This window comes from Cryptomeria japonica, chromosome 4 (assembly GCF_030272615.1).
Source record: "Cryptomeria japonica chromosome 4, Sugi_1.0, whole genome shotgun sequence".
NCBI classification, from domain to species: domain Eukaryota; kingdom Viridiplantae; phylum Streptophyta; class Pinopsida; order Cupressales; family Cupressaceae; genus Cryptomeria; species Cryptomeria japonica.
Genome location: NC_081408.1, coordinates 195984451 through 196128629, shown reverse-complemented (window position 1 = coordinate 196128629; position 144179 = coordinate 195984451). Strand labels below are relative to the sequence as shown.

The 144179-nt window shown below is 35.4% G+C and overlaps 2 protein-coding genes, 1 long non-coding RNA gene and 1 pseudogene across 3 annotated transcripts; 2 read left to right on the top strand and 2 right to left on the bottom strand.

The window, feature by feature from the left end:
* Positions 1 to 34793: 34793 nt before the first annotated feature.
* Positions 34794 to 52847, top strand: LOC131875019 (cytochrome P450 86B1-like). Its single transcript, XM_059219018.1, has 5 exons — positions 34794 to 34847; positions 34994 to 35150; positions 35210 to 35523; positions 35707 to 36333; positions 52716 to 52847. The coding sequence occupies exons 1-5, from the start codon at positions 34794 to 34796 to the stop codon at positions 52845 to 52847; spliced, it is 1284 nt and encodes a 427-aa protein (XP_059075001.1).
* An 11194-nt stretch (positions 52848 to 64041) lies between these two features.
* LOC131875018 (uncharacterized) lies at positions 64042 to 65815 on the bottom strand (annotated as a pseudogene).
* Positions 65816 to 87340: 21525 nt separating this feature from the next.
* On the top strand, positions 87341 to 89965 carry LOC131076295 (uncharacterized). Its single transcript, XR_009113344.2, has 3 exons — positions 87341 to 87590; positions 88620 to 88710; positions 89836 to 89965. It is a non-coding gene; the product is annotated as an uncharacterized LOC131076295 (long non-coding RNA).
* On the bottom strand, positions 89576 to 91664 carry LOC131076294 (embryonic protein DC-8). The gene is made up of 2 exons (XM_058013417.2): positions 91145 to 91664; positions 89576 to 90253 (listed from the first exon to the last, which is right to left on the bottom strand). The coding sequence occupies exons 1-2, from the start codon at positions 91586 to 91588 to the stop codon at positions 89714 to 89716; spliced, it is 984 nt and encodes a 327-aa protein (XP_057869400.2). The 5' UTR covers positions 91589 to 91664; the 3' UTR covers positions 89576 to 89713.
* Between the last annotated feature and the right edge of the window lie 52515 nt (positions 91665 to 144179).

Below are 144179 nucleotides of genomic sequence, written 5' to 3'. Positions count from 1 at the left end.
ATATCTTCCAGTTTCTTCCATACTTCATATGTAGTCTCCAATCCATGAACACCAACATACTCTGAATCAGACAAGGAAGTGATGATGGCCTCCAATGCTTGATTGTTCTCTTGTTGCTCCTTCTTTTGATCATATGTCAGAATCCCACTAGGCAAGTTATATTTAGTAACAACATGTTCCCGATATTGACTTCCTAATCTCTTGATATAGATATTCATCCTACCACTCTAGGTTCTATATTTTTCCCTATTGAACTTCAAACCTTCTTTCTTCATCATGCTCTCCTAGATCTTTTCCTCAAGCTATTAGGCTTTAACTCAAGAGGACCTAGACTACTCTGATACCAATTGATAATATGATGAAACTATAAGGATTCGGTCAGCTACTAAGAGGGGGGGTGAATGAGTAGATAGAAAATAAACTAAACTTCACAAAACAAACTTTCAACTCAAACTCCAATCACTAAATTAATCAGTTTAGTCACTATATCAAAAACTGCAACTACACTATCAAACTTTACTGGTTGACCAAAACATCAATGATACAATGTAACAGATCTAAGACTCAAATACCATTTAACCAAAACATTAAACAACCTCACTAATATCATTAATAGCTTATTTCAAATCATTTTTGGTCATCTAAACATATCTAACTAGATTTACCAGTTATTCATATCAACCATATAAAAAATACATCCACAAAATCATTCACCACTTGACACAATGATTTTTCATGTGGAAACCCAAATGGGAAAAACAACGGTGGGGATGAATACCCACAAGTATTCTAAACTCTTCTAAAGTTCTCCCTATTAGGAGCCAAGCCTTGTTAGAAGCTTATACAATAATGTCCTGTTAAGAACAGATCTGGTTAAGGATCACCCAGTTAAGGGATTGACTACAATACCCTGTTAAAGGTACTACCCTGTTAGAGGTAACCTCGGTAGAGGATTTCAAATCCAAGCTAATGGATCACCTTGTTAGAGGATTTCAACAAGAAGCATGTTAAAGCTTACCTGATTAGGGGATTTAACTATTGTAATGGTTAGAGAACAACAAGTTCTGTGCTGATTTGGCAATAGCATTTCCTTGCTGAATCGGATCCTATTATACTCCTATTTGTCTTCACAATATTATGCAGACACATGTTTTGGTTCAGCAAAAATCACACTTCCACACTTAACCAAATTCGCCAACACAATATTGAAATAAATCATCGACCTTATAACCAAATACAATAGGTCGATAACACAACACAAAACCTACAAATCTCATAGAGATTACAAACATATCGGTTCAATCATGACTGTTAGATTACATAGAAATCAACTACACATTTTGCTAGAAAACTTGAACCGCTCCTGGATCACTGCACATTGGATCATGTAGCTCATCACATGTTTTTCACTTCATGCTATGCATTTGATCATTCCCAAGATAAATGGTTATCTGTACATGCCAAATCCATTTGAAACTCATCATGTGCATCATGCGTGCATTGCATCTTCATCTCCGATCACCATTCGATCATAAATCATCACAACTGATTCTCCAAGCTCAATCAGTTAGGGTTCTACATATCAACTGGTTAGGGTTATTGGTTGATCACTTTGCTTCAATAATAATACCAGTTGCCTTCACTACATTACTACCAGTTTCTTTACTGCATCATTATCGGTTGCAATACATCTTCATTACCGGTTACTATTGACATCAATGACAACACTATACTTCATCAATGCAATCTTCATGCAATGCCAACAGTCTCCCCCTTTGGCATTGATGGCAATACAAATATCAATACCCATTGATTGTGATGATTGAGAGTAAAGCATATACATAGGTATAGGGATCTTGATTTACATTTTTCCCATATACTCTCCTTCAACTGTATCTTCATGTCTTCAACTGGTGACTAGCTATCAATCATATACAGTTCTTCTCCCCCTTTGACAACAATGCCAAAGTGAAGGTAAATCATTCCATGCTTCACCAATCTCCAACTAGTTGCTCCCCCTATGGAGTAGCTCCACTCTACACCAATCCTTCTTCAAGATTTTCCATAGGCTCTGACACTAATGTCTTCCAAATCTACTTAATTGACTTCATGCAGGAGTACAACCCCTAACTTACCTCTAAGATACTCAAATGTAGCCTTAGGTAGAGGTTTAGTAAAGATATCTGCTAGTTGTTCTTTTGTAGATACATGCTTCAGTGACACATCTTTACTTTTCACTTTCTCTCTCAATAAATGATACTTCAACTCAATATGTTTTGTCCTAGCATGCAACACCAGGTTCTTAGAAATGTTTATATCACTTGTGTTATCACAGAAAATTCTTAACGGTTTCTAATATCTTCAATTTGAAACCTTTCAAAATGTGTTTCATCTAGATTGCCTAGGTACAATTCATGTATGTTGAAACATATTCAGCTTCTGTGGTTGATTGAGAGATACAACTTTGTTTCTTGCTGCTCCAAGACACTAGTTTGGCTCCAAGAAAAAATGTTCCTCCGATTGTACTCTTCATTTCATCAACATTATCTACCCAATCTGTATCTATAAAGACCTTTAAATCAAAGTTACCTGCATATGGATACCATAATCCATAATCAATTGTACCTTTTAGATACCTAAAAAATTATTTTGGTTGCAACCATGTGTGTCTCCTTTGGGCTTTTCTGAAATCTGGCACCCAATCCTACTGCATGAGCAATGTCTGGTCCATTGTGGACAACATAATGCAATTTACCTATCATGGACCTATACTCATTTTCATCAACTGACACAGAATCATCTTCCTTAGATAATTTACAACATGTAACCATTGGTGTTCCAACTGGTTTACAGTCTCCCATTCCAAAATTGTTCAACACTTCTTTCACATATTTGGATTGTGTGTTGAAAATACCTTCCTTTATTTGTTGGATTTGCAAACCTGTGAAATTTTTTAGCTCACCTACCAGTGATATCTCAAACTCACTCTTTATTTCATTAGCAAAGTCATGACACATATCATCGTTTCCTCGAAAAAATGATATCATCCTCAAATACCTCACTTACCAGTATCTTATCTCCTTTTGTCTTTAGATACATGTTAATGTCTTCACTGGTTCTTTGAAAACCTATCTTCACCAAGTGAGAATGCAATCTTTCATACCATGCTCTAGGTTATTTCTTCAGTCCATATAATGCCTTATGTAATTTGCACACCATATCCTTTTCTACAGATAAAGAAGAACCATCTGGTTGTTCAATGTAGACTTCCTCTTCCGATATTCCATTTAGGAATGTTGATTTCACATCCATTTGATATACTTTGAATCCTCTGTATGCTGCAAATGTAAGTAGAGTCCTTACTCCTTCCAATCTTGCAACTGGTGCAAATGTCTCACCATAATATTCACCTTATTCTTGTGCGTATCCTTTGCATACCAGTCTAGCTTTATTCTTGACCACTACTCCATCTTCATTTAGTTTATTTATCAATACCCATTTTGTACCTATTACCATTTAAATACCATTCAACCAAAACATTAAAACCACTTCACTAATATCAGTAATAGCTCATTTCAGATCATTTCAGGTCATCTAAACATATCTAAGTGGATTAACCAGTTATTCATACCAACCATATCATTCACCACTTGACACAATGATTTTCACATGGAAACCCAAACGGGAAAAATCACGGTGGGGATAAATACCCACAAGTATTCTGAACTCTTCTAAAGTTCACCTTGTCAGGAACCAAGCCTTATTAGAAGCTTATACAATAATATCTTGTTAAGAACAGATCCGGTTAAGGACCACCTGGTTAAGGGATTAACTACAATACCCTATTAAAGGTAATAGCCTATTAGAGGTAACCTCAGTGGAGGATTTCAAATCCAAGCTAATGGATCACCTTGTTAGAGCTTACCCGGTTAGGGTATTTAACTGTTGTAATGGTTAGAGAAAATCAGGTTCTTTGTTGATCTGGTAATATCACTTCCTTGCTTAATCAGATCCTATTATGCTCCTAATTTCCTTCACTATACTCTGCAAACACACCTTCTGGTTCGGCAACAATCACACTTCCACACTTAACCAAATTTGCCAATAGAATATTGAAACAAATCATCAACCTTATAACCAAATACAATAGGTCAGTAACACAACACAAAACCTACAAATCTCATAAAGATTACAAACATATTGGTTCAATCATGACCATTAGATTACATAGCAATCAACTACACATTGTTCTAGACAACTTGAACTGCTCCTGGATCACCGCACATTGGATCCTATAGCTCATCACGTGTTTTTCACTTCATGCTATGTATTTGATCATTTCCAAGATAAATGGTTATCTTTACGTGCCAAATCCATTTGAAACTCATCACGTGCATCATACATACATGGAATCTTCATCTCTGATCACCATTTGATCATAGATCGTCACAACTGATTCTCCAAGCTCCATCAGTTAGGGTTCTACATATCAACTGGTTAGGGTTATCAATTGATCACTCTGCTTCTATAATAATATTGGTTGCCTTCACTTCTTTACAAATGGTTGCTTTAGTGCATCATTACCGGTTGTAATACATCTTCATTACCGGTTACTATTGACATCAATTACAACACTATACTTCAACAATGCAATCTTCATGCATGCCAATAGGGTTGAAGGTTTGTATAAAGACCTAGCAAAATATATTAAGCTTCTCATATAATTTGACACTCAAAACCCACTTATGGGCCCAATTGAGTTAATTATAGAAGCAGGCAAGTGGAATTTTAATCCTTCCTTTTATGAAGGGGAAATTAACACCTCCAATATTTTCCTAGGCAAATCCCTTGTGGAGGAACATGTCTCTAATAATGGGGACTCTATTTCAAATGCAGATATCCCAAATAAGAAAGGAAAGTCATGTTTGAATCCTATATATATTAAGTCGCCCCCTAGGGCTCCTTCAAAGACTGAAAAGGTAGTAGAGAATCAAAGCAAGTCTCAAAGATGGTCTCACCCAATAAGCAGGAACTCAAGAGTTCACAGACCAAGAAACATTTAGCTGAGAACCCTAATAATAAATCCTCTCTTCTGATAGCTAAATCACCCTCTCTAATAGGTAGTCACTCAACTCAAGAAAACTCTGGTGGCAGAGCTTGTAGTACAAGTAGAAGCCTAAACTCTACTAAGAATAGGGATAAGAGGATAGAAGACCTTAATAATAGAGCAGAGTTATAAAATTTGCTAATCGGTGTAGAGGAGTTCAAAGCGGATGTGCAGGAACAACTGGATTTATTGGAACAATAGATAGAGATTAATAAGAATGTTGTTAATGACTAGGTTATGAATGAGTTGGATCCTGCCTTTGGGTTTGATTGCCCTTTTGACCAATTTACAACTTTGGAAGAAGGTGAAGCAGTTTTGTTAGGGGTTCAAACCCTTGAGCCTAAGGGTGGAACCTTAGGTGAGAACAAGCTAGGGTTAGGGGTTTTTCTAGGGAGGAAGACCAAACCAGATTGTGGCTCAATCTAGAAAAAGAAAGGTAGGAAATCCATAGCTGAACTTAGAAATATGGATGAGGAATCTACAAGGTAGGCAAAAATAACCTCGATCATGAATGAAAAGAAGGGGAAGTACCTTCCCACCCAGCCATGAAGGTCCTCACATAGAATGTTAGGGGCTTATATGCCCCTAACAAGCAACACATACTAAAGCATTACATCCTTACCTCAAAAGAGGAACTAACCTTAATCCAAGAAACCAAACTCAATCAACCTGAAATTAGAATTTTTAAAAAGAAACCAGGTTATTTAGAGTGGGAAGCGATACCTACGGTAGATGCCTCGAGGGATTTGGGCATTATCTGAGACCCTAGGTAGATTGTAATCAATTTGATTGCCAGTAACAAATCCTAGATGTGTGTCTCTATCAAGTATCTAAGTTGTAACTTAAATTTTGTTATGTTTAATATTCATGGTCCCATACAGACATATGAGAAGGCAGTTGTGTGGCATGAAGTAGGACCGGTGTTAACATCCCATCTAGAGTGGAACTTCTTTTTAGGAGGGGATTTCAATGCCATCTCAGATCTCTCTGAGAAAGCGAGTGGTCTGGAAAGACATCCCCAAGCTTTGATAGATTTTAGAAACTGGATTAATACTCACAACATGATAGATACAGGAACTAATAATGGTACCTTTACTTGGAATAATAGAAGGCAGGGATTTAGCAATATCGCGGAAAGATTAGATAGGTTTCTATTTAAGGGATATATCCTAGCCTTCAACTACCTTTCTAGGCCCTCCATCCTTCCCATTTCAAGTTCAAACCACTTTCCAATCCAGCTAACCATTGAGGAGGATTTTAAACCTAAGAAGTGTCCTTTCAAGTTTGAGAAAATATGGATAAAAAATGAGCCTTTCTTGGAAAATGTTAAAAAATGGTGGAAAGAGGTAGATGTTTTGGGGTCAAAACTATACTATTTTATTACTAAAATTAAATATAGTAAGAGTAAACTTCTCCAATGGAACAAGGATCGTTTCGGTGATATCTTTGCTTCTAAGAGGGATATAGAAGCAGCCTTATCCCAACTAAATGATAAAGTCATTAGGGAAGGTATGGACCAAAATAGCTTCCTGTTAGAAAAAGAGTTACTTTGTAAGCACGAATAAATTTTGACAAAGGAGGAATGATTTTGGAGGTAGAAGCCTAGGGCGACTTGGATCTCTGAAGGAGACCAAAATACTAAATTCTTCCATGCTATTGCAAAAACTAGAAGTAGAAGCAACAAATTAACCCACATTAGAAGCGAGGAAGGGGTAATGCTAGATGACCCTAAAAGTATAGCATCGGAAGTGGTGTATTTATTTCACAGTTTACTAAGAAAAGAACTGATCTCTAATCTGACAACTCAAACCATTATGATTAACAACATTCCCAAAATAATTGATGATAGTCAAAATCTACTCTTCAATCAAAATTTTACCAAGCAAGAGATAGAAGAGGCACTATTTCAGCTCCATCTGGATAAGGCCCTTGGTCTAGATGAATTCCCTGCATGTTTCTTTCAGACATTTTGGCATATTATAGGTGATGATTTGGTAGACACTTTGGAAGGAGCAAGACAATTTGGTAGATTTATTAAGGAGATTAATCACCCTTTCTTAGCCCTCATTCCCAAAGAGGAGAATGTGGATAGTATGAATGGCCTTAGGCCTATATCGCGTTGTAATGCTATCTACAAGATATTCTCAAAATCTTTAGCCAATCGATTAAAGCATTTGCTTCTGAACATTATTTTAGAGAAACAATCAGGATTTGAACCTGGTAGGTCCATCTTTAATGGAGTCATCATTGTACAAGAGGCAATACACTCTATTCAGCACAACCATCAAGCTTGTATATTCATTAAATTAGACATAAGGAAGGCATATGATACAGTAAATTGGAGATTCTTTTGCAAATGTTTAGAAGCCTTTGGTTTTAGTAGAACTTGGATTAATTTAATCTTTGAATGCATTTCAAGTCCCAAGGTCTCAGTCCTAGTCAATGGAACACCAGAAGATTTCTTTGATATGCCACATGGCTTGAGACAGGGTAACCTGTTATCTCCCTTTCTTTTCATTATCATGGCAGAGGCCTTAGGTAGGACCATTCAAAAATATCAGGATTTGGGTAACATTGCGGGATTAAATATTTCTAGCAATATCCCCCTTGTTACACATCAACAATTTGTTGATGACACCTTACTTTTTGGGGAAATCAATCTGGTAGAAGCTAGGAATTTTAAACTTATTCTAGACTGGTTCTCTAGAGCCCCAAGACAAGTGGTCAATAATGAAAAATTAATTTTTTTCTTTTTTAACATGAATGTGAAGATAAGTAAAGCTATTGTTAATATTCTAGGCTTCCAATTACGATCTTTACCCTCTAAATATCTAGGTCTCCCAGTGGACAAAGGGAAAAGGTCCTCCAATCTCTTGGGGCATATTCTAATTGAGCTTGATCAAAAACTCCAAACTTGGAAGGGCAAATGGCTATCAGCGGTTGGTAGAGTAATCATGTTACATTCAATACTCTCTCCCTTCCTCAATATCAAATTACATGTTTTCCCTTGCCAATGGGAGTTGAACATAAATTAGATCAAAAGCTTAGAACTTTTTTTTGGCAAGGGCTGGTAGATAAGAAGAAATTCATGCTAATAGCCTAGGAGAAGCTTTGTAGACTAGTGTAGGAGCACCTACCTATGAAGGAATGAGCCAAGAGAAAGATTATTTTCTATTACTTAGAAGCAATGTAATAAGACCCTATGGGTCCTTTTTTATAATTCAATATCCTAGGAGTGTGACAAGTTTGTCCATGTTTGGATCAAATTGTCATCTAGGGTCTGGTAGAGCAAATTGAGTCAATAAGGGTCATAATGGTCTAATTGAAGGATCAAGTGACCACAAGTCTATTTGAGTCATTTTTTATGTTTTAAAGTCAAATGTAGTCATTTTGTGGGACTATGATAGTCTAGAGTCTAAGTTGGTCGAATTATGCAAAAGCTGTCATATTGCCAATTTGTTGTCATGACAATTTTGCACTTTTTGTAAATTGGGATTCTCCAACGGCCAGTCAGTTTGAAAAAAATTTGGAGGAGGTTATGGTCATTTGGGAAACACCTTTAAAGGCCCCAAACACTGAAGAATGCATGTTGGTTATGTTGGTTGATTTGGAAAGGAATTAGAAGCATCAAGAAGTGTTGGAAACTCAAAAAAACCGTCTGATTTCTATTGATTACATACTAAAGGCGGATTGGTAAGAATGCTCATGATATAGATCTTGCAATTAGATTGTCTTACCTTTTTTTTGCATTTAGTTTGGAATCTTGAAGTGATCGTTGCCCATTTCTACAAGTAAATCTTTACTGGGTAGCCTAAAACCCTTAAACCCCTAGGGTTTGACTGGAATAATAGGTTTTGGCCTACCAATCCTTAATTGAAATCTCTGTCGTTATAGGAGATGATAGGAAACTATATCATATTTTAGTACCAAAATCCATTAAGAGGTTACAATAGGATGAAGAGGATGGAGAACTAACCCTATGCTTGGCATCTCTATGTGACAAACCGGTTTGATGAGTGCAGTGCGTGAGAATTAGGAGGTAGAGCACTGGGAAAGGGTTTGAATGTGGTAAATGAGTATTTAAGAGGTTTACATGACATTTCATGGTTATTAATGGTCACCCATTAGGATAACCAAACCAGGTTGTGAAAGGCGTTCAGTCAAATAGGTCTAAAAGTCCTACTAGGTCTATTAGTGCAACACCGATTGGAATATCTGCAAGTTGTTTGGTTACTAAAAACTGAGATATTGTTTAGAACTCCCAAAAGGGTATCCAAAAAAATAATTTATTTGTCTAGATCACCAGGGTGCCAAAAGTTATCACCCGATTCCTTCAAAAGGAGGTCTAATAGCAACCGATTCAGGTTTGTGGGCAAATGAGTCAAAATTGATGTTCCGGTGGATATAAACCATGAAATCCTATTTCATTTATGTTCATGTGTTGTGAGGACACCCCTCAAAGGATTTTTGTATTGAATTGGTCAAGTGGTCCATTCAAACCCTTAAGCCCAGTAGTAGCCCACTCATAGTTTGCAAGGGTGTGTGTAGTCACACAAAAACTTGAGAAGTGTTAGTTGTTTGTAAGTGGACATAGTGGAGCCTTGGGGTCTTCCTAGGTATAATTTGGTGTTGTGTAAAGACTTTTGGAATCAAGGATTACCAGTTGAGTCTGTGAACCTTAGAGATTGACTGGTTCAAGGTCACCTCCTTTCGGTCTATTGCCTCCTCATCATAGACCTAAAGATAGAGGTGGGCTAGGATTTAGAGACCAGGATTTACAAAACAAGGCTCTAGGGGCCAAGTTAGCATGAAAAATATATCAGGAACCTCATAGAAGATGGGTGAAAGTCTCATCCAGTAAATATTTAGACTCTCAAGACCCCACTAGCATCTTTAGAATTCTAAACCCTCCCAAAGGCTCAAGAATCTGGAATTTTTTTATCAAATGTAGGGAGGTCCTCATTCATGAACTATCTTGGAATATAGGGAAAGGAGATCAAGAATTATTTTGGGAAGATTCATGGGGTGGGTATCCACCAATTCATATGATCCTAAATGACCAAAAATTAAAAAATAGTATGGAGGCAAGAGTTGGAAAATTTATGGTTGATTATATCATGAGTCACCTGGTAGACCCAACACTAGGATGGAGATGGAAACTATCTACTGATTTGGGTTTATCAATTGAGGATGGTAATAAACTTGCAGAAATCCTAGCACAAAGGAAAAATTGCACTTACCAATAAAGACTATTGCCTTATGTGGTCTACCTCTACTACTAGAGATTACAAGGTCAAGGATGGATATAACTCCCTGTGCAGTAAACTCTTCCCTTCCAAAACAGAGCTACCTATCTCACTATGTTGGGATAAACTATGTCTCCCAAAGGTAGGCATTTTCTTATGTACAAGAATGCAAAAAAGTATTATGACCTCAGATTGGTTTAAGAAGTTGGGCTGTGTCGGTCCTAGCAGGTTCCCTCTTTGCTTCAGTGTTGAGGAAATAGTAGATCATCTACTTCTCAACTACAATTTTACTAACAGATGCTAGATGCATTTGATTAACATATTAAATTGGGTCACAACCCTTCCTAGTCATTTGGTAGAACTCTTGTTATGCTAGCCAATCCATCTTAAGTCAAGTCTTTATGGACGGCTATGGATCATCTCTCCTTCGATCCTCTTATGGGAGATATGGAAGGAAAGGAATATAATTTTTTTAAAGATAAGGCTATGTCTCCCAACCGACTATGGAACAAAATTGAACCATCTATCATCGAAGTAGCTAATGGCAGATTAAATAATGGACATATAACAATTACCTATCATTTACCTCTAGGGATGAACAAATTAGGAAAAATTGGTATGGACTTATTATCCCCCCCTTTTATGGCCTCAAGGGTAACAAATCAACACCCCTAAGGAAAGCCTACAAATGGTCCTCTCCAATCAAAGGTTGGTTAAAACTCAATTTTGATGGGGCTTCAAGAGGCAACCCAGGTGTTGTAGGGATTAGGGGTGTGGTTCACTTATGGGATAGTTCAATTGTAGCAATGTTTTCAAAACCTATAGGTTTGGCCACAAATAATGAGGTAGAATTAGAATCACTCATTATAGGTCTCCTTATTTGAAAAGACTTAGGCATCAAAAGATGGGAGATTGAAGATGATTCAACTATAACCATTAATGCAATTAGAACATGCAAGACTCCAAATTGGAAATTAAACAATTTGGTGTTTAGAGCCACATAATTGTTAAAATAATTCAAGCATACTATGATCAATCACATCTACAGGGAAGACAATATGAAAACAGACTCCTTGGCTAACCAAGGAGTTGATGGTATATGGGAAGAAAAAGTAGGTGTTGAATAATCTAAAGTCCATTGGTAGGTTTTTCCTAGAAGCCTGTAGGTATAATCTCTGAGGTAAAATCACAGGTTGACTCCTCCTCCTCCTTATTCCATTCTTGTAACTATTTGTCGGGCCTGGAACCTTACATACCTTTGGGTGTTCCTTCTTCGACCTATGCAGTATCGAATCCTAGCATTTTAAATGTTTTTACATTTATACATTTACATTTTCTCATACGTTTAGGCTTTCTTATACTATTCATTTTGATGCACATTGATAATAAAACATATTTCCGCCCATATTTAAGTATATAAATATCAATTTGGCATGTGTTAAAGAATGCAGTGTTATGACTATCCTTTCTCGATTTAGTTTTAGTGTCACATTCTTTTAGCACATTATACACTTATATATATATATATATATGTATGTATGTATGTATGTATGTATGTATGTATGTATGTATGTATGTATGTATGCATACACACACATACATATATCTTTTGATATATATAGATACATTTGTATATATACATATATACATATATACATGTATATACATGTAAATATATACATATATACATATATATATGTATATATATATGTGTGTATATACACACACACACACATATATATATACATGTATATATATATACATGTATATATATATACATATATATATATGTATTTATACATATATATGTATATATATATATATACATGTATATACATGTATATATATATACAGATGTATATATATGTATATATATATATGTATATATGTATATATATATATATATATATATATATACACACACACACACACACATATATATATATGTTCTACTATGTGTCCAATGGAGGAGTGCCAAAAAAAGTTCCCAACAATTGGATAGATCGTTCTTTGGACACGATCTTCCTCTGCATTTGAGAGGGGCAACTCCCTCGTATGATAGGGGTATTTGTAATTTTCAAATTTAATTAACTTGAAAAGAGAAAGGGGAAACTAACTATAAATTAAATTTAAAGAGATCTACACAACAAGCCTACGATTATCATTAAGATTTCATTGACTTCTAACACTATCACTATCAACTTTAAACTACACATAAGAAGGTATTGAAATAAAACATTAAAATTTCCATAACACCTATATACTCCAAAGATACCAAAGAAGTCTATAATGTTATATGACCATTGTCTTCATGAAATTGGGAAAGTAATTTGTAAGCTTGTTATTTCAATATCACATGGTAGGTACATAACATTGAGCAAATGAATACTTAACAACCATGGAAACACTTCCAATCTGCCTTGTATTCAAAATGATGAAGTTATAAAATCCAAAATTTTAGCTATCCCAAACTCACAAAGTCCAAAAAGTCCTTCTACCATCTATCTTTCTAACATTTATGGCCTCTCAAAATAACTACCTCATAACCAACTTTGATTCTAAGTTAAAAACTAACTCACTTTTGCATAAATTACAATGAGTTAATAACTAACATATTTATGCGTAGAAAAAGTCAACCTACTAACCTTGACTCTATGAGATAGAAGATCACAATTTATATAATGAAACCAAAAATAAACTTGAGACTAACTAAGCAAAACATGACAAAGGAGAATATACAAAGATATAAACATGGTGTTAATTTTTGATATCATGGAGGAGCATGCTAGTTGATTATTTGATTCTGCTGAATTGGTGTTTTAGCCTTGAATAACCTATATGCTTTGAGAGCATCTACCATGAACTTGTACCTGGGAATGATCACATTGTCCATTTTTAATTTGGCAGTAGCTTGGCCATCCTGAATGTTAATCAAATCATGATAGTATGAAGGCATGTCACAAGCATCTAAGGCGACTGAAATAACACTAAGTCTCTTCATTCTATTTGCATCTTAAACCTGTACATTTGCTAATTCAATATTGACTCTGTCATGAAACTTTCTTAAGAGCACTTGACTATCCATTTGCTGAAATTGCTCCTTTACTAATATATCACCAATAATATTCATTGTGTCCTCTATTACCTTCATTTTTTTTTGTTCACAAGTTACCAAGAGTTTTTGATACTCACCCAAGCATTGCTTGATATCCTCCAATTTCCAGCTTATACTCTTGCACCATGTACTAGTTTTATATTCTTCTTTATGAAAGAAGAATTTTTCAGCAATGAGTACATCCATATTTATTTTTGCTATCCTTTGAAATTCTTTCAAAGTATCTTTCCAAGACATTTCTTGCTCTTTGGCATTCTTCAATTCTGTAGCAATTTCCTGTTCTTACGCATCAAGTTTCGTATAAACATCCTTGGCCTTTTCAATGAAGTCTAATGTTTCTGACTTCATTTGATTAATCCACTCTTCTAACATCCTACTTTTTTTCTTGCATTTATGTATATCTTCCATCACCTTCTTTTCAATAATTCCTTCAGTATGTACCAATGTCGAAGTTGATGCTAACTCCAATTGTGTATCTGAAGAATTCACAATAGATTTGATATAGGATGAAAGAACCTATATTTGCTGCTTTAGTTGATCCTTTGTTTCCTTATCTTTGTTTTCTTTGTCAACAATAATAACTGCTAAAATTTGAAAATTATGGACAACTCCCTCATGTGTTGTAGGACCTAAATCTACCCCCATCATATTAAAATTTGCCTCATTAGCTTCACTTATATCCTTTTCAACAATAAGTTGGGCTACCTCAACACATAAATTTCTTGATGAAGGATTAATTCCCAATTTGGATGCAACTTTTGTTTTCTTGGGTTTGGTTGTCCTGTGAGGTACATTTGTAACTGTATCAAAACTAGGAGCTATCAGCTAAACAATTCTCTTCTTATTCTACGAACTCTGCTATAACCAGAATCATGAAGATGATGGCAATGATTCTTGATTATTCACAAATGTCAAGGTTAAAGATGTTAGGTTATTTGGGAAGAGTGGAGATTGAACTTCAGTATAGACATCATTCATTTCAACTTCCTCATGAATGGCAAAATCATCATGTTGGGGTGATGAAATAATGATAGAAGGTGAGACAGAAGGAATTTGTTGATTATCAACATTGGGAGGATGTTGAGGTGAAATACTTTCTAACTCAGCTTCAAGATCTTGGGCAAGATTCATTGTCTTTCCTTTTGTTTTTGATATCTTTTTCTTAATGACAGAGCTTAATTCACATGCCTTTGCAAGACCCTTCCCTTTTTTTGGATCTTCTCCATCATCACTTCCCTTGGATATATTTTGGTGTAGACTCGTCATTGGGTTTGATCTTTACAAATTAGCTGGAATACATGAACTTCCTTGTGCTCCACTTCTATCTTTTGAGGAATTAGCTTTATATGAAGGTCTAGTTTTTCGTAGCCTCAATCCTCTTACCTTTAACCCATTCAAGCATCCTTCGAACCACATAGGCTAATCTTTCTTGAATACTTCTTATTTCTGAAATTGATCGATTAATGGGTGGAAGTGGAAGAAGTTGAATCATCTCAAAGTAAAAACCATCAATTAAATTAGATTTATCATCCTCAATACCATTCACATTTATTTCAATTCTATAGTCAATTATCTACTTAATAGAAAACCTCATCCAATCTCTTTTTCATACCTTAAAATCATCTTCACAGTCTTGCCAAAAATCTTCTATATCAGAAAAGTGCTCAAATCTGGCACCAAGCTCCAACTCTCTTGTAGCATACCCTTTGCTATCAAAAGGAAACCTCATATCATAAGGATATAGGTGAATCTTTTCTATAGACCTCTCGATACTTTGAGCATTTGAGTAGCTCTCACAACTGTAATAACTAAGTCCAATGGCAAATGAGATAATATTTTTTCTTTTATTCCGGCAAATTTTGTTGACTTGTGCAATCTTCTTGCATACCTCAATAAGGATCATTTTATCTTCAACAAAACTCGTCAACATGAGAGGGCAGCCATCATAACCTCCTATCTGAATGTATGTGAACTTCGGAAACTATATGAAGTAATTACCATATTTCTGAATCAATGATGTTGCTTCTAGGGATATTCTGAGTCCAATATTACCTTATAGTTCTCTTATTGTCAACATAGTAAAGGCATCGTTAACTCACCTGAAGTGATGATAACTTTCCTCCAACTGCAGTTGCGAATGGTAATTATAAATCTAGGTTGGATCATCATAAATGCCTTCAGCATTCAATCCTAGCCATTTCTTCATCCCAGCAACGGCATAGAAGAGGTATGATGTCATATAGAAATTATAGTTTTTCTTCAATTTGAGGAGCTGATCACAAAGATTATTACTAATAATCTCAGCCTAATTAATAAATTGTATGTCTTCACAGATGATATTGATAAACAAAAACATCCATCCCTCCAAGTCATTCGAGTCCTCATTTCCTGTGACTCAGTTCAAGAATAACCATATTAGCTATATCCTCCATCAACAAAGACCTATGAATTATTTTAGGAAGATCTGTTTTTCCTTTCCTTGGTTTTGCCAACCATTTTTTGGCTACATTATTCAAACATTGGGCTTCATTATTGATAGAATAATTATCTGCATACTACTCTCTGTCTATCTCTATGAATTGGTCTCTAAAAGGCAATCTGAATATTATGGCAATAGAAACTGGATCAAGTTTAGCGACCACATTATGTAGTACCCCTTCTCGATCGAACTTGTTAGACTTATATTTTACTGCAGTTGACTTTTCAGTTGTTACACTATTGCTATACTTTATTCAGACTTATTCGATGTTATTTCATGCTTTAATTAATGGATATGTGATGTATGCTTTATTACAATATTTCAGTACTTGTGATTAATGCTATTTTTATGGATTATTATCATGGATTGACACTTTTACCTTACATATCTGATGTGTTATTTATATGTTGCATGTTTGCAAGTGTATGGGATGCGAGGGGATGATTTTACTTCACTCACTCTGGTGAGATAAGGAACATCACGATTCTCCTTCATCGGTGTGTGTGTCATGTGTGATTATATATTATCTATATGCATGTGTGGTTTGATGATGCAGGACATTGCAAGTACAAGTACCAGGTAGGTAAGGGGTATCGTCTCCACTTGGCTTCACAGGTCAGAGCATGCCTTATTTGTCCGATGGGAGTGGAGGAGATAGTTGTTGACCCTAATTCTTACCCTTAGTTTACTCATGTGAGTGTCGGTAGTTGGTCGTCATTTCTGTTTGTTTGGTCTTCGAGTTTTGATAGTTTGACTTTTTAGAGTCTTCGTGTGGTTTTTTTCGATTTGCGTGCCCTAGTGGATTAGATTATTTATTTGAGTCTATGATGTCATTTCATAATTGGTGTATTTAATTTATGTATTATTATGCCTTTGTGTTATGGACTTAGTTAATTGAGTGAAGTTATTAAATTTAAATTGATAATTGCACTGTATTGGAAAAGTGACCATATTTAAATCAAGTAGAAAATAAATAAATAAATAAAGTTAAGTGCATGCTATTGTCTTTTAGATTTTAAAAAAATGAAAATAGAGCTTAAATTATTGTTTTTTCACTTTTTAGAAAAGTTAATTAAATACCATGGAGAAAGAAATGAATTTTTTTTTTTAAATGAAATTCCCATTTACCTTTTTGAAGGAAATTAGAAAAGTAATTTTTATTATTGAAATTGTGATTGGATGAGAAAACATTTCAACCTAAAAGTTTAGGTTGAAATATTTTTCTATTTATTCCTGTGAGTTCACGTGAAGGGGATGCATATTTTTGGAGAAGGCAAAATTTGGAAATTGTTTTGGAAGAAGGATTTGGTTTGGGAATCTAGTTGCAGGATTGAAGCTCTTCCACAAATTGCTTCCTGGAAAGCTTCACAGGTTGGATAGACTCTACCTTGTTTTGTTTACAAAAAAAATTCTATTTCTTCCCCTTCTTCTGTATGCTTTGTGAAAAATTGATTAAATGATTGCAGTTGTTTTGAAATTGTTGTTATGAGATTTAATGGGAATCTCAATCCATTATTGATTAAAATTGCACCTCCAATCTCTTTCTATGGATTATTTCATGTTATGTTTTTGTTTGAAATTAATTCCTCCATTTTTGTTTATGGATGGAATTGATTTTTTGTATATGTTGTAATTTTTTTTAAATTGTGAAATTGGGGGAGTTATGCTCGCAAAATTTTGCCATAATTTCCCTCTTGTGCTCCCAATTAATTATTTTCTTTCTAGTAGTTTCAAAATTTGTAGGAATTTTGAGTTAATTCCTCTTACTCCATTCTTGTTTTGGCCCAAAAATTTAATTGGGGATTGCCAATCTTATTAGTTTTCAGCCAATTTGGCTTTGTGAAGGAAATTGTATGGGATTTGGTGTTTTTCCCAATCTTTGTTTTGTCTCAGAGATTGGAGTTTTCTAGTATATTTCTTTACCAGTAATTATTTTGTGGGGTTATAGTTTTATTCTTAAAAAAAAAAAAAAAATTGTGATTTTATTAGACTCTGTTTTCTCAAAGTGCTGGAGATGAGATTTTATAATCTCTGATAAAAAATAAAAAATAAAAATTTATTTTAAAAAAAAAAAAATATATATATATATATATATATATATATATATAGGGGGCGGTAGCTTACTACCGACGGTAGCAGTGCTACCGTAAGTGCTACCTTACGGGTAGCAATGCTATCGTATGGTAGCAAAGCTACCAAGCAAACATTTTATTTTCCTTCCGTGTGCATGTAGCGTTGTGGCTGCAGTAAGTTATGAGATTAGAATTTTTATTTTTATGTTTAGTAAAATATATATATATATATATAATTAAGTTATGATATTTTATTTTTGGGAATTAGAGTATATTGTAAAAATTAGTTTTACGTTTTAATAAATATATTTTAGTGTGATATATTTATATGGTATATATTTGATGAATATATATTCATATACATATATTATATTATTATATATATATAATTAATTTGGAATTTATTTTATTTTCATGAAAGCATATATTTGGATTTATTTATAATTAATCATGAATATGTGTTGGGGGGGTTTATTCTTAATTCCTTAAATGTGGGTAATTTTCGCCTTACTGGACAAATGATGACTCTGAATCCCTTTTATAAGCCTTGTCATATTTTCTATATTTCTTGAATATCGATACTTGCAAATATTTATTGCTTTTGATTGTTTTAAAAAGATTGCCTGTATTAGGATCTTTAGTGTGAATGTATTTTTGGTAAAAGATTATTTACATTGCAATTCTGGTGTTGAGTTGTCGTCATGTCATACTAGTTGTTGTATACTATTGGTCAGGTGTAGTTGTGTAACCCTGTTGATGTGAACCATTGTGTGTTATGTTCCAATGGTCAATCCTGGGTTATTGATTTGTCTATCCTTCACCTGTATTTTGTCAAGATTAGATATAGCTGTTAGTTTCGCCATAGGGTTCTCATAGAGAGACTATGCCTGTTAGTGTCTTATGAGAGGGTGGCTTTCGAGAGGGGACCACACCCAAAGTGGTTGGCAAGATAACCCCTCAAAAGTCAGTTAATAAGTGATAATCTAAAAATTGATTAGGGGGTGGGTAGTTATAATGTTAATTAAGATATTGCACCCCACACATGGTTGAGTGCTCGTATATGCTCAAGGTGTAGTGGGAAGGCCTGGAATGGGAAACCTACCACCTTGTCTTCATGAAAGGTTGGTAGGGTCTGCATGATGCTTAGATGGAGCTGGGGGCTCGGGAAAGGTTACTAGGATAACCCAAGATGGTGGTCGGGACCTATGGAGGCCTACCTAGGGTAACCATCTTAAGCCATGCGATGACACTCTCTCGTTAGGGTCACTAGTGTTTTGTGAGTCGAGTCACCTAGGTATTGTGGAGTCATGTTGTATTGTCGTACTTGTCTTGTTTATGCTTGCTTGAGGGTCTTTGCTATCTCCTAGCATGGTGGGGTGATTCCATTTTGGGATCACATGGTCAGGTGGTAGTGTCACTTCCCATCAGATATTTTTGTTCATACCTTCATGTGAGGATTGGCTTCACTGGTGTACCTTTGGTTCGTGATTCATGTATCAGCTCATGTTCGTGATTATTACACATTTGAGACCCATGCGGTCATTGTATATGTAAAATATGTAACCTTGGCATTGTATTTATGTATTTCATTGTACTATTGTAAGCCATGTAATTAGTGAATAGTATTATCTTAATTCAGTTCAATGGATGTTATTTCAATTATCTTTATTCTTATGAGTGAATGCTTCATTGCAAGTAAATATATTGTAACACTTTAAATCTTTCAATGTGAAATTCAGTTTATGAATATGTTTTTAATTAAATGTAATTGAGTTCCCTAATTAGATAGATAATTGGATTAACCTTATGATGTCGTTTTAGTTACGAAGTAATCTTCGTTGGTAACCCTTTAGGATTTCATTGGTTAGACTTCCACTTGTGTTATTAAACGTGCAATGTGATAATTAATGCACTTAATCTTTAAAAAAATAAAATTATTTCACCCTTTAGTTGCCTTGTAGTGTTGTTTTACTTTAGGGTTCTTGGCGGGGCAGTACACATTACCTTTTGGTGACCTAATTTCTTTTGTATCCAGATTAAATGCTTTCATGCATTTCAAAACTAATTCCGGGCATTGGACTGATGTGGGGTACCCTGCTGTGTGTGCCAATCCACTGTCTAGTAACCTCTGAGCTGTCAAAGTCTTGTCTTTCCTTTCCATCGATTTCCAAAAATTAGAAAGACTGACATTTCCCAATTTAGTATCCATCTGGAAGCGTGCATTTGAGAATGGGTGTGTAATCGGGGCTATGAAACTTATACTTCAATATGACAATAAAACTATCACTTACTTAGCCCTATTTTAATGTATGCTTGCAACTACTTTACATCGTCAAAATAGTTGCTCACACTAGTTGTTGATGCAGATCTGCGAACTTGACAAAGCATACCTTACTATTATGGGTTGATGGATACCCATTCGCTGCCCCAAAACTCATGTTTAAACATAATGCCCAAACTTAGCAAAGACGACCATATCTTTCAAATGGTAAGGAGTTAGGATCTGAAATTTGAAACACATATTGATAGTAGGGAAATGAGAAAACATCATCATTTATTCCTCATGATGATATCTAGGATGAGAGATTTTAATCATTTTTGGGCGAGGGACATCAAAATTTGAAAGTTTAATATATGATAAACTGTGAACTGGGTTCAAGCAAAAATTGGCCACATGACACAAAATGATGCTTATGACATGTCTATCAAATGATTTCCCTCAAATATTTGTAATTTTTAAAACTCATCCATTTTTCATATTCTGACTGACAACGACCTTGGGTCATATGCTCACTCATTACGCATAAACACCTATTGGATATTCATTCAACATTGAGACCAATTTGAAGTTCAAATTTTAGGCATGCCAAATATGGGGCAACGTGTGTGTGTGTGTGTGTGTGTGTGTGTGTGTGTGTGTGTGTGTGTGTGTGTACACATGTATATATCTATATATATATGTGTGTGTGTGTGTGTGTGTGTGTGTGTGTATATACATGTATATATATCTATATATATATATATATACATGTATATACATAGATATATATACATGTATATATATGTATATGTATATGTATATGTATATGTATGTGTGTGTATATATGTGTGTGTATATATACATAGATATGTATATAGATACATATATACATACATAAGTATATACATATACATATATATGTATATGTGTATATATATGTATATAGATACATATATACATACATGTGTATATACATATACATATATATGTATATGTGTATATATATGTATATACATATATCCATATACACATATACACATATAAACATATATATGTATACATTTACATATATGTATATATACATACATATATATATAAATATATATATGTATATATATACATATATATATAAATATATATATGTATATATATACATATATATGTGTGTGTGTGTATGTATATACATCTATTATATACATATATATACATATACATATATATATATATACATATTTATATATATACATACATATGTATATATATATGTATGTATACATGTATACATATATACATATATGTATACTTGTATATATACATGTATGTGTATATGTATATGTAGATGTAGATGTATATGTATATGTATATGTAGATGTATATATACATATACATATGTATGTATACATGTATATATACAAGTATACATACATATGTATATATATACACATGTATATATATGCATACATATATACATACATATATACATATATGTGTGTGTGTGTATGTACATACATCTATACATGTATATATATATGTATGTATACATGTATATATATATATGTATGTATACATGTATATATATATGTATATATGTATATATATACATATATATGTATATATATGTGTATATACATGTATATATGTATGTATATATGTATGCATATATATATATGTATATAATTTGTATATATATATATATATATATATATATATATATATATATATATATATATCTCCATATATATATATTATGTATTATATATTTAGATGTTTAATTTGCAATAATAAATAACGTTTATAGCTTTTTATCGATATTTATATTCATTGTCTTAGGACATTATTGTCAGGTGCATTTTATTCTAAAGATAGCTTTTAGTTAGGTGTATTGATAGGGGTATTTTGTCGTTAGGTCTTTGCTACTCTTTCAAGCCCTTTACACAGTGTTTCAAATTCACTTCTAGCTTGATTAAACAGGCCTCAGGGTGAATTTAGTAGTTAGCTTTTTAACTATTTTATCTACCCATGGAGATTAACTAACCATGACCACTTCTAGCCCTTGGTATGCGTGCACCTAACAAGGAGCCTCTAAATGATTATCATATGTACTGAGAGCCTAGCTAGATGAATTTTGAGCCGTCGATATTAATGGGAAGGCTTTGAAGGATGATCTTGTCATAATAATCTTGACATATTCGTCATACTTACTAAATTTTCTGACACTTAGAGTCAATTTCCCCATAGGCTTTCTTGTCAAGTGGTAGCAATATTGATGGTGAATTTAGTTTGCACGTATGTTGAGGTGGTCTACTTTCAAATGGGCATATTTTTGACATTAATAGACTCAAATTCAAGTGAATTTCTTGAGTTTTGTTGAGTCTGGTCTATGTTGTTTTTGTAGCATTGATACACCTTTGAGGTTAGTGAGTTTGAAGAGACAAATGATGTTCATAGGGGAAATCAATGATGATAGGCTGAAGGGCATCCTTCTCTTTCCTTGTGAATTGGTTATTAGAGCAGTCAGGAAGATTTTAGGAGATGAATACATCAAGAATGCCGACAGACAAGGCAAAACTTTGACATTGTAGCTATGTCCTTAGCTATGGCCATGCATTTTGAGAGGGACGGGGAGGTGGTGAAGAAGTTGTGCAGCAAAGTTTTTAAGAAGGATCTTCTGAGCGAATTGGATAGGGTGTTCATCAATGTGACTGATGACCTCACAGTGTCAAAACCTAAGCATATGACTGATTTATGTGAAAAAATAAACCAGTTTCGAGGTTCCCAATGTTGGAAATAGATGACAAGGATGCCTTTGTTGCTTATAGACCAATAATGTAGTGAAACTTCTTCTTCCTAATGTGGCTCCTGCATGTCAAAAATCCAAATTGCAAGAATTGGTTTGCAAATTACTTGAAAGAAGGAATTGAAGTTGTGACGGATGATGAGGAGATTCCTAACACCCCCATGTCCTACCAGGGAGAGTCCTCGACTCATACAGGTCCCAAGAAGGGTAAGGCTCAAAGACAGGAGAGGTTTGCTTCCTTTGACCTGTAGAGTTTGAATGGAGTTTCCAACTGGTTAAACTTAGTCGATTGTAGCTTTTAGTAATCTATCTTTGTTATGATAAGACTTAGACCTTTCTTTTGGTTTATCTAGGTTAAATTTGTAGCTACCAGCACCCTGAAGACATAACTCGTTACAAGGTTTTTGATATACAGTTAGAAGTAATGTTTCTATTTCAAGATATTTCATACTAAACTAATCTGGTCATGCAAATTTTCATGTAAAATATTATATTCCTATTAGATTATGTGTTTTTCCTCTAGACTAACCCTGCCTCCTGTGGAGCAGATTTGCTATCCTCAACCTATGAAAGCATACTTAGGCATTTCCAACTTAGAAGTTTTAGTTATCTCTTATTGACAATCAGGTGATTCGTATATGTTTTCTTAGGCTCTTGTGTTGACTTTGTATCTTTTAGCTTGCATTTCTGGTCATTATTTATTCTCTTAGATATTCATATATATTATGTTATATCAATGTGTGTGTGTGTGTGTGTGTGTGTGTGTGTGAATATATATATATATATATATATATATATATATATATATATATGTTGGTGTAAATAAATATTCATTTTGGATATTATTACACTTACTTAAGTTAACTTAGGATAATGTATCTCTTCGTAGTTTGGATTTAAGACACTTAGGGAAGTGTGCACATAGGGATAGAGCTTGTAGGAGAAATTCCACCTTTTGTGGTCTTATTTTGCTGTTACACTCCACATTCGGTGGGTCATCCACCTCTTGTGGAATATTATATTATTTCTCCTACCTACCCTTAGTATTTCTTACCTACCCTTGTTTCTCATTGAGCCACATGTCATATTTGTGTGCTCATACATCCATATGGCCTTGCCTATATAAGCAGGCCTCTATTCATTGTATTGGTTAATCCAGTTGATCATTTTGCATATTGATGAGAATACAGTTTGTTCCTGTCATTCTATTGTCTCTTTTATGCTTTTCATTGTGCCCTTGATCTTGGCAAAATCCTACATGGTATCAGAGCTATTTGGGCCTCATTGATCGGTTTTTGGAGACATTGTGGAAGGCTTCTATTTTTGGATTTGGGGATCTTCATTTTTGGGGGCATCATACAGCAATTTAGACATCACCGTTGAATCCGGAAGGCCATTTCCATAAATTTCAACTATAAAGTTGACCTATTTTGGTGAGAAATTTTTTTTCCCCATTTTGGCTATAATCGTATGGGTTTCGAAATTTTTTATTTTTTTTTTAAATTATTTTTCAAAAATTTTGAAAAATTGAAAATCAAAAAAAATAAAATAAAATTTTGTGCTGTGTTGGGGGTCCACAAACCCCCCGTACCCGCATGTGCAGTGCATTGCAGGGTCGTACCACGTCGTCGCCTGTGCAGGTCCACGCAGGCGTCATCCGTACCTGTCCATTTCTACGCCACGCCCTGCCCGCCGTCGAGAACCGCCGCGCCATGTACCCGCAGATCGTCGCTGCCGAGCACGCCGCCGCCGTCGAGACCCACCGCTGTCAAGCACACCACCTCCCACACCCTCCGGAGCCAGTTGCCACCGCTCGCCGCTGGTCTCCGCCCTCCATGCCGCCGGTCTCTCCCATCTCCGGCAGCACCTCCTTCCGCTGACGTTTTTAAAACCGGTGATCCACGTCTACCACGTGGCAGGAGGCCACTGGCCCGTGGCCACCTCTGTCTGACATGTCAGCTCCATACGGCAACCCAGTTGACTGCCATGTCACCTACACAACCACGTCAGATCCGTATGGTACGACCTACACAGGCATCTGCCCAGTCAGCAGTCCGTACAGTACGGATGCCCAGTCAGCAGGGAGGCAAAGTTTTTGTGACGGTCATATAGCCGTCAAATTTAACAAAGTGACTTGCTGATGTCAGTACCACATCAGTACTTTTTGGAAATTTTTTGACCCCTCTCCATTGAGCTTTTCAGTTTTGCAGTCCAACTTTGAAAGGCCATATCTTGCTCATTTTTGCTCCTTTTTTGGTGCAATTTTTTTTGAAATGGGCTAAAATTTCGTGATCTTCGTAGTGGTGTAGTTATTTTCTGATTTTGATGCATAGTTTTTTTTGAATTTTTGGATTCTCTCAGCTGTACCTGTCTAATTCTCAATTCTGCAACTTCAAAGGCCTCGTTTGAGCTCATACGACCTCCTTTTTAGGTGCCATTTTTTTTTAAAGTGCTTATTTTTTCATCTACTTTCATAATATATGATCAAATTTTAGAGATTGTGAGTGAAAATTGTACTTTCAGATATTGGTCTTATTTGGCCTATTAGGTACTTGTAAATTGCTTGGATCTTAGTTAGATCTCTTGCATTATCAGTTTGAGACTCTTTTGGCCTTATTGAGGTAGTTGCAAAATTGTAAATCAAAAGTCCACTTTGCCTTTTTTTGCAAGTGGCCCATTGTATATGCACTACTTATAAAGTGCCAAAATCATCACATTTGGGGGGGTTCTTTGATTGAGTGAATTTGGGAGGGTGTCTTGTGTGATTGTGCCTCTCTTTGTGCTTTTTCCATTCTTGTTGCAATGAGTCCTAATAAGTTTGCACCATTAACTCCACATAATTATGCATCATGGAAAATTAAAGTATGGAGTAAATTAATGGAAAAGGGTCTCACACACTACATAGATGGAACAATAACAGCACCACCTAATCCTAAGGCTGATCCAAATGCTCAATTAGAATGGCTCACAAAGAATTGCATGGCTCTTGGAACCTTACGCAAGTATGTATCAAATGACCTCATTTTTCACATTGAGAAGTGTAAAACAATCAAAGAGGCTTGGGATACGTTTCAAAAATTGTATGGACAAGTTGATGAAATCAGAGGCTATCAGATTGACAATGAGCTCACCAACTTGGATCCCAAGAATTTTGATACAATCCAAGATTATGTCACCAAAGCAAATGAGCTAAGAGCAAAGCTTAAGGATTGTGGAATTGACAAAAAGGATGCTCAATTGATATTCAACTTGTTGGATAAGCTTGCACCAGAATATGCAGCATTTGTGTCTAGCTTCCAAACTCATCGTTTGACAGTGGGGAGTTCTTATGTTATGCCTTCATTTGATGCTTTCACAGAAATGTTGATATTGGAACAAACTAAGTTGTTGAACATGGGGTTTCTCAAGTCTTCAAAGTCCAAGGCTTTGGTAGCGAATCAAGGAAATCAAGGAAGTCAAGGAAAAGATTCCAACAAGAAGAAGAAGCACTCTAAGTCTAAGCCACACCAGGAAAAAGGACAATCATCCTCTCCATCACAAGGCAATTTTTCATCCTCTTCCAAGAAGGGGACACCACCTAAGAAGGATAAACCAACTTGTGCATATTGCAAAAAGTATAGTCATGATGAGCATCGATGCCATGCAAAACAAGTTGATGAGTTAACCAATCTTCTCAAGAAAAACAACATCAACTTGCCATCCGCCTACACAAAGAAGGATTCATCTCCTTCCTCTTCCTCATAATCTAAGGGAAAAGGGCAAGCATTTGTGGCTAAAACAGGTTCTTCACAGCAATGGATACTTGACTCGGGTGCCTCATATCACATGGGTTCTACAAAGGAGCAGTTTTCTTCATTGGAACCATCTAAGGTACCTCATATTTACATAGGTGATGATACACAAGTAGAGGTTGAAGGGAAAGGTTCAGTTGACATGGATGATGGAACATTTGAGAATGTTCTCTATGTTCCTAACTTGTCTACCAACCTTCTCTCCATCTACCAAATCACTCACTATGGGAATGGGAAAAAGGTTGAGTTTACACCAGATTCAGTTGTGGTAAAGGAACTTGATAATGATGCCTTGGTAGCCGTGGGACAAGTCAATGACAACTCAAGGCTTTATTCATTCTCCCACTTTGTGCCAAGTTCACCTTCTAGGGCCTTGCTTACTCATTCAAATTTAGAAAGTAAGCTATGGCATGAGCGGTTTGGTCACCTCAACTACCGCTATCTTCAAGCACTAAAGACATGGTCACAAGTCTACCTCGAATCAATTTTTTAGAGGGTGTATGTTCAGGTTGTTCCATGGGCAAGCATCCCGAAGAAAAGTTTGATAAAGGGAAAACTTGGAGAGCTTTGGAAGTTCTTCAACTTATTCACAGTGATGTAGCAGGTCCATTTCCAGCACCTTCATTTAGTAAGGCCCGCTATGTTCTTACCTTCATTGATGACTACTCCCACTTCACTTGGATCTACTTTCTCATTCATAAGAGTGAAGTATTTGACAGATTTCAGGACTTCAAGACTCGTGTGGAGAAGCAATCAGGGAAAGTGGTCAAGATTCTTCGCATAGATAATGGCAGGGAATATGTGAACAAAAGACTTGAGGATTTTTGTACATTTGAGGGGATTGATCTTCAGCATTTTATCGCATACACTCCACAGTAGAACGGGGTTGCAGAACACAAGAATAGAACTCTTAAAGAAATGGCTAGTTGTATGATACATGCACATTCTCTTGATCCTGCCTTTTGGGCAGAGGCTATCAGTTGTGCCACACATATCCAGAATCAGGTTCCTCACAAAGCTTTGCAAGGTATTACTCCTTTTGAAGCTTGGGCTGGTAGGAAACCGATTGTGAGACATTTCAGAGTCTTTGGGTGTCCAACATGGGCACGCATACCTCCACAAAAATGCAAGGCATTGGAACCTTAGAGTCAGCCTTGCATATTTGTTGGATATCCTGAGGGTGTTAAGGCATACAGATTGATGGATCCAGAGACACATGAGGTATTCATTGAGAGGAGAGTTCACTTTGAGGAAAGCTCTCCTAGCTTAGCCTCTCTACCTCCTCCACCTTCCTCCATTGTGGATAGTGATGTTAGTGATTTAGATGATGAGACTCCCTCAACTCTGACTCACAGGGTTACACCTCCACAGGGTCCACTTGTAGTTGAGGAGCCTCGTTCTCCACCTCCACCTCCACCTCGTTGGGCTCGACAAACACTTGAGTCCGCGGGTTCTCTTGTTGGGGATCCTTTAGATACACAGAGAACTTGATCACAACATCAGGATCTTCCACATGCATTCATTGCTACCGCTTCCGATCCACAGACATTTAGGGAAGCATTAGGGGTTCCTGAGTGGGACCAAGCTATGGAGGAAGAGTATAGTTCCTTGATGAGGAACAACACATGGGATTTAGTCCATCTCCCTAAGGGGAGAAAGATGGTTCGATGTAAGTGGATCTATCGGACCAAGTTTGCAGTGGATGGTAGTGTGGATAAGTATAAGGCTCGGCTTGTTGTGAAAGGTTTCTTGTAGGTTGCAGGTATTGACTATACTGAGACCTTTGCACCCGTAGCCAAGATGAACTCCATTCATTTGACACTTGCTATTGCTGTAGCTCATGGTTGGGCTGTACATCAGATGGATGTGAAGAGTGCTTTTCTTCATGGTGATCTTGATGAGGAGATTTATATGGAGCAGCCACAGGGTTTCATCCAGGATACTTCCTTGGTTTGCTGACTAAGGAAATCTCTCTATGGCCTTAAGCAGGCCCCCAGGGCTTGGTACACCAAGATGGATTCCTTTCTTCTCTCTGCAGGGTTCACCAGGTGTCATTCCGATCTGAATGTCTACATTTTGTGACAGGATGACTCTCACTTGATACTTGTGCTCTATGTTGATGACTTGATCATTACAGGAAGTACTTCATCCATCATTAGCAGGGTCAAATCTGCTTTGCATGACAGATTTACTATGACTGACTTGGGTCTTTTGCACTACTTTCTTGGGATAGAAATTTCATAGTCACCTTCCGAGATTACTCTATCGCAACCCAAGTATGCTCTTGATCTACTTGCACGCTTTCATATGGCTGATTGTAAGCCTGCCCCGACTCCCTTTCTTTTAGGAGTCAAGCTTGAGGCGCAGTGTTCTTCTCCACCAGTTGATGCCACTTTGTATTGTCATCTTGTGGGTAGTCTCATCTACTTGACTCATACACGCCCTGATATTTCATTTGCAGTTGGCATGGTTTCCCGCTTCATGCAGGATCCACATGAGCTTCATTGGAAAGCCACCAAACGCATCCTTCATTACATCCAGGGTACACATCACTATGGGATTCACTATGCAGCAGGCACAAGACTTCACTTGGTTGGTTACATAGACTCTGATTGGGCTGGCAATCTTGGTGATCGTAATTCTACTTCTGGTTATAGTTTTCACCTTGGTTCGGGCCCCATTTGTTGGCAGAGCAAGAAGCAACATGCTATTGCTCTCTCTTCGATTGAGGCTGAGTATCAAGGCACTATTAACGCAGCAACTGAGACCATTTGGCTCCAGCATATTCTCACCGAGTTTGGATTCACCACTCCACGGCCGACAGTTCTACATTGTGACAATCAGAGTGCTATTGCCATCTCGAAGAACCTGGTCCAGCACCAGCGGACCAAACACATTGAGATTCATATGCACTATATCCGAGAGCTCATCCAGGAGCAGGTCATTGATTTGCAATATTGTCCTACAGCAAAGCAGGTTGCTGACATATTCACCAAACCTTTCACCGAGAGTAAGCTCCAGCAGTTGCGAGCTCTCTTGGGGGTGCAGGATGTGTCATTAGGGGGGGTCAGCTAACTTCTCCTTCCTCTCTTATGGGGGGGACTTTTTCCTCTTTGAGGTTTTGTCCTTCTTCTTTGAGAGCCTTTTGTACATTCATCTCTCTTTTGGGGGGGAGTTTTTTCCCACTGGGTTTTCTCCCTTTCTCCATTTGTGAGAGATTGCATTGCATAGTTTTGCTTGCATTTGCATATTGTACATTTGTACCTATCATGGCCTAGTAGCCGGGACCCATCTTGCATTGTTGACTTGAGTCTTCATTCCCCTAAGTTGCACTAAAGGGGGGGTGTTGGTGTAAATAAATATTCATTTTGGATATTATTACACATACTTAAGTTAACTTAGGATAATGCATCTCTTCATAGTTTGGATTTAAGACACTTAGGGAAGTGTGCACATAGGGATAGAGCTTGTAGGAGAAATTCCACCTTTTGTGGTCTTATTTTGCTGTTACACTCCACATTCGATGGGCCATCCACCTCTTGTGGAATATTATATTATTTCTCCTACCTACCCTTAGTATTTCTTACCTACCCTTGTTTCTCATTGAGCCACATGTCATATTTGTGTGCTCATACATCCATATGGCCTTGCCTATATAAGCAGGCCTATATTCATTGTATTGGTTAATCCAGTTGATTATTTTGAATATTGATGAGAATATAGTTTGTTCTTGTCATTCTTTTGTCTCTTTTATGCTTTTCATTGTGCCCTTGATCTTGGCAAAATCCTACAATATATATATATATATATATATATATATATATATATATATATATATATATATATATATATATATATATAATGTGGGTGTGTGTGTATACATATAACTCTTCATTACTTGCATTGTTATTCAGTGTGATTCGTGTTGATTTTTCATTATGATTGGATGGACCCTATACTTCTTATATATACCTTTCGTTAGACATTTTTATATATCTATATATATATATTCATATTTTCCTACATTTTGTATGGTTAGGTTTATGTATTTTTATATATAATTGTTTGTTCTAGGTTTTCATTTTATATATATATATATATATATATATATACACACACATACATTTTTTTAATATTTTCTCTCCTTTTTGCATTGTGTGTTGGATTTCCCTTGTGGAGAGCTCTGCTCTGTTATCAGGATTTATATTTCCCTCAACCTTTGGTTGTCATGGCCCTAGACTAGAGATTAGCATTGCCCAAGCAACTTTATGGGATGAATTTGGTTAATCAAGGTGAAACTATAAGATAAGATTTGTGTCTTGTGCTGATATTCAGTTAGCTTTCTCAATCCATTGATTATACTCTTGTTGCCTCTATTTGCGTTGGGATTTTATTTTGTAGGTAACTTTAGACTTCATTTCGTTTTAATTTTTACTCAAATTTAGCTACAGTGCTACGGGTTATTAACTTTGGTTCTGTTTTGATAGCTAGAATGGTTTAAGATTGCATTCACTCTCGGTTTAATTTGTTTGTGTTAGAATCTTTGAATAAAGGTCTAGATATGTTTACATTTATCTCAATGTCATGAAGTGGGATTATCCTTGTAAGTGCTTTTGATAGGATTTCTTTTACTATTGCGAGACTAACAGAATGTGGGAGAAAGGTGGTTTTAGATTTTGTTGTAGGATTATCAGAGATGGTACATAATCTCGATTAAGATAGAGTTCCCTCATCTCTCATCTCTGTTAATCATTATTCTGAGGCATGAATGACATCATACCTCAGAACTGTGTCGAGCTATTACCTTGTAAATGTTTATCAAATGGCTCCACAGGATGAGTGGATCAATTATAATGTATGTAATTACGTTTGTAATAGGCCAATGGCTATGATGTAATTTTCCAGGATAATATCCTTGGGCAAGACCAAAGGTTTTCTTAGTTCGGTTCTTTCCTACTGGTGCCCACACTGAATCGAACATGTATTATGTAAAAAATTTAAATTAATAAATATATTATACGGCTATGACCCATTATCAATAAAAAAAGATAGAACATTAAACCAAATTAAACACCAACACTAAACAAATTGAACCTTAACCCTAATCACAACCCTAAACCATATGAAACCATAACCCTAACCTTAAACCAAAATGAATCCTTACCCTAACTCTAAACCAAATGTAATTATAACCCTTAAACAAATTATTAATCCTAAAAATAACACTAAAATAAATTAAATCCTATTCCAAATATTGAATGCTAACCCAAACCAAATTAAACCCTAATCCTAAACCTAATTGAATATTCTACCAAATTAAATTGTAAAATATTATAATAAGTATAACTTTTTATACCTTAAATTAAACTAAATCAAATTAATTAAATAATATAATTTAACAGCTTAATAATTAAATCAAATAAATTAAAGTAAACTAAATCAAATAAATTTAATTTAATTAATTAACTTAAATTGCATAAATCTAAACATTTTAATACTATAATATTATATAAATAGTATACTTAATTTAGTATTTTATTCTAAATCAAATTGAATGCTAAACCTTAACCTAATTTAAGACTAAACCAAACTAAACACTTACAAAAAAACCAAATTGAGCCATAAACAAACCCATGTAACAAAATTTTAAACCACAACTCTAACCTTGCACCAAATTGAACCCTAACCATAAACCTCATAATTTATCTTTAATTTTGACAATTTGACTCTAATAATTTATCTTTAATTTTGACAACTTGACTCTAAACCAAATTGTACCATAATATTAAAATTATACCAATTAAATCCTAACCATAAACCAAATGTAACCCTAACCCTAAAATAACCTTAACCCTGATGGAACAATAAACTCAATTCAATTGTAAACAAATTCTACCCTAAACCAAACTCAAGCTTCAACCTAAACAAAATTGACCCTAAACCCTAAATCAAATCTAACTATTAACCAAATTAAATCTTAACCCTTATCCTAATTAAACACTAAAGTAGATTGAACCCTAATCTTAAATAAACACTAAACCTGAGTGAACCCTAATCCTATATGAACACTAAACTAGATTGAACTATAACACGAAATGAAATTGTACCCTAACTTTAATACTAAATCAAATTGAACACTAACATTGAACCCTCACATTAAAGTTATATTACAATTAGGGTTATAATTTAACAATAGCTACTATTATATTAGGATTAAAATTTAATAATGGCTACATTTCAATTTTGATTTAGATTTAACTTTATATATATATATATATATATATATATAATTTTATTAAAGTTAAAATATCTCAATTATAAAAATAATTATTCTTTCAAATTTATTTAAATAATTAATTAGAAATAAATTATTAAACTTATAAATATAAGTTTATTTATTTAAATTCCTTTTTTTTGTACCCTTTGGGTTTAAACATAGGTGTGAAAATTTGATGTCTAAGCCTCTCTTTTGTTTACTTCATTTATATGTACTAGTTTGATTGAATTCTTCTATTACCCATTGATTCATTATAATTAATTAATACAATATAAATTAATGCACAAACATGGTGTAGGCAAAACCAATAAAGAATATTGACTAGTACTATTGTTTCTAAACTAACATGTGGATGATATGATTTTAATCATAATATCAAATAATAATGGATTCTAAACTAGTTGCTGTCTGATTGTGGTTTGTTTATTGAATTTTGCTAATTAAAAGTCAGATAAATAATTATTTAATGGGTCAATATCCACCCTAACTAGAAAAAAAGTTAGTAATTAGAAGAATTGTGCAACTTTATTGGTACCAATAGCTCATGGGACATTTATGCACAAGTATTGGATCATTTATGCAAATTTTGTGGTGATCCCAGTGAACAAATAACATGTTTCTCATTTGTAATACATGTGGTTGGTATAATTTTAATCACAACATCAAATAAGAATGGATTCTAGACTATTATTGTCCAATTTCCTTTTGTTAATTAAATTTTGCTTATTAAAAGCCTACCCAAAAAATCATTTGATTATTAAATTTTGCTTATTAAAAGCCTACCCAAAAAATCATTTAGTAGGGTAGGTGGGAAAACCTTAGCAATTAAAAGAATTGTGCAACTTTATTGGTAACAATAGCACATGGGACATTTGTGCATAAGTATTGGATCAATTGTGCAAATTTTGTGGTCATCAAAGAGAAAGGCTAATGGAGCAATAAAGAATATGTATCCCACGCCAACTTGAAATGACCACTTTTTGACCCTTGCCTGGTAAAGAATCACACCACATTTGTCATAAACACCCATAAGCCAAAACAATAAAACGTCAAAATCTGATGTACCATTTCAACCCTTCCCCTAATGGTCCAACAGTAATTGTTTCCATTGTTACTGCTAGTGGTATATAGTTTAACTTTTGTCCTGGCCTTAAGTGGCATTACAGAAGGTCTATTGCTATAGAAAAGCATGGACCCCTTTAACATTTATGGATCTCTTCTAATTAAGGTTTCAGACAACCCTTTTGGTTATCTGTTAAGTGAGTTATTTATAGCTGCTTTTATTTATCTGGGCTAGGGTCTGCAATCTTGTTGGGTCTTCTCCTCGGGGTGTATTATCAGTGTTTAAGAAAAGAAACAGAGAAGGCTTCATTATTTTAGTATTGAACTTTAGGGGTTAAACTGCTTAAAGTAGTTTGGAGTTGTCACCCCACTAAGGTCTGGCTTGAGATTGTTCTTAAGGTAACTAGAAATGTTTCTACTCCTTAAACTTGTTATACACTTGTTCAGTTAAGTTCTCATTTTCAGGATTCCTTTTTAGGTGATAAGGCTACAAGGTGTTGAGCAATTCAAACAATGGATTATTAATTACAAAATGGTATTGTACCAAATCAAAGAGTAGCCTACCTCTAAATTGGCCTGTACTAGGCATGATGCCATCCCTGCGATGGAACATTTCCAATTTGTCTGACCATACAGCCAGGGTGCTCATAGAAAATGGTGGCACCTTCAAATTTAGTGGTCCTTGGATGACAAGGGGTCTCTTTGAAGTAGTCACTTCAAGTCCTCTTAATTTAGAACATGTTCTGAAAAATGAGTTCCTTAACTTCCCTAGGGGTCCCTATTTTAGGGTGTTTTCTTTGATTTGTTTGGTGATGGTTTGTTCACAGCAGACCATGACTTATGGAAGAGACAGAGAAAAGCAGTGGCAATGGCTTTGAGCAGCAGCAGTTTCAGAGACCAGAATATAATTCCTTTTGCAAAAGTTACTGCAGGAAATTTGATCTGCAAGATATTTTTCTTAGATTCAATTTTGATATGATATGTATTACTGTATTGGGTAAAGACCCAGGATGTTTAAGCTCTGGGCCTCTTCTTGATGTTCCATTTGCCATGGCCTTTGATGAAGCTGTAGAAGCTTGTACTTATAGGCTCATTCTTCCTCCATTTTTTTGGAGTTGTATGAGATTTTTGAATGTGGGTTCTGAGAAAATGCTGAGGAGAGCTCAAGCAGTGATATGTGATTTTGTATCAGAGATGGTGAAGTGCAGAACTGAGGAGCTCAAGCCAGAAAAAGGAATAAAGCATGGTGACATTTTGCCAACTTTTATCAACATGGAGGAAGAAGAAGGGCGTTCCCCTTCTGAAAAATTGCTCCAGGTATGAAACAAAATTTTGAGTGTTTTTAAAAAAATTAAAAATGATTCTAATTTTTGCCATGTTAATCTTCAATTAAAAAATTTTAAATGATAAGTTATGAGAGATTTGAAATCTTAGTGTTCTTATACTAGTTAAATCCAAACATCATTATTAAGTTTTAACAACTGTTTTCTCTATTTGCAGGATTTAACTATTAGTATATTACTTGCTGGTAGAGATACTTCTGCTCTAGCTCTTTCCTGGTTCTTCTGGCTTCTGTCCATGCATCCAAATGTGGAGCTAAAGATAATCTCTGAAATAACCCAGATACTGAAGTCAAAACACATGAATGGCAACAACAATAATTCTTGTGACAAGATTAATATGTTTGGTTTAGAAGAATTGAGATGCATGAACTATTTGCAGGCAGCAATATCTGAATCTCTCAGGCTTTATCCTCCTGTCCCTGTAAGTTATAGACAAGCCATGGAAGACAGCATCTTGCCTGATGGAACCCATGTTAAGAAAGGCTCAAAGCTTCTGTATTTTATCTATGCTACAAAGAGAATGGAGAGCCTGTGGGGGAAAGATGCCTTGGAATTCAAGCCTGAGAGATGGATTAACAAAGATGGTGTTTGTATGAAAGAGTGGGATTATAAGTATCCTGTGTTTAATGCTGGTCCTAGGCTGTGCTTAGGGAGAGATACTGCTTATGTCAATATGAAGTTAATGGCTGCAAATATTCTTGCTCGTTATAAAGTGAAAGTCGATCCTGCCCACATTGTGAAACCTAAGTTTGGACTGACTCTCTTCATGAAACATGGCCTCAAGGTTATCTTGGATTCAAGAGAGGGTATTGATACATTATTTAGATATCAATATTGTATCTAAATAATGCAATGGTCAACATTGCATACCCTAGTTTTTTTCTGATTCACTTTGATTTGTTTGTTTCTAATATAATGATTATTTAATGTGTTAAAATAATGTATTTTGTATGGAAGTTGATAAATAATTTGATCACAACTTGAATATATGTGCAATTACTCTTAAGGTCTAGATTTAATCTTTCATTTATCTATCCATCATCCAACTTCAGATTGATAAATTTGCAACCCAGATTTTAAAATTCAAATTTAATCTTTGGACCAATAATGTTTCTATGTCCAATCAATCATTATGAGGCAACTTAGAAGTAAGAAAACATTTGAATTGCATTATAGAGAATCTTATAAAAAGAATAATTTTAATTTATTTGGGACATCTTGTGAACATTTATATGTGCACATCTAACAATCTTGCAAGAAAGCTCCATTATTCACTATATAATTATAAGAGCAATGATACCTACATGGCATCTTAAGCATACTGCATGATTATTATCATCTTAGTAGAAAAACGAATATGAATATAGTAATGTAATATGAATATATATCCTAATGAATCACCAACTTTTTTTGGAGATTTTTTTATAGAATAATTTATAAATACACTATGAAACCTCCATTTCAAGTAGCAAATAATTTGGAGAAGAAATACATGAAACTACCAAATGGTAAATGGAAAACCATGAGATAAATCTTAAAATTAAGTTCCCAAATCCTAATACAAAATCTAAAGCTTAATTCCAAGGGTGGTAGCTAATCTGGCTCCAAAAACGCCATGATTTCCACATAACATGAGGGTAAGTCAAAAATTATAAATCTCGGCCATGCTCGGCAGAACTAGCTACGTCTTTCGTTTTTAGGTTGTGTGTATAACACGAAGGTTAGTCAGTCGTTTTGGAGCCAGATTAGCCACGTCCAATTCCAAGATGAGTGCACATATTATTTTTAGAATATCCTCTTACACGCATCATACTTTCTCAAAACAATAGAATCCACTCACCAAGTTAGGCTCTCTATTTTGATAGGATCATCTCCATTCAAATATTCAAGCTATTACACAGCATAATTTAAGTATCATATATTGGTCAATAAGTCAAGTCAACAATGCAACTCCCCTTTCACATGAACCTATGTTTTTCACAAAATTGCATGCAACTCCCCTTTCACATGATCCAATGTTTGTCACAAAATTGCATACACCTATTACATATTCTTGCATTGTTATAAATGTTATTACAAATTTTACATGCAAAGAGATGATTGTACACACACTATACTGATGTGTACACATGGACAAATAACTATTATAATAGGTCACCCTTTTCCATGAAAACTCACAAATAATTAACAAATAATTTAAATATTATAATTACAAACTATGAAATGCATATCCCAAAATTCTTTCATTTTTCATATATATCATAGAAGAGTAAAGGGGGAATACAATATTATAAACTATATGCTAGGGGTTGAGAAGCTCATGAATTCACCACGGTAACTAAACTCATCTATTAGCATAGGCTTTGTCAATGTATCTACAACATTATCCAAAGTATTTCATCCATGCAAGGAAAGTTTATTTATTTTCCATATTGATAGAACTTTGATTATTGCATCTAATCTAAATTGCCCCATGTCCCAATGGTTCCATAACTTTTAAAGCTAGATGGTTTCTTTGTAGGCATGAATAGTTGCCATATACTCTACCTCTATCATGGACAAATTGACCCTATACTACTACTTGATCATCCATCTAATAGCACTTCTAAATTTTTTAAAGAAATAATCATAGGTAGAACTCCTATTGTTGACATATCTCGCCCAATCAAAATACATATAACCTAAAAAATCTATTGAGTGATAGGTCCTAATGGACATCATCTTCTTGATAACATAAGGTGTACTTAGAAGTGTCCCATGTAAATATCTAAAAATCTTCTTCATTGCAACTCGATGATTATTTCCAAGATTAGCTATGAAACAACAAAAGACTCCCACTACTTGGGTAATGTTTGGTCTAGTGTAAACCATAACATACATAATAATACCATCTAAACTAGTATAAGGAACATGATACATATCCTCTATGTCATTAGGTGCACATAGACATTTCTCAACTAATAACTTAGTCACCATAAAAATTGAGACACTCACGAATTTACCATTCAAAAATATTCAAATACAAAGTTCACATAATAACTCTAGCCCAACCAAAGATTCTTGTTTGTTGTATCTCTTATGATCTCCATTCCTAAGATAAACTTAGTATCCCATAATTCCTTCAAGTCAAACTATACAAAAATTTAACATTCAAGTCCCTAATCACATCATCATTATCACCAAAAAATAGCATATTCTTAACATACAATGTGATAACAAGAAAATGATAGCCATCATATTTATAGTTAAAATAGTGATCTAAATAAATCTCACAAATCCTAGTATCAACGTAAAGGAGTCAATTTTTTTGCTACCACTTTCTATGTGATTGTTTGAAACTATACAAAAATATTTTTGTTTGCAAACTAATGAATCCTACGTCTTACGATATAGCTCTTTTTTTGTGATATATAAAATCCAATCACCATGTAGCGAAGTTCTTTTAACATCCATCTAAGTTCTATTTTTATATTTAAACTTGTTGGAATATTTAATAAGAACATAATAGATGTTGTAGACACCTAAAAGTTGCACAATGAATTAAGTGAATTTAATATATTTAATTATTCTTAATTCTTCCAATTAATTAAATTAAGTTTTAATTATCCATATTCTTCTAATCGCCTATTAATTAAATTAAGATTTAATTAATATACCCTTCTTCTATCTAAGCCCATTTAATTAAATTTACATTTAATTAAAATCCCCCTTCTAGCCTATTTGATTAATTTTACATTTAATTAAAATACACCTTCTAGCCCATTTAATTAAATCCCCCCTCTTGCAAAATCCTACAAATGCAAGTTGCAACCACAATTGAAATAAATTAATTTTATTTTAATTAAATTCTAAATTCCCCTTCATCCACTTGCATTTTCCTACATCTCCCACTTGCCTTCAAAACCCCTTCTAGATTCTTCTAATCAATTCTAATTTAGCCTAATCCATCTCCTAAATATTATCACATCCCTAAGCAAAGAGAAGTCACTTCTCAAACCCTCAAAGTCTTTGAAAACCATTAAAGGCTTTATGTCTTCAACAAGTTAACCTTGAAAGTCTTCCAAACCATTAATGGTTAACTCAACCCTCTTGCATGATTAGAGACTTTCTCTCTAACTCAACCTTCATCTAACCCAAGGGTCTCATAAAGCATTGATGGCTTTAACCTTGGTTATCCTTTTAACCCTTTCACAAGAGTTTATCCTTTGGGTAAAAGCTTTATCCAATGGGTAATCCTAACCTAACCTTAACCCTTACCTCCTAAGGTAACCACAAGGTCTTCTCAAGCATTTAATGTTTCTTACATCTCCTCTCAAGTAGTCTTATGTTGACAATTGTCACCATTTCATTGGTGAGAATTGTAAACATGGATTGATTAACTTTCAATCCTAGCCCTTGATAAGATTATCCAATCTTGACCATCCATTACCCTATTTTTCCTATAAATAGAGCCCATTCCTTCTTCAAAACAATCAAGTCTTTGTGCATCAAACTTATAGTCTCATAACATTAAGCATATTATCTTTCTTTGATAGAATAGCATTTTAGATCATTTTGATAGCATTATAATCTTAGATATATCATGTTAATCTCATATCATGTTAGCTTAATCTTAGTATCATTTTCATACTAGTTTAAGCTTCATATCAATATCTTGCATCCTATCATCATCTAGTTTCATATCTAAATCATCACTAGGATCTTGGTTGCATTCCATTTAGATCTTAGAATCATTTAAATCTCGTTCTTTAGGTTGTCATCTTAAAGAATCAAGTGCTCTTCCAAGCTGAGAGCCACCTTGAATCTTGAAGATCCTTGGAGATAGAGGAACATGGAACGATTTTAAAGAGTCTAGATTCATTTAACTTGGTTTGTTTGGATTTCTAACCTCTAATGCAATGTTTCATGTGTGTGTTTGAATTGTTTTCTCCTCTTGCAGGTTGATGCCACATTTCCAGCATACAGATGTATTCTTAACAATTAGAAAGGATACTCATCAGAGCATATACCCTCAACTTTGCAATATCATTCTATAACTAAACTTACTTTGCACTTCTTAATTTTTTCATATAATCCAAAATTATTCTTGAAGAACCATTTACAAACAATGTATATATCATTCCCTCCAACAACTGAATCAATTTCTAATCCTCACTCTTTTTCAATGTCACCATATTTTCATCATAGCCAATCTCTAGGAGTCATTATCATCCATATCTATTACCTCTTTCATAGTTCATGGTTCATATATGTTAGTAATCAAATAAAAAATAAATTTTAAATTATATGGGCTATACCTCTGTAGTTACCACCTCTACCAATTGGAGATCCTTGAAAGCTAAGGTGGAGGTTTTTCTTTTGTAAAACAATTTGAATTATCAATACTCACCTTTCATCTATTTCATTGTGAACCTCTAGTTCAACATCAATTACATTTCTCTTAATATTTGGATATAAACTCACCATTGACTTCACACTTCCAAGTAGTTCCTCAACAACAAGACAAATATGATTTGTCTCTCTAAAGATCACATTATAACTATATAAAATCTAGCTAGGAGATCCAAAAGTTTTTAACCTCTCATATCAACGCTGTAGACAATTGAGCTATGTTTAACTTCCTTGTAATTAAATTTTGATGGATTATTCTAAAGGATGTGAGAATATACTTTGTAAATAGAGACTCAAAGATATTGAAGTAAGGGATTTTCACTCATCCAAACCACCACAAGGGATTTCTTAACAAGTAATGGTGTAAGATACTTGTTGGTCAAGTTACAAGTAGTGGTAACTACCTTTTTCTCGAGAATTTATATTCTAATGTGGCCCCCATTGATCAATATTCTTGTCCTTCTCCATCAATATTTTTTTATCATTTTGCAACTTCATCCTACAAAGGGTTAAATGGATTTTTCTTATGCATTTAAATGTCATTTTTCTTGTAGAATCTATTAAAATATGCTAAACAAACTTCTCTATTATTATCAATTGAAACCTTGATGTTTTTCGTGAAATGGTATATGCATCAAAATGGGGGGTCAAAATGGCCACTCTTCCCTAAAATTAGCTAAAATCAATCTTCAAAAAGTGATTCAAGATATCCATGCTCAAATTTTCAAGATTTAATAGAAAGATTAGTAATGCTTAGAATTTAGTCTCTAAATTACTATTTTTTTAAATAGTGGAGTTCAAGAGGGTCAAATAAGAGAAGACACTAAGTGTGCTCCCCTTAAAGTGTTAATTTCATTGCATACTTTATTAATCTATTTGGAGGAACCTTTGGCAACATCAAAGTGTGTGCACAAAGATGAGGAACGAAAACGTAGCCACAACTAATTTTTGGTTCCTCAACTTGTGAAATCATGAATGTGTTTATAACACTCACATTATAGTGCACTCACATTACGGCTCAAGAGTGACCGTACATGTTCATTTATTAAAAATACATGTTCATTTATTAAATGTATTCAAATTTTAAAATATTTAAAAATTGAAGTCATTTTAGTCTAACCCTAATTTTCCCAATGCCCTAACATGAGCAAGGAAAAGCACAAGAACATTTATTTTGGTTCTTTCTTTTTAATTCTAAGAATTGAGAACATTCCCCAATACCCCAAAACACTAATTTATCAAACTATGTGGAGGGATTTCCTCCCAGGGTGAACTCACAATAATGGTTCCCACTTTTTTGCCACTTTTGACACTAAGATGAACATTTTTAAAATAATCTTCAACTTCCAAGAACTATAACTTTTAAACTATTAAAAATTTGAAGATGATGTAAATTAGTGATTTGTAGCATTTTGTCTGTAGATTCTATATATATATTTTTCAAATTTTTTTGAAGGATTGTTTTTTAATTTTTCCATCTCCCTCGAAAAGTAGTTTTTTACAACAAACTACATTTTTTAAGAGTGATGTGCCTACCGAAACGCATAACTTTATTTCTATTAATGATAAAAACTCAATTCTTTTGAATTTTGGTTTGTAACATCAATATCCAAGTCTTGCAGTTGGTTTGATAGTGATATGTTGAATATTTTTCATTTTATTAAGTTTTGAAGTCCGACTAGTCATAATTCAGACATAGGTTTAAGTTTGAACACATAACTTGTTCTATATATATCGAAATTCAATTTTATTTTTTTTGTTAGAAAAAAGACATCAATACCTGGGCCATAGATATTTTTCAAAAAAAAAATTGAATTAGTTTCCTATTTTTCCCAATGCATTGAGTAGAGAAGTTCATGTTCGATGAAAAACCAATATTCCATAAAATTAAAAAAACAAGAATGTAATAAATTCACAATATAATAAAATTATACTCGTTGGAAAGCTTGCTCCAAGTACTACCATCTAATATTTTTGGGTTATCAAGATTATTTCATTTGTGCCTTGAACCAGAGGTCCGAAGGCAAAAATTCCTAAGAACTCTGAAATTTTTTGGGAGAGACCTCTAACAAGAGGGTTCGAATGAACATTGGTTCAAGCGAAGGGGGGTCCCCTCAAACCCTAAGGGGTTCGAGCGGACCCCCCTTCACTCGAACACCCAGGATAAATTATGATGCTCACATTTATGTAACAGTCAGGTTCAAACGAACCCAACCTTTTCTAACTGTCGGTGTTCGTTCGAACCCTGGCCAACTCAATTTTTTTTTTTTTTACATTTTAGTAGACTCGTATAAATATACATAATTTTTTTCATTTTTTAACACACAAATGATTAAAACAATTCACATTTTTGGATGAAAGAAGACATTTGAAAATTATTTTGAGGGCAATAATTTGAAAATATTTGAAGGTTTTTTTAAAAGCATGGGGAACAAGAAGAGAAGGCAAATTAAGACTTCAAGGAATTATTCTCCCGAAACGGAACAAAGATATCAAGAACAAAGAAGGCAAATATATCATGATGCAAGTATGTATTTTTATTTTTATTTCTATTTAATTTTATATGTATTGCGTACCAAAAATTGTGTTTATTTGTTAGTATTAGTTAAATATTTATTATCTAATATTTTTAATGAAAATTAATTTAAATAATATTAATTTAATTTATATAATAATTCTATCTTAATTAATTCTAAATGATGTTATTTTTCTTAAATTAATTGGAAATAGTAAGATTAAAAATAATATAGTAGGATTAAAAATAATATCATTTTAATTGGAAAGCATAATTAATTTGAAATAACATGTGTATTTGCAAATTTCAAATTCCATTAACTTGCTTGTTGTGTAATTCACTTTTTCTCCTATATAATTAAGTCCATTTATAATAGATCATGGTTTTAATTTAAAATTTAGATCTTTAGGACCCCTCTCTTTCCCATTTATAATTTATAATTTATAATTTATAATTTAATTTAGATAGTCCATAAATATATAATTTAATTTAGATTTGGAAACCATGTGTCTTTATAGTTTAGCAAACACTTCAATTGATGCTCTAAAATTAACAAACTTGTCTTTTGTGTCTTCCGCAATAGACTCCTTTTGTTTTATCCTTAGAAAGGGGCCTGCCTCCCGAGTAGCCCTTAAAGCTTGGTGAGAGGGAACGACCCAAAGTGGTAACAAGCTAAAGCCAAGCTCTTCCAAGCAACTATAAATAAATGTGTTTGTGACAAAAGTTGCAAGCAATAGATGTTACATGCTACTATAATGATGTTATGACTCCCCATAAACCCTATAGAGCGCAACCTCTATAGGTTGGGAGGCCTTCCATTTAACGGAGCGTAACACGCTGCTGATTATAGCCACCCGAATGGATGCCCTTACTAGACACCTTTTGTGTTAGAAGCCAAAAACCTTCTAGTTGTTAGCATAGGAGGTCGGACCTCTGAAGCAGCTCACATTCTTACGGTTCTTAGTAGAGATACAAAGTTTGCCATGGGGAGTTTTCATGGGGACTGGTGGTTGGCTGCCCCGGAGAAGTGAGTGTCATGGAGGGAAGCCAGTGGGGTCAAGCACCTAAGTATCTGCTTTGAATTGTGTAGCTCGGGGTAACCCCCCAAGTGAGATTCAACAACTACTATCTCGTCCAGCCCTAGGATTTGTGCTTGCATGATCAAAACAATCAAACACTTTCAAACAAACAAACATTGTGTCTTCTTTGTTTATTTCACATTATATTTGAGTCCCCTTAAAACCTATATTATGTGATACTAGGACCTATTATGTGATATTAAGACCTATTATCTGTGTTAATACCTATCTTAAATATGACATAATAGAACCTATTATGACTTAATAGGTCTTATTGAAGAGGGAAAAAAACCAGCAAGGTGGATTCAGGTGGTTTGTATTCAAATGAAGCATTCAAACACATTAAAGACATGAAACACCAACAAACCATATGAAAAACATAAACAAATTATACCTTGCTATTTTTACCTCTCCCTCGGATTGAGCTTGATGAAGTGGATGATGAGGATGCACCCTTGATGCTCCACTTGATGTACTGCTTGCTTGATTTGGATGTGGAATGCTCTCCAAGTGTTAAACAAGATAGATTGGATTTGATAGGATTATTGGATGGATTTTGGATGGATTTGAATTGAAAGATTGGAGAAAGAAGAGGAGAAAAGAGCAGCATGACAATGCATGAGAAGTGGATGATTTGTGAGGAGAATAGGCTCCAATTTATAGATTGGATGAGGCCAATGGAGGGCCAAGATTGATTTGATTATGAAGGGTTGAGATTGATTTTAGATAGAAGGCATGGATCAAGGTTACCTTGGAAAAATAAACAGGAATATAAAATTCCTTGAAAAAAGGGGGGAGAAATTTGAATTTCAAATATGAGGAATTAAAAATTCCAAAATAAGGATGCATTGAGGGATTCAAAGAAATTTGAATTTCTTTGAGAGACTCAATGTTGATGTGATATGAGTGGGAATTAAAAATTAAAGGATAATGATAAGCATGATTATGAGAGATTCTAGAAGGATTAATTAGGCTAATGGGATTAGGAAAAGTGATTTGTAGGAATCACATGACTAGGTTAATTAATTAAAATTAATTAACTGAGTGGGTTTAGAGAAAATAATTATTGGAGGGGACTTTAGAAGAATAAGGGAATAATTAATTTATTTGATAAATTAATTATTGGACAATAGTGACAGGATTAATTAAATTAGATTTAATTGATTTTGAGAGGAGTAAGGATAACACAATTAAATTAATTAATTATGTTGATAGGCTTAAATTAATTAAATATTAATTTTAGGTGTCTACACTTATTGTGACTTAATAACATGATCACGTATGCAATTTAAATATTTCACATTATATACTTGAGTTTGGACCTTAAGATGTCTATATTTATGATATATTAGGGCCTATTATGTACATGTGATAAATTAATGACATATTATCGCATAATTTAGGTCCTAATATCACATACATAATATCTAGGTCTCAAGGGGAGTCAAGTATAATGTGAAATGTTTTTGCATATGTGGTCTTGTATTATGTCATAAAATTAATAAGACCTATTATGTCATAATTTAGGTTCTAACTTATATCATATTTAAGACAGGTACTTAATTTCATGTGATAGGTCCTTTAATATCACATAATATATCTGGCTTAAGGGGAGTCAAGTATATTAATGTGAAATGTTTTTGCATACGCGGTCATATTAAGCAATAATAAGGCCTATTATGTGATATTAGGACTTATTATGTGATTATAGGTCTAAAATGTGACATAAATTTAGAACCTATTATGTCATAATAGGTTCTATTTATATGACTTGACGTATGCAAAAACATTTCACATTATACTCAAGAGTCCCCTTAAGACCTATATTATGCAGATCATATTAGGACCTATTACATGTGATATTAGGAGGTCTATTATGCAATAATAGGTCTTAAATACATGACATTATAGTCCACCTGTTATGACATAATTTTTAAACGTCTTACTAAATGTCTTGAAAATTTGATTTCAAATTAAATTTGGAATTTCATTGCATTAAAAATATTCTTTGTCATCTTAAATTATGTGCAGAACGGGCTCAAGAAGAAGGGAGTTCTGAAGCGGGAGTCAAGGGAAACGAACCTGTTGAATAACACAATATAGTTGATGAACATGGGGAGGAGCTTGCCCAATTTGAACCAATGGAGGTTGAAGGAGAGGGGTCAGGATCCTTACCTCCTACCACTGGTGTGGATGAGCATATTGTGGATCTAGCTAAACAGGTGAAGAGAAATATTTCTTATAAAAATTTAGTTCATTTACTTGAAATCGATGAGGATGAGTTGAAACGTCTCAGTGAAGAACCTAGACATACTAAAAGGAGGTCAATGAATAAAAGTGCAAAAGAAATAATGTCTCATTTCTACAATCTTGATACTACACTAGAGAAAGCTCAATTGTTATCAATTGTACTTACTCGTAAAGACTTAATAGATTCACTGAAATTGTTGGGTATAGATACAACAAGTCAAAAGAGGAAAACTTCTCAGCTACAAAAATCTATTGTTGATAATGTTAAGAAAGGTTTGGTGAACATTGGTAAAAAATCTTGAACATTAGATAAGACCATTTCAAGAAGAGTGATGTTGACATCTTTAGTAAATGAAAGATTGCCTCAAAAAAGACAAATCTCTTCACTATCATCTGAGTTTTGTTTTAATAGAAGGACAATATCAAAATATGTTAAAAGGAGAAAGAGTTTGGATGATACTACCTCAGAAGGGAATTGGGCAATTATGTGTAGAGCTCCTCGTTCTGATAGAATTGAAGATGTTGTTAGGAACTTTGTGACAAGTTTTTGGAATGATAATACTCATCCTTCATCAAACAGTAGAGATGTTATCAAGAAAAGGATTGGCCCTGATCGTTATGATCTCCATGTAAAATATTGGATAGACACAACAAAACATGAATTGTATGTGTTTTTTACTAAAACGAACCCTCATATAAATATTGGACAAACCATGTTTGAATGGTTAAGGCCATATTATTTGTAGGTAAACAAAGTTTTCAAAACTTCTTGTTGTCGTTATCACATCGAATTTGATCTGTACTATCAGGTGTTTTGAAATATTAGAGAAGATAGTGATGGTTATGAAAAAGCTCCTCCTAAACAAACAAGTCAATTCATAGCATCCATCTTATGTGATAAATCAAATGATAATGCAACCGGTCAAATAAATTGCATAAAAGGAATTTGTGGAACATGCGGGGACTTGGCTAAATTGCCTTTGAGAGATGAAGATACTGACATGAGGAAGATGGTAAATTGAAAGAGTTACAAGTAAATTTGAAACAAAATTTGGAAAGGAATCTACAAGGTTAGATTATGTAGAAGAGGAATACTTATTGGAACATTTATGGAAAAATTTTGTAAGTTGATAAAACCATACATATGCCATGGTTTTTTTGCTAAGGGGCAAGTAGAACAATTTAAAATATTAAGAGACACTTTCCCACTTGGAACTATGCTATCCGTAGTGGACTTCGTAGAAAATTACTCTTTTTCACATCAAAAAGAGATTCAATCAGAGTATTACTTTTCAAAGAAAATCACTATTTTGGTGCATGTGTGTTGATAGTACATTTAAAAATCGTGTCATTAAGAAAGAGTACCACTTCTATATCAGTGATGATAAGGAGCATGACACACTTTTTGTACAACATTGCTTTAAGAATTTTTTTGAATATTTGAAAGAGAGAGGCATAACAATAGTTAAACATTTTGTTTGGTCTGATGGATGTGCGGCACAATTCAAATATTTGAGGCCATTTTATGTACTATATAGATATCATCGAAATGACAAAATACCACATGTTTGGAGTTTTTTTGAGAGTGTTCATGGAAAGGGTGAACATGATGGTGCAGGAGCTTCTATCAAACGTGCTCTAAGAAAGCATCAAATAAATTACACAGGAGATCATATAGATGATGCACATGATGTTGTTGAATGGTGTAAGAAACACTTTGAACAACCTAATTATCCTAGTGAATCATCATCGAGAATATACAGACCCATTCCATATAAAGTGTTTTGGGAGATAACCGGTACGTGTTCTCTTTTAGTGTTTTATTTAAATTTTTTTAATTTTTTTTTAAATGTTCCTAGTTCAAATGTTTCCATTTAACAACTTGATCTACATGTATGTTCATGTACACATGTACATTTTGCAGATGTGGATAGAATATCAATGCATGGATGCAAGAGAATGGAGAGGACAAGATCTTTGCATTGTGCCATGAGTACAGATAATCAGCACTATGCACTAGGGATTATTCATGTTTTTGTTCTGATTGCATTTTGGAAAACTATGTTGATTGCAAGAACCAAGAGCTTGGATATGTTAGTGAATGAAAATTGGTGCCACTAGATGTTTCTGACACATACAAGGATTCAAATGAGGACGAAATCTTTGAAGACATTCCTTTGATTTATGGTGATTATGATCATATTTCAGGATTGATTAAAAAAGGTATATGACGTACACATATATATTTAAATTATATATATATATATTTCCTTAAAAAATGTTGCGTACATGTAAATAAATTATATATAAGTTTTAAATCAAGTACATGATGTTTAAAATTTATTTAACTTGTTTCAAATTGTAGGAGATATTTTTGCAGTCATAGCAGAAGATGGAAATATAGAAGGTGTTAGTTATTATTTATTGCGTTGCACAAAAGAGAGAAAGAAGTTAACAACATCTGAAATGAGTGATGGAATGTCATTTCCCACAGGTTTGAACTAATTCAATCTACGTTTGAATTATTTTAAATAAATTTATTTTAAACATGCACACATATGCACATGTTTTCATTTTTATATGTACACAGATTGCTTACGTGCAATTTTTTAATTTCTCGTTTCTTAGATACATGTACATGAAGGATCAATTGTAGTGCAAGGGACATATTTCAAACAAGTTAAAATTGTTCAACATGGGATTCATTTCACTAAATACCAAATTGACAACAAGGTATATCAGTATAGCCACTTGGTCATTGTTGTTGGCCTAATTCTTCAAACAGTTCCACGTCGCGGGCGGTCTCAAAAGTGGAGACTAGATAGTGAAGATCATGTCAAAATATTAAGTGTTATTGAAGAGCATTTTGAACCACTTGATGTGGTATGAACTATTTAGTAAACCAAAGTATATGTGGTTCAACCCATGAATTGAATTAATACTTGATAAATTAGAACTTAACTTGTTTTGAAACGTGGATAAATATTTGATCTATATATATATGGCTTGTGTGGGCCATATATTTTTTAGTTAAATATGAAAATTTCATTTATATCAAATTAGGATGTATGAAGTTAATTTGTATGTATGTTAAATAATACTTACGTGCACATATGTAAAGTAAATTGGGACATGTGGATGAGTTGAAAATGTGTTAAGGCCCGATGTATGCAGTTGATTAGGATGTATATAGTAGATATCTAATTCTAAATGCATGTATGCATATGTAATTTGTAAGTTGTTAAAATAATTTTAAAGAATGTATTTAAAGTAAATTAGGACATGTATTTATTTAATTAAAAAATGCATATTTAAATTAGAATGTACATGTGTAAATTTGATATTAAATTAGGACATATGTGTGTAATAATTGAAGAGCGGTCTGAACCACTAAGTGATGTGTTGTGAACTATTTAACTTGTATGTACCTAGAAGTACATGGTGTGAACTATTTAGTACACCTAGAAGTACAGGTCTAGAATTTAAATTATTGAATATGTTCATTAACTTTAGTTTGTTCATTTGATATGAACAAGTGTGATTTGTATATAGTTCATGGCTTGCACAGTGGAGTGCATATATATTGTTCACAAATTCTTTTAAATTAATGCATATCTACTGTATACATGTTACATGTAGTAAAATTTAAAATTTAAAATTTAAATTATAAACATATCAATCTTTTTTTAATCTATCTACATGTACATGTAAATTCAGTCACAGATATATATAAATTTGAAAGTTTTAGAGAACATGTGAATTCAATCATATATATTTAAAGTGTGTAAGTAATCTAACATGTGTACATTCAATCATATATATAATTATCTGAATACAAATGATGCGATATATTTAATCCAGGATCAAATGCACAAATTATACATATATAAAGTATAATCTAACCATACGTGCACATGATATATATAATCCAGTCCATCGAACACAAATTGTATAAAGTACATATAATCTAACATACATGCATGAAATATATAATCTGATCAAACACAAACTGTATAAAGTATAATTTAGTCTAAACTTCATACATGCATGTATATATATAATATGAAAGTCTAAAATGTACATGTATATATAAAAAGATAAACAAATGAGCTATAAAGTCCAGCAAATCAACATGCATCATGTTGGCCATGAACAGAGTGACCATCTGAGGGAGTGTCCTGGTGAGAGTTTGGATGTCCAACAGACCCCTACAAAAATTGAATTTATTTAAATATTAAATATAGATCTCTAGACACATGTACATCAAATCCGACTAGAGTTAAATTAAAATTAAAATATAAATTGTAACGCACATACATACATGTACATATATACAAAAAACCATAACTAACTTGTCCACTAACAACATCGAAATAATCTCTCCTACACACATGCTCAGAGCTCAAGCTAGGAGTGACATGAGCTAATTGTTATACATATACATATATATATATGTATGTATTTAAGGATTAGTCCAGGATCAATTTAAATGATACAAATTAACTTAGAACTATTATTTATTAAATGATCTATATATAAATTTATTGTACATTACAACATATACATGTCTTGTAAAAATTTAAACGCACATGTATGTACATACCTATGTATCAGGAGTAGGCTGTATAGTCTGATCATGTCCTGTGATTATATCAACCACATCACTCGTGCCTTCATATCTCTCTCTGGCTGTACGTATGACTGAGGAGTGTAAGGGGCTAACTAGATGACTAGGCATCGTGGATGAAGTGTCTGACTGTAGTAGCATATCTATAAACCCAGTATGGCTCAAACCTTGCAGCTGCTCCTCAAATGAATCCAAGCCCTCATCTGTGATATGGACCTGATCAGCTCGTATCTCCTCCTCTGCAGCAACAGAGTGATCTGTAGGTGGGTCAATGCCTGGAGCATGCGTAGAGTGATGAGAAAATTGTGACTACCTCAGGGTATGCATCGATGCAGCGGTAGCCTTCCTGTCTCTGAGAATCTCCTCTCTAACAGCAGCCAATGGTATCCCAAGTTGAGATGAAATTAAACGGTAAGAAAGTAGCAGGTCCTTGGCTAAATACTGCGACATTTGTACATGTCTACTACCTCTGACTATAGCTGCTACCTCATCTGGGGAGGGGATGCCAACAGTAATATACTGATCATCTGAATCTAAAGCCACCCCGTGACTAGAAGATGCATGATCTGTGGATGATCTCAAATGTGGTCGGCTCATCATATATTTGCCTAGCCTGTCAGATGATATGGTGGCTATTGTTGATGCAATCTGTCCAATCCTATCAATTGCTTCTCTCTGAGAAGCAATCACAACGTGATCCACTATGGGGGCGAGGGATGGGACTACTACTAGAAATATTTGGCCAACAAGGTCCCTGTGTCTAGGTGGAGCTTTACCACGCCTACAATATGCATCTCTATTAGCAATCCTACCCCTCCCCTATCCATAATATGCTGGAATATCAAGGTAGTTTGGTTTCATCTGACAATGAACCTCAGCAAATACTTGATGTGCAAAGTATAATGGTATCTGGTCGTTATTAGGATAATGACCATGGGCAGCTAAGAAGCCAGGGTAAATCAATGATGCAGCCCGTGGGTCGATACATCTCGTGACCTGATATCCTCTCACCTTACTCTTCTCCTGATACTGTGGAAATCATCTCTCCTTGATGGTCTCCTTTGAGACCACCCTCACCACATCAATAAAAGAATTAGGACCCCTCACCTCATTCCTCAACTATCTATAAATATCCTCTATAACCTCAAGTGAGAATGAGGTGTGAGAAACTAAGTGGTCTCTCAATGTCTGCAAACTATCAAAAATGGATGTGCATGTACTCTTGTACACACCATCAGTACGGGGTTCATCTAATATGACCCTCAACCTATGCAGCTCATGATCACTGTACTGGAAAATGGTAGCGATGTCGAGCAACGGGGGATCCTAGTGTGGAGGATCTATATTATCAATGTGTGGCTCTTGATCAAGAGCCTGTGCAGGTGGATCTTGATCGGGAGCCTGTGAAGGTACATCCTGGGACGCCATCTATCTAGGTATGTCATAAAGTTAAAATAAATACGTAAGCGCACACACACAGAGATATATATATATATATATATATATATATTTGTCATTTAAATCTTGAATACATAAAAAATTCAAGAACATGATATATAATTTTTATAAGTCAATAACAAAAAAAATTAGACCTATATTTTATTGTAAGGTATAAATATTTTTGTGTATATCAAAATTAATTTTTCTGTTCACTAAAACATGGGCATTGATCTACACAATGGAATGTAACTTCTCTAAATTTTTTGACATTGTTTGTTATTGAACTCCATATCTCAAAAAAATAGAGGTCATTATATTTTTGTAATGGGCATATGATTATAAAATTATTAAATCTGTAATATGTGATCCTAAGGGGAATGTCGTATGTACACTAGGATGTTATAAGGGGTCATCTGTTTTCCTAAGGGGTCATGCATGTGTTCTAACACATGCATGACCCCTTAGGACCACATATTCAACCCCTTAGGACACTGTACATGTGATCTTAAGAGATCGTATGTCGTAGACACTAGGATGTTATAAGGGGTCACGCATACATACAGTGAACTAGAACACATGCATGACCCCTTATGACTGGGCATGTGACCCCTTCTAGGACACTATGTGATCCTAAGGCACGCACATGTTGTATACAATAGGATATTATAAGGGGTCATATGTGGTCCTAAGGGGTCACACATGTGTTAACGCATGTGTGACCCCTTAGGACCACATATGACCCCTTAGGACACTATATGATGGACTAAGGGGTATGTCGTTCACACTAGGATTTTATAAGGGGTCATATGCGGTTCTAAGGGGTCACGCATGTGTTAGAACACATGTGTGACACCTTAGGACCACATATGACCCCTTAGGACACTATGTGATCCTAAGGGGAATGTCGTATGTACACTAGGATGTTATAAGGGGTCATATGTGGTCCTAAGGGGTCACGCATGTGTTAACACATGCGTGACTCCTTAGGACCACATATGACCCCTTAAGACACTATGTGATGGACTAAGGGGTATTTCATTCACACTAGGATTTTATAAGGGGTCATATGCAGTTCTAAGGGGTCACACATGTGTTAGAACACATGTGTGACCCCTTAGGACTGGTGCCATATGACCCCTTAGGACACTATGTGATCCTAAGGGGAATGTCGTATGTACACTAGGATGTTATAAGGGGTCATATGTGGTCCTAAGGGGTCACACATGTGTTAGAACACATGTGTGATCCCTTAGGACCACATATTCAACCCCTTAGGACATTGTACATGTGATCTTAAGAGATCGTATGTCATAGACACTAGGATGTTATAAGGGGTCACACATACATATAGTGTTAGAACACACATGCATGACCCCTTATGACCACATATGACCCCTTCTAGGACACTATGTGATCCTAAGGGGTACATGTTGTATACAATAGGATGTTATAAGGGGTCATATGTGGTCCTAGCGGGTCACACATGTGTTAACGCATGTGTGACCCCTTAGGACCACATATATGACCCCTTAGGACACTATGTGATGGACTAAGAGGTATGTCATTCACACTAGGACTTTATAAGGGGTCATATGCGGTTCTAAGGGGTCATGCATTTGTTAGAACACATGCATGACCCCTTAGGCCCACATATGACCCCTTAGGACACTATGTGATCCTAAGGGGTATGTCGTACACACTCGGATGTTATAAAGGGTCATATGTGGTCCTAAGGGGTCACGCATTTGTTAACACATGCGTGACCCCTTAGGACCACATATGACCCCTTAGGACACTATGTAATGGACTAAGGGGTATGTCATACACACTAGGCTTTTATAAGGGGTCACATGCGTTCCTAAGGGGTCACGCATGTGTTAGAACACATGCGGTCCTAAGGGGTCACGCATGTGTTAGAACACATGCATGACCCCTTAGGACCACGTGTGACCCCTTAGGGTCCACTATGCATTCCTCTATGGTCCTAAGGGGATGTATAGTGTCATCAGGGGCATATGTGGTCTTAAGGGGTCGTAAGGGGTCATGTTGTGTGTGTAATAGGATGTGAAAAGGGGTCACATTGTAGAGGATTTATTTTATCTAATTTGTTTAAATTTTTTATCTAAGTTTTCTAATATTTTTTTAAATTAAAATTTATTGATTTTTCTAACATTTTAATTTATTATATCTAGATTGGTAACATTTTTCTAATTTTTTTGTTTGCTAATGTTTTTCTAAGTTCTAATTTACTACCTTAGTTTTCTAAGTTTTTCATAACATTATTATTTAAAGTTGAAAAAAAAATACATATACAGTTATGTAATTTTAAAAACAAATCGACAAATTTCAATCAAAACATTAAATTATCAAACGTTTTTCTAAAATGCTGAAAAACAATAAATATACAATAATAAAATAATAAAATAAGTTAACAAACAAATTATTTATTAATTTTTGAATAAATTTAATTAAAAAAGTCATTATTAAACAAAAAAAAAGGGTTATTTTGTGCACCTGAAATAATGTAGGTCCAAAGTTGAAAAGTGAGACGCGTTGGCTACTATAGACAAGGAACGGTGACGTGGTGTTGACGTTGGGTTCGCTCTAACCCCCACTGGACAAAAAAATACAAGTTTGAAAATGACAGCTTAACTGTCATTTTCAGATTTTATAGAAGTTTGAAAAAAAACAATTTTAAATTGGGTTTGATCAAACGGGGAGTTAGATCGAACCCCTTAAAATATTAATTTTTAAGGAGTTCGATCGAACTTGCAAACCCACCTGGTGTTCGATCGAACCCGTGTCCGATGGTGGGTTCGATCAAACCCGGAGGGGGGGCTCGCTCGAACCCCCCTAGTTCGTTCGAACCGCCCCCCAACGTAATTCTCCACTTTCACCAATTTCCTTCGTTGGTGAAAGTGGGAACCATTAATGTGGGATAGCCCCCGAAAGAGAAAGAAGAATCAAACCCTCTTGAAATTCCTCCATCTATTTGTAGACCTCTTTATGATGCATAAAAATTTATTAGGTTAAACTAAAGCCAATAAACATAGACTCCAAACATTGATTAATTATATATTATAAAATTATAATCCAACAACATCGCATCAAAGAGCCCTCATGGCATCATTAGAATCTATTATTTATAAAGATTCTAATGGTTTTCAAATAAACATATGGTCTAATCATGTATAGGGAGAACACATGACAATTCTACTCTACAAAATTGTTGTACAAACAAGTAAAAGAGAGAAAAAAAATGAATTGTGTGCAAGTTTTTATTTATTTGAGAACTAATACACCCTTACATGGAAGTTGCAAGAGATACCTTATTTAGTGGTGCCAATACCAAGGAATGGAGGAAAGTTTCTAGGGTATTTGATGGACGGTTTCTTACCATCCCCCATGCAACAATAATGAGGTTTGACAATATTTCTTGATAAAACTCTATTGTGATTTTTTCTTAATGATATTTCAAAGTATTTTGACATTCGATATTTCTAAGGTAGAGGAAATGGATTTGCATAGGACAAGGAAGTAGCATGTTGTGCCCAAGACCATGTACTAAGACCCCTATTGTGGCCAAACATTCAACATCTGATGATCTCTTAGATTGTGAAGGAGACTATTCAAGTTCAGACTTTAATATCAATTGGTTCCCTCATACACACTTTAATATAGCATATTAAGTCATTTTCACAAAGGTGTCGAGGGTGAGACCTTTATGCATTAATTCTCACTTCACCTTTTTTCCTAATTATGGATCTATCTATGACTATGGATCTCAAAAGGATACTAAGGATTCACACACTATATTGAAAGCTCCATAGTCTTATGATTATGATAGATAGGTACATGAGGAGGATACATTTATATTAGGCAATATCATGTGTTGATATATGAGTTACTCAATAACATGTTCAACATTGAGCGATGGGTAATTTTTTATAAGATTCTACACTCCATAATTCTTTTTATTTAAAAATCTAATATTAACTATATTAATATATTATAAATAAACATTAATAATGAAATTATAGGTTTAGAGCATTCATCCTACATTTGTCAACCCTTTAGCTCTTGATTATGCAACCATGTTGAATCCATAAGTATGTAATTTCCAACCAAATAGCAAATATATTACATATAAATTAATTTCTCATATATCAACGATAATCTTAAAGTTGGCATTTAATGATGAATAAGTGGATATTGGACCTTTAACATCAACATCCATTTATGGTAATTGTTCTATGTACACTTTCACTAAGGTAAGTTTTACTATTTCTAACTATTATGTTTGTAAATAACGCTAGGTATATTTTGGTGTAATAAAATTGTTTTATTTTCAATTGATGACATCTTTTCATGACCTTCTTGATATTCATGGCACAATGGAGGTAGGGATTGATGCAAAAAAAATTGTCTTGAACATGCCTTTAATAAAGGTGTGTACCAATAATGTAGATTTCATTTTGTATATATCGTTTTATCCCACACCATCTATTATAGATTTAAATTATATGAAAATTTAGTCTGATTTGTTTTTTCATTCTCATAATGGGAGGTCACAACTCTAGTTCATACACCTACCCCTCAAATGGATAAAGAGAAGTAGAGAATTATTGAGGTCAATTATCAGCTTGAGATAAGTGACTATTCACTTATGTCATTGTAGATTTCCTTTTTTCTATATTAATGTGTATATCATTTAATTTTATTGATAGGTGGACTTATAAAAAATTTAAAGAAGAGGTCTAATTACTGAGTAAGTACATTGGTTTCTCCTATATAAAAAACAAGAAAAGGTCCACATCTTCATAAGTTGTATTTGGCAAGTTTTCAACCTTTTGAAAAGATCAACAATATCTCTTCATGTGGCTTTCCTTATTACAATACTAATAACTATTTTTTTTGCCTCTTAATTGTTCCTGTGATCTCCCTCTGCTGCCAATTACCAAAGCATCTCTCAATGAAGTACCTAGGCATTTTCTTCTCATTTCCTCACTAAGAAGAATCCCAACAACATCATCAAATTTTAGTACACTTTCCTTCTCACTAGATACTGGGTTGTTGATATCCATAATACACCTTCCCAACTATCAAGTAAGGAACAAAACAAGATTCATCTCATCATCAAATTTAATATTGACTGAAATTAACTAATTGATTGAGGTGTTGAACTCATTCAAATGATTTGTGATTGTAGCATCCTAAATTATACTCCATTAGAATTTGGTCCACATTTTGGCCCTCCTCTTAGCGTTCATGTCCCAAAGCCAGACTATGACTAAATTCTACCCATACCATTCAAATCTAGCCTCATTTTTACTTAATGCATCACATGGTCCCTTGATTTTGACCCTAAAATGGGGTAGGACCATGGTGTTGTGCCATGGTCCTCATTGGGACAAGGGATGGTGCCTTGGTCCTCTCAAATAGGATCTTAATTTGGTCCCTCTTAACGGTCACAATGAGCTATCAAGATTGTGATCTCCATGTCGACCTATGTTAGAAAATTAAGATGTTTTTCGATGGGAAAGTATATAAGGAGGTCCATACCTCTCATTTGGACATCACATGACACATAATAATAAGAGAAACATAAGGTTCTCATTCAAGAAATCTATCATTCAAGCATTCATCATCAAGCATTTCTAGAGATCTTCAAGCTTACATATTCTTCATTTATTCCATTGTGGAGCAACATTACATCATTCATATGGAAGTATGTGTGTGTGATTAGGCGTTTGTCATGTTCATGCCATTTTATACAACATGTGTGGTTACATTCAAAAAGAAAAACATCATTATCAGTATTTACAACATTTCATTCAAGGTTAATTCCTAAATCAAGGTTTTACTTAAGCAAACCCCTATTTCCCCTTCTTTCTGTGTGTAGGAAATATGTACAAAGCTGCAATATTCAAAATTTGCATTTTTTACAGTGACGAATCGATCCTCCATTGGAGTGCAAAAAGTTTGGAGGACCAGGGCATGGGTGAAATGGTCTTGGCATTTTAGGAGCCCTTTCTCAAAACAGGTCTAAATCTGCTAACATTGCTTAGATCCAGGTTCGTGGCTCAAACCGACGACTGTAGCTTACTGTTTATTAATTTTTACCTTCATTTCCAACACTTTAACCCTAGTTTCAACAATTCAACTTACAAAAGAGTTTTATCCATAAAAAACCCCAATCCAATCAGAATTCTCAATCCTAATCCTTGTTATTTTGTGACTAGATCTATTGGATTGGAACCCTCTTTTGAATGTAATGTCCTTAAGAAAAATTAGTGGTTTTATTATATCCAATGGTGAAAACCCTAATTTTCACCATTACATTTAGGATCCATATTGCCCTCTTTGTACTATATTGTATCATATTTTTACATATCATTTTCGCATGTCTTAATTGGGGTTACACGTTCTCGAAACCAAAGAAAACAAACTCTTAAACGAGATGTTTCTAAAACTAGATACTCGCCCCTAGGCATTCACACATTTGCCCCTTGGCATTCACACATTCACCCCTTGGCATTTTCATTTGCATTATATGTCTTAAATAGGTTGATGCACGCTCAAAACCAGAGGAAACAAACTCTTATACGGGGTACTATATACTTGAAACTAGACATCACTTGCACACATGCACGAGGATGAGTGGAACTAGCGAAACATAGCTAGACTATTCCTACTCTCCTCCCCAACATGGATCACCTAGAAACATAGCTAGGGGCAAGTATCCATGTTCTTTCTCATCATTCTTCTCATGGATCACCTAGAAAAACACATCTAGTGTCTATCTGTGCTCTCTCTTTCCTTCTTCTCATGAACTCATAGCTTTTCTATTGATGGTTCATGGATGATGCATGTTTTGCTCTTTTATGTGGTCACTTATGTTCTTGAGATGGCATTTTTAAAGAATGATATTAGTTGTTGAGACATTTTGATATCAAGGTCTCTCTGGCTAGTTGACTTGTGGTCTTATTTTCGATCTTTAGCTTTTGTGTTGTGTCTTTTGTCTTTTGCCTTTGTTTGTCTTTTGTTCTTTTTGTCTTTTGTTCTTTTTGTCTTGTTGTATGTGCCCTTGCATACGTTTGAGTGAGTTGAGATCCTAAGATTGGGGTCTTGGCCCTGTAGACACTAAAAAATGGTCAAAGCTTGTGCCTTCTATTTTTAACATATCATGCGTATAGTCTTTGTTGACCTAATTTTCCGAATTCTTCCCATTTTTGTCCAATTTGACCCAATTTGACTTAATTTGACCAAATTGAGGTTTTTGGATGTTAGTTTGACTAATTTGGCCTCTTAGATTTAATTAATTAATTAATTAAACCCCCTTTTACTAACTATAGACACCCAAAATTGCACCATGCTTGCACACACTAACTTACTAACATTTCTAATTGAGACTAGGTTTGCATAAAGGTTTTAGTTTCAATTCTTGTTTGCACTTTCATTGATTGTCATTAAGGTTAATTTGTTTTAATTAAGATTTTGTGGTAGCTTAGATACAAATTTTGATTTCCCTTTTTTTGATGACACTAATAATTCTTCAAAGTCCTAAATAAATAAATTAAAGAATTTATTTATTTGTCTCCTTTGTCCATTAATTAAATAAATTCATTTTTTAATTAACTAATTCATAAATATGAGCAATAAATTAATAAATCATTGCCTATTAATGGGCTTCATAGGGTTGATCCTATAGAAAGGGAGAGACACGACATAAGACGGAATCCTCCAGATGAAGGATGGATCAAGGTGAATTTTGATGGAGCAACGAAGGGCAATCCAAATCAATCAAGGGTAGGGTGTGTGGCTTGCAACCATGAAGGGATGATTTTGGCTAAATGCAGACTAGGTTTGGGGATTACAACTAATAGCTTGGCAAAAGCTAATGCAACCCTATTAGCAGTCCAAATGGAAAAAAGGCTTGGTGTGAGACATTTACATTTGGAGGGCGATTCGAAGATTATTACACAAGCATTACTGAAGGGGGAGGCAATCCATTGGTGAATTGATAAGATCATTAGGATGACCATTAATCTACTAAAGGAATTTCCACAATTAAAAATTTCCCACACATTGAGGGAAGGTAATAATGATGCAGACCTTCAAGTAAAGATGGTCGTGGATTACGTACAAAATAAAATCAGGTGGTCAGATAATGGGAGGTTGGTAGATATGCAGAATTGAATTAGGTAGTAATCACTGATTTTGACCAAATCATTAAATTGAACTCAACCCTCATGAGTGCAATTGCACCATGCTTTTTGGATTGGTGTATGAAGGAGGCAGGAGAAGAGGTGGTGTAAATTTTCCTTTAGGAAAGGATGAATTTGGCGGCACCAAGAGATGACATGTCAAGGGTGATGTATTGGCATAGTAATAAAGTCTGAACACCAAAAAAATTTCTAGCTCATTATCATATCTACGCATGTGGGAGATGTTACCATTTCTTGCCCCAATACCAATTTGGAAGGAACATTTATGGTGATGTACGGATGAGTCGATTATAAACCACACAAGAGGCAATGAAATTTTATGCATTTGTGTCTGGGTGAAGCCAAAGGAGGAGTTGCATCTAGCATTGGGGTCAATATGGAAGCAAATTTTTCTCTACAGACAATCAAACAACAAATGGCTTTCTAGGGACTAATTACTAATGATAGATTGGCAAACATTTTCGTGTATGAGGAATGCACTTTCCTAAGCAGAGTGAAGATCATGCTGGGGGTGGAATATCTGGAAGGGGGTTTCAAGTATCACACCAATGCGGACATTGTCTCGTTATTCATGGCGTGGTGTTTGGAGCTGGAACCGCATCGATCGATGGTAGAGATAATGAATAGGTGTGTAAAGAAAGAATGGCTGGGTGGGTTTGAATAATTGTTTGCCCTAGTGCAGGATATGGAGGGTTTTGTAAGCCCAGGTGGGAGATGGCTACATGTAAGTGAATATGGCTCTCCACTCTGGTCGTTCCTGGTATGGAGTGAAACATGCAACAAGGAAATTAGGTGTATTGCAGCACAGATAGGACTACGAGATGTGAAATAATACATCTCATCAATCATTGCCTGGGAAACACGACTAGAATTTTCCAAGTGGGGACCTTATGAGGACTATTGGGCCCTCAAGATTCAACTAGCTCCCCCAAGAAGGAAGCGTGGATGACCGGTAGGGAAGGGGCATGCGAGACAGAGCCGAGTTCTACTACTTGGTGAAGGCTCCAATGGTAGTGAGGAACCAAAGGACAAGATGCAGATGGAAGATCGAGTGATGGCAGAGGATGTGAAAGGAAAGAAGGGGATGGAGGAGGCATAGATGAAGGCGAGAATCACCCAGTTTTGGTTTTGTTTATTGTAATTGTTAAGGCTCAAATTTGCACCCTACTAAACTACAAGTTTAGTAATTTGGCCTAACATGGGATTCACTTCTGCATGTGGGCAATGCGCAAATTGAAATGAAACCTCCAGTTCCTAGGCCGGTTCCTATTGGATAAATCGCCTATTTGCTCTTCTAACAACTGAAAACTTGGTAGGAAAAGGGAAGAGAAAAGGAAACAATAAAAATAAACTAAGTAACTAGGTGATTCACCAAACTTTGAGGGAAACTAAAATGATAATGACAGGTCTCTTATTGTAAAAATTTCTATTTTAGTGGGTAACACTTCTGTTCTATATAGGCCTGCATAAATGTTTCACAGAAAGATCCTAGACTGAGCAATCAAGGAAAATATATATTCACATGAAAGCTCCATGTTCTTGTGGACACAAACTGCAACCTGCAAACAAAATACACTTCTGCAACTAGGCTCTTGATGAGACAAAATAACAAGGAATAATACAATTCACTGGTTACCTCTATCAATCATGCTATGAACACAAAGATACAGAAAGAAAAGAAGGCTTGAAAAAAAAAACTTAATAAAACCTTGCTCCAAAAGATGCTGTCATCATATATTCAGTCTCCAAGATTGAGTTACAGAAATTATACAAGAAAATATGCTAAGGACAAAATGTTGTCACAAGAGCCTTCTCTGCATAATCAGAACTAACTCCAAAAATAGTGTCTTTAGGCACTAAGTACAAAAAAAGCCCAACTGATTTGGGTCGGATGCAAGAAAAATGCCTCAAAAAGAGGAGTCTAGAAGACACCAAAGAGGGCTATAAACCTGGAAAAGTCTTCCTTAATAAATAATCAACCCAAAAGAGCACTAGGAATAGCCTCAAAACACTTAACCAAGTAATGAAAGCTCCCCAAAATGGTGGAAAAGTCCAACTTCGACCCTTTACCTAAAAATGCTCCAACTTCCCTAGATTTGCTCCATTTGGTTTCAAACAACCTCATGTTCCTATAAAGACGCTCTTGTCTCCAAAAATATCTCAACTCCTTTTGAATGCTTCCCAAGTGGTTATGAGTGATCCTATATGCTCTCCTTGTGTCTCCCAACTGAAAAGACTTCTTCAATGAAAGCCTTATCTCTCCTGAATTAACTCCTCCTTCAAAACCAAGTCAAAAGACTTAGTCTCCTTTTTGCATATGAGTATACCTTTTACATTTCGAATAATAATATTTAATTACAATTTATAATTGCATTGTAATTAAATATCTTTTACAAATCAATACCAGCTTTTGAAATAAGAATGAAAACAAACAAAAAAAAATAATAAAGATAAAACATATTTGATATTTCAATAAACATCCATTTATCAAATATGTTTGACTTTTATTTTTTTTTGAACATTTATAATATCCCAGCGGACTTGAGGAAGAATTATCAAATATAACAAAGGGTTTTATAACCCTAAAAATATCTCACTCCCATCGCATTTTCCTCATTTTGCAAAATGAAAACCATTTAGAAGGTTCTCGAGGGTTTGGTGCCACCATGGACGAAGAGTGCTGGGTTTTCAATGGGCTTCTTTCTGAATGCAAATCTTTTTCTCTACAAGTATGCTCGCACCACATTTACCAGGAAACCGACTGTGTTCATTTTTTACATTTTGCATACACTGCATTTTGCACATATTTTTACCAGAAAAATAACGTGCTGTGTCTGGTTTTTTACATTTTGCACATTGCACGCATTTTGTATACATTTCTCCAAGAGAATAATGCACTGTGTTTGTTTCCAAACATTGGTACACTGCTTCAATGTCTGAATATGTGTTGTATTCGGTCGCCTTACCCGTAGAAGCTCCATATCCATGGTTCTTGCATTTCAGGAACTGGTTCTTCCATTTCATTTTCCTCATTTAATGGAATCTCTTCCAGCTTTGAAAGCGTACTCCAGCATCCTCCCTTTGGAGTCATAGGGGAAGCACAATTTGATCCAAAGGGAAACTTACCTCCACGGGAACTTCTGGGTGCACCATTTGAAATAGAATTAATACACAAATCAGTTCTTCGGGAAGGGGACGATGAGAATCGAGGGAATAAATGGAGAACTCTACCAGTTTCAAATTTGTTAACATCATTTACTTCCACGGAGTCATGTCGGCTGTCATGATTGAAACACGTTTTCTTCATCCAGATATTACTAGCAGTATTTATGTAATCATCCTCATCATCCTCATAGTCCATGTCAAACTGAATCTGCTCAGCCATGTGGTCTTCTTCCAATGAAATTTCCAAAATTTTATCCTCCTCTCCCTCAGACCTAATGGCAGACATTTCACGATCAACCTGCAACTTTGCCTACATACAACAACTTCTAATTCACTCGGTGCCTCTTCCATTCCCTGAAATTCACGGCTCATCATTGATCCAATTTTTTGCAAGACAAAGACCAGACTAGGCAGCTTTTTTCCAAGAAAACAGTGCACAGCACTAGAATCCTTAAACAAGCCTCTCGTACCATAGGTAATTTCACTCTCAACATCTCTGCATCCTTGTTGGGATCTATATATGTTCTAGTTCATCTTCTGAAAAAGGTATCGAAGCCTGAGGCCAATGGAGCCACTCAAAATATGGATCTTCCAGATTTTCTGGAAGGCACAGACCATGATCTATGGGTATGAGCTCCACAAATTCTCCCCTAACTTGACAGCCACATTGGACGTCGCATTTCCCATCTTGATATCAACCCTTGAACGCTTTAAAGAGCACCAACATTGCTGCACCACATCTCAAATCATCTTCTCCTCTCTATCTATCTTCAAATCATTCAGACCAGTTAACCACTTGAACCTTTCTAGATCTTCTGTTTTTATGTATGAAACATCTGGGTCATCTATTAAAACTATGCCCTCCAAAGCTTTGTATCTTCCCTTATGTCTGATCTGCTTATGCAAGTGCTGAGGAAAGAAACTTGTAAATTGTCGATCGTCCTCAATAACCTCCTTTAGAGGTGGAGGAAGATAACCTTGAAAAAAAAACTTATAGAGGGACAGAAGCTTCACTGCACAACTTGGGTTTGCATTTCTAAGAATATAATAATATATGTTCTCAACTTCTGAAAGTTTCATGAATGAAGCTTCCAATTGATCAGGAGTATATGGAGGAAGAGAGTTTGCTAATCTTTGCATGGCTGATTTTTTGGGCACTTCATTTTTTAGATCTGGACCAAAGTAAGTACCCATGATAAAGATTAACAAAACCGCTGATCACTTAATGATGGCTCAGCCCGTGGTTTAGGTAAATTAGCAGGCTGCGATATAACATGGCCTTGTGAAACAGGATATTGCTGGATAGGGTCCATGTGCTGATCTCCTTCCATATCATAGATCTTAAACTTTCACCAATTAGCTCCACAAATTCTCCCCTAAGTTTCTCTGGTTTGATGGAAAACAACTTCAGATAAATCAGGTTTCACACTCCATTCACAAAAAACTTAGGCTAAGCCTAAGCCTTATGCCCGACCTCTGCCATGTGAGGCAGGCATTCTCTCCTCCTTATGGTAATTTTTAGACATGTCATTTTTCAAATGTGAATCTCGTACATCTTTTCCTGTTGCCATTTTGTCTATATTCTGGAAGCATCACATTCCATGATACCGCATCTTTTAAAAGGCATTTTATGAAACAGTTCCAGCACAGCTGTAACATGTCTTCTACCGTAGGTGATGTGAGACCAACTAGTGCAGGGCTCTACTAAATTTGGATCCCAAGTTCCAAGTAATGCTTGATCTTCAGCATTTGTTGCAGCTTTTGATGAGATTGTGTTTTATCCTTATTAACTTTCTGACTTTGGCACATGCTGGGATCAATCTTATGTAGAAATGAAGTTCGAGCACGGGCTCGTGACACTCATTTCATTTCTAGTTGATTCTGATTTCATTGAAGTTCACTGTTTGAACATGCATTTAAAACTCAAACACTTTGTTTCTTTACCAACTTGTTGCATTAAATTGTTCAACTTCATGATGTAGTATTGATCCTTTTAAAATACTGTAAGGTTTCACATTGAAATAATATGTCCCTTAAAACAGTTTATGCATTAACATTTTCTTTCTATGCATATCATGAATAGTAAAGTAAAAGGTTTCATATTTAAAACAAACATGTCCCTTTAATACTTCAGTTGGTTTTTTCATCATTCCACTTTGATAATCTGAGATTAGTTACTCTAAAGGGTATGTCGGGCTCATACCCGAAGGGAGCCTCGGTCAGGGGCACATGCCAATTAGAGTAACTAATTATCTGCACATGAAACAAACACATTAGCATAAACATTTCTTTTTCCTGAAGCAATGATTTGTCTTTACCTTTCCCGCCTTTTCAAAACAGAGATACGATAGGCTATAATAAATGATATGTCGTAGGATAATCTTTCATTGCTTAGATCGGTTGGATCTAACACCTCTTCTTTTTTGTGCAGGAAAGTAGGAGTTTTCAAAGTCTGAAGATTGAGAAAACATTCACAAGAGCAACGGGGCAGCCAATAACCAGTCAAAGCAACCCAAGGCAATGACTGGTTATCCTCACACTCATTATTTGATTCTATCTTTTTCTGTTTTGGATATGTAGGAAAGATAAGAATGCTAAGCTCACGGCTTGTGTGAGGTTTTAAGAAACTCAGTGTATATAAATATGCTTCAGATGCATGAACTCAATTTGTAATCTATCATTGTTCAATACAAATGAAAAATATCCTCTTTTTTAAACACTGCGATGTATCTTTATGTAAATGCAATCATTCGATAAATATGCATCCTTTGGCTAAAATTACATGGGTAATGAAATTTTAGATAACAGTAATGTTGTTTTCCTATTGTACTTGTCGGGTTCGGGTGATAAACTTTTAACTCTATGAATGTAAGGGATTTGGGGTTTTGATGATGCCCGTTTGCAAATATGGGCCTGAAATTTTGACATGTACATATTTTTTTGAATTAATTAAATATACGATTTAGAAAATAAAAATAAATAAAAAATTAATAAATCATTTTTATTAATTTATCAGATTTATCTTCCTCCAAAGTAAAGATAATTAATAAATTTTATTTATTAATTCATTTTTATCTACTTTTTGTGAGGAGATAATTAATAAATCTTGCTTATTAATTATCTCTATTTATCCTCTCATGTGAGGATATTTGTTGCCTTTTTTAAATTTTTTATTCTTCTGTTTTATCCTCTTATATGGAGATATTTAATAATTTTTAATTATTAAATCTTCTCATAAAATCCTCCTAATTTTTTAATATGGAAACTAATATCTTTCCTTGATTTTCAAAAATCAATCTTTTTAGCAATATCTTTTTTATTTTAATTTTTAAATTAAAAAATGAAGTATGCATCTTCAAAAATCTACTTTTCGTGAGGAGATAATTAATAAATCTTAAATTATTAATTATCTATATTTATCCTCTCATAAGAGGATATTTTATTTATTTTTAATTATTTTATTTATATTTTTGATTGAAGATATTTAATAATTTTAATTATTAAAATCTTCCTGGTTTTTTCAACTTGCTAATTTGGTATTTATGAGAAGCTCATTAAATATTTTATTATTTATTCTCATAATATCTTCCCATTTTCTTTCTTCTATCTCCATCTTTCCTCGAATGGTAGCTTTGCCATGCACTCAATCGGGTTCGTCCATCTAACAAAAAATCTTTGGGTAAGTGCACCAAGATGGTGGACAAAAAGTGGCCACATGCAAAAAAAATGAATTTTTTCATAACCCGTGCGTTTTGGAAATTCAAAAACGTCTAGCCAAAAACAATTAAAAAAATAAAAAGTTCCTCAAAACCCGTACACGGGTTATTTAGAACTAGGAACCAAATAGGAAGTGGGGGGGGGAGAGAGAGAGAGAGAGAGAGAGAGAGAGAGAGAGAGAGAGAGAGAATGGGATTAAGAGAGGGAGAGGAAGAGAGAGAGAGAGAGAGAGAGAGAGAGAGAGAGAGAGAGAGAGAGAGAGAGAGAGAGAGAGAGAGAGAGAGAGAGAGAAGGGGGGGGGATGGAGGGAGAGGTAGAGGGAGAGAAAGGGAGATTAGGAAAAGGAGAGAGAGAGAGAGAGAGAGAGAGAGAGAGAGAGAGAGAGAGAGAGAGAGAGAGGAGATTAGGAGAGAGGGAGAGGGAGGATGGATATGGGGAGAATGGGATAAAGAGAGAATAGGGGGGGAGAGAGACAGACAGACAGACAGACAGAGATAGAGAGAGAGTAGGATAAGGAGAGGGGGAGGGAGGAAGATTGGGAAAAGGAGAGGGGGAGAGGGAGAGAGAGGGAGATTGGGAAAAGGAGAGAGAGAAGGAGAGAGACAGAGAGAGACAAAGACAGAGATAGAGACAGAGACAGAGAGAAGGGGATAGGAAGAGAGAGAGAGAGAGAGAGAGAGAGAGAGAGAGAGAGAGAGAGAGAGAGAGAGAGAATAGGAGATAGGAAGAGAGGGAGAGAATAGGATAAGGAGAGGGGGAGGGGGGAGAGGGGGAGAGAGAGAGAGAGAGAGAGAGAGGGGGTTGGGAGAGAGGGAGAGGGAGGGAAGAGATGGGGAGAATAGGATAAAGAGAGGGAGGGCAGAGATGGGGAGAATAGGATAAAGAGAGGGAGGGAGAGAGAGAGAATAGGGGGGGAGAGAGAGAGAGAGAGAGAGAGAGAGAGAGAGAGTAGGGTCAAGAGAGGGGGAGGGGGGAGAGATAATAGGATAAGATAACGAGAGGGGGAGGGAGAGGGGGAGAGGGAGGGAGAGGGAGGGAGAGAGAGAAAGAGAGATAAGTGGGAGAGGGTGAGAATAGGATAGGATAGAGAGAGAGAGAGAGGATGAGAGAGAACAAGAAGGAGAAAAGGGTGAGAGACTCAGCAGAGAGAGAAGTGTGAGGGGGAGAGAGATGAGATAGAACTCAAGGAGGATAATCAGAGCTCAGAATAGATAGAGATGGTGATGGGGGAAGGAAGACGAGAGAGGAAAAGAAGAGAGGCATGCATGTATACAAACATATATACATATATCTATATAAATATATGTATATATAACTATAGATATTCATATATACATACATAAACACATATTATATATGTATGTCTATACATATGTGTAGTAAATGCTAAGTTTACAAGCATACATTATTATGTCTTCATAACTCGTACGGGTTTTGTGAAACACAAAATAATAGTTTTAGTTATACATAACCCGTACCTGTACAGGTTATGTATAACTGTGAATAATGGTTTTAGTTCTACATAACCCGTACGAGTTATGTAGAACTATGAATAGTACTTTTTTTTTAAAAACCCATGCGTGTTTTAGCTTGGTAAGAGGGTTGGAAAATGATCCTAAGGCTTGCAAGCCCATTTTCCCTCCATTTTTGTCCCTTTACACGTTTTTTCATCTTCCAACATGATTTCTCAACTTTGTTGTCATCAGGTTTACAAATGATCAAGTGGGTATCTCTAAAATTACCACCATAATCTCTCATGTCTTCTCAGTTTTCTGACCATATAATTTTTTCTATTTTTGGACAACATTAGCATAGTAAACTTTAATTTTCTTTACTAGTGCCTTAACAGTCCTCACAAACATATGTCTATCATTTTTTTAATAACTTTTGATATACTTGACCAAATTCAAAATAAATTACATATTATTGTTCTACACTAGATTCTATACACTTTTTAAAAAAAGAAGTTTGCATTTTCGATTATTTTGATGCAAGTTATGCCCAGCGCACGAACAGGTACCAAATTTTCAGGATGCGGTAACTTCAAAAAATCATTAAAAAAAAATACTCAATGGAAAATTATAAAAAAATACACAACTTCTATATCTCACTCTTACCTATCATCCTACCAAATGGTTTGGTAAAATACTAAATCTAACTATATATTTTGTGCAGCGCACGAAAAACAGCTATGTTATGTTTTTTTCTGAAAAAATCAAGAACAATTTTTTGTGTGCGAGAAGTTTGACCCTCTTAATCTTATCCAATTTTTAAAAACTTTAGTAGTTTAGAAACTAGATTCAAAGTACTACACTTCTTATTCTTTTCTCAACTCCTAGTTTTGAGTGCATGACCTTCAAATATCTCTTTGAAGTTCAGGTTTACCTGTTTTCAAAAAAAAAGTGGCCACTTATACCCCCTTTTTGTTCACCATCTTGGTACACTTACCCCTTTTTAATCTTAGCCATCTAATCAATCCCAAAAAAAATTTATAAATTGAGCTCTCATTGCTCATTTTTTAGCAACCGCGTTTTGAGTATCCTTACCCTATCATTTTCAATTTACTTTTGTTATCATCTTGCTTGCATCACACTTGCTTTACAGGTGAGATCCACACATAATTTGAAGGAGAAAGAAGAACAATGAAATAACATGGAAGAAACACTCTTGTTTGGTTTGCATCTCATTTCAGTGCTTTGTTTTTATGCTTTCATTAAATGTGTTAGGACTTAATTTCATAGCATTTAGCTTTGTGGTTGGCTTTTATGTGTTATGATCCTTATGCCTCATTCCTACTTCCATCCCTCGGTTTGTTGGAGCATGATTTTTTTTTCAATTTTCTTTGAAACGACGCTCAAAATCACATTGTCTCAAAGAGGAGCAAAATGTAGACACTAAAAAATGGTCAATGCTTGTGTCTCCTATTTTTAACATATCATGCACATAGTCTTTACTGACCTAATTCTCCCAATTCTTCCCATTTTTTGTCCAATTTGACCCAATTTGACTAAATTTGACCAAATTGAGGTTTCTGGGTGTTAGTTTAACTAATTTGGCCTCTTATGTTTAATTAATTAATTAAACTCCCTTTTATTAACCTGTTCCCGCGTAAGGGAAAAGAGAGGGCTAAAATTGGCAAAGCCACAGAGGGTTACTATGAAGCCTCCAATACCAAGAAAATTTGGGGCTGGGTTTTGAATGTCATAATGGAATATATCACTGTTGAGGGTTGCTTTTCCAGAGCCCACACTTACCACTTCGTTCTTTTAAACCATTTCAAACATGACAAAAGGGTATCCCTTCCCTACTATCTGCTTAGGTCCCTTTCAAGGTCACTCAATAAACACAGTAAAAATCCCTATATTCTGGTTCTCCATTGTGGGCTTTTGTTGCTCATTTATGAGCACTCCAAAACCCTCGCCGTGCTGGAAAATAAGAGGTTATCCGCCTCTCCTGGAAAAGGCAAGAGAAAGTTGGAAGGAGGTGAATCCAGCAAGGAGAAGGCGACCTCCAACAAAAAAAGTAAGAGTGCCTCTGGGACAGAAGAAAAGAACGAAACAGAGGAAACTGGAAAAGACGACAGTGAAATGGATACAAATGATTTTGATGGTGAAGACAGTTGGAAAGATGAGGAGGTGGGTGTTGAGGAAGAAGGTGGTGAGAATGAGTCCGATAATGACATCCCTATCCACAGTGTTAGCCCTGGCAATGACAACAGCCAACCTATGGAGGATGTGGAATAGAAGGATAATGAGGAAAAAGATGTGATTTCTGAGAGGGAGGAGAACAAGAAACCTGAGAAGGATATGACTAAGGACAGTTTAAGTGAGGAGAAGGAAAGTGTTGGTAATGGGTTATTCCTGGATAACCTCAAAAACTCACTGAGGCTAGACTAGACTATGATAGATCGACCTATGAGCTTTTGAAGAACCTGGAAAAAAATGGAAAATAGACGGATGAGAAGAGGAAGGAAGATGACAAGGATCAGATAAAATGGAAGCAGGATATGGAGGAGAAGGTTAAATTGCTGGAAGAAGGGTATTTGGCGATGAAAAATTTGCTAGGCATAATCCCGAATATTCTGTTTGTTGTCACTAAAAACCTAGAGGATATTGCTAAGGTCCTAGATAATTCCAGCTCTCCTAAACTGGTGGTGGACCTAGACAAGGATGAAGATACTATTGAGATTGGCAGTGGTGAAGCTACTCCAGGTGGTGTTGCAAAGAGGACCAGGGAAAGTGTCAAGAAAGTTGCGACTGCACTTGCAAAGGATATCCCTAGTCTTAGGGAAAATATCAAAGATCTATATGGGATTAGCAATACTCTGGTTAATGCCCTGAAAAAAATCAATTAGTTTCTTATTTCGGGTCTGGATGGTTTTTGCTGGCTTTTTGGGGCTTTAGCCAGTTCTCTATGGTTTTTTGCTGGTTTTTCGTTGGTTTGTTCCTTTTTGTCTCTTATTGCTATATCTTTTAAGTTCCTCTTGTAAAGGGTTTCGGGGGCCCTTCAAAACCTGTTTTTACCTTAATCAAAAACAATTCTTCTAAGTCCTAAATAAATAAATTAAATAATTTATTTATTTGTCTCCTTTGTCCATTAATTAAATAAATTCATTTTATTTAATTAACTAATTCATAAATATGAGCAATAAATTAATAAATCATTTTTATTAATTTATCATATTTATCTTCCTCCAAAATAAAGATAATTAATAAATTTTATTTATTAATTCATCTTTATATGTTTTTTGTGAGGAGATAATTAATAAATCTTGTTTATTAATTATCTCTATTTATCCTCTCATGTGAGGATATTTCCTGTTTTTTTTTTAATTTTGTATTCTTCCATTTTTGTAGTGCCCTCTCTCTTTTGGCTTGTCAAACCTTGTGGCTTTGAGTCTTGTGTGTGGTTTCAACCCTTTTGGTGTTGGTCAATTTTGTTTTGGATGAGATGTTTGTCTATGTCTTCTGGATTCATATGTGACATTTATACTCCATGCTATGTGGATTGTTGGAATAATGATAATTTTCATGTTGTCTATTATATGATTATTTGGCGTTATCTATGCTCTGATAGTTAGATGATCATTGAGATGGATTATATATGTGATGTTAGGATTTAATCTTTATGCTTATCGATGATTATTTGTTCTGACCATACACTGCATTTTATCTCTAATGTGCTTGGGTGAAAGGGAAAAGTGTTGCACTGTTCTTTATGGGAAAGCTACGTCGCTTCCATTCCCTTTTCACAATATGCTATTATATGGTTTATATGTACATATTTGACAGTTTGCTTATGCAGTTACAGGTACCGAGCATGGATTCCACCTGAATCTTCAGGTTTGAGTGTGCTCTACAACCCAATGGTAAAGTGGAAATTGCAGTATCAGTCATACCCTATTCATAACCATCGTTCCTATGGAATGAGTTTCATGTCAGGTATCCTTGTGGTTGTAGTTAGCTTTGTATTTGTCGGTCATGTCCTTTTTGTCATCGTGCTATGTTAGTTTGCAGTTTGTCATCTTAGAGTATGGTTAATGTTTGATTAATATTATTGCGAGAAGATTAATTTTATAAACAAATAGTACTTGTTTATTTTTTATTAATGATTTAATTAATAAAATTTAAATTGTGTAAGATTAAGTTAAATTAATTTATTTATTTTTTTATCTTTGTTGTAAATGATTAATTAAATTGGGAATTAAGGCATTTAACTTGATATTTTATTGTGCTCAAAGAAATTAATTTTTAAAAGTAGATTATATTTAATTGATTTCAAATTATTTTTGTATGAAGGGAGTTACAAAAGGAAAATAAATCCTTTAATTAATAAAATTAAATGTGGGAATAGTCCTCGCATGCATTGGGGAGTTACATTTGGGAAATGATTATATTTTACTTTGGGGGGGAAGGGGGGGTGAAGAGGGGAGAGGTTCTTACCATGAAGTTTTTGGGGGTGGTGCATGTTTTGGAAAGGGCTTTGAAAAGATTTGGGGGAAAATTGGTTCGACAAGGAGAAATTTGGGAATCAATGGATCTTTATTTTGAATTTTGCTAATAATTTTAGAGAAGGGAGATTGGAATTATTTGTTGAAGCTTTTAGATTTGTGTGTCTGGCTTTTTGGGTACGATAGTCGAGGATCTTCTTGGGAATTTCTACCTCTGCTATTGTGCGTGAATTCCAGACAACGTTTAGAGGTAGGGTTCTAGATTCATTTCTTGCATGTAAAATTTTGTTTTAGTTTGATTCAAAAAAAAAAATTGTCTATTGATTATCCGAAAAGAGGAAAAAGAAATGGTTTGTCTGAAAATAGGTTTTTGGGTTATTGGAATTGATCTATGAACTAGGTTAAGTTAAATGTTTATTGTGAAATCTGGAAATATTTTGGGGTTAGGTCCATTTAAAAATGTAATTTGTGCATTTGGATTCATGATGTTAAAAAAGATTTAATTTTTCCTCCCTGTAGAATTTCTCTGTGAAATTCCTGTTTGATTGTGTTGATGTTTTTTATTTTAATGTGTGTGTGTGTGTGTGTGTGTGTGTGTGTGTGTGTGTGTGTGTGTGTGTGTGTGTGTGTGTGTGTGTGTAAACATATGTGTGTAAGTTTATTTTATGGGTATAGATGAATCTATGTTCTCATTTCATGATATTTTTTTATAGTTCTCAGATTCAGTTGTTGACTGAAAAATAATGATTTCTTTTGATCTAGACTATATATTAATATATTTATATATGTATTTAGGCTATATATATAATGAATTCAAAGATGAATTCAAGCTTCTCTCAGTGGTCATCATGTCTGGTTCTAAATTATAGGATGTATATTTTGTTGGATATTATTTACTTGAATTAATTATTCTTATGAATTTATTAATGTGGTTTATTAGTTCTCTTACTATAATTTTCTTGGTATAACTCAGCTTGGAATATGGATAACTATGCTTGTTAATATAATTGCATAACCATAGCATTTTGATTAGAATAGGGGGAATAGTTGATCTTTAAATATATTCGTTGATTTATATTTTTGATGTTTAATCGAGTATATGCTTTTCTGTTAATTATAGTAATCTTATTATTGTACTTGGAATGAGTTGTTTTTTTAGTCCTTTGGTATATTGTTATGGAACCATGGGACCATGTTTTTTATGTAATTGTTTTCTAGAGGCTAGGAAAGGGAGTTTACGGAATTCATTATTGATTAAGTCATGCTTCTCTTTAAATGGTGATATTTTTTCAAGTTTTGTATGTTTTGGTAGTTGGATGGTGTTACCTAGCCTACTTTGGGTACTCCTTGTATGTTATCTTATTCTAGCAAGTGAGTCAAACCTTGCTATGGTAATTTGAGGTTTTACCATCTTGTGATTTCTGGTTGATTATTAGGTGTTGTTTATATTCCTAGGTGCAAATATTGGGGGAGTGGATTTCATTGGGGGTCGGGGCCCAAAGTGGTCATCAGGGTAACTCAATGAAAGTTTGTAATCAAGTGAAAACATAACATAATGAATTGGGATGGGTAGTTAGCTCACATTAATTAAGATGAATTTTGTTGTCTCTTACTTCTGAATGCTTGTATAGGTTTAGGGTAAGTTGAGAAGGCTTGGAATGGCGTCCACCAATCTTGTCCCTATGAAAGGTTGGTGTGGTCCACTAGAGTTTGTATGGGATTCGAGGGTCGAGAGATGTCACCAAGGTAACCTAGGAAGGGAGCCAGGACCTAGTGAAGACCTACTAGGGTAACTCATGACAACCTAGTGATGACACTCTTCCCTATAGCATAGCTAGTGGTCTCTTTTGGTTTTTGTTCTTGCTTGGACTGCCTGGGCCTCTGGAAGTTGGTTGTTGTACTTGTGAGTTCCTATGATCTTTTCTTGTGGGCCTCTTGTGATTGTATCCTTGTGAGCCTTGTGTGAGTCCTTGTATCATCTCGTTCTTCCTTTCATCTCTTCGGTTTGGCCGATACCTCCTAGCACAAGGGGTGGACCCGATGGTACCACATGGTTGGGTAGAGTGCTATTTGCACCCATTGGGTTTTGGTTTGACTTGCATCCTGTTTATGATGGCTCATGAGGATTTCGAAGACCTACTTTATGTTCCAGATTTTGTATTCATTTCATTATAGTTGTACTCATGTAGATTTATATCCTTATGGATACCTTGTAATGTAAACAATGATCATAAGTATTATTCCATGGCTATGTATATTGAATCATGTATTGTAAAGGACAGTGTAATCTTATTTATAAAAGTTTCATTTGATCTTGCATGTTGGTTATGTTATTTTGAGTAACATCGTTGTGGGGCCTTGAGGACTCTTGTTGGATATTATATGTTTATTTTTATCTTAATTTATTAATTTCATATTACTCTTACATTTGTATGGTTTAATTCATTTAAAAATAAATTATTCGCATTTTGGTTTTTTATTTAGTTTAAGTCCTTTGGGCCTCATAGCGGGGCGTTACACTTGGTATCAGAGCTAGGTTAAAACATTGGGTTCTTTGGGTGTTCTTGGGTTCATTATTGCTTCTAAGTCTTTTGCATGTGTTTTGTTTTCGTCCTAAGATTGCCTCTTATGTGTTGTTGTATTGTCCAAAAGGATGTCGAGAGCATGAGGTAGAGGTCGTGGTAGAGGCTGAGGTAGGGGACATGGAAGAGGGGTAGCATCTGATAGTACCCCCTCTTAGAGTTCCCATGGGTATTTTGGTAATCAAAATTGGGAGCAGTTAGCATCGACAAGGAATCAGTTACAATTATTTCTTGAGCAGCTCCTTGACCGTTTGGGTCCACACCAGGAGAATGGGTCTCGTGAAAGGTCACCTGTGAGGCCTGTTAATGACATGACAGAATGAGAGGATTCATTCATGAGGGATTTGATGAGAACTCAACCTCCTAAATTCAATGGTATTGGAACTAGACTTGATGCGGAAAATTGGTTGATAGAGCTAGACCAATGTTTCACTATGCACCCCTTCAGTACCAACACTAAGGCAAGATGTGCAATCATGCATCCAAGGGGTTTCACATCCATGTGGTGAAAGTTGTAAGAGTAGAAACTTCACCTTGATATCAACACCATCTCTTGGGAGTTGTTTGTGGAACAATTTCGGACATGATTCCTATCGGATCATTGGAGGCAATGCCAAGCAGATGAGCTCCATGATTTATGTCAGTTATCCATGTTAGTAGAGCAGTATGAGCATCGTTTATATGAGCTCAAGAGATATGCAAGGATTAGAGATGATTAAACCATGTTAGTGCAAAATTTTATTAGGGATCTCAATGATCGGATCAGTGGTGACATCTGGGTTTTCAAACCTAAGACCATGGAGGTTGCAATTGAGAAATCTCATTTGGTTGAGGAGAAACTTGCTAGGGCTCATGGGAATCACTCTAGAATGCAGACTAGTAATGCATCCATTGGCGGTGAGGGTTCTAGAGCAACACAGACTCAGGGAGCAGGGTCATTCTGTGGTCAGCAGTAGCATCAGTCGAAGCGTAAGAACTCTTATTATCAACAAAATGAGCATGCTCAGTTAGGAAAGAACATAAATTGAAAGAGGAACAAGCGTGACTGCAATGACCAACCTTATCATAGTACACAGACAACAGCTAGTAGAGGTGGTCATCAGCAGTCAAGTGCACCTTCTGGGGGTGGTGGTTTTGGCTAGAGTAAAGGATGTTTCTTTTGCGGCTAGCAAGGTCACATTGCTAGATATTTCCCTCAAAAGGGTACACATGGATCCAGTTATAGGCCAGCTTCTTCAGAGCCTACTATTGGAGATGTTGGCAAGAGCCACTTGATTCATGTAGTGGTTGGCAACCACCACGTAGAACATCAAAGTACGGTAGTGGAGACATCAGGTGTGTTGCATGGTAATACTGTATCTATTTGATTTGATTCTGGTGCGTTCAATTCTTTTGTTACACCTTCTCTTGTTAAGCGATCTAGACTAGTTGTAGTAGAGCAGGGTGTTAGGTGGCAAGTAGAGTTAGCTTCAGGCATTAAGGTTGCAGTAGAATCCTTGGTTCGTGATTGTGAATTTAAGATCGGTAAACTTCATACCTCTACATATCTATGTATCATGCCTTTGGGTTCCTAAGATATTGTTTTAGGCATGTATTGGTTGTCAGCCAATCAGGCAGTCATAGATTGTTGAAATAAAATAGTGAAGTGTTTGGACTGTTCTAGTAGTTTGGTAGAAGTGGTTGGCATCTAGAGACTTGTTTCTCAATGCCTGATTTCAGCTATGTATCTTAAATGATGTTTGCGATAGGGATGTCAGTTATTTGCGGTGTCAGTGAATGACTTGGAGATGGATGAAAGTCAGGAGGTATCCCTTGATGACCATCCTTTGTTGAAATAGTTTGCAAATGTCTTTCCGAGTGAGATTCCAGGTATGCCTCCTAAGAGGGACATTGATTTTAGAATTGAACTGGTGCATAGAGCTAAACCTATCTCACATAAACCATATCAGATGACAACTCAAGAGCTTGAGGAACTTCGTTTACAGTTGGAGAATCTATTGGTGAAAGGTTTTATCTGACCTAGTGTCTCTCCATGGGGAGAACCTGTCATATTTGTGAAGAAGAAGGATGGGTCTCTCTGCTTGTACATTGATTACCGGCAGTTGAACAAATTGACAGTGAATAATTGTTACCCATTGCTGAGGATTGATGATCTGTTTGACTAGATCAAGGGAGCGAAAGTATTTTCTAAGATTGATCTTAAGTCGTGTTACCACCGGTCGAGGATTATGGAGGCGGATATTCATAAGATGGCTTTCCACACTCGTTATGGCCATTATGAGTTTACTGTCGTGCCATTCGGGTTGGCTAATGCACCATTCATTTTCATGAGCCTTATGAATGGTGTATTTAGGACTTATTTGGATATATGACATACTGATATATTCTAGGACCATGGAGGAGCATGAGGATCATTTGAGGCAAGTATTGCAATGCCTGAGGGAAAATCAGTTATATGCAAATGTGTATTCTTTTAGACAAAGATCAAGTACCTTGGGTATGTCATTTCAAGAGATGGTATTGCAGTGGATCCCTCAAAGATCCAAGTTATTCTCGAATGGCCTGCACCTACAAACATTTCTGAGGTTCACAGTTTCATGGGGTTGGTAGGTTATTATCAGAGATTTGTTTAGGGGTTCTCTAGGATTGCTCATCCCATCACTTCCCTATAGAGGAAAGGGAATAAATTTGTGTGGTTAGAGAAGTGTTAGAAAGCCTTTCAGATTCTTAAGGAGAAGTTGACTAGTGCACCTATTTTGGTAGGTCTCGACCCGTCCAGTGATTTCATGGTCTGCACAGATGCATCCTTGGAAGGGTTAGGTGTGGTGTTAATGCAGGATGGGAGAGTGATTTCTTATGAGTCCCGTAAACTCAAGAACCATGAGCTTAATTATCCTACACGTGATCTAGAGCTGGCGGTTGTAGTGCATGCTTTGGTTCGTTGGAGGCACTTTCACTTGGGGTATCAGTTTGAGTTGCATACAGATCATCGCAGCTTGCAGTACATATTTACGCAACCGAACCTAAATGCTAGACAAAGGAGGTGGATGGAATTCCTATGTGAATATGATTTTGAGGTTAAGTATATTCAGGGAAAGGAGAATGTAGTTGTAGATGCCCTTAGTCTTCGTTGGCATGAGATTTCAGTAATATCTCTTGAGGTGGATTTGAGAGGTCGGATTGTGGCAACACTCCCTGTAGACACTTGGTATTAGGAAGTTTGTTTTGAGGTGGAGTCTGGTAGAGCCTTGGAAGGTAGATTTGTGGGTTATCCCCTCGATTCTGATGGTCTTTTGCAGCATATGGGACATATTTATGTTCTTTTTCTGAGGATCTTCACACTTTGATCCTATCCGAGTCACATCGGGCACCATATTCTACTCATCCTGGTGTCAAGAAGATGCATGCAAATCTTCGACAGTTGTATTTTTGGTCGGGTATGAAGAGGGATATAGCTGATTTTGTAGCTCGGTACTTAGAATGCCAAAGAGTGAAGACAAAGCATCAACATTCGATAGGTCTTTTGCACCAACATCTTGTTCCAATGTGGAAGTGGGGCATTGTTTCTATGGATTTCATTGTGGGATTACCTAAGTCCCTGCATCATCATGATGGTATTATGGTCACTATGGACAGGATGACCAAAGTTGCACACTTCTCACCTATCCAATCTTCTTATAATGCAACAACGGTGGCTAAAATTTTCATGGAGGATATTATTAGACTTCATGGTATTCCTCAAAAGATCATTTCTAATAGAGATCACATGTTTACTTGAGCCCTTTGGAAGTCTCTTCAGCAGGCATTAGGAACCCAGCTCAACTTCAGTTCATCCTATCATCCGGAGATTGATGGGCAGACTAAGAGGGTCAACTGGGTGTTGGAAGACATGCTTCAAATATACATTATGGACCAACAGACTCGTTGGAAGGAGTACCTATACTTGGTGGAATTCGTTCATAACAATGGGTATCACAATTCCATCGGCATGGCTCTGTTTCAGGCATTATATGGTCGTCCTTGTCCGACTCCCTTGAGTTGGGACCGATTAAAGGATAAAGTGCATCTAGGTTTGGATATTCTTCGAGATATGGAGTAGCAGGTGGAGAGAATCAGAGAGAATTTAGCGATGGCACAGGATTGACAAAAGTACGCCGACACGCATAGGGTGGATCGTTAGTTTTCTATTGGGGATCGAGTGTTTTTGTGTGTGCGCTTGCAGAAGAGTCCAATCTATTACAGAAAGGGCTTCAAGCTCGCACCATGTTTTGTTGGCCCGTTTGAGACTCTAGAGAGGATTGGTCCAGTTGCCTATCGACTTTATCAACCACCTAGTCTCTCACGCATTCATAACATAACATATTGAATTGGGATGGGTACTTAACTCACATTAATTAAGATTAATTTTGTTGCCTATCTTACTTCTGAATGCTTGTATAGGTCCAGGGTAAGTTGAGAAGGCCTGGAATGCCGTCCACCAATCTTGTCCCTACGAAAGGTTGGTGTGGTCCACTAGAGTTTGTATGGGGGTCAAGGGTTGGGAGAGGTCACCAAGGTAACCCAGGAAGGGGGTCGGGACCTAGTGAAGACCTACTAGGGTAACTCATGACAACCTAGTGATGACAATCTTCCCTATAGCATACCTAGCAGTCTCTCTTGGTTTTTGTTCTTGCTTGGATTTCTTGGGCCTTTGGAAGTTGGTTCTTGTACTTGTGAGTTCCTATGATCTTGTCTTGTGGGTCTTTTGTGATTGTAGTCTTGTGAGCCTCATGTGAGTCCTTGTATCATCTCGTTCTTCCTTTCATCTCTTAGGTCTGGCTGATACCTCCTAGCACAGGGGGTGGACCTAATGGTACCACATGGTTGATCGGAGTGCTATTCACACCCATTGCATTTTTGTTCGACTTGCATCTTGTTCGTGATGGCCCGTGAGGAGTTTGAAGACATACTTTATGTTCCATATTTTGTATTCATTTCATTGTAATTGTACTCATGGAGATTTATATGTCCTTATGGATACCTTGTAATGTAAATGACGATCATAAGTATTATTCCATGGCTATATGTATATTGAATCGTGTACCTTGTAAAGGACAATGTAATCTTATTTATAAAAGTTTCATTTGATCTTGCATATTGGTTATGTTATCTTGAGTAACATCGTTGTGGGGCCTTGAGGACTCTTGTTGGATATTATATGTTTATTTTTATCTTAATTTAGTAATTTCATAATACTCTTGCATTAGTATGGTTTAATTTATTTTATTTTTAAATATTCGCATTTTGGTTGTTTATTTTGTTTAAGTCCTCTGGGCCTCATAGCGGTCTGTTTCACGTTTTATCCTCTTATATGGAGATATTTAATAATTTTTAATTATTAAATCTTCTCATAAAATCCTCCTAATTTTTGAATATGGAAACTAATATCTTTCCTTGATTTTCAAAAATCAATCTTTTTGGCAATATCTCTTTAATTTTAATTTTTAAATTAAAAAATGAGGTATGCATCTTCAAAAAAATTCTTTTTGTGAGGAGATAACTGATAAATCTTATCTATTAATTATCTCTATTTATCCTCTCATAAGAGGATATTTTATTTGTTTTTAATTCTTTTATTTATCTTTTCGAATGAAGATATTTTTTAATTTTTAATTATTAAAATCTTCCTGATATTTTCAACTTGCTAATTTGGTATTTATGAGAAGATCATTAAAGATTTTATTATTTATTCTCATAATATCTTTCCATTTTCTTTCTTCTATCTTCATCCTTCCCCGAATGGCAGCTCTACTGTGCACTAAATTATGTCCATCCATCTAACCAAAAATCTTTTCAATCTTAGCCATCCAAACAATCCCAATTTTTCTATAAATTAAGCTCTCATTACTCATTTTTAACAACCACATTTTGAGTAACTATATGCTGTCAAATTAGCTTCAAATCTTTGAATCTTCTCACCCTTGCTTTCAACACAATTGTAATTTGGAGTTTGAGAGCCACATACCATTTGATTAAAGAAGTAAGAAGGACAATGGAGTGGATCATTTCAAGCATATGAAGGATGGTTTGAATTTTCTTATCTTTTTTCCTTGTTTATGTTTTATTTTTGCACCTTCATTGATGTGGGATATATGGATTTTATTAAATGCCTAACTTTTCCTCTCACAGGTCCCTCAAAATTAGTGATGTCTTATACTCCTTGTGATCATGCTCCTCATTGCTCCTCTTCTTCATCTCTCTCTTTCGTCTACTTTACCGTGAGTATTTGCATAGGCTCATACTCCTGCTAAAGTGAGGACTAAATGTAGCATCCTAAATTGTACCCCTTTACAATTTGGTCCACATTTTGGCCCTCCTCTTAGTGTTCATGTCCCAAAGCCAAAATATGACATAATTTTTCCCATACCATTCAAATCTAGCCTCATTTCCACTTAATGCATCACATGGCCCCTTGATTCTGACCCTAAAATGGGGTAGGACCAGGGTGTGGCACCTTGGTCCTCTCAAATAGGACCTTAATTTGGTCCCTCTTAACAGTCACAATGATCTACCGGGATTGTAATTTCCATGTTAGCCTATGTCAAAAAATTAAGGTGTTTTTTGATAGGCAAGTGCATAAGGAGGTCCATACCTCTCATTTGGACATCACATGACAAAGGATAACAAGAGAATCATAAGGTGCTCATTCAAGAAATCTGTCATTCAAGCATTGAAGCATTCATCATCAAGAATTTCTAGAGCTACATATTCTTCATTTATTCTATTGTGGACCAACATTACATCATTCATAAGCAAGTATGTGTGTGTGATTAGGTTTTTGTCATGTTCATGTCATTCCATACAACATATGTGGTTACGTTCAAGAAGCAAAGCATCATTATTAGTCATTGCAAATCTAAGGTATACCTTTCCATCATTTATTTTAGTATTGGCAGTATTTTATTCAAGGATAAATCATAAACCAAGGTTTGACTTAGGAAAACCCCTATTCCCAACCTATTTCCCCTTCTTTCTATGTGCAGGAAACATGTATAGAGCTGCAATCTTCAGAATAAGCATTGTTTACAGTGACGAATCGATCCCCCATTGGAGTGTGAAAGGTTCGAAGGACCAAGGTGTGGGAGAAATGGTCTCGGCATTTTAGGAGCTCTTTCTAGGAATAGGTTTGAATTTGCTAACATTGCTCAGATCCAGTTCTTGGCTCAATCTGACAATTGTAGCTTACTGTTTTTGCATTTTTACCTTCATTTCCAACACTTTTACCCTAATTTCAACAATTCAACTTAGAAAAGAGGTTTATCCATCAAAAACCCCAATCCAATCATAATTCTTAGTCCTAATCCTTGTTGGTTTGTGACTAGATCTATTGGATTGGAGCCCTCTTTTGAATGTAATGGTCCTTAAGCAAAATTAGTGGTTTTGCTACATCTAATGGTGGAAACCCTAATTTTCACTATTACAGTGATGACACCACCTTCCTTCATTTTTAGATTGTACAAATTCCTTATCAAAAATACTTTGTTCAAAGTAAAGGCCATCTCATACATGTCTAATAGATGATTCCATGATCCTTTTTTCATATTTTGTTGAGACATTAAACAAGCCATTGCTTGATCTAGTGATAAAATGATCACAATGATCGCATGACGATTATCTTTCGATCCAATTTATCTCAATATTCATCTAGCATTCCAATTGATTTTTTTATTTTCTTTCTAGCATGATTGGAAGGCCCTTTAGAATTAATGGAGCTTCAAGCTATAACTTCCACATCTTGAAATTTTGTCTTGAGAATTTGTTGATTCTCCATTTGTCTAGCCTCTTCATTTCTTCCTATTTGCAAGTTGTTTTCCCAATTCTCTTTGTCTCTAATACCAAAGTGAACAAGGGAGATAAAAGAATATATACATTACCAAGAAAAAATAAATAGAGGGATCTAACATTATAGATGTCATACTATGAGCATGAAGGTTGCATGAATCCTAGTCACACCTAGTGTAGCTAACTCCTAGATTGTGTTGTGGATTTTGATGAAGAGGATAGTGATTCATACAAAAAAAGATTTATATTTTAATTCTATGCGTGTTATGGCAGTTGATAGGATGCGTGAAGGGGTCATCAAGGAGGATTTTTCATCCATGTTGTCAAGAGATGATGTAACTCAATCCCTTGCTATGACTAGTATGACTTTCTCTTTGAGAGATATATCATTTTGGAAGAGGATGTTGTTGATTTTGATGAAAATGATGGTGGTTTTAATGTAGTGCCTCTTCTGGAGGATTGGACTAGTGAATGGGTTGAGGAGGAGGATGAACTTCTCCTTGATATATTGTTGAAGGCTCATTTGAAGGTGCAGGAGTGTGAGGTGGTTAGGAAAGTAGATATGGCTATTCTTGAGGGAGATCAATTTAAGGGGATAAGAAGAGGCTTTCTTCTCCCCACAATGGTTGATTATTTGATTAACAATAATGAAGATCAAATGATTCTTGTGGTGTCTACTTAGAAGGCTTTGGATTTTAAAGAAGTAGTAGTTGGTAGAGATTTAGTTCAATCCAAGTTTGCTAGAAAGTAATGGGGTGGTGGTTGCTTCCCCTTTTGTTGTTCCTACTTCCCCTAGGGTTTCTCAAGAACTCTGTGGTGAGGATGCTTGCATGTTGTAAGATGTTGGTGCTTCTAGCTTGCCAAAAGATTATACCCATGATAAGACTATTAGGTGTTCTGGAGAGGGTGATTTTCCTAAGGTTTCTAATATGGTTGAGGTGGAGGGGCAAATTCAAATTGATATCCCCGCTTCTCTATTGTTGAGACATCAACTTGGCTTAGATATTCTCTAGTTGGGAGACTATGTAGCAATTGTCCCAATACTAATTTTGTTAGAAGATGTGTGCTTTGGAGTTGGAAATATTAGGTTTAAGTAGTTACTATGATGAATATTTTTTCCTCTTTTCCTTTTCTAATTTGAAAGATTGCACAATGAATCTTCTTAAAAGATCGTTGGTTTTTAGGGAAGAATGGCATCTTCAAAAATTGGTCTTTAGATTTAAATCCAATAAATGACAATAACTGCATGTTTCTTGTTTGGGTTAGACTGTTGACTCTTCTTTTGGAGTTCTAGAATGAAATTGTTAATGATTATTGCTAGTACTTTTGGGTAATATTGTGTTATTGGTCCGATCACAAAGTTTAAAAATTGTTTATTGTTTGCTACATTCTATGTGTTTGTGGAGAAAAACAAGATGCTCTCTACTCAAATTATTGTATCTTCCAAATAAAGAGATCGGGTGCAACAAATTGAATTTGAGGCTCTCCTATTATTTGTCATTATTGTCTTGAAGTGGGCCATACTACTACAAGTTATTCAAACAATAAGAAATACCATTTTCCTTGGAGGAAATATAATCATACTCCCACTACTATATATTGACAAGTCTATTACTTCTTTTGAGGAGGTGCAAAAGGAAAACAATAAAGGGAAATCTCTTATGGTTATGAATTTTTCTTTTTGCAAGAAAATAAGTTTAAAGGACAAGGATCCTTTTATTATGGTTAAACAAAAAACATTTGAAATGATTATAGGTTGGTAGTTTAAAAAAAATTGTAGTGTCTTGTCTTATGTAGTTTCTTTATTGTTCTTATTACTAAATCATTTTGCTTGTAAAAGGATTTGGGCCCTTTCAAAATCTCTAATTAATAAAAAACAAATAAATAAAGATATTTAAAAACAGAGATATACCAAATTATGTAGTTCTCCAGTTTGACTACATAGTTTGAGTGGTGCTAGGTGGTTGTAGGTGACTACTTTTTCTAATAGGTTCCTCCTTTTCTCCTTTGAGAACTATGAGGAGATTAAGAGGGTTTTTTTGGTGGATCTTAGTTTATTGAAAATCCATCCTCTTTTTGCAAAGATGGTTTATTGGATTTGATGTGCTCAAGGAAACTCTTCATTGGGTCCCTACATGGGTTAGACTTCATGTGCTTCCTCTAGAATTTTGGCATGAAGAATTCTTCTAAGGTATTGCTAATACTCTTGACTCTTTCTTAACTACAGACAAGATTACAAAAGATAGCAAACACTTTATGTCTATGTGGAATCTAGTAGGATTCTTCCAAATTCTATTAAGTTGCTTTCTAAGTTGGTTGTCTTGGAGAGATAATTCACTTTGATTTTATCTGTCTAATGTGCTCTCATTGCCATAGAGTTGGACATTTCTCTCGGTTATGTTAAGTTTTGAAAGACTTGTGATAACAATGATCTAGTTCCTGTAGTAATAGTCTGGTAAGTATGTCTAAGGAACCCACTACCCCTTCTCTCCTCCCACCCCGAAGAAACAAGCAAGAAACTGATCTTGTAAAAATGTGATTAATTTAACCCTTGGTAAGGGGTGTTTTAAGTGAAGATTCTATTGAGGTCTTGAGAGGGGAGCCCCCATCAAGGAAAATTATGTGATGAGACTCAGAGCTCCTTGGTCTGGCACAGTTTCAAACCTCTTTGATTTGTGAGGCTGCTGGTGTTAAGCTATCATTTTGAGGTTCGGTTTCTCTGGAGCTTTTGTTTCTGGCCACTGGAGCCTCTCTGGTTCCTCGTCTAGGCTTTCGCTCTGCTATTATTTTTTCTTTGTTTATTATGTGTTGCATTTTTCTATTCAGGGCTTCAAGTGCCCTTTTTCGTCTGTTGTTTACCCGCCATGGGTATGTAGTCAGCTGTCTCTTTGGTTCTCTTTTTGGACAGCTTTTTGTTTTACGTCTATGCTGCCTCTCTTGTTTATCTTTTTAGACAGCTTTTTTTTAAAATAATTTTGGGACCCTTCAAAACCTATTTTTCACCCTAATAAAAACTAATGTTTCATTCCCCAAATTTATGCATAGCTCGTCAAGGCAGACGAAGAGACCGAAAGTTAGGGAACTGAAACGTTTCATTGACAACGCCATTGAATGGTCAGACTTAACATCCGAACAGCAGAGACTTGGCAAGCTACTACAATGGAGATTCCAGCTGGACAAATCTCTTATATAATAAATTACAATGACAAAGCTTTGAAATTTTGACAGCAGGAATTGAGATTAAAGTAGCTTATTACACTGAGGGACATGGCATTGGTATGTTTCTCCACAATGCTCTCATATTATGCATGTCACTAGTTGAGAAAGTGCAAGCACAAACTTCATAGACACTACATTTGTTTAATCTAATGACAATGCCTGCAAACCCTAGGGAAAATAATTGATCCATCCCTTGCAACAACAACGATATGCACTGACTAGATGCATCTCAAGACAATTAAATTCATTCCATCATTGTTTGAAATAGGGCCTACTAAGCTTTAGGGAGGGGAAATTGATTCATCAATTAGCTTGCAGCTCTATAGGGCCTACTAAGCTTTAGGGAGGGGAAATTGACTCATCAATTAGCTTGCATCTCTAAGAAGGTTCAATACAATCATGGTTGTCTGCTATGCGTAAACACCAAAATTTGGCATTTGACTGATTAACTTACAGGCAGCTTAAATTTCAATCACTAAGATTGCCGCTGCTTCGTGTTTTTACAAATATAAAGTAACTGAGAAGAAATTTTATTGAGGTCAAATTTACCCATATCATTAGGTGTAACAATGTTATTGACAAATTATCAGTTTCCAAGTTTTTCTATCAATACTCTTGGGCCCAATCCTTTTGGACAGTACTTGCCTATATATCTAGGGTTGATCTGTATTCTCTTGCCATCATATTTGCAGTGCCTTTCGGAAGATTTCAACTTAGGTTGGGAGACATTCTTGTAGAGTTCCCCATCGGTTTGGTAAAAGGGTTCTGCATTTGTTATTCCGCCATTATCAAATTGCCTCTCATTTTTGTCTTGTCTTAATATTATTTCTTTGTGCTCCTTTTCTTTGAGTATTGGGTGAGCATCTTTGCATACTACAAAACTTTCACGGATATAATTTCTGTAAGAGAAAAATCTTTTGCTATTACCTTCCTTTCTATTTTACTCGGCGATTTCTGCTTCTTATAAGAGGGGTATTAAAAGTAGAAATAAAATGCAGTTATATTAGATTTCGACAATTTTAATGATTATCGTACTTTTTGTTTCGGAATTCAATTGTGTAAAATTTATTTGCATTGTCGTTTCAGATCACACTCCATGATCAATCATCAGAATGAGAGAGCTCTCATCCAAACACAATAACCATGACCATTAACCAGAAGAAAGGTTCAATATCAGGTTCAGGAAGCTTTCCTAGTTGGCCTTGATTCATACCTCCTTTGTTTGCTTTATTTTAGCACTGTTCTGTTTATAAGCTCTGATTGTCTTGGTTTACTTCTTGGTTCACCAAGTTTTCCTTAACCTTAGGGTTAAATGTAACATCATGCTCAAACTTTTTAATTCTGTTCTGCACAATCTTTTGAAAATCAATTACATTTGTGAATTTTTCATTGATATTTATTAGTCTGTTAAAACCAGCATTTTTTCTTTAGTTTACAGTTAAATGATCAAAGAGTTAATAATATTTTTACACCTCATCCATATTCTCATCCATAATCAAGAATAATAAAATAGTTATCTTATTTTTGTTAAAAATATATCCTTTAACTATTATGAATTTAATATTAAAAAATAAGCCCAATCTAACACCTTAAATTTTCATAATAAACTACCACATAAGCTAGAATGAACCTTAGAAGGTACACTTATCTGCACAACAAAGGTGACTGAAATTTGTAAAAGAGAAATCAAACAATAATTACCTCCAAAGGGAATCTCCAAACTTAAGCAAAGATTGATTGTTATTGTATATAGCTACCAAACATAGTTATCCAGGTACCAAACAATATGGGGATGGAAATGCCAATCAAATCAGGGTACGCAAAGCAAATGAGTAATGAGATGGCTACATTATGTATAAATGTAATCATAAAAAAATGGGGTACAGATAATTAGCCCACATTCCTATAATGAGTTCCTTGACAACTATGATATAAAACTAAACAAATGAAATAACAGAATTTCCTGACAATTACGCTATTAAACTAAACGAATAAAATTCATGGCAAAAGAAAAGTCACAAACTCCTCAAAACATTTCCAAATTCTCTTACATAAAGCTCATATTCCTTGAAAGATTGAAATCTCAAATTTTTAAGACTCTCACACGGTGATCTTATAAATATAAAACAAAAACCAAAACACTGTGGAAGCCTTAAACTTGTGATCCTGTATTTATTTGCCTAAGCACTTGGAGCAGTCTCAGAGTTCTTTTCTGCTGGTTGAGATGATTCTAATTTGGTTTCAACAGATTCCTCTAATGTTGTCACTGCATGCTCAACAGTATCTGTTACATGCTCAACAGCCTCTGTTACATGCACACGAGATTCTTCAACCTGACTTTCAAGTGCCTTACCAGATTCTTCAACCTGCCTTTCAAGAACCTCACCAGATTCTTCAGCCTGGCTTTCAAGAGCCTTACCAGATTCTTCAACCTGACTTTCAAGAGCCTCACTAGATACTTCAGCCTGACTTTCAAGAGCCTTACCAGATTCTTCAACCCGAATTTCAAGAGCCTTACCGGATCCTTCAGCCTGACTTTCAAGAGTCTCGCCAGATTCTTCAAGCCTGTGGGCTGCATCAGATAGTTGTTCATTTGCAGCAATGCTGCTCACATCCAAGCTTCTTGGAGCTTGCCCTCCTGCTGAGGATGTTGTTTTACTACATAAAGTGCTACACCAGGCAAGGATGGACAATGGAAAGGACAGGGGCTCATCTTGATCCTGCATTTGACCAATGGGAAAAAAGAAGAGTGTTAATTGTTTCCAACTAATCTACCAGAGAATCATGCATTTTTGTAAAACACAGGCAAAAGATTTTGGTTTAAAGTTTGAGATCTTAGCACCCATCAAAGACAAAGAAAATGTTGAGAATGAGGTATATGATTTTACATTGTTCTATGTATGAGGAAGGCAGGCAAAACCAATAAATTAGATTAAAAGATGTGAATGGTTTAGGTAGCCTCCTATACAAGTGACAAAATATATGTTTTGGAGCAGTAAAGTTAATTACAGTTCATGTAGAACTAGAATTATGTTCTATTGCATAAGATGCAATGAATGATGTATAAAATGTAAAATGAGTTTTTATTTGGTTTATTAGTTTACACATCTCACATGAAAGAATGATGTAAATAGAGGTCCTATTTAGGCTGATTAGAACAATGTCATAAATGCTATTTAAACTAAGTTACTAAATATTTACAGATGTTTAGAAGAATGGAATTAGTGTAGGAATAAGTTATGAATAGATAGTTTTAGATAATTCTGAAGAATTGCTTTAAATATCAATCAATTCAAAGGTCAAAGATAACTTTTTCATTTTTGGTTTGAGAATGAGGTGACTGTGTTTGGTAAGCTTTCTTACTTAAAATCAGCATGTTATGAGTTCAAACCTTCTTTTAAAAGATGAGAACCAGTTAGTCTTTAAACAGAGCTAAACATGAAATACCAATAATGATGCAAATTGCAAACAATTACTTTTATCAGTGATGGAAATGGCATATAAGCTGAAAAAGATCTCTTTTAGCAGTGATGGAAATGGCATATAAGCTGAAAAAGATCTCTGTAAAATCTATTGTAGAGTATATCAGAAATGTAGAAGAAGAGAATTACACTGGAAGAGCCCTCTCCCAAGTTGGATGCTTTGTTTTTCATCTCTTCATTGCTTTCCTTAGCTTTATGAAGATATTCTTCTGATGAGTCCTTGGCCTTCCCTGTCAGATCTTCAAGTCTCCCCTTAGCCTTGTCAAGATACTCCTTGGATGAATCTTTGGCCTTATGGGTCAGATCTTCAATATTTTCCTTAGCTTTGTGAAGATAATCTTTTGATGAATCTTTGGCTTTATGGGTCAAATCCTCTATATTTTCTTTAGCTTTGTGAAGATAATCCTTAGATGAATCTGCAGCCTTATTTGCAGATTCAAAGATTTTGCCAGTGAAAATTTTCACAGCACCTTTAGCATCACCGATGGCTTCTAATGCAGATTTCTTTGCTGATTCTGCAGAATTCTCTGCTGATTCAGCCAATGCTGAGACTGCAATGCTCTCATCAGCCATTGGGGATCTATGAACTCAATTGAGAATTATAGATCAGATTCATTATCATTGCCCCCCTGTGGTCCTCCATATATATGAATTCAATCATGATGAAAGGTCGGTTAATATATTCAAATAACTAATGCCTACAGTGTGAACAAAAAGCTGGCAATAATTATGATAATGTTGGTATAGATCATTGTCAGCCTGCGTTTGCTTACAGATTTTGTGACCCACTTCCAGTTGGCCAAATTGATCTGCTATGCCTACTCCCATTAATCTAAGCTTGTACATGTCATAGATGTCTTGTCATGAACGTATGTTTGTTTATTTTAATCCAGAGAAATGCTGATTTAATAAACATATTAACATTTTCTATTAATGACTTGTACCTTCTGCCATCTGTAATGCCAAGAATATGGATTTATTTTTATAATGATGAAAAAATAGCTGGAAATTTTTAAGAATGCATATATAAAAAATCCAGTAATCTAAATGGTTAATTTTGTTAGTTTTTTTGGAATAGAATAGAATTTAAACAAATTTTATAATTAATATTAATCATTAGGTCTTATATATTTATAAGGTTTTATTCAGTCAAATTTATTTGGAGTATAATTTTAGTATTTTTCTGGACTTTTACATTTAACAAGATTTAGTTTGCCATAATTTTCTTGTCATTTATTTTTGTCTATTTCCTCAACTACTTGCACTAATAAAATTAGCTATATATCTTTCTTAGACATTCAAGGATAGAAAATTCATCTAGGACTACAAGGTATCTCCCTATCCTACTCTCATAAAGTAGAGGTTTTGGAAAAAAGTGGAGAAAAACCTAGTTCAAAAAGGAATAGAAAAAAAAATAGTTATAGTCTTTTTTTTTTAATAAAACCCAAAACCAAAATAATACAATTTTTATATATAACATCAAATTTTAAAATATTAAAATTATTAAAATTTAGAAGATTAGAGAGCCCATAAAATCAAACAAAGACAAAAATAAAAATCAAGCAGGCAACATATATTCTATGAAAGTAGGAAGCAAAATCCCATATATAATTAAATACAAATATATAAATGTTAGAGGAATGAATCAATAATAAAGAATATCATACAATCTCAATTAATAACAAAAAAATCTGTAGTTAAATAGTAGATCACTCCCACATCCATAAGTTAAATCTCCAACTAATTTACAAAAATAATATAATAACTATAATCAATTTTTTAAAATTAATTTAGATATAAATACACAATTTGATCATCCACAAAAACTAATGTATTGTCAAAGAGTTGTAATTTTAAATGGTTGAGTACAATTGGTGAGGATGATGACATGTGATATAAAAGTCATCCACAAAATTTTAAAACCCTAATGACATGTTCAGACTAGGTCTGACTCTTGAAACTAGACCCAATTAGTGAAGATGATGGTATGTGATATAAAAGCCATCCACAAAAGTTTGAAATCCCAAAGGTGCATTCAGACTAGGTTTGACTCTTCAAATTAGATCCCCTTACACGTGACTATTTAATCCAAAAAATAATATATTAAATTATTGAAAGACAAGATTAATCTTAGCAAAGCTCATGACAGGTAGGAGAGTGGGCTTGGGCAGTGGGTTTGCTCCTCATTGATCTCTAATTCGACTCTCTAACTCTATGTTTATACAATGTATAATATACAAACCCTTGTCCACACCTACCTAAAAAAAAATTAATCTTATCAAATTATTGAAAGACAAGATTAATCTTAAAAGCTTCCTATTTGTGTTGGATTATAATTATAATTTTTTTTTCAAACGTTGGCTCCTAAGTCAAACCCTCCAATAATTGGAAGGCTTGATTGAATATATGAAATAGTTGTCCTCGTGACCCTCATGAACAAGTCCCATCCTAAGCTTAGACAAGTTTTTATTTATGCCCTTTAAATGTTCTAGACTTATCATAGTCATAGTCGTTGACAACAAGTTTCTAAATAAGCCCAAATCCCTTGTGTATCCATGCTTGGGCTGATATTTTTCTGGAGCCATCAAAGTTAGGTATTGATAGTTTATTTACTTTGTGTTTTAGATCCCTGCTGAATGGTTTTCTCCTAGGGATCTCATTTTTCTTTGCTTCACAAAACTCCCTAAAAGATACAACCTCTCTTACTTCTGGCCCTAATCTAGTATAGGCCATGGCCATTTCTTCTGTGTTATTCATGGAGGAGTTATTTGTTTCTTCCCTATTATTTCCCTCTCTAGGTAGGAAATTGGGTTTTTGTATCCTGGAGCTGGAAGATGTATTATGAGTGTTTTCAGAATGGTTAGAGTTTTCTTCTCTGCCATTGGAATGATTTCTAAGAGTATTCATGGTGGTATTCATATCTTGTAAGGCTTGAAGCAAAGCCTGACTTGTTTTTTCATTTTGCTCTATTAGAGCTTGAGTTTTTCTATCATTGTTTTCCATGAATGTTCTAAGTTCATTTTCCAATGGTTCACCCATGTGGTTACTACTTCCTCTAGTTCTCCTTTGATAAGTTTGCATTAACAACCCTTAACAGGATGGCAGAATCAGGCTCTGATACCAATTGTAATGTCCCAACTTCGCAATCTAAGAAAACATGTAAACAATGAATTTTAATGATTGATTAATTTATCTAGAGCGTAATTAGTCAAAATTCATTTGAGTTCATTTGTTATCAATAAGTCAATTCCATATTTAATTCCTAGTGGGATCAAGAGGATAAGCTACCTTAGGATGCCCGTAGCGCTTATCAGGCCCAAGGGCGGTACACTCCCCCTTGGCCCAACTGCCAGAAGCCCTTTGTCAACTGCAGTGGGTGGCCTACCTGACAGAGGCCTAGTTCCTGCTATCCCTGTTGCCTAATTCCTCATCTATCTCACTGGGTTTGGATATGCAATTGCTTTATTTATTATCTTGGTAGTGATCATTCCTCAAGTCCTTAATTGCATAATGTTGTTCATCCTTAAATAGTAGTTGTATATTATTTATTAATTTATTTAGTATGTGTAGATGTATTCATATTGTATACCCATATATATACTATATGGGTTTTTCATTATCTAATTTCTATATAAACAATGTATTTTAACCATTTTAAATATAATTATATTGAATTAATAGCTACACAAATTTATGCATCTACGAAATAAACACTTATCTATTTACAAGCATGTAACTCCATTGATGTATGAGAATATTATTGCAGATCTAAATGAGTTACTTACCTGCATCTCCTGCCTTTTCTTTTATCGCTTTCCTTTTCTCCTTGCCATCCCTTGTCGCCCGCCGCGCATTATGCTTAAATACCCACGGGAGGGTTCGCGTGGACCCAACCATGGGTCGCGATTGCTGAGGGAGAGGTGTGAGGTGGCGGCTATGGGAGTCACCGCTCCCTGGTTCCCCCGCAACTCCTTTCGGCGCCTTAAATCGATGCACCGTATCCACCTCAAACCCTTCGCCGTATGCCATGTGTTTTGCGGGTTGCAACATACCCGATAATAGTTAAGGTTTAGCGTTATTTTAAGGTGTTGACATTTTATAAGCATTTTGTTTTAATATATTAATATGGATTCCTTTTTAATGATATCGCATGGTGATAATTTATAATGTCTTAAGTTTTATGTTGTGTATTTTATATTTATTTTGTAGCACATTATATAATAAATGTTATGTATCAATAATTATATATTTAATAATATTTTATGGTAACGTTAATTTAATAATTAGAGCATGATTATTAAATTAATATAAACAATGAATCATTTCTTATAAATGGTAAATGTTATGTATCAATAATTATATATTTAATAATATTTTATGGTAACGTTAATTTAATAATTTAGAGCATGATTATTATATTAAAACAATGAATCATTTCTTATAAATGGAAGGTATAAATAATTACAAAATGTGGGGTCATGACAGGCTGCAAGGATGGGATGTCCTTCATTGGATATTCCTACCTTGATTGCATCAAGATTTGTTAATACACTTGATATTTGAAGGGAAAGATTCAAGTAGATTGATTGAACTTCAATTTGAAGTGGTAAAAAGTTGCTAGTAAAGACAACAAAACTTCCAAATAAGCTTTAGGATAACTTGTATTCTAGATTGTGTGTAAATATTGTGTAGAGGAGAGATACCAAGTAGAGAAGTTCTCTATGTACAACATGAATGATTTTCCAAGCTAAAAGTTGAGACTCGACATCTGCTTTGGAGTTTGAAATTTGAAGACTAAACTTGTTCCATTTTGACCGACTAAAATTATAATTTCATTTAGCATTTAGGCATGGTGAGATCAAGATCGTAGGGAGAATCTACTTATAAATATTTTTTAGTGGAAATAAGTAGATGATACAGCTATTAGGCCATCTCCAATCTTTCAAAAAGTCGATATGGTAAGGGGAGGATCAGAGACAAGAGAGTTGAAGAGGAACTAGTTGTTAGATTAGGCTTAGAGGTTGTTTGACAGAGGATGCTTAGATTAAACTAAGATCTAAGTTGTTGCCAATAATTTCCAATTAAAGGTTGTAGGATCTCACAAGCCTTGAAAAACTTAAATTTCCTTTTTAAAAAGTTATTTACCTTTAAAGCTCCTAATAAGGCCTAATGGTTTATCTCATTGTTGAATTAGTCAATTCCAACAAATGGATGAAGTTGAAAAGATGAGACCATGGTTGAAGGATTGATCATACCAAATTAGCTTCCTTGAAGTAGTTTGTCAGGCTTTCCAAATGGAATTGAAGGTGCAGACCCATGAGTTTTTAAAGAAATGAGCTAGGAGGAGTTTATCCCTCCAATTAGTCATGTCCCAAGAATGACTAGAAACAATAGATTGGATACAAAATCTAACCAACTATTTCTAGGTGGCATGCCCTTCCAAAGCTTGTACAATCCATTTAGTGGTGAGGCAAATTTCTTGAGTGAATGGATCAATAATCCCCAAACCACTCTTGTCCTTGGGTTGGATACAATGAAGCCATGAGGTGGCAAGATGAATTTTCCTCTGAATTTATTCATAAACCAATTCGACATATCTTTGAGGGAGACTCCAATGCCAAAGGGTATAACAAGGTATCTAGTAATTGTGCCATGTTTAATTTCATGTCATTCAGTAGGACTCCAAGTGTGATGTGGGGCAGGATGGGTCATGATCAATTCATTTTTGTGCATTGTAAGCCTGGATCTAGAGAATGTCTAAGTTTTAGTTACTTCATCAATAGAGTTTTGAATAAGCAACATACTATCATCAACAAAGTGAGAATTAAGTGCTTTGGCATTTCCTAGCAGTGAAATACCATGGATAAGTTTGGAGGAGATAGCATGCCAAAAGAGGCATCCAAGGGAATCATTTGCTAAAACAAAGAGGAATGGCACAAGGAGGCAACCTTGGCAAATAGAATTTTGCAAGGAGAATTGGGGGGCAAAGGCTTCATTAACAACAACTCTCACATTAGCATCAATGAATAACATTTTAATTTGGTTACGAATTTTTTGAAATTAATAGTAGATCACTCCCACTTCCATAAGTTAAATCTCCAACTAATTTACAAAAATAATATAATAACCATAATCTATTTTTTTAAATTAATTTAGATATAAATACACAATTTGATCATCCACAAAAATCTAATGTATTGTCAAAGAGTTATAATTTTCAATGGTTGAGTACAATTGGTGAGGATGATGGTATGTAATATAAAAGTCATCAACAAAAGTTCAAAACCCTAATGGCGCATTCAAACTAGGTTTGACTCTTGAAACTAGACCCAACTAGTGAAGATGATGGTATGTGATATACAAGCCATCCACACAATTTCGAAATCCCAAAGGTGCATTCAAACTAGGTTTGAGTCTTGAAATTAGGTCCCCTTACACGTGACTATTTTACCCAAAAAATAATATATCAAATTATTGAAAGACAAGATTAATCTAAGCAAAGCTCATGGCAAGTAGGAGAGTGGACTTGGGCGATGGGTTTGCTCCCCTTTGATCTCTAATTCTACTCTCTAACTCGATCGATGTTTATATAGTGTATAATGTACTATCAATTTATTAAAAGACAGGATTAATCTTAAAGCTTCCTATTTGTCTTGGATTATAATTATAATTTTTTTTCAAATGTTGGCTCCTAAGTCAAACCCTCCAATAATTGGAAGGCTTGATTGAATATATGAAATAGTTGTCCTCGTGACCCTCGTGAACAAGTCCCATTTTAAGCTTAGACAACTTTTTATTTATGCCCTTTAAATGTTCTGGACTTTTCATAGTCATAGTCGTTGACAACAAGTTTCTAAATAAGCCCAAATCCCTTGTGTATGAACGACGGTTAGATTCATTTTAAATTGGACGAAACAAATCCACGACGTTCCCTATAGAAGAAATATGAGATGGTTTAAAGGAAAATATTTTTATTAGTAACATTGTCATAAATATAGCTCACGTTCCATAATATTAATATTAATAATGTTCTCAGAAATATAGCCCACGTTTTCTTCAAGTTTTATATTCAGAATTTCAGAATATTTCCTTTTTTTTATTTTATGGCAAAAGCTCCTTCCACGTCTACTTAAAGTTCTTTATATGTACTTGCTTGGAAGAAATTATTGTTGACATGTATAATGAATATTTTATGATACATTTAATGTTTCATAAGGTATTGTTGGTTGTGATTTTAATGTTGTTGCTATTGATTGTTATTCTAATAATAAATGAAATGCATTAATTAGATTTAAAAAGATATGAATTATGTGGTATTATATTGTGTTGGAATAAATCATAATTTGATGCAAATTTTTAGGACTTAATGTATTATTATTGATTAGCTTTTTTAGTCTTTTATAACACCTCAACAAAAAGATAATGTGACATCATATATATGGTGTGGATCTAAAACCTTTGGTTTAAATAGAGTAATTATCAAGCTCAAAAATTTGAGAGAATTTGAAATCACCACTTTTTCTTTTTTTTTTGGAAAAAGAAAAATAATATTACAAAGTTCAATAAAAAATTTTGCTATATGACTTTTTGAGTCTTTTATAACACCTCAACAAAAATGTAATGTGACATCATATATGTGATGGTGTGGATCTAAAACCTTAGGTTTAAATAAAGTAATTATCAAGTAGAAAAAATTGAGATAATTTGAAATCACCACTTTTTCTTTTTTTTTTGGACAAAGAAAAATAATATTGCATAGTTCAATAATTAATACAAATTATGGCAAATTACAACAACACACTAGCAACAAAAACATCATATTGCTGAAATGAACTAAATCAACAATAATAATGGCAAAAAGTGGAGAGTAAACTAATTACAATACCCATAGCTTGTTGCAAACATGGAAAGAAATAATATATTTGTGGTTTTTTAACCAATGTTTGCACCCGTACCTAACCTGAAAGAAATTTCTAGCAAGATGGTCATCAACAATAGCAACTTCATCACTCCTCCTCCTCCAACAATCGATATCACAAAAAGCAACACTCATCACATAAAAAGCTACAATGCAATCATCAATATCAAGTATCCAACAATCATGAATGACACCTTTTTGACAGTTAATAAAGAACCCAACAATGATTAGCTTGGCTAACAATTGGCCTTGAGTAGTCTAGTTTAAACATTCCTGAATATTGGTCATGATAGTGCACAAACAGTTAAGAAACAATCTTCCCTTCAAACACTTGGAGTTGTTCTTGAAGCTGGCAAATAGTATCTTTAAGCTCATTCATGACATGCAATTTATCTTGAAGATTTGTTAATATACTTGACATTTGAAGGGAAAGATTCCAGTAAATTGTTTGAACTTCAATTTGAAGTGGTAAAAAGGTGCTAGTAAAGACAACAAAACAACAAAACTTCCAAATAAACATGAGGATAACTTGTGTGCTAGATTGTGTGTAAATATTGTGTAGAGGAGAGATACCAAGTAGAGCAGTTCTCTATGTCCAACATGAATGATTTTCCAAGCTAAAAGTTGAGATTGGGCATCTGCTTTGGAGTTTAAAATTTGAAGACTAAACTTGCTCCATTTTGACCAACTAAAATTATAATTCCATTTAGCATCTAGGCATGGTGAGATCAAGATTGTAGGGAGAATCTACTTATAAATATTTTTTAGTGGAAAGAAGCAGATGCTATGGTTATTAGGCCATCTCCGATCTTTCAAAAAGTCGACATGGTAAGGGGAGGATAAGAGACAAGAGATCTCAAGAGGAACTAGTTGTTAGATTAGACTTAGAGGTTGTTTGATAGAGGATGCTTAGATTAAACTAGGATCTAAGTTGTTGCCAATAATTTCCAATTAAAGGTGGTAGGATCTCACAAGCCCTAAAAAACTTGAATTTCCTTTTTAAAAAGGTATATACCTTTAAAGCTCCTAATAAGGCCTAATGGTTTATCTCATTGTTGAATTAGGCAATTCCAACAAATGGATGAAGTTGCAAAGATGAGACCATGGTTGAAGGATTGATCATACCAAATTATCTTCCTTGAAGTAGTTTGTTAGGCTTTCCAAATGGAATTGAAGGTGCAGACCCATGAGTTTTTTTTTAAATGAGCTAGGAGGAGTTTATCCCTCCAATTAGCCATCTCCCAAGAATGACTAGCAACAATAGATTGGATACAAAATCTAACCAACTATTTCTAGGCGGCATCCCCTTTCAAAGCCTGTACAATCCATTTAGTGGTGAGGCAAATTCCTTGAGTGAATGGATCAATAATCCCCAAACCACTCTTGTCCTTGGGTTGGATACAATGAAGCCATAAGGTTGCAGGATAAATTTGCCTTTGAATTTGTTCATAAACCAATTCGGCATATCTTTGAGGGAGACTCCAATGCCAAAGGGTATAACAAGGTATCTAGTAATTGTGCCATGTTTAATTTCACGTCATTCAGTAGGGCTCCAAGTGGGATGTGGGGGAGGATGGGTCATGATGAATTCAGTTTTGTGCATTGTAATCTTGGATCTAGAGATAGTACAAGAAAAAGGTCTAGAGAATATCTAAATTTTTAGTTACTTCATCAATAGAGTTTTGAATAAGCAACATACTATCATCAACAAAGTGAGAATTAAGTGCTTTGGCATTTCCTGGTAGTGAAATACCATGGATAAGTTTGGAGGAGAGAGCGTGCCAAAAGAGGCATCCAAGGGCATCATTTGATAAAACAAAGAGGAATGGCACAAAGGGGGAACCTTGGCAAATAGAATTTTGCAAGGGGAATTGGGGGCCAAAGGCTCCATTAACAACAACTCTCACATTAGCATCAATGAATAACAATTTAATTTGGTTACGAATTTTAGGTCCAAATCCAAGCCATTTTAACATGTTGAGAATGAAGGGCCAATAGATAGGATCATAGGCTTTATCAAATTCTATCTTAATAAATTTAATGCATCTTGGGTAGATTGTTGAGCCCATTGTTATCCAAGATAAATCTGCCACCTGAAAAATCAATTTGTTTTGGCTGTACAATCTCTTGGGTTATACATTTTATTTGATGAGCCAAAGATTTGGCAATGATTTCGTAAGAGGTGTTAAGTAAAGCAATAGGTTTCCATTCATTCATTTTATCTTCATTTTTACCTTTGAGAAGGAGTTTAATCAATTCTTGATTAATAACTGCCTGGAATGATCTTATTTCAAACTCACTTATTTTTTAGAGGCACAAACTTAAGACACACAAATATATATATATATATATATATATATATATATATATATATATATATATATATATATATATATATATATATATATATATATATATATATATATATATAAAGAAAAAATTAAATAATAATTTAGATATGTTCCCTTAAATAGTATAGGCAAAACTTACATAGCATACCACTTTAAAACAAAATCTACACAATTTATTTAGATCACATTTTGAGTTATTAAAAACAAGTTTAAGTATGTTTTATGACATGCTTATGGACCAAACTAATCACCATACCCTTTACACATTCTTGAGCTTAACAAACTTAGCTTATTAATTGGACCTTCTTTATGTAATATTGACAACACCTTGGCATAATTAATCATATTGTTCACTTTATTTGGTAAGTTGCATGGATCCTTTGTCAAGGAGGCTAGCTATGACTAAATTGAACCCATGTATTTTCTTTAGCTCAATATTACTCTTGAGTGTATACAATAGTTAGCTCATTAAGAGAATTAACATTTATATAACAACTTAGAAATTCGTACTAGAAGTCAAATGGTGGAAGATGAAGAGTTATTGCATAGAATTCCACATTACATGTCACTTTAGGGATTTGAACTTGGGTATTCATAATGAGAATCAATATTTTAACCACTTAATTTAAACCCCTTGATATATGGTATAAAAAATAGTTTGTCCCACTTATGGGATTCAGCATAAAAATGAGTTTTGGAAGATAATTTAAGAAAATTGAACACATTTGAATGGAGAATGAGTTTTGGAAGAAAAAAAGTAGATTGAAGATCTTCAAATGAAGGAATAATACCTACCATGTTTATATAAGGTTCAAATAAATTGGTGTTTGAATTAGATTAAAAGGCCTTTTTCCATTTTTAAATGTTCAACATTCAAGCACTATAGGAATTGAGCTCTAAATGAAGGTGTCATTCAAAGGACCTTATGCCACCCTATTATTCTCACCTATTGTTCAAAAGAAATTTCTACTTAACAATAAAGTATGGACAATCAAACAAAGTCAACATACAAGAAAATTTTGAAGGATTGTAACATTTGAAGTATAATTTCACACACACACACACACCAGATTTTGTACGTGGAAAACCCAATATGGGAAAAACCACAAAGAGATGATTCTCTTAGGAATAGTGTAATATATAATTGGTTACACAGTACAAAGGGTGGCTCACTATCGGTTTGGACTCAGTATTTGATATACAAAAGAGGGTTTACAACCGGACTACAAAGTATACAAAAATTTAACTATTGTAGTTGCATCTCATATATGCATGAAATACAGTTCCCTTGAAGTACATAAGTTGTCTCATAAATTTGCTATACCCGATTTGCACAACCATAGTCTTTTCGCATATAGTACACAAAATAGTTGTTTTTCAATAAACATACCATCAACACATAATATTCTTGGAAATATATATCCACATCATATTAACTGACAAGTCGTCTCAACCGAAAGAGATGAGACCGGACTTATCCACACGCTACAGTAATCGAGATGACTTCATGCAGTGTCAACTTCCAGCAACAAGTAGACTAGTGGATCACGGTTTTCGGCACATCCGGATAGGATTGGATCTTAACGCATCTCAAGACATGTGTTACCATCATATTCAAATAAGACTGGATCCAAAAAAACCTTCCAGTAACGTTGAATATCGTCGTCAAAACTGTGCATACATAATAAACCAATATTGCATATGTGTAGCACACTTTTTGGGTCGGGTCACATACGTACATGCCAAATAACATACGATATTCATGAGAACAATGAAAAATAAAAACAACATACACATACACATACACATGCACATACACATACACATACACATACACATACACATACACATGCACATACACATACACATACACATACACATGCACATACACATATACATACACATACACACACATAGATATTTATATATGTATATGTGTGTGTATACATACATACATATATATGTGTGTGTGTATATATGTATGTATATACATATAAATGTATACATATACATGTATGTATATATATGTATATATATGTATATATGTACATATGTATATATGTACATATATCTATATGTGTGTGTGTATGTGTGTATGTACATACATGTATATACATATACATATAGATACATATACATTTGTATGCATATATATATACATGTATATGTATATGTATGTATATGTATATGTAATATACATATATGTATATGTATATGTATATGTATATGTATATGTATATGTATATCTATACATATACATATACATATATATATATGTGTGTGTGTGTGTGTGTGTGTGTGTATATGTATATGTATATCTATACATATACATATACATACATACATAGACACGCACACACCACACACACACACACACACACACACACACACGTGTGTGTGTGTGTGTGTGTGTGTGTATGTATATGTATATGTATATGTATGTATGTATTTATGTATGTATGTATGTATGTACACACACACACACATTATCTTTATTTTCTATGTTCTAGTGTACTAAAAAAAATCTAAACATAAAGATCTATAGTTGACACGTGATTTTTTAAATAAATATTTCTCAAAAATGTGTGCACCCTACATATCACTTTCTTTGTTTTAATAGAAAAAGAAATTGGATATTTACAAATAATGTTATATAATATGAAATAATATTAAGTTTTAAACTATAATTAATCTAAATTAAAAATAATAATAAATAAAATATAAAACAAAAATATTTTTGCTAGACACCATCGCCAATGGTACATGTTTAAGAGATTATGAATATATCTTATTTCATAAAAAGTTATGACTCATCATGTAATATCACTCATTAAGAATATAGAAAATAAGATATTGTTTATAAAAAGATACTAAAAAAATGTTTAGAACATGAAATTATTTTTTAGTTTAAGAAATATATATTAAGAATTTATATACAAAATATTAAAAATTACTAATTCATGTTGTCTTCAATTTTAATTGTTTACTTTCTAAGTAAAACAAAGTAAGTTTTTTTGGTTGAAATTGCTTCTTTTAATGTCTACTCTGGCCAAAAAGTAGGACACACTATGTGTAGTCAATTACATTTATAATGGCCAAAAAGTAGGACACACTATGTGTAGTCAATTACATTTATAACAGGATGTTAAAGAAAATCACACATTCTATTCTAGTGGTATAATAGTTTTATAAAAAACAGCATTACATATAAAGCTTCATATACACTTAGGGATTCAATTTAAAGCCACTTGATAAGTTTATTTAAGCACCATAGAGAGATAGGCATAATAAATCATCAAATCTCTAAGCTCAATTAGGAAACCAAAGCACATGTTTGATAGTTTATTTATTTTTGCATAAAGAACAATTGATAGACTAGGGTTGAAATAAATGCAATCTTTCTCTCACTAGGGCATGGTAATGGAAGATTTTCCAATACAAAAGGTATATTTGAGCATATACTTTGGGCTTGTAGAAGGAAAGGTAAAAAAAATCATGATTTTGATCAAATTCATATCTAGCATCCTCTACATAATGCAAGTGGATATCAAGTAAAGTGTTATATTAAGCTAATAAATAGTATGTATCAATTTCATAATCATTTTTTATTTCTAAATATAACAATTCATGTAGATGATTTTTTATACATGTACATATAGTATGATTATCCATGTGATTTACAAGGTGATATTCTTGAATGAGTGGAATTGAGCTGAAAATAAGGCTGAAGATGATGCAAGAGGGTTTGACACACACACAAAAATCTCTCTAAAACCCACACAACAATATCAAATAAATCTCAAAAAATAAGGAGAATAAATGTAGAAACTTTGAAAACATAACTAGATCTCTCTATTCAACAACTCATGAAATGATATCATGTCTCTACAAATATAATATGACATAATATTGCAGCCTCATGGGCTGATAGAACACATGAAATCAGATTTATAAACAATCCACAAAAAATTAGAATCATGGAGAATAAGCTTTAGAAATTTCTTCTCCAAACTGTTTCTTGTCACTAGCAATCTAAACTCTCCAACATGCAAATTTTCATGTAGACCTGTAAGTCTTCAAAAATGGCTTCTTAAAGCCATATTGATACTAAAAAACCCCTTCAAAACCTGTAAACAAAAAGAAAAATCACCTCCTTCCAAAATCCATGCTCATAATTGCAAAAATTTTACTTCTGGGAAAATCACCCACAAAATTGCCAAATCAATAATGCATCAAAGTTCTCTCAAATCCCACATTTTGGTCCCTTTCAAAAATCCATTAACTCATATCATTAAATATATTTAATATTCCAAAATGCCCTTGTTTTCCAATAAACTAAAACAGTAGATTCTTCTTGCCTCCCCACTCCTCCTAGATAGGGCATAAAATAGCAAAAACTTTGAAAGCACCATGTGGGCACTCAAAATTGTAATCCCTATTTTTTAGGAGTAATTAATAATTTCATTTCTTGTAAGTCGCAAGAATCCCATGCCAAAGTTCGACAATTAGCAAATTTAAACATTAAGTTTTTCCTCCTACACTTTCTCCACATAAAAATTGCTAAAACATTAATAAATGACCAAATATTAAAGAATATTTTGGCCTAAATGTTGTAATTTATTTTGTCCCACAACAAAATAACCAAACCTGAGAAGAATTAAAATCTCACTCTCTTTTTGGTTGATGAGGATTGCCATGACCATGGATGCTCCTGCATGAGACACCCATGGTAGAAATAAAAATGTTTCTTGAGTCAAACTGAGAAACATTTGTAGATGTTATGCTCGTCTTGGATCCATTTCTCTTATTTGTCCACTGGTATTTTCTTATTTTGCACTTTCTACAACCTCACAACATTAACCCCTTTCATCCTTACTCCTCTTCCACCCTTCATGAAATTCAAATTTTCAAATTTGACTTCCCACCAATACACTTTATTAAAATTAGATAAAACAATTGAATTTATACCTTCTTTTTCAATGAAATAAAGGTCTCCCATTACCTCTTTTGTTGTTTTAACTTTTCCATCTCCTTCCACCTTGTCTCCTTTATGATTTTTCATTGTTTCAATGCTTTCTAAAATGCATACTACTACTGCATCTTGGTTTCCTTCACCCAAAATAGCATTAGTACAATAGTCAAGAGACTATATTTTCACATTTTCAAACAAGGAATCAAGATAACTAATTAAGGGACCTTCATATTCATTGTTCTCAAACAAAGATTCATCGGAATCTGCATCATGTCCCTTAATTCAATTTTATCAAAACTATCTACTACTGCAATAATTTTATCTATCTCTTCATTCTCTTTCTCATCAAAGAAACTAGTAAAATTTGATTTTATCTCGCCTTCTTCTACAACCTTTTTTCTACTTAATTTAATTAATTCATTCCATTCTCTTTCAACCACTTCCAATGCATTAGCAAATAATCCTTTTCAACTTCTTTTGCATTGACTAACTCTTTCAATCCATCAATTAAACAAACGCCAGTATGATTACTCACCATTTCTCCTTCGTCATCCAATGGTTTCATTTTATGTCAAACTCCATCTTTAATCAAATAGCAAGTGTTAGCATAACCATCATGTATACCCAATATGATATGACAAACATCCATTTGTATAACAAAACTTCATCATAATAATTTCCTATCTTGAATTTACTAAACATTTCTCACTTAGCATGGCTTTATGATCATCTTGCAACCATGCAATCTTATAAGTATGTGGATGCCTTCCCCTTTCCAAATGTAACTTATTTACAATTTCCTCGGAAACTAATTTATTATTGCTTCCACCATCAATAATAATATTGCAAACCTTACCTTCACACTTACACCATGTCTAAATTTGAGCTTGTACATGTTGAGCTTTCACAATCATGGAGATAGCAAGTTGAGTTAGAGATAATGTATGTTCATCTTTTATAGATAATGGATTTGCAAAAGATTGTTGGTGTCATTTTAGGCACTTGTCTTGGTCATCTATATATAATTGCAGTGTTAGAGCATTTTCAATGACAAGTTGAAGATGTTTAGAGATGTCATTTTTCTTTTAGAATTATTTATGAATTTTGTTGTTGCTTATTGACTCCTAAAGAGAATAAGCTATGTATTTGTATTATTATTGAATAATACAATAGATATGGGTGTCCGGAGTGTCAATTTTTTTCCAAAATGATCACATGAGGCCCATCTACAATATCCTATCTCAAATTTTGAAGAAACAAAGCCATTGTCTTAGGGCAACAATTTTTTGTTGATGCAAATATCTTCAGTCGCACGCAATGCAAAGTTGTAAGATAGGGTAAATTTTGTTTTGTTTGTTGTATCCATGAACCATTAGTGTGAGCATGTCTGGGTGGGAATTTTTATGCTAGGCATGGTCCTGGTTGGCTTCCTAGGTCACTCAAATGTTCAGTGCCCTATTGTCGTAGCGCCATCTCTTGAGTGCCCTAAGTTCAAAAATTATCAATCTTCAATGGGTTGTTTCTCAAAATTTGGGGCACATACAAATGATCCATTTGAACCCACAAGGTCACATGAGGCCCCTCTACAATAACCTATCTCAATTTTTGAAGAAACAAAGCCATTTTCTTAGGGAAACAATTTTTATATTGATGCAAATATCATCATCGCACACAATGCAAAGTTGCATGATAGGGTAAATTTTGTTTCATTTGTTGTATCCACGAACCATTAGTGGCAAATATTGTCATTGCACGCAATGTAAAGTTGCATGATAGGTTAAATTTTATTTCATTTTTTGTATCCACGAACCGTTAGTGTGAGCATATTTGGGTGGGCATTTTCATGCTAGGGGTGGTCCTGATTGGCTTCCTAGGTCGCTCGAACATTCAACGCCCTACCATCGTGGCGCCATCTCTAGAGTGCCCTAAGTTCAAAAAATTGTCGAACTTTGACAAGTTGAGTCTCGTAATTAGAGGCACATACGAATGATCTGTTTGAACCCACGGGGTCAGGTGAAGTCCCTCTACAATAACCTATCTCAGATTTTGAAGAAACAAAGTCATTTTCTCAAGGCAACAATTTTTTTGTTGATGCAAATATCGTCAGTCGCATGCAATGCAAAGTTGTAAGATAGGGTAAATTTTGTTTCATTTGTAGTATCTATGAACCATCAATGCAATCATGTCTAGGTGGGAATTTTTATGCTAGGCATGGTCTTGGTTGGCTTCCTAGGTCGCCCAAACGTTCAACGCCATACTATCATGGTGCCATCTCGAGTGCCCAAAGTTCAAAAACCTATCAAACTTTGATGGGTTGTTTCTCAAAATCTAGGGCACATACAAATGATTTGTTTGAACCCACAGGGTCATGTATGGCCCCTCTACAATAACCTATCCCAAACTTTAAAGAAAAAAAGCCATTTTCTTAGGGAAGCAATTTTTTTATTGATGCAAATATCATCAGTCACACACAATGCAAAGTTGCAAGATAGGGTAAATTTTGTTCTATTTGTCGTATCCACGAACCATCAGTGTGGGCATATCCAAGTGGCCATTTTTATGCTAGGCATGGTCCTGGTTGGCTTCCCAAGTCACTCAAATGTTCAACACCCTATCATTGCGACACCATCTCTTAAGCACCATAATATTCAATGTTTTTGTTAATGCAAATATTGTCACAAGCATGCAAAATTCACACATTGATAGAAGAATAATGCATGAATTACACATTGACAAAATAATAACACATGAATTATACATTGACAAAATAATAATGCATGAATTACACATTGAAAAAAGTATAATGCATGAATTTCAAGTAGAATCATAGATACAAAATTTATCACAAAATTTCATTTATGCATCAATAATCATTTGGTCATTTATATATACAAATTTTGGCCTCTAAATAGGTACAAATCATGGCCTCTAAATAGGTAAAAATCATCGCCTCTAAATAGGTACAAATCAGCTCATGACCGTCTATATAAAAAATTTGGCCTCTAAATAGGGTAAAATCAACACATGGCCATCTATATACAAAATTTGGCCTCTAAAAAGGTACAAATCAGCTCGTGGACGTCTATATACAAAATTTGGCCTCTAAATAGGTACAAATCAGCTAATGGCCATCTACATACAAAATTTGGCCTCTAAATAGGTACTAATTAGCTCATGGCCATCTATATATAAAATTTGGCCTCTAAATAGGTACAAATCAGCTCATGGCCATCTATATAAAAAATTTGGTGTCTAAATAGGTAGAAATCAACTATGGCTATCTATATACAAAATTCTACCAAGGATATATACAAAATTTCGAAAACCATTCTACCCTTTTGTAGAATCAATTGATCTAATAAAAATTTTGGATCAACTCTAACCCTTATTGTGTCAAGTATTGCCTAGTGATCAGACTCATGTGAACTTTCCATAAATTCTTATTGAGCAGTCTGCCATGATATTTAATCAACTGAATATTCGTTGCAATAAGAAGGTTAAAGTAATGAAGAATATGCTTGTGTGTGTCAAAGTCCTTGAACAACCAAACATCAAATTTCTTCATAGGGTACCTTCTAAGCCATGTTCCTGTTACAACAACAAACCCTATTGGGTACTCAGCACCCTCTCCATCGATGATTGTGGATGTCAAATTTATTTTCCTTTAATACAACGACACAAAAAGTAATATGTGCCTTCTTCATTGTTTTCATAAGCAATAACCACATACACATGACCTGCATTTTATTGAATGATAAATTAGTATGAAAAATAATGTAAAATAAATTAAAATTTTCCAATAAGTAAGTAATAAGTCATGATACTTGGTTGCATTAGGTTAGATACATGGTCAAAATCTACAAAAACTTTGATCCGGTTCAACCATAGTGCTTTGGGAAGTTGATATGTATCAATGAGAACTAAAGGTCTACAAGACCATTCATCAACCCACTCATGTGATTCACACTCTTCCCACGAATAATCCATACACGAAGAGCAAAAACATACAATCTCTCTAGTATAAATAATTGGTGAGCTTGCATTTGAGCTTCTAAATGAGTGGAAGTCACTCAATCTTGTATCTGTACAACAATCTACATAGTTTGCATTATCAGATTTACATATCAACTAAAAATATCTAGAAATAGTAGAATTACCTTGATTACCTAGTCCTGTTATCGAGTTACACCATTGCACAATGGTTGTTGCATCTATTAACTTAGCACCACCTTCATACTTTAGTTATTCTATAGCAAGGGCTCTTTTTATACATTCTCCCACACTATTGTTCTCTCCCTTTCCATACCCAGCCTCACTAAAATTCAAAAAATATTGTACATCAGTCCTCAAATGCATCCTACTCAACCAATAGAGCATCCTTGCATTCTTGAATTGTGATGTGTAGTTATCCAACCATATGATGTGTTGGTTGTATCTAATATTTCTTTCCCTTAAATTCTCATAATAGAGTTGAAAGCATCTGAAGAGGGAAAAATAGATCTGAAAGGTAAACTGATCAAAACATAACGAAATAAACATGCAGAATGCTAAAATATCATAAAAAGACCATTTCACCTTGCTATTTTACCTTCTCCTTCGGATTGAGCTTGATGAAGTGAAGACGCCCCTTGATAATGCTCCACTTGATGTGCTCCTTTGATTGCTCGATGTGGATGGCTCTCCAATATTGTGCACAAATGATAAGGATGAGATGATCAAGTTGCCAAGATGATTTCCTGGGCTCAAAAGGGCAGCATAAGCTTACTAGATTTCAAGATGTTTTGAATGAAGGGATGAAACCCTATTTTATAGGAAGAGGGGAGGAAAATGGATGGCTAGGATGAATTCGAGATGAAGGGCTAAGATTTACTTGTGAGGCCACACAAGGTCCAAGAGAGGGTGTGGAGACCAAGAAATATGCCTTAAAGGCATTTCGTATCTCCACACTCTACAAGATGCATTGGAGGAATTAAAAATTCTCCAAAAATGGATATTATGGGGATTAGAAGAATAAAAAGGAATTAAAAATTCCTTGGGAGAGGGAAATGCCTAGAGGAATGTAAGATTTCGAAAATCTTACATTCATCTAGAAAAAGAGCATTTAAAGCTAGTGGCTGGATGAAAGGACAAAGAGTTGACTTTGTGGCTAATCATGATGATTAGCCATTAACGACTCATTAGGAGGGGAATTAGAGGAAATGTTAGGTGGGATTTATATTTGTAGGAGAATTTGACTAAAAGAATAATGTTAAGTGAGTTTAGGGAGTTTCTAGAAGAATTTATTAGGTTAATGATGAATTAAGAAGATGATCTATAGGAATCATGTAGGTTAACTAATTAATTGAAATTAATTAGCTAAGAGGAAGGTTTGTGAGGATTTGATTTTTTAGAAGAATAAAGAAAGGGATTGATTTATTAAATAAATCATATGCTATAGTGACAATATTAATTATATTTAATTAATATTGAGAATAATTTTAATTAACATAATTAATTAATTGATTATGTGAGGAATTAAAAATAATTAAAATAATTATTTTTAAGTGTCTACATTTTGCCCCTCTTTGAAGCGAGGTGTGATGACGCATTGATTCAAAGAATAATCTTGTTTTGATGTTGATGTTGGTTTGATAGGATGCCCCGGCTCTTGATTTATAAATTACGGTATGGTGATGCCCCCTCGGGAGATCAATTGAGGTATTTGATCTTTGGAATTTTGTAAAATTGATATCCCGATAGATTTGATTTGATTCGATTAATAAGATCTAGATTCAGTCTGGTTTCAAGATGAATTCATCCTGTATAAGACAAAGATGATCAAAGTGTCTGGTTTCAGGAAGGATTCATTCTGTATAAGACATGATTGATCACAACGTCTGGTTTCAGAAAGGATTCATCCTGTATAAGACATGATAAGAGTGTCTGGTTTCAGGAAGGATTCATCCTGTATAAGACATGATAAGAGCGTCTGGTTTCAGGAAGGATTCATCCTGTATAAGACATGATTGATCACAACGTCTGGTTTCAGGAAGGATTCATCCTGTATAAGACATGATCAATCACAACGAATGTCTGGTTTCAGGAAGGATTCATCCTGTATAAGACATGATCAGAGCATCTGGTTTCAGGAAGGATTCATCCTGTATAAGACATGATCAGCTCGTCTGGTTTCAGGAAGGATTCATCCTGTATAAGACATGATCAGATCACAAAGTCTGGTTTCAGGAAGGATTCATCCTGTATAAGACATGATCAGCTCGTCTGGTTTTAGGAAGGATTCATCCTGTATAAGACATGATCAGATCACAACGTCTGGTTTCAGGAAGGATTCATCCTGTATAAGACATGATCAGATCACAACGTCTGGTTTCAGGAAGGATTCATCCTGTATAAGACATGATTAGAATTAGAATTGATTATGTGAGGAAAAGAAAAAATAAAATAAAATTAGAGGAAGAAAATTAGGGTGGAAGCAACAAATGAGGAAGATATATGAAGTAGTCATGAGGTATTTGGAAAGAAGAATAAGAGATGTGAGACCACGGAGGAAAATGGGGGCAATTGAGAACTCCATGAGATTATTGAGTTTAGGATTTGATGGAATGATGGTGAGATTTTGTGCACAACAAATGTGGAGAGCCAACCTAGTTTGATGTTGCCCTGAGTGACTTGCACCACTGCTTATAGAAATCAGGGTGCTATGAGAAACCCAGGGCGTGGACTGACTCTGTAGACAAATGGGAATTTCTTGCACACAACAATGTAAGTGTTAAGAAACACTAATACAAAGTTGTGGGTTTGTGCAAGGAAACCCTCAAACACACTGATACCTCTTGTATACGAGAAGGTAAGTGTTGATAAACACTAGTACCAGGTCGCCGATTTATACAAGAAGGATCCAAAACATGCCATACTATGAAATATGCCCCAGTATGCACCTATCATAACATACCTGGATATGGAAGGACCCAGGCAGTCGTAAATAGTGGCATTTGTAGAGCCAAAGATGCAAGCCTATATGAAAAAAAAAAAATCTAACAAAATCTAACAAGTCTCTTCCTTGCGACCAAATGATACCTCTTGCCAAGAGTAGAACTAGGATGGACTTGGGATTGTTTCTCAAGACTTCTTGAAGCTTATACAGAGGCATGAAAGCTCAATTGCACTAGGACATTTCTCGTTCATGACTTAGGCAAAGACTCATCATCATACGCATGTTTTATTCGAAGGCGGAAAAGAAGGAATGTTGTACATGGGTGGGCTGGATGGCACCTGCACAAAGGTTTTCACCAAGATACTTGCCCATAGCGCCACGAATTGTTTTTCTTTCTTTTTTTCTGATTTTCTCTTCTTCTTTTTTTCGTATCATAAGGTGCCTGTTTGCCAGGTTTGCACCAAAGTGACAATTTTTTCAGGATCTTTTTTTTTTCATTTTTTTATTATCTTTTTTTTTTTGACAATTTAAGACTTTCTGAGGACTAAGCATAAAACCTTTTGAGGTGCATGATATTCATCGGATCATCCAAAGGATCGCCTTCAGGAGTAGCCAATTGATAAGCTCCTGATCCATATTTCGCTGTGATTACATATGGTCCAAGCCAGTTAGGCTCGAACTTGCCTTTCTTTTCTCATTCTTGTAGATTTTTCTGATTCTCCATGAGGACAAGATCACCAACTTGGAATTCTCGAGTTCTGACTTTTTTATAATAACTCATGCGTAGACGGTTTTGATATACTCGGAGATGATTCAAGGCCTTGAGGCGCCTTTCATCTAACAATTCTAGCTCTTGTAAGCAGGCAATTCTGTATTCTTCCTCTGGTAGGATGTTTTGCAGCGATACCCTTAGAGAGGGGATCTCGATCTCAAGGGGAAGGATAGCTTCAGAACCAAATACTAGGGAATAAGGAGTGGCGCCTGTGGGGGTGCGGATGGAGGTGCGGTAGGCCCACAATGCAGGATGGATTTGGAGGTGCCAATCACGGCCCGCTTCATTGACTGTCTTTTTAAGGATTTTTATTAAAGTTTTATTAGAAGCCTCAGCTTGGCCATTGCCTTGGGGATAATATGGAGTGGAGAAGCGGTGTTGGATGTTGAATTTTTGGCAGAGTTCTTTGACATCCTAGTTTTTAAATTGTTTACCATTATCTATGATGATAACTTTTGGGATGCCATATCGACAGATTAGGTAATTCAAGATGAATTTGGATATTTGCTTGCCAGTGGTGAAAGTAAGAGGGATAGCCTCTACCCACTTGGTGAAGTATTCGGTGGCGGTGATAATGAATTTATATCCGTTGGAAGATGAAGGGTGGATTTTCCCAATGAGATCGAGCCCCCACTGCGAGAAAGGCCATGGTGTAATGAATGGCTGCAATTCTTGTGATGGTGCATGAATCTTGTCACCATGTTGCTGGCAAGGGATGCATTTCTTCACATAGTTGTATGCATCTTCTTCCATTTTTAGGCCAATAGTATCCTGTTCTCAAAAGTTTTTTAGCCAATGTGAGTCCACTTGAGTGTGCCCCACAGATGCCCTCATGTACTTCGCGTAATGCCCATTCGGCTTCTTGTTTATCTAAACACCTTAGGAGGGAACCATCAAAATGCCTTCTAAACAAGGTGTCTGCAAGGATGGTGTAACGGGCACATCGACGGATGAAAGTTTGTTGTTGGGTTTTGGTGAGATGTGGGGGAATGGTGTTGTCTTTGAGGAAAGCGAAGGTTTCTTGGTACCAAGGGGACTCTGGACCAATGAGAACACACACCATTTCAGATTCTGGTAGGTCATATGCCGGTATAAACAATTGCTCGACCAAGAACTCGCACTTCTGAGTATGTGCTGGCATTTGAAGGAGGGAGCCAATGGTGGCCATTGCATCTGCAACCCTATTGTTTGTTTGTGGGATTTGATCAAACTTGATTACCGTGAAATGTTGCTTAAGATCTTCAACCATGGTATGGTAGGGAAGGAGTTTATCATCTTTTGTTTGGTATTCATCATTGACTTGTTTTATGACGAGCTGGGAATCGCCATAGACTTGTAATTCCTTTATTTTCCAATGGATAGCCAAGCGTAAACCTGTGATGAGGGCCTCGTATTCTGCTATGTTATTAGTACATGCAAAAGCTATCTTGTATGATTTGGGGATGCTATCTCCTTGAGGTGTGACCAATAATATTCCTGCCCCTGATCCATTTTGAGTGTAGGAGCCATCAAAATACAATTTCCATGTGGAGGATGTGGTAACAGTCATAATGAACTCATCTGGTAATTCTGTGAGAAGAGGATGGTCGCCCGGAAGTGGAGCTTCAGCCAGTTGATCTGCAATGACTTGTCCCTTGATTGCCTTTCTATCCACATATTCAATGTCAAACTCGCTTAAGAGCATGACCCATTTAGCCGTTCTGCCAATGAGAGCAGCTTTTGACAGGAGATATTTAAGTGGATCAATTTTAGCAATTAATTTTGTCTTGTTGTTTAGCATATAGTGTCGTAGTTTTTGTGTGCTGAATACTAATGCCAAACATGCTCTTTCAATGAGGGTGTAGTTGAGTTCATATCCTACTAGCGTCCGACTGATGTAGTAAATGGCGTGTTCCTTCCCTTGATTATCTGTTTGCACCAGCAATGCCCCCAATGCCACTGTAGTAGCACATATGTACAAAATGAGGGGTTTTCTAGGGGTAGGTGGCATCAAAACTGGAGGTGATGCTAAATATTCTTTTAATTTTTCAAAGGTCTTTTGACAGAGGCAATCCCATTTGAATTTTGTGTCTTTACGTAACAAATGTGCAAATGGATGGCACTTGTCGGCTAGCTGTGAAATGAAATGCCTGACAGACTAGAGTTTTCCCTGGAGACTGTGTAGTTGTCTGAGAGTTTTTGGTGGAGGCATTACCATAATAGCTTTTACTTTTGCGGGATCAACCTCAATGCCTCTGCGGGAAACAATGAATCCTAGTAGTTTTCCCGATGTGACGCCAAACACACACTTTTTAGGATTTAGGCGCAACTTGTATTTTTCCAATCTTTCGAAGATCTGTTTTAGAATAGGGATGTGCTCTTGTCTTGTCTTGGATTTGCCTAGCAGATCATCCACATAGTCCTCCATAATTTTGTGCAAGAGGTCATGAAAAATTGTTGTCATTGCCCGTTGATATGTAGCTCCAGCATTTTTAAGGCCAAAAGGCATGACCCGGTAACAGAAAGTACCCCATGGTGTTGTGAATGCGGTTTTATGTTGATCCTCATCTGCTATCCTGATTTGGTTGTATCCAGAAAACCCATCCATTAGCGATAGCATTTCATGTCCTGCTGTAAGATCCATAATCATATCTATGTTTGGGAGCGGGAAATCGTCTTTAGGACAAGCTATATTTAGATCTCGGAAATCTGTGCAAATGCAGATGCCCCCAGCAGGTTTGCCGACAGGCACAATGTTGGAGACCCATTCAGCGTAGTCTATGGGTTTGATAAATTCTGCGTCTAACAACTTTTGAAGTTCTGCCTTGACCAAGAGAGCAATATGCGGGTGCATTTTGCGGAGTTTTTGTTTTACAGGTTTTGCATCTGGCCGGACGGCGAGATTGTGAACCACCAAGGCAGGATCCAACCCTGGCATATCAGAATAGGACCATGCAAAATTGATTTTAACCTCTGTAAGGAAGTTGATGAAGTCTTGTTTCTCGATTTCGGTGAGGGATTTGGCAATGAGCACATTTTTTGGAATGACTTCAGTGCCCATGTTGATGCTGTCTGTTTCTTCTATCAACAAATTTGATTTGTCCTGTGGAAGATAACCAATGGTAGGGAGGTCAAATCCCTTATCATCAAGTGCCTTTTCCAGGTTTTCACTTTCAGCTATGCCCTTTGTTTTTATTTCTTGTTCATCCAAAGGCGCCTCAGGGAGGTTTTCACCTAGGAAATCATATCTTTTTCTTTTATTATCTTTTTTGTGGATAAGGGCATTGACTTGACTACCAAAGTATCCCTTTTCGTGTAGTTGAATACCCTCAATTCTATTACCATCTTCCATATTTTGCGTTGTTAGGAGAGCAATGAGAGCATTATCGTCGATGCAGATATCTAAATTGGGTTTGTCTCGTTGGCCCCAGTCAATGAGTTCAGGATGGACAAGATGTAGCTCATGTGAAGTGGGAGGGGTTACAGGGGTGATAGTATTGATGTAAGCATCGAAGAAGGTATCTTTCTCATATTCATAAGGCATTTCATGGAATTCCTCTTCGTCAGCGCTTTCGATATCCAAAGAAGGACTAGAAGGGGCACCAGCGATAGTAATCTTAGGCACTGGGGTGTACCCCAAGCCTCTGTTGTATCTATAGGAGATAGGATTTATAGGTTCTTTTCTTCCTTTCTCCTTTGGTCCCAGACCGTGTCCTTTGTAACCCATTTTTTCAACTATGGCAAATGCTTTTGGATACATTTCTTTGGATATTCTTGTTGGATCATCGTCCTCTTCCCAGTATAGCCATGAAGAGATATCTGTTTCGAGGTTCTCGTTATCAAGTGGGCCCCATTGCTGGAAGGTGGTGCTTTGGCATTGCATGACTGGTTTCGGGTCCTTTTTTAGCTCTTTTGGTTTGCCAAATGACTTAGGAGAGAGAGGGAGGTTTCCTATTAATAAGACGTCCTCCAATTTGTATTCTCCACAGCCATTATCCAAGATCTTGATTTGATTATTTGGTTGGGATGATGTGGAGGCAACATTTGATGTGTCAGATGGAAGCGTTGGCGAAGGTCTATTTAGTGGGCAATGATACAGATGCTTCCCCTCTAATAGTTTGCAATATTGAAAAGGTTGGGGATCACCTTTGATAGTGATCACTCTTCCATTATAGGGGAATTTGATGCATTGGTGATAGGTGGAGGGTACGACCTGCAAGGAATGAATCCATGGCCTCCCGAGGAGAATGTTGTAGGGGAGATCAAGATCTAGTACTTGGCAAGGGGTTTCAATTGTAATGGGGCCCACTTGAAGAGGTAAGGTGATCACGCCCTTTGAAATTCTTTCTGCATCATCATATGCCTTTATTGTGATCCTTCCAGATGTGTCTATCATATCCTCAGAAAGTCCCAATTGTTTTATCAATTTGTATGTACACAGATTAAGCCCGGATCCACCATCTATCAGGATACGTTTGACCTTGTGCTTGTGGATGAGAGCTTCGATGTGCAAAGGTTTGTTATGGTCCTCATCTGCGGGAGCATCGTTGGAGTTAAATACAATGTGTTGTTGGGCAATAAGGTTTCCAATGAGGGTTTGAAATTGGGTGGCATTGATGTTATCAGGAACGCATGATTGGAGAAGGGCTTGTTCCAAAATTTCTTTATGGACTGGAGAAGTCTTGAGAAGTTCCAAAATGGAGATCTGCGCAGGTGTCTTCCCAAGTTGATCAAGGAGGTCATATCGGCAGGTGGAAGACATGGGTGGAGGGTTTGGTGGGGGAGGAACTCCTTGGATGGTGACTCTTCCTCGGCGTGTAGTTGCATTATAGTCATTCTGGAAATGGGAGGTGGAAGGCGTGGCACCTTGAATGACTATTCTGGCCGGGTTTGGTCTGCTTTGGGAAGGAGGAGGATTAACTCCTTGGATGGTTATGACATTGACATGAGTGTCTATAGGTTCAATGCGACTTACTAAAAAATCAAAACCAGTTACGTGATTAGCATAGTCATAATCCATTACGTTAGATGATGAGCCTTTTCCTTTATCATGCTTAGGGAAGGGTTCTTGGTACATTTTGAGTTTGTCATTATTATTACCAGGTTTTGCATTTGCTACCTCAATCTCACCTCTATCAATGAGATCTTGTATGTAGATCTTCAGTTTCATACACTTTCATGTATCATGTCCCTTGATACGATGGTATTCACAATATTCATTTTCATTATACCATCTTGGTTTAGGTTGATTGGGATCAAACGGGCGAGTGATTGGAAAAACCACTATACCTGCTTGGACAAGTTTTTGAAACACCACTTCAATAGGCTCAGCAAGAGGAGTGAAATCTCTTGGAGTCCTATTATTCGATCGGGGTGGTCGTCCTTGGATTGAGACATTTTTGTGAGGTTTTTGAGATTGATTTGAATTATTTTGATTGTTGAATTGATGAATATTGGTGGTCGATTTTAGGGGAGTGGCCACGGTTTGGACCCGCTTCGCATCAGTTACACCATCATTGACCATGTTTTTATTTTTAGCCCAGAATTTTGGCTTGTCGTTATGATAAGAGGAAGAAATTTGTGATGACTTTTGGTAATGTTTCAAGGTTCCTTCCTCCAACAAGACACGTTCGAGGGCGAGGCCCTTATCGGTCAATTTTTGGAAGGTTTTGATACATTGAGATATTAAAGGTCTTGAAAGTTCAGGCACCAAGTTCTTTTGAAATAGTTCAATTTGATGTTGTTCTGGCATGTCCCACTGGAATTTTTTGATAAGATGTTGCCATCTTTGTAGGAAATTGATGAAGGTTTCTCCAGGCCTTTGTTTTGTATTACATAGGTCCATCATAGAAACATCATTACCCATGTTGTATGCGTAGTGGGCCACAAATTTTTCTGCCAAGTCTGGAAAAGAGACAATGGAACCTCGTGGTAAAGATGAGAACCATGCCAGGGCGTCTCCCGTGAGACTCTTGGGAAAGAGTCTGTGAAGATAAAGATCACTATAGGAGACTTCTTGGCATAAGATGTGGAATTCGCGGACATGGTCGCGGGGGTCTCCTTTGCCTTCATACTTGGTGAATTTAGGGATCTCAAATCCCGGGGGATACGGTGCAACTGATATAGATGGGTCATAAGGACAAGGGCAAAACTCTTCGAATGAGTAAGCTTTCCTTTTATTAGTGTTTTCTTTCATGTTTTTGATGATATTCTTCATGTCTTGAATTTCCTTGATGAGGTCTTGTTGTGGACTTTGATATTGATGAATTGTATCTGCCCCCAGCATTGGATGAGCTAAAAAAGGTGCACCACCACCAATATATTGATATGATGAGGAAGTGGGAATGTGGGATGTGATGACCGATGTTGCTGGGGTTCGTGTGATAGTTGGTTGTGATCCGCCAACTGTTGTGACGGGATTGAACATGGTCTGGATAAAATTTGCGACATTGTTGGGAGAAAGAGAAGTTTGTGGAATAGAAATATGTGGTTGAATAGAAGGAGGTGGTATAGAAGTTTGTTGGAGAATGGATGAGATTGGATTTGATAGTGGTATGGATGGTAAGGAGGAAGAAGGTGGGATGGAGATCGTGGTGGGAGGTGTCGCGGGTGGCATTGATTGGGCTTGGATGATTGATGGGGCTGCAATTGATTGAGTTTGAATAGTAGGTGCAACACTTTGTGTGGGAGCGAGGTCTCCTTGTGGTTGTTGGACAAGAGTGGATCTATTAAATTCAGGTGGAAGTTGAGCTCCATGTTCAAGAAGAGTTTTTAGAAGTGTAGTAGGATTGTGTTTAATAAACTTTTCTATCATCTCTTGGTTATAAGAATCCGCTAGGAAATTTTGCACTTCCGGACAAAGTTCATCTTGGTTAACCATGTCAAGATTTTGAATTTGATCTTGATCGCTTGGTTGCCCACTTTGTGTATGATCTTGCGTGGGATCTTCATATAGGACACCAATGTCTGGCATGCCATATTGTTGATCAGCCATCTTTTTCTTTTGGGATCGAGTTGCGACCATACACGATATTTGTGATGAAAAGACTTAGGAAAAATGTGATGAAATGACTTAGAAAATTTTGTGATGGAAGGATTTTAGAAACTTGTGATGAAAGGACTTAAGAAATTTGAGGATGAAAGGACTTAAGAAATTTGTGATGAAAGGACTTAAGAAATTTGAGAATAAAAGGACTTAAGAAATTTGAGGATGAAAGGACTTAAGAAATTTGTGATGAAAGGACTTAAGAAATTTGAGGATGAAAAGAATTAAGAAATTTGTGATGAAAGGACTTAAAAAATTTGAGGATGAAAGGACTTAAGAATTTTGAGGATGAAAAGAATTAAGAAATTTGTGATGAAAAGACTTAAGAAATTTGAGGATGAAAGGACTTAAGAAATTTGTGATAAAAGGACTTAAGAAATTTGAGGATGAAAGGATTTAAGAATTTGTGATGAAAGGACTTAAGAAATTTGTGATGAAAGGACTTAAGAAGTTTGAGGATGAAAGGACTTAAGAAATTTGTGATGAAAAGATTTAAGAAGTTTGAGGATGAAAGAACTTAAGAAATTTGTGATGAAAGGACTTAAGAAATTTGAGGATGAAAGGACTTAAGAAATTTGAGGATGAAAGGACTTAAGAAATTTGTGATGAAAGGACTTAAGAAATTTGAGAATGATTGATGAAGAAGGTATGGTAGTGATGGTTTAGAAGAAAACTTGATGACTAGGTTGTCTTTGGCATGAACATGAAGGATCTATTTAAATGACAAGTTGCATGAAGGGATATGACCACCCTGATTTGGATGATAGTAGGTGTTTCAAGGGACAACCTTGAATGTTGACGTAGAGGATAAACTCTCAACTTCTCTCTTAGGCTTATGAAAAATGGGATGGACGGAGTTTTGACGCAATTTTGAACTTGGTGTGGGTAATAACTTGGACAATTTGTTTGTGTCTTGACCAATATTTTTGCAAAGTTTTTTGGGGATAGTGATGTGTTTTTAGTCTACTCTTGACAAGTATGTATCAAACAAAGCAAACACAATGATTAAATGCATATTATCTCAAAGACACTCATGCTCATATACAACATTCTTAAGGCTGGCAAGGACAATAGTCATTGAATCCCAATTGGTTTCCCATCTACGCTTACCCAGAGCGGACACTTAGATTCTTGACCCCACTAGCTCCCCTCCACGACACTCACTTCTCGGGGCAGCCAAACATCCATTCCCATGAAAACTCCTCATGGCGAACTTTGTGTCTCTACTAAGGGCCATAAGAATATGGGCCGCTTCAGAGCCATAAGAATATGGGCCGCTTCAGAGGTCCGACCTCCTGCACCAATGACTAGAGGGTTTTTTGCCACTATGAACAAGGTGTTTAGTAAGTCTTCCCGTTAGGAGCTACCCTTCGAAGTTGCGCAAGCGCAATTGAGGCCTATAGCCCAACGAAGCACCAAGAACTTAGTAGTCACGCAAGCATGATTGAGATCTCTAGGATCCTACTAAGCACCCAATGTGAGAGTGAACTCTCATATAGCCCCAACCATTAACCCTTTCGTAGTCAATGGCATATTTATTATAGTAAGTTGGGAACCCCAGGTCCGGGTGTACTCACTTGGGTGGTTCCCCTCTTACCTTCTCAAAGAGCAAGTTGGGAGGGCAGGCCCGCTAGAGATAAACACACAATCAAACAAGAAAAGGTTGGAGGGTCTAGATTTTTGATCATCTAATAAGACGAGAGCATACTTTCCTACCTTTACGCTTTTCTTAAAGACACATAAGACAATGGTTCATTCCATTTTAATTAATATCTAGGTGCCTAATTTAAATAAATGCACAATATTTGGTTGAATCAGCTAGGCAACCTGCAAAACCACTTGATTAGTAGTTTGAAAAATGGAGTCTTCAAAAAGCATCCTGCAAAACAACTTGATTAGTAGTTTGGAAAAAATAGTCTTCAACAAGCGTCCTGCAAAAAAATCAACAAAATGACAAAAATATTAATTTTTTTAATTTTTTGGGAATAAACAGAAAAACATGAATAAAAACTTTTTTACTGATGACAAATGTGGATTTGAAGAAAGCTTTGATGGGTAAATGGGGTTTGACTAGGTTTTACCACTTTCTGAGGGATATGCAAGTGAAAAAAATGAGGATTTTGGAGGAGAGATGAAGGAATGGGAAAATTTGTCCAAGAGGGACAAAGAAGCAAAAGTTGAAGATGGATAATATGGGAAAAATTTGGAGGTGATTGGATGAAAAGGGAAGAAGTTATGGCAAACCCTAAAAATAGAGAAGTATGGGATTTTGGGCTTCAAAAAGTGGATTTTTGAGATAAGGCCTCCAAGGAAGAAAATGTGGAAAATGGCAATGTAGAGAATATGGTGAAGTTTGAAGGGAAATGGAGTCAAGATAAAGAAGATATGGCGAAAAAATAGAAAAAAATTTACTTTTTTTTTTTTTAACCTACCCTAGATTTAACGGAACAGAAACCCTAAATTTAACAAAACAGAAACCCTAGATTTAACAGAGTAGATAGAAATAGAACAGAAACCCTAAATTTAACAGAATAGAAACCCTAAATTTAATAAAACAGAAACCCTAGATTTAACAGAGCAGACAAAAACCCTAGATTTAATAGAGCGAATTGTCTCACTAAACAGAATAAAATAAAAATGTCAAAGGTCCGGATTTCTGATTGTCCAGATAGACAAGAGCATACTCTCCTACTTTCACACTTTCCTGCAGGCGGACAGATTATATTTAAACAGAGCAGATAACGGGAAATAAATAAATTAAATGCAGACTACAATTAGCGCCTACAATTTTCAGACAGATTAACAAAGCAGACAGTAGCACTACACAGATAGAAAAGTGTCAAAGGTCCAGATTTCTGATTGTCTAGATAGACAAGAGCATACTCTCCTATTTTCACACTTTCCTGCGGTCAGAGCATACAGTCATGCTAAACAGAATAGAAAAGTGAAAAGTCTGGATTTCTGATTGTCTATATAGACAAGAGCATACTCTCCTACTTTCGCACAGATTATCCTAAAACAGAACAGACCACAAATCAAATAACAAATCAGATAACAGAGCTATCGTGCTGCAACAGAAACAGAAAGAAACAGAACAGAATAAGGAGGAGCTATCGCGCAGAAATGCAGAGCCACGATTCTGGAACCTGTGAAAAAGATATATACATATTTTTATTTTTATTTTCTGCAGTCGCGCTATTCTGGAACCTGCGTCTCACAACTCATAAAAACCTTAAAAAAAAAACAATAACATTAGTTCTCAGGGACGTGAGTCCCACCGGGCATGCCAAAATGAAGAGGGAAAAATAGATCTGAAAGGTAAACTGATCAAAACATAACGAAATAAACATGCAGAATGCTAAAATATCATAAAAAGACAATTTCACCTTGCTATTTTACCTTCTCCTTCGGATTGAGCTTGATGAAGTGAAGATGCCCCTTGATAATGCTCCACTTGATGTGCTCCTTTGATTGCTCGATGTGGATGGCTCTCCAATATTGTGCACAAATGATAAGGATGAGATGATCAAGTTGCCAAGATGATTTCCTGGGCTCAAAAGGGCAGCATAAGCTTACTAGATTTCAAGATGTTTTGAATGAAGGGATGAAACCCTATTTTATAGGAAGAGGAGAGGAAAATGGATGGCTAGGATGAATTCGAGATGAAGGGCTAAGATTTACTTGTGAGGCCACACAAGGTCCAAGAGAGGGTGTGGAGACCAAGAAATATGCCTTAAAGGCATTTCGTATCTCCACACTCTACAAGATGCATTGGAGGAATTAAAAATTCTCCAAAAATGGATATTATGGGGATTAGAAGAATCAAAAGGAATTAAAAATCCCTTGGGAGAGGGAAATGCCTAGAGGAATGTAAGATTTCGAAAATCTTACATTCATCTAGAAAAAGAGCATTTAAAGCTAGTGGCTGGATGAAAGGACAAAGAGTTGACTTTGTGGCTAATCATGATGATTAGCCATTAACGACTCATTAGGAGGGGAATTAGAGGAAATGTTAGGTGGGATTTATATTTGTAGGAGAATTTGACTAAAAGAATAATGTTAAGTGAGTTTAGGGAGTTTCTAGAAGAATTTATTAGGTTAATGATGAATTAAGAAGATGATCTATAGGAATCATGTAGGTTAACTAATTAATTGAAATTAATTAGCTAAGAGGAAGGTTTGTGAGGATTTGATTTTTTAGAAGAATAAAGAAAGGGATTGATTTATTAAATAAATCATATGCTATAGTGACAATATTAATTATATTTAATTAATATTGAGAATAATTTTAATTAACATAATTAATTAATTAATTATGTGAGGAATTAAAAATAATTAAAATAATTATTTTTAAGTGTCTACAGCATCCTTGCACAAACTCTATCGAATGACTAGGATCATTACTTATGTAGAAGTGATATTCTCTTACTGTCTTTCTATACTACTCTGTGCTATCATGTGCATGCATGAATGCTATTTGTATAAAAATAGTAACTTGTTGAGAGTGGTACTAATATTGGGATTGCACTTCATTTTGAGGTTTTATGGTATAATTCTCTGTAAAATCTAAAATAGCGATGATGGTACCAAGAGGAAATGTATCTTTACATGTCTTTAATTTCGCATCCAACCATCGCGCTCTATGTATATGGATTATGCATTCATAAACTAGTTTCTCCTCAAAAATACTCATAAACTCTGCTACAAGTATATCTTGACTCGCCAACTTACATCTCTTCAACTATTTTCTATCTTTAACCTCGTATGTGATTGACTTGTATTTTTCATAAGAGACTAATTTCTTTCCAATTTCATGGGTATTCTCTAAATGTATACATCTTTGTAACTTTTGCAAACCACCACATATAGCACATGAACCTTTCAAACACATCATCTTATAAAAGGTGCAGCCATCATCTCTTTGACATAATACACTTGAAATAAAATCTCTTGATGACTTTGGAGGTACTTGCATACCACATTCCTGTAAAACATCATTAGTGTGCAAAGTACAACATATATGATGATATGGAAAATTCAAAACACATTCTACAACATGTAGTGTGTGCATGATTTATCTTAACATAAAAGGGTTTTGCCATTTCAAAAAAGCTTTGAGTAATTCTTATTTGAGGGTAGGTTTGAAATAATCTCTCATAAAATTGTGTTTGAGTCATATCCAAAAATTGTTTCAGATGTGGCTCACGGTTTCTTGATCCTATTCACCGTCTAACAACATATTTTTGGTGTTGTCATGCCAAAAAAATTCAAGTAATTGTCTTAATGCATTGACAACAACCTTGTCTTTCTATGCAAGTCTACCTGAAAATGTCCAAAGAGAATTATTGTTAGTGTAGACACCTAAAACTTGCACACTTAATTAAATAAATATTATTTGTTTATTATCATTTATCCACCTATTAATTAAACTAAGGTTTAATTAATGTACCATTTTCTTCTATTTTAGCCATTAATTAAATTCAACATTTAATTGATATCCCTTTCTTCTATTAAATGAATAATTTATATTTATTCACCTTCCACCATTTCAATTAAATTTACATTTAATTAAAAATCCCTTCTACAAATAAATAAATAAATATTTATTTATAAGCGCCCCCCCCACTTGCATTTTCCTACAAATGCAAGTTGCATCCATTTTAGTTGAAATAATACTTTTTATTTTAATTAAAATCCCTATTTATCCCACTTGCATTATCCTACATTTTCCATTAACCTCCTAGTCATTCTTCTAGAAGTCTTCAAAGCTCTCTTAATTAGCCTAAAGTCTTCCAATCATGTCACCTCCCTAAATCTGGGGGAGTCACTTCTCCAAATTTGAAGGATGTCTTCAGAATGTGTTGAAGACTTTATATCTTCAACAAGTTAACTTTTGTGTTCCCCAAATTTGTAAGGCTCTTACAAATTAGCCTCTAAAGTTTTCAAAGAGCATTTAATTCCTCTTACAAGATATCACCCTAACCCATGATGGTTGTCCCTTTAACCATCTTCTAACTTTGCACAAGAGTTTAACTCTTGGACACTAGCCTTCATCCTTGGATAATAGCTTTACTCAATAATCTCACCCACATGGGATTAACCATCAAAACTTCTCAAGCATTTAATGTTTATGTAGGGTCCTAAAATTGCGACACTTGCAATTTCGACTGCATTTGGGTCTTCACGATGGCGGCGCAACGTTGAACCTGAATGGAGACCCCGAAACCTATTTACGACACCAAAAACTGTATCTTTTTGCAACTTGGCCTGATCCTTCCTTGCACCCTGTTGTCCCGGGAGGTGGAACCATGGCGCCTAGCGCCCTGGTCCCTGGCCCTATTTTGGGCCCGGTCTCTTTTGGGCATCGGGTCTTTAAGTTTGCAATTCGGGAAATAATGTTTCTGGGTCGGCCTAAGGTCAGGAAAATCAGTCTATCAACCCTAATTGACAAGTATATAAACTACATTTCCCCTCCCATTTGGGGAGGCAAGAGAAAAAGAGGAAAATATATGCAAGCAAGAGGCGGAAGCGATATTCAAACATTCAAACATTCAAGCATTCAAGCATTCCTTCAAGCAATTGAGCATTATAAGTCTCCATTCAAGGCTAAGTGTTGCATTCAAGACAAGGATTCAACCATTGAAGAGGAGATCACTTACAACATACAAAATACAACATTCATTACACCTTCGCATGTAAGAATACAAACATTCTTACAACAAGGTATCAGTACTTGTTTACATTACAAACATTTACATTTATAGCATTCTCATTTCTTGGTTAATTCCAAAACCGAGGTTTGACCTAAAGGCAAACCCCTAATCCCTAACCCCCCAATCGTCCTCTCTTTTCTGTGTGTAGGTTGCAGGTACGCAGCTGTAATTGAAGATTTGGAATCCTTGTGCAGAGACGAACAGATCCCCCTTCGTTTCACGGATTTTTCGGAGGACCGTGTGCACGCCAGGCGCCATTGTCCTATCAACTTTCGCTCGAATTTGCAGAACAGCATCATCTCGACATTTTACTACTAATTCCAGGTCCGCAGCTTCATCCCGTATCCCTATCTCTGTTTATAAGCGAATCTTTCTTACTTTACATGCATTCCTAGTTCAATCTTTCTATCTACATTCTTTACAAAAGAGGGTATCCTTGATGTCTCAACCCTTGAAACTCATTTAGAATCCAGTCTTGCATTGTGAGGGATTGGATCTTGTGGGTTTCAACCCCTCTTTTGAATGTAAAGTCCCTCCTAAGTGAAAACCGTCAATCCTAGTGACCCCCTTTCTCCTTGGAGTGGGGGGAGAACACCTAGGGTTCAATTTTCCGCTTTACATTTTGGTGAACCTGACGTGAACATCCTAATTCTGATTATTCATGGTTAGATGTGAAAAATTTGCTTCCTTAATTACATTTCCATGTTTGATCTTTTGCAAATTTTAGAGGTCAATTGCATAAAAACCCTAAAATTTTCTTTTTAGTAATTGAGCTTGTGAAATGTTTAATTGTTAATGCTTGTTTCAGATCTACCCTTCTATTGCAAATTGTCAAATCATATCTGTGCTTTAATTCTAAAAATTAAGTGGTTAAGTGTCAAAACCCTAATTTTTAAAACCCTCTTGATTCGGCCTTTGACTGATGATTTCACTGATCAAAACACCTCTAAATCGGTTGTAACTTTGGATTCCGCAACAAAATCATAATATCTCTCATCCCTGAAAATTTGGAAAAAAGTTGCGAGGACCGTGTGCACCCCGAGCGCCATTGTCCCCGACATTTTTTTCCGAAATTTCGAGAGATAGATCTTACTGTATTTTTCTGCTAAAATCCAAAATTTTGGTTGATTTCATCAATTCTAACACTTTCAAAATTAAAGTCAAAGCTAGTCTAGTGATTGCTTGGATTGAGGCTTCTAATCATTCAAAAATTATTGAAATTAAAATTCATGTCAAAATTGTGCTTCTTACTATCCTAAATCTGAAAAGTGTGTTGGCATTCATTCGAAATTTCAGTGCTTTATTCAAATTTTTGCAATTTGTGACTTTTGAAATTAAATGTTTAATTGCAACAACCTTGATTTCCACTTTCAAAATTGAATTTTGCGTGAAATTGAGTCAATTTTTAAATTTCAAAACCTGCATTGCTTTTAGTATTCCCTCTAAAATCATAAAATTCAAAATTTCAGTTTCCCTCTCTTTTTCAAAATTCAAATTTTGCATTTTTCAACGATCTTGGTAGGGTTCAATTTTGAGATTGCAAATTTAATTTGGCCTATCTACAGATCGTAAAATCACTCAATTTTTTCAGATTAGCTTTAAAATCATCATAACTTTCATCCCTAAAAATTTCGAAAAAAGTTGCCAGGACCGTGTGCACTCCGTTCACCACGGTCCCTGACATTTTTTCTGAAATTTCGGGAGATTGTCCTGATTGCATTTAACAGCTTAAATCTAGGAGATTGGCTGATTTTATTGAAATTTGCTACCTCTAAATTCAAAATCTTTTCTCTCTCTTTAGTGCATGAGTTTTACAACAATAAGCCCTACTTACGCTATTCCTGTTAGACGAAGCCTTAGAATTAAGTCTTTCCAAGGTTTAATTACTGAGGAGATGGAACCTAATTTGAATGGCCTTTTTAACGAGGACACGGGTAATTCCTCTAATCCTCTTAATGATGAAGAAGCTCTCCATGAGGTTTTTGTAGAACAACTTTCAAAATTGGATAACCAATTTGATGATTTTCGACAATGGATGTCTCAAGAATACCCCGATAGTCAAGCTCTTCCCTTAATTGAGGGTCTAAAACGTATGGTTCAAAATGATAAGAATGGAATTGATATTTTGCGTAGTATTGCATACATTGTGGATTCGAATGTGATGCCTATGAAGAGTTGTGTTGAAACTTTGGGTTATACACAACCTCCTACTCAAGTCAATCATTCTATCCCTTTGACGACTTCTATTGCTAGTATACCTACTTTTACATCAAACATAACGACTACTTCAATACAAGACATTCCACCTATGATCACCAGTCATGGGGGCAATCCTTCTTCTTCAATTAACCCTCTTCCTTCATTTAATCTGACTTCTTCATTCATTCCTTCAATAAGTGTTCCTATTACATCTCCACAAATGAACCTAGCGCAAGGGGGCAATTCATTTAACCATTCCATTCCTCCTTTCCAATCATCTCCTATGACTAACTATCATAGTGTCTTGCCACCTTACTCTCAATCAATACCTTCTTTCAATAACATAATACCTCCATCACAATCTAACACGTCTAATATGAATTCTTCGACTGAAGCGACCATTAACAATCTTGCACAAACTGTCTCTTCTTTACAGCAACAAATTGCCTCTATGAATCAATCTAAGTTTAGTGTGCCCACATTTGATGTTGCGAGCCCACTTTCTCTTGACATTGTTCGAGCTATCCCCCCTAAGCATGTTGAAATCCCACAGTTGGAGCTTTATAATGGTAAAGGTGATCCTCTAACACATGTTAAGACCTTTCAAACAATATGTACTGATTTTGCTCATGACCAAAGGTTGCTTGCAAAACTATTTACTAGAATATTAAGAGATAAAGCCCTACAATGGTATTGCTCATTGCCTTCTTATTCTATTAATTCTTTCCAACAACTTGCAAATGCTTTTATTCAACAATTTCAAAACAATATAAGTCCTAAAGTTACTTTGATTGATTTAATGCATTGTAAACAAGGTGTTAGAGAAAAAGTGACTGATTTCATTGGTAGATATAAGCATTTGTATGCTCAAATTTCTTTTCCAGTACCTAACAATGATATTCAAAGAATCTTTATTTCTAATTTACAAAAAGATATTAGAGAAAAACTTCTGTTTTCTGAGTTTACTTCTTTCCAACAGTTGTGTGCAACTCTTCACAATTATCAACTGACTGTGAGTCAAATGGAACAAGAAAATCCTATGGCTCCGAGTGATAAGGGTGATAGTAGTCAACAACCATTTGGTAAGTTTAAACCGAACAGAGAGTCCATTAAATTCAATGAAAACATCATCAACAACAATGTGAATGCAGCATCAGGTGTGCCTCCTATTTCTAAGTTTTTCAAGAAAGAAGGAAAGTTTACTCCTTTGAATGAATCATTGCATAGTATTATGAATAAGTTATTGGAACAAAATGTGCTTACTCTCCCTCCTATAAAGCAAATAGATCCTACAAAGATTAATTCACCCTATTTTGATAACAAATCTTTTTGTCAATTTCATCGTCAACCTGGGCATGATACTGAAAAATGTTTTGCTTTAAAGGGTAAAATTCAAGATTTGATTGATAATAATACTATCTCTGTTTCTGGTGTGAATGATAAAGGCAACACATCTGTAGCTCCTCCTAACCAAAATCTTAAGATTTTTACTGATCCATTACCTTCTCATACCTCTAATGCAATTGATACTAATGATTCCTCTGTCTCACCTGATGATCTGGTGTCTATGACTCCAAATGTGATTAACTTTGTAGAGCAGCAGAAAATCCCTAAAGAACCTTCCATCACCTTTGATTCTAGTGAAACTATCAGGGCACCTGATGGTCCTTTATATAGAGTTGCAAAAGTCAAGAATACACCTTGCCGTGGAGTGCTTATTGATCCTTCTTGCATGGTTAATATCATTACTGAAGAATTTCTTTTTACTTTGCAATTGAATCAAGTGATCTATGACGAAACAAAATGTGGTTGTGAAATTATTTGATGCATTTTCTTCTCCTGCAATTGGTTCTATTACATTACCTATTGAGGTCTATAATAAATCCCTTGATGTGAACTTTGCTATTATTCCATCGTCCGAACAATTTCGTGTGAAGCTAGGCTATCCTTGGCTATCTTCCATGAAAGTTATTGCTTCTCCTATTCACAAGTGTTTGAAATTTCTTCATAATGGTGAAGTTGTTACTGTCAATCATAGTATCTTTAAACCAGCTGAAAGAACTTCTAGCGTTCCTATTGATTACTTTTGGCCTAAACAATTCCAATCTCTTCCACCGCGAAGTGATCATCTTTTCAAATCTTATCAAAAGTGGAAAAAAGATATGATCCTATCTCTAAGTGAACCTAGAACACCCAAACTTGATATTCCTATCATTCTTGAGAAGGAAGTTCTTCCTTTGAAAGATAAAACTAATATCTTTCCTCAAGAAGATTCCCAACCCATCCCTATGGATGTGACTATGTCTATGCCTAATACACTTTCTAAAGGTAGACCTATACCTCCTCGTCATGATGGACTTGGTCTCCTTCCTAAACCAAATATTCTTCCTTTATATGGAGCAGTTCCTCCTCCTTCCTTTTATAAAGAGAAGAGACCTTCCTCTTCTCCTATTATCCAGCCTAAGAGACCACAACCCAAACACCCAAGTGATAAGGATGAGAACATTCGTCCTCCTCAATCTTCTCAACTTCCTACTAAGACTAGATGAAATCGTTCTGCACGTGAACGCCGATGAAAGCGTCGTCTTAGAGCTCAGGCAGCTGCTTTTCAAACTTTGCAATCCCCAAAAACACCTTTAGCTAGTATTATTCCATTTTCTCCTCAACCGAAAATTGAGCCAAAATCTCCTAAACATAAGATGCATGATGGTCTTGATCCTATGCGAGTTAAAGATCCTATTTTTATAAATCTTGATGATGATATAGATGAAAATGTTATTCATGATGAAAATGTTACTTCTTTTCATTCTGATAGTGAATATGAATATGTTGATGTTGATAACCATTTATCTAATGAATTTTCTAAAGCACTTATCCTAGCTCCTAGACAAGAACAACGTGGCTTGGAACATGAACATAGCCTTTGTTTGGATCTTGTGATAGCTCCGTCTGCTGTGTTGGATGTTCCTCCTCTAGCGTGTTTCCTACCTTCCCGAAATATTGATCAGCAAGATCGGGGGGTAGATGACGTGCTAGACTAGTTCATTAGCATACCAGACTCTCTCCTCCTCTCTTGATCTCTATTGTTACTTCTTCTATGTGTTATTCTCATTCTTCTATTTGTTGTCCTTAGTGTTGTCTACTTGAGGACGATGCAAAGCATTGCGATCTCTTTTGGTCTCTCTCATGTTGACTCAAAAGACACATGTGTTCCCTTCTTCCAGGTGACCTTCCTTGATTGGGGAATGAAGAACAATTATGCATACATACATATGATATACATGAATTATCATACAGCATACTAACCCCAAGGAAAGCAAAGTCACCTCGTGCTTTGTGTTTTGTGTCTATTATCTTTGGGTTTATCTCACACTTGGGGGCTAAATCCTTGTGATAACATGCTCCTTTCCTTCTCATTTCCTATATGTATCACTACCTTAAATCAATCACCCCCGATGAGGCGTGTGCGATCGCTTTAATGTAGGGGGGCATACACCCCGTTCATATCTCTTCAAGATACTTGAAAATTTCTTGACAAATTTAGCTTTGCCTTGAAAATTTTTGATATTTTTCTTGCATGACTCATAGTGAGGGAACCTTACTACTGATAGTCATGGTTCTCCCTCATGATCTTCCCTTTTACTTTGTCAATTGAAGTCATAAGATCCTTAGTCCACTGGGGGCTTGGTGTATCTTGCCTTCTTGACGTGGTGAAAGTTTTTCAATGTTGTTCCCTTGTACTTTACTGGAAGTATGGGCGTACGCTTATACTCCCGCTAAAGTGGGTGCTAAATGTAGCGTCCTAAAATTGTGACACTTGCAATTTCGACTGCATTTGGGTCTTCACGATGGTGGCGCAACGTTGAACCTGAATGGAGACCCCGAAACCTGTTTACGACACCAAAAACTGCATCTTTTTGCACCTTGGCCTAATCCTTCCTTGCACCCTACTGTCCCGGGAGGTGGGACCATGGCGCCCAGCGCCCTGGTCCCTGGCCCTATTTTGGGCCCGGTCTCTTTTGGGCATCGGGTCTTTAAGTTTGCAATTCGGGAAATAATGTTTATGGGTCGGCCTAAGGTCGAGAAAATCAGTCTATCAACCCTAATTGACAAGTATATAAACTACATTTCCCCTCCCATTTGGGGAGGCAAGAGAAAAAGAGGAAAATATATGCAAGCAAGAGGCGGAAGCGATATTCAAACATTCAAACATTCAAGCATTCAAGCATTCCTTCAAGCAATTGAGCATTATAAGTCTCCATTCAAGGCTAAGTGTTGCATTCAAGACAAGGATTCAACCATTGAAGAGGAGATCACTTACAACATACAAAATACAACATTCATTACACCTTCGCATGTAAGAATACAAACATTCTTACAACAAGGTATCAGTACTTGTTTACATTACAAACATTTACATTTACAGCATTCTCATTTCTTGGTTAATTCCAAAACCGGGGTTTGACCTAAAGGCAAACCCCTAATCCCTAACCCCCCAATCGTCCTCTCTTTTCTGTGTGTAGGTTGCAGGTACGCAGCTGTAATTGAAGATTTGAAATCCTTGTGCAGAGACGAACAGATCCCCCTTCGTTTCGCGGATTTTTCAGAGGACCGTGTGCATGCCGGGCGCCATCGTCCTGTCAACTTTCGCTCGAATTTGCAGAACAGCATCATCTCGACATTTTACTGCTAATTCCAGGTCCGCAGCTTCATCCCGTATCCCTATCTCTGTTTATAAGCGAATCTTTCTTACTTTACATGCATTCCTAGTTCAATCTTTCTATCTACATTCTTTACAAAAGAGGGTATCCTTGATGTCTCAACCCTTGAAACTCATTTAGAATCCAGTCTTGCATTGTGAGGGATTGGATCTTGTGGGTTTCAACCCCTCTTTTGAATGTAAAGTCCCTCCTAAGTGAAAACCGTCAATCCTAGTGACCCCCTTTCTCCTTGGAGTGGGGGGAGAACACCTAGGGTTCGATTTTCCGCTTTACAGTTTATTCCCTCTCCTCTCAAGCAATCTCCTGATGACACTTGTCAACATGGGATTGGGTTGAAAATCTCACATGGATTGATAAATTTCAATATTGACCCTTGTTAATATTTCTCAATCTTAACCATCCATTTCCCTATTTCTTCTATAAATAGGACTCAGTTCCTTCATTATCAATATCTAAGTTTTCATGCATCTACACTATAGTCACATAACACTAAGCATTTTGCCTCTCTTTTAGAATGAGCATTTTAGATCATTTGAATGACATCATAGCATAGATTTTTATCATGTTTAGCATATCATGTTAATTTCATTTCCATTCTAGATCAATATCATCTTCATATCACTCTCATGCTAGGTTAATATCACACTAATCTTGTTATCTTGAACCATATCATAATTTCATATCATTAACTATTTTTATATCCATATCATGCTATGATCTTAGTTGCATTTGCATTTAGATCTTTTATCACATTATCCCTCATTCTTTAGGTAGTCATCCTAGAGATCAAGTGATCCTCCAAGCTGAGAGCCACCTTGAATCTGAAGGATCCTTGGAGATATAAGACAATGAGACGATTTTGAGATTTTTTTATTAACTAACTTGTTTTGTTGATTTTAATCTCTAATGCAATGTTTTAATCTTTTTCAGCGGCGCATGCATCATATGTTTTAGCGCATACATTTACTGTTATAGCACATTTGTACCTTTATCTTGCACATTTGCTTTGTTATTTGGCGCATTTGCTTTGTTTTGTTGCACATATATTCTGTTATGTTGCGCATCTGTACTCTATTGTAGTGCATACACAACAAAGATGAAAAAATTTGTAACAAGTCTCAAAACTTTAGGCTTGTGAAGCCCACCTAGGATTAAAATTTTGCTAACTGGTTTCTTGCAGGGTCTAATAGTGGTTTGGAGGTTCTAGAGGAGTAGTTTGCTTTCTATTTTTAGCATTTTAGCATTTTAGCCTCTCTTTTATAATAGTAATTATATCATTTAGTAGCATCATAGACTAGATTTATATTTTTTTGCATATCATGTTAGCAATATATCATGTTAGTTTCATTTTCATGCTAGCTTAATATAATCTCAATATCATTTTCATGCTAGTTTAGCTTCATATCAATCTCATCATCTTGCACCATATCAATATCATAGTTTCATATTCATTATCAAAATAATCACTAGGATCTTAGTTGCATTCATTTAGATCTAAGATCATACACCATCTCTCATTCTTTGAGTACTTATCCCAAGAACAAGTTCTCTTCCAAGTTGAGAGCCACCTTGAATCTAAGGGATCACTGGAGATAGAGGACAATGAGACGTGCTTAGGGATTTTGTTTCATTTGCTTGTCTTATGATTTGCTAACCTCTAACATAATATTTCATTGGTTTGTTTGAGTGGTTTGTGTCTCTCTTGCAGGTACCACACTTATTGGCATACATTTCTTGCACCCACCATGGGGCTCAACCCTATTTTATGAGATTTCTAACTTTTTTTCCGCAGGTGTAGACATAGGTTTTTGAGAACACGTCTTAGCACATACATCTTTTTCTGCAGCGCATGTATCATATGGTTTAGCACATGCATTTACTGTTATAACACATTTGTACCTTTATCTGGTGCATTTGCTCTGTTATTTGGTGCATTTGCTCTGTTCGGTGACGCATTTGCTTTGTTATGTGGCGCATCTATTATGTTTTGTGGCGCATTTGTACTCTATTGTAGTGCATACACAATATAGCTGAAAAAATTTGTAACAGGTCTCAAAACTTTAGGCTTGTGAAGTCCACCTAGGATTAAAATTTTGCTAACTAGTTTCTTGCAGGGTCTAACAGTGGTTTGCAGGTTATACAGGAGTAGTTTGCTTTCTATTTTTACTTGTTTTTTCAAAGTTGGTTTAAAAAGAACTTACTTATTTTTGGAAAATTAAAAAGGAACCTCATACTTTATTTGGTGCACCTAAAAATAATTTCACATTTCATTTTGGGCTCTAAAAAAAGAACCACATTTTTCTTTTCTTGCAAGGTCATAAAAAGAACCACAAATCTCACATTTGGTTTTGCAAGTTAGGATCTCACACCTCATTTTGGGCTCTAAAGAGAACAACACAACTTTCCATTTTTTGCAAAGGGGTTAAAATTGAACATCACTTTCCTTTGGTGCTCATTAAAAAGACCTCATCTTTCAGTTGGAAGCTTAAAAAGAACCCTCAATTTACCTTGTTTGAAGCTTTCAAGTGAAAATTGTTGTTGTTCATTTGGTGACTTTACTTTTGTTGACCACGATTTCATTTTCTTAGTTTAGAAAACCATTGCTTTGTGGGTAAAAAGAACACCATGTTTGATTGGAGCAACATCTCCAATTAGGACTTAGAAAATAAATGCTTTGAAAGAACTAAAAGGAATCGTTGATTTCTTTGTTTTGAGTGATAGGTATATGCTCTCCCCTTAATTGGGTGACCAAAAATCTAGACTCACTCCTTCGTGCCTTATTTCCTTTAAAGCAATTAAAACCTTTAGAGGGCCTTCCTTCCTAAGTTGCCTTAAGGGTGTCGGTGAGAAGGGAGCGACCTAACTAGGGAACGACTTTTAGCCAAGTATTCCAACCCACTGTAATCAAATGTGGAGGCTGATGAAAATCCCCTCCAACAGTTTTTCTTAGCGATTAGTCTTCCCCCAGTATCCTTGAGATACGTAAAGCCTTTGTTCTAAAGGTTGGGAAGCCTACCGAGGGAGTTTATCATTGAAGACCAAACATGAAGCCTAATTACAAACTTTAGAAATAGAAACATCGTCGAGTCAGTATCCAAACATTAATAATATCATAGTGCAAGGGTGGGGAAGAATCCACCCCCCAAGACACTCACCATATATCTCCCAGGAGAATGATTCAATTGAGGAGCAATCCTCTTTGAATTAATTTCCGGAAGAAGGCAAAAAAGGGGCACCCTTTAGGGGGTGACATGACTATTTGAGTTGAAGGAGTATCCAGATGTGGGCTATGGTATTATTGATGACCCTTGATTAAAGAGTCTACATGGTGTGTTTTTATTGTGTATAAACTAGTGAAAACATTAGGGATTTGAACACATCCTCAACAGAACATACACTCAATGTTTAGATTTAGGAGCAAAATGACCATTGTACTCATGTTTGTTTGTTGTGTATTTCATCAGAGTTCCTAAAATATCTTGCGAGAAAAATCAAACATCACAATCAGTTTTCAACAAGTCACATTCAGGAAATCCACAGAATAGCACATTTGAGCATTTCTCAGGTGCATCTGATTCATCCTATAGTGCATTTAATCAATCTTGAGGCACATACAATAGATCATGTAGCACATATAAACAAAACAGAGGCGCATATGATCTTTAAGTGGCACATACACTGAATCTTTTAGCGCATTTGATCAATTCTGTAGCGCATTTAAGTGACGCATTTGAGACAGAGCCTTATCCGAGCAAGTTTTCAAAAATCCAACAACTGATCCAAGTAACCATTTAGGAGGACTTTCACTTTCAACTATCTCAAACAAATTTCTTCCAATAGATTAGAGGAGTATCAAATTAGTGATCACAAGTTTCACATTATCAACTCAATATCAACATCAGATACTTAGTCTAGGTATCCAAGTTAGTCAAATCCATCTAGTTTCCAATATCAGGGAACTGTATCATATCATTTGACGTACTTAGTCACATCAATAGGGGAATATTGAACCCTCTATTAGACTTTATAAGCTTGGGTGTCCAAAACAAGGTATTTGTTATCAAGTCAACCTATCAAAAACATCAACTTTGATCATTTGTATGACCATTCATCATCAAACCACGAAAAGGGAAACTCGGTCAAAGGAAATGAGTCCTAGCATAAATCAAGATCACAATATCATGACTTTCCAATCTAATCCCATCTTCGATCAAGATCCCACCTATCAAGAATCTTATGATGATCCCCTAATCTTTTGGTATTCCACCCATGATTATCCCCTTTCATCTCAAGTGCAGAGTCCCATTCAACATCCATCTCCTAAGAAAGAGAATGATATCCCTTCCATATCCTCCACTGATCTAATTTAAAATCAAGAGAAAAGTGCAAACTCAAATAATCCTATTCCAAGTCAAGATCAAGGTATCCCTTCATCCTCCAAATCCATTTTAGGTCCTTTCATTCCAAAGGCAAAGCCTTCCTTCCTTCTATCCATCCTAGGACCTTACATCCACCCATCCAAAATACCTCCATATCATTCCTACCCATCCATGAATCCCATTCCTTTTAGAAGAAATTTGGATGTCGAGAATAAAATCCATAAGTCTAAATATACACATGCATCCAAAGATCTACATGTTCAATCTAAAAGACATGTCAAATCAAAGAAAAATCTGATCCAAAAGCAAAAATAAATATCCAAAAGGCTACAAAAACCCTTAAAAAAAAGAAAAATCAAAATCAATGTGGATGCCCATTAAAGCATTACAATCCAAAGAACAATCAAAATTGGCATCTAGACTTGTTGTTCCAAAATCTTCCTTCAACCATCTATCTAAACATCTCCCACTTTCCAAATCTATTCTTCCATCATTTCCTCTATCTATTTTGGGTCCTTATGTCCCAAAATTCAATTTTCCTCGATCACTTCATTACCTCTCAAGTTGTGTACCAATGCTTATCTTGAAGACATTTCCATCTATCCTTGCACAAATATTCAAACATCTTATCTATTATCCAACAACTCTTTTCCATTCTTCCATCCCTTTCATTCAATCCTTTGCATAAATCTGTCATCTGTGAAATAGGCATTTGTGTCATTTTGTCATGTGCTCGCCCATGCTCGAATCTTATGTTTAGTCCATTTCCTAGATATCTATTCATGAAACACTTCAAAATCTGAGGTTGTTCCTCTTTAACATTAGCTTTTGGTTGGGATGCATACTCAATCCAAAAAAGAACCACTTATCATATCTTGGTACCGACATCTTTTGATTACTATATCTCATACACTTAATCAATTTCTCTAAATCATTGTGATCTCTTAGTTGAAGACAAGGCTAGTGAAAAATCTAAAATCTTGCTTCAGTGCCACTGTAATTATCAAACCCATGTAAGTTTTGTCACTTACAAGCCAATGCAAGAAAAATAAAAAGAGCAAAAGGCAATATCAAAAGATCAAAAGCATGAGCAAGAAAAGAAAAAAAAAATGCAATGAAATGCAATATCAAAAGGCTTGGCTATGGGAACATGCGAGTAACTCCATCGGGGCTATGGACGCCTGACTAGCAATGGAGCAATATTTGTGATATGACAACGATAACCTCGTCGGAGCTATGGATGCTTGCTGGAAGCGAGGCCCTATCTAGGATGCTTTTGAAGTTAGGGTAACTCATGTAGCTAGCCACATTGGATTCTGAAGATTACAATGATCATATGAGCCGGAATGAACCCACTTGCACACACATGGGTAATCAAAGACTTAGTACCTTGATATAGTTTGGGATTCTTCTTCCCTTTTGAGTCTGCTTCCTAGTCGCTAAATATGTTTGGTGAAATTTTTTGGAGGTTCTAAGTATGGGTTGGGTCTCTATCTTTGAAATGTTCATGAACATTTATTCAGGTGTTGCTAGATGTTGTCACAACCTCACATATCACCTTTTTCAAATAGAAACATATGTACTTGGGGGCAATGTTCATCCACTCTATTCTTCATACCATATCTCCCCTTATCCTTCCTCCAATATCCATTACCCTATCTAAATTCATCATTATCTATGATCTTGCTTCACTTTATCCATACCATCTATCCTACCTATTTATTGCTTCCATCATCCAGTGCTATCTACGATCTTGCTTCATTTTATCCATACCATCTATTCTACTTATTCATTGCTTCTATCATCCAGTGCTATCTACGATCTTGCTTCACCATATCCATACCCTCTTGTCCATATCCCTTATCCTATCTATTCATTGCTTCCATCATCCCTTAGTATCTATGATCTTGTTTCTCCTATCCATATCCTATCTCTAACCATATCCTCTTTTCCATCCTTGATCTTGATCAAAACTAAGGACAAAACATGATTTTGAAAAGCTTTTGATGTGTCCCTTCATGTTCCATAATAAGATGCATCCATCTTTCACCTATTCATCTTCACCTCAATAGTTCATTCATCCATTCATAATATTCCTTGTCTTGCTAGACATTAGGGCAAACAAATACATCTTGCTTCTAATCCAAAAAGCTCTAAAAATCACAAAATGTCCAAAACAATTTTTTGACAAAATCAAATAAAAAATTAAAAATCAAAGCATGACAACATGGACCGTCCATCAATTCAGATCCGCAACAAACAAACACTCAAAATCTATAATCAAACTAATCACATGTCTAGTTAATTAATCCATCACTCAAAATATATCAATATCAACATGTCTTATATAGGGAAAGGTACACTCGAAACCAGACAGATTAGTCTTATATGGGGTACTCACTCTTTGAAACAAAATATTCCTATCAATCATCGAATAATCAAAACAATGACATAGATCGGTATGGTTGTTAGATTTGGTCCTAGTTAGCCTTATCTTTATCAGTTGATGGTCCATTTGATATAAGCCAATGAAAATCATCCACAAAATCGCAAAGCGGAAAATCACGGTCGAACCCTAGTTGGTCTCCCCTCTTCTAACTCCGAGGAGAGAGAAGGGAGGTTCGCTAGGATTCGATGGGTTTTCACTTAGGGGGAAGACTTTACATTCAAAAGAGGGGTTGAAACTCATAAGATCCAATCCCACACAATGTAAGGTTGGATGCTAAATGAATTTCAAGGGTTAGGAAAGCAAGGCTACCCTCTTTTGTAAAGAATGTTGATTAAGGAAATTAAGCTAAGCATGCATAGAAAGTCATAAAGATTCACTTATAAACTGAGTTTAGGTTATAGGATGAAGCTGCGGACCTGGAATTAGCAGTAGAATGTCGATACGGCGCTATCCTGCAAATTTGAGAAAAAGTTGTCGGGACGATGGCGCCCGGCGCCACGGTCCTCCGAAAAATCTGCGAAACGAAGTGGGATCGGTTCGTCTCTGCACAAGGATTCCAGATCTTCAATCTCAGCCGCGTACCTGCAACCTACACACAGAAAAGCGAAGACGATTGGGGGGTTAGGGATTAGGGGTTTGCCTTTAGGTCAAACCCCGGTTTTGGAATTAACCAAGAAATGAGCAAGAGCTGTAAATGTAAATGACTGTAAAACAAGTACTAATACCTTGTTCTAAGGATGTTGGTATCCTTATGTGCGAAGGTTTAGATGTTGTATGTTGTAGTATGTAGCATGTAATAAGTGATCTCCTCTTCAATGGTTGAATCCTTGACTTGAATGCAACACTTAGCCTTGAATGGAGACTTGGAATGATCAATTGCTTGAATGCTTGAATGCTTGAATGCTTGAGTATAGTTTCCACGCCTTTTTCCATCATATCGAATGAAAGAGGAAAATGTAGTTTATATACTTGTCAATTAGGGTTGATAGACTGATTTTCCCGACCTTAGGCCGACCAGGGAAGTATATTTCCAAATTGCAATCAAAAAGACCCGATATCACTTAGGAAACCGGGCCCAAAATAGGACCCAGGGACCAGGGCGCTGGGCGCTCTGGTCCCACCTCCGGGACAGCGGGGTGCAAGGAGGTTCAAGCCAATGGTGCTTGAAAAATGCAGTTTTCAGTGTCGTGAGCAAGTTTTGGGGTCTCCATTCAGGTTGCGTGTTGCGTCGCCATCGTGAAGACCGAAATGCAGTTGAAATTGCAAGTGTCGCAATTTTAGGACGCTACATTTAGCCCCCACTTTAGCGGGAGTATGTATGCTCATACTTCCGGTAAAGTACAAGGAAACAACGTTGAAAGACTTTCACCACGTCAAGGAGGCAAGATACACCAAGCCCCCAGTGGACTAAGGATCTTACGACTTCGATTGACAAAGTAAAAGGGAAGATCATGAGGGAGAACCATGACTGTCAGTAGTAAGGTTCCCTCACTATGAGTCATGCAAAAGAAATACCAAAAATCTTCAAGACAAAGCTAAGTTTGCCAAGAAATTTTCAAGTATCTTTGAAAGGATAGACAGGGTGTATGCCCCCCTACGTTAAAGCGATCGCACACGCCTCAACGGGGGTGATTGTTTTAACGTAGTGATACACATAAGAAATGAGAAAGGAAAAGGAGCACGTTATCGCACAGATTTAGCCCCCAAGTGTGAGATAAACCCAAGGATAATAGACACAAAACACAAAGCACGAGGTGACTTCGCTTTCCTCGGGGTCAGTATGCTGTATGATAAGTCATGTATATATCATATGTATGTATGCATAATTGTTCTTCATTCCCCAATCAAGGAAGGTCACCTAGAAGAAGGGAACACATGTGTCTTTTGAGTCAACATGAGAGAGACCGAGAGATCTCAATGCTTTGCATCATCCTCAAGTAGACAACACTAAAGACGACAAATAGAAGAATGAGAATAATATATAGAAGAAGTAACAAAAGAGAGGGGGAGAGAATCTGCTATGCTAATGTAACTAGTCTAGCACGTCATCTACCCCCCGATCTTGCTGATCAATGTTTCGGGAAGGCAGGGAACACGCTAGAGGAGGAACATCCAACACAGCAGATGGAGCTATCACAAGATCCAAACAAGGGCTATGTTCATGTTCCGAGCCACATTGTTCTTGTCTAGGAGCTAGGATAAGTGCTTTAGAAAATTCATTAGATAAATGGTTATCAACATCAACAAGTTCATATTCGCTATCAAAAGCAAGAGGAGTAACATTTTCATCATGCATAACATTTTCATCTATATCATCATCAAGATTTATAAAAATAGGATCTTTAACTCGCACAGGATCAAGACCATCAGGCATCTTATGTTTAGGAAATTTAGGCTCAATATCCGGCTGAGGAGAAAATGGAATAATGCTTGTTGAAGGTGTTTTTGGAGATTGTAAAGTTTGAGAAGCAGCTGCTTGAGCCCTAAGACGACGCTTTCGTCGGCGTTCCCGTGCAGAACGATTATGTCTAGTCTTAGTAGGAAGTGTAGAAGATAGAGGAGGAGGAATGTTCTCATCCCTATCACTTGGATGTTTAAGTTGTGGTCTCTTAGGCTGGATAATAGGAGAAGAAGAAGGTCTCTTCTCTCTATAGAAGGCAGGAGGAGGAACTGCTCCATATAAGGGAAGAATTCTTGGTTTAGGAAGAAGACCAAGTCCATCATGACGAGGA

Coding starts and splice junctions, on each gene's coding strand:
- LOC131875019 (XM_059219018.1), top strand. CDS start 34,794: ATGATGCCATCCCTGCGATGGAACATTTCCAATTTGTCTGACCATACA. Junction 34,848..34,993: donor TGTCTGACCATACAGCCAGG/GTGCTCATAGAA, acceptor TCCCTATTTTAG/GGTGTTTTCTTTGATTTGTT. Junction 35,524..35,706: donor CTTCTGAAAAATTGCTCCAG/GTATGAAACAAA, acceptor CTCTATTTGCAG/GATTTAACTATTAGTATATT.
- LOC131076294 (XM_058013417.2), bottom strand. CDS start 91,588: ATGGCTGATGAGAGCATTGCAGTCTCAGCATTGGCTGAATCAGCAGAG. Junction 90,254..91,144: donor TGGGAGAGGGCTCTTCCAGT/GTAATTCTCTTC, acceptor GGTCAAATGCAG/GATCAAGATGAGCCCCTGTC.